This window comes from Bombyx mori, chromosome 5, assembly GCF_030269925.1.
Source record: "Bombyx mori chromosome 5, ASM3026992v2".
Classification (NCBI taxonomy): domain Eukaryota; kingdom Metazoa; phylum Arthropoda; class Insecta; order Lepidoptera; family Bombycidae; genus Bombyx; species Bombyx mori.
Genome location: NC_085111.1, coordinates 12,525,081 through 12,669,259, shown reverse-complemented (window position 1 = coordinate 12,669,259; position 144,179 = coordinate 12,525,081). Strand labels below are relative to the sequence as shown.

Here is a 144,179-nt window from a genome sequence, read left to right as displayed (position 1 = left end):
CATTTCGTTCTCAATTAAGCGGAGGTCCAACATAACTCAGTTGTTTGGGCCCGAAGCTAGTCGGGGTCTTTTAATTGAGTTACAGATTCGTTTAATCGGAATGGTTACAGAATAATTTTGCCGAGAGACAATAAACAACGTAACGATGGCCAATAAAACTTCTTTTGTTCATCTAATGCGAGTTAACCGAGATATAATTGAATAGGAGCCACTCAGAAGCCGTGGTGTTACCAAAGGTGAATCTTTAAAGTTTATTTGGTTAAAGGAATTTCATCCTTTTCACACATTCTGAGTTACCATGTGCAAAAGCAGGGCATCGCTTGATGAACATTTCAAGTCCGAACTACAGATCTGGTTCTAAGCCAATTATTGCAGCATTTGGTAATGTTGTGACGTGCTTTGACAGTTCGCTTACGTCGGTACCTGCATAGAGCGCACTTTCCCCAACTAATTTAGTTGAAAGCATAGGTATTAAAATTTCTCTTCGGTGAAGTTCATAAGGGTACAGCAGCCTCCGGGCAATATTTGATTGGATTTTTTATTCTAATTTGTCAACAAATTGTGCATGTGCACTATACCATACATAATGTGCACCGCATGTTTGAGGTTTTCGTTCCAAATATTTCGCTTACAATATTGTAAAACTTAATGGATTTTTTTTAGGGATAAAGACTACGATTGTGATGAATAGCATTAACAATACAACTAAAACACAAATTATATCTTCATTCTGGATGATAAAAATACGATCGTATCGGTAAATGTTGTATTTTCCTTGTTGCTAAACTTAAATGAGGCAGTAATATCTTACAATTGAGTAATAAGTCAATATTAACTAGCTTTGTGATTAATTAATGAATTAGTCGATTTTTTTTTATTGCTTAGATAGGTGGGCGAGCTCACAGCCCACCTGGTGTTAAGTGGTTACTGGAGCCCATAAACATCTACAACGTAGACGCGCCACCCACCTTGAGATACAAGTTCTAAGGTCTCAGTATAGTTACAACGGCTGCCCCACCCTTCAAATCGAAACGCATTACTGCTTCACGGCAGAAATAGGCAGGGCGGTGGTACCTATCCGCGCGGACTCACAAGTGGTACTACCACCAGTAATTACGCAAATTATAAATTTGCGGGTTTGATTTTTATTACACGATGTTATTCTTTTACCGTGGATGTCAATCGTGAACATTTGTTGAGGACGTATTTCATTAGAAAAATTGGTCCCGCTTGCGGGATTCGAACACCGCTGCATCGCTTCAACACGAATGCACCGGACGTCTTATCCTTTAGGCCACGACGACTTCAATAATAAACGAATAAACTACTTTTAACCACGCAGTAAAAGTATTGATATTACATAGTATTGGAATCGACTAAGCGCTGAGTAGAAGTTCTAACTTTCGCATTGAATTGTTTCTTTTGATTTCTTGTAACTATGGAGTAAAAATTGTGCTAATCAAATTTATTGAACTTAAGGAATTTCCTTAAAAAAAATCCATTTGTAGGCGTACATAAATGGTTTAAATATTTATTTCCAGCGTTATAAACAAAAATCAATCGAAATAATTTGTTTTCTTTTAAAAAATACTTGACCGTTATAGTTGTTAAAAGCAACACTATAAACATAATACATAAACATAATTTTACTGACACTATTTGATAACTTATAAATTAAAAAAAAAGAAATTAAAATATAAATATCAGAAATTTATATACTGCCTTATACTATGGGTTCAAGAGGTGGGTATCAAAGCGTAAGAACTGCTGTGTTATTCCAAATTCACTTTGCGCTTATTAAGCAGATTGCTAAAATGAAATTACTACTTCGAAAATCTGGGATTACGCACTTCTAACGTTGTCGCTAAGTAAGCGAGAAATATATTGTTTTCATTAATACGTCTGAGAGTGAGGTTAATCTGTTCAGTAGTAGTACCGACGCATGGTTTGACCGAAACTATATTAATGAAGACTCAGGGAGAGCGGCCGAATGAAATTGAGCGCGAAAAGAGCAACCGCCCGAGGTCTGCGTCGGATACAAATTCGATAACGCACACACGTGTGGATATAACACGGGTGCCCCTAAATTTATACGCGAATGAAATTTGATTTCGATGCGTCGAACACACGATACTGGTGACGCGAAGGGGGGGGGGGGTTGCAAAAATAACGATATTTACGAGAAAGACAAAGAAAAATGTATTATATTATCATGTCATCGCTCATCATTCATACGTTACTTAGTCCTGTCACTTTAAGGCGCGTGTGGTCGTAATGTTGGACAATGAGAAAGTGCTTTTTAAATTAGGTATTGTAAAAAATGTTCTTATTTCAATCGCATAGGTTTCTCACGGCACAATCCTTTTTTTTAAACTAGTTCATAGTAACCTTATCACTAGTTTTTTTTTTAAACCTTATTACTAGTGATTTGTATTAAATTCTTTAAACTACTCGTGTTTCCACTGTATAATTTTAGTAGGTAGACTAGTAGTAAGGTAGACTAGCACACGGCACACCAAATTATGATGGGGCTCTTGGACAATGTAAATACAGAAGGCTACATAACGCACTGTACTGTGCCAGAAACCTCCTCCGAATAGTCTAGTCAACAAGTTCAAAAACGTGTTAAATAGACATAAAGCTCCTAAAAATATGTACGATAGCTCATTGGATGCGGAATGATGTCTACAAAAATGTTTTTTAAGGGCTTATTAGCACATAAAAATTGCGATTGTTATAAACAAAATAAGATTTAAAAAAAAAAGAATTTGGTTTTTCCTTAATAATTTCTAAAATAATGATATTTAAGGAATTTTGAAAAAAGATCCTGAAAGAGGAGGAAATTTCCAATAAAAAAGTCCCAGCTCCCGGAATTCTATCTCTATTATTTATAAATTTGTTTTAACGCTGAAAATAGCGCTCCGCGAGGTCGTTACGGCATAGGCGCGCCGTCTAAAAAGCCGGTATATCACCTAAAATATTTTTTTTATAGTATTAAATAACAATTTAAAAATTTGAATAAATTATGTTATGAAAAAAAATTTATATCAATTTTTCAAAAATTTACACCATTGTTAACTAACTAACTTTTTTCCAATCTATGTTTTTATAAATTACGGTATAAAAGTTTCAATAATTCATCTATAAATTTTTCCCTTTGTGGAGCTCTTATAATTTAAGTACTTAATAAAGTAACGCAAAAAAAAATTTTTTATCTTTATTATTTTGATAATTATAATTTTTTTTAAATAACAAAAAATTAAATTTTTAAAAAAAGTTATGAAAAAAAGGTTTTTTTCCGTAATATCTTATTATTGCTGTATTTGCATCTACCATAGGTATTAATTAACATTTAAAAAAAATATTTACGCTATTTGTTAAGAAATTGTTTATAAACAAATAGACTATTTTGGGATTTTTTTAAAAAAAAAGTTTACCGTCTTATTGTATAGGTGAAATAATGATATTTAAAAAAAAATTATTCTTAAATAAATGTTTTAATTGTTTAAAATCATTTTTTTCATATTTCAATTGTTTAAATAATTAGTTAAGAAATTATTTTTTTCTTAAAAATCATCATTGACTCTTATAGCGGATTAACAAAGAAATACATTTTTTTATAAATAATTTCATTGTTTATTAACTTAACAATTTGTTATAAAAAATTAATATTAATCGTTATATTTTTTTTCGAAAACTACAAAAAATTACAAAAACAACCATACATAACAAAATATAGAAAAATTTTTTTATACAGCATTTTTAGATATTATATGATAATGAAATTACAGCCGTTACATAATTTGTCAAGTTATAAATTGTTATAACTTTTAAACTATAAGAGATACGGTAAAGGACACTCAGGTCATTTTTATAAAGGATTTATTTGTCTTTAAAATAAATTCAAAATCGATCCTGTAACTATTGTTTATCAGTTGTTATAAGCATTTGCCCTTAAAAAACATTTTTGTAGACATCATTCCGCATCCAATGAGCTATCGTACATATTTTTAGGAGCTTTATGTCTATTTAACACGTGTTTGAACTTGTTGACTAGACTAGAAATGCGGTTAGCAACTACATGTTGTTTTAACTGAAGTAAAGGTTTTAATGCGTAGAAATCGAACAAATAAATAAAATTATATTTAAATTTTATTTTTGTAATTATTTTATAATATTTTTATTACTTGGATGTTTTATTGTTGCACAATACTCAATTTGTGCATAAAATCACATATCAATATTATAAAAATAAACATTTAATTAATAAATATTTTTGAGTGATAGCAATTGTGTTTTAAATTAATAATTTACACTTAATAAATTTGAGATTAATCTGTTTAATGTAGAATAGTTTTGTGAGTTAATTTTCAACCAATGATACGAGTATGAGCGGTTCGTTGATAAGTACCCAATATAACTTTAAAGTACTTCCATTCATAACCTCCAAGTTCGATAGATATTATCTAATGATATTGCGAGCGTGTGTGAGTATAGAGTTATAATATATGGTATGATTTTGTTGAAAGCATTCGATAAGATATTTTATTGCGCATCTGTGTGTACGATAGTTATATGACAGACATAAGTCAAGACGTTACATCGAAATGAGTAATAAACTTGTGATGGGAATGCTTTGATGGCTTTTTCTTATAGAAGCCACCTGTTATGTTACTCAAATATCTCTGCAGTGATCCTTAATTACTCACTCATCCTCGGTATTTGCTTAGTGTATTAATGTTAAAGTAAGATGAATTTTGTAACAATTGACGAAAGAGTTTGTATTTTATATTATCTTTTTTTATTGTGTAGATAAACGGGCGCTAGGGCCATCTGATGTTAAGTGGTTAGCGAAGTCATAATATTGTAGATATAACAATGTTAAGGCCACTAAGCACCTTGAGATATGGAACAAAGTTGGAACGGCTTACTACTTAGCGACAGAAATAGATAGGACGGTGATACCTATCCTATATACCTATCCTATCGGAGTTTACAATAAGGCCTGATCACTGAATGCCTGACAGCGATTGCAGTGGTGTGGTATAATATTCGGATAATGATGCTGTTGCCCATTACCCGGGTGAATCCCGTAGTCTTTCATAACCACTTACAGAAGAGATTGGACGGGACTATCATTTAAAGAAGTTGTCGCTATCAAAGAATCGAAGGTATCCGAGAAAAACCTGAAATACACTTACGAAAATTTCAAGAGAATATTCTATATCAATATTATATTTTACTGGTGGTAGGACCACTTGTGAGTCCGCGCGGGTGGGTACCATCACCCTGCCTATTTCTGCCGTGAAACAGTAATGCGTTTCGTTTTGAAGGGTGGGGCAGCCGTTGTAACTATACTTGAGACCTTAGAACTTATATCTCAAGGTATTTTTTTTTTTTTTTTTTTTTTTTTTTTTTATTGCTTAGATGGATGGACGAGCTCACAGCCCACCTGGTGTTAAGTGGTTACTGGAGCCCATAGACATCTACAACGTAAATGCGCCACCCACCTCGAGATATAAGTTCTAAGGTCTCAGTATAGTTACAACGGCTACCCCACCCTTCGAACCGAAACGCATTACTGCTTCACGGCGGAAATAGGCGGGGTGGTGGTACCTACCCGTGCGGACTCACAAGAGGTCCTACCACCAGTGAAGTACCAGGTAGGTGGCGCATTACCGTGCATACGTCGTGGATGTCTATGGGCTCCAGTAACCACTTAACACCAGGTGGGCTGTGAGCTCGTCCACCCACCTAAGCAATAAAAAAAATAATATATTTGTTCTGAACAACAACTTTCACACCTTTGACCTACAAAAAAAGCAAGCAAAAACTTACTTCCACCTATTTATTGGAAGACTTTATCAATATCCCCAAATAATGATTGGTAGATAATATTGACAGATAATGTTGAAAATTTGAACGTCAAACCAAAAACGTTTCTTCACGTTATAGAGTTAAAGTTAAACTCAAATTATACATCGTGTTCTGTTTCTCAATCGTGTCTCAAAAGACATTACGTGGTGTAATATTCTTCAGAGAGACAACGCATTTATTAACAGGGCCATACAATTTTACCCTCAATGCTCCGTGGTTAAAAACGAATTAAAATGTTTTTATTGTTCTAGTCGGGCATACCAATTCATATTCCGCGTTAAATTTCTGGAGCCCATACATATCAAAAACCTATCTTGAATTTTAGGGACATTTTTGGTACGAAGTTCCTTATGGGACGATGCGGAGGGGTACTCTAACCGGGAAAAAACGTCCGTAACGTAAGATTTTTATTATTTATGTATAGTCTTAGTATGATGGCTATACAGTATCTAATGTATAGTCTACGTGATGACAGTTATAATTATTATTCATATAAATAGCTGTTTCTTTGTATATTATTATTATATATTTTTTATAAATCATTGTGAATAAAATAAAGTTGATAACTTTGTAAAGTAGTTTATTTTTATTTTTATCAATAAAAAAATCATAATAAAAAATGTATACACGAATAATTATTTTCTTTATACCTCGAATAGAACTTAAAATTAATATTTTTATAATAAGGAACTTCGTTCCTATCCGGTGTCCCACGACACCACACATATTTTTTTTCAATTGCATCGAAGAACGGTTGTCTGACTGTAAAATGCATGACTGCTTCGCTGCAAAAATAGAGAAGATAGTTATAGAAAACGAACTACTTACTAACTAACGCCACGATAGGTACACTTTTAAGTATTATATTAAGTTTATTTTCATTTCATTAATATTATAAAAAATAATAAAATACTATGTAGTATACAGATAGTCACACGAGGGTCTCTAACTACAGCGGAACGATGTCTGCGAATGTAGCTGAAAGTTAGAAGCCTTCAAATTAACTTCTCCTCTAAAACACAATGTTGTGCTGTAATTATGTTCATTTTACGAGTATGTGCGTTCCGAGTTGTTTTATTAGGGTAACAATGAAGGATTACGTGACGCTTGTACAAATGTTTTGAGGTCAAATAACTTTGAAAACAAACGGGTTTCCGTTCTGAAAAAGTTTAAATGCACGCTTAGGATATTGCTTTAGTTTTAAGATCTATATTAATACTGATCAGAATGAATCTTCTATTTTTGTCCGTTATCTAGATTGGTACAGACTTGACTTATTATGACTGCTCTATACAGCTTTTTATACCTTAGGGTATTCCACTATCAGTACTCAAGGCACTCTCTGTTGTGATTTGAAGCTCGCTGAATTTCTAACCAGACCTTATCAGCGCAATACCTATCCCGTAGAAGATGCACACGCGAAGAAGTTGCCCTCGATCTGTTAGACTTCCTCTGAGAGTTCTCGGGCCGCTGTTAGCAAACCTTGCCCTCTAGACTGAGCCTTTGAGTTCACCTATACGGGCCAATACACAAAGTCTCTGGACCAACGGGGATTCTTCCACCACAGGAAAAAAAACCGGTCATCGATGTAATCATTTTAGTAACATTACTGAATTAATCGAAAAAATTAAAAAAAGAAGTCTTAAAAATTTAGTCTGCTTATTCGATATTTTAAAAAAAAACTTGGACTTTGTTGCAATAGTTCTTTTTAATACGTTCCTGTTTCATTCATTTATCGAGAACAGATCAGTTCACAATTTATATTATCATTATCTCGTCTGTGTTCATAGTTGTTTTTGTAGTTAATTATGGAAGTTCATCACGTCGATCTAGCCGAAAACAAGTAGTAAGTTACGTATACTACGTTCATTTCGTGAATTGATCGCTATAGTAAGTTATGTAACTAGTTGGAGAGAGAGCATTCGAAGAGCCCAAGGTCGTGTATCCCTATCAATTTATAAATAGGCAAAAATAAAGCAGCTAAAAACGATTTTATACTGTGTTTGTCATCCAATTATTTTTTTGTTTAGTACTATGTAGTTATTTAGGAGTTTTAGTAAATATATATATAGCAAGTCAGTTCTTTTTTCTTTCTTTCAAAAATTGCAATAACAAAACCAGAGTGATAAATTAATAGTAAAATTGAACATTAAATTAATTAGGCCTTGGACTGGCGGTTGTCGATCATTGGACAAACACTACTTTTGATTAATAATTATCGCGCAGATATTAACATTAAGATACTCTGACTAAAAGTTAACTAGTAGGTAATTCAAGTGGTTAAACGAGCTAAGGGTCCTACTATTACGTAGCAGTAGCGGTAGGTTGAAGTGGCCTAGGATATATAATTTGAAGTCGTTGTGGCTTAAAGGTTAAGGCGTCCGGTGCGTTCGTATGTCGCGATGCAGTCCGACAGAAGCACCCGCCGCCTGCGGACGTGCTCATCGACCACTCAATCGCCCGGCCATTGTTCGCCTGGTTTTATTGTTAGCCCGGCCTTTGTTCACCCGGCTTTTGTTCGTGGCACATCTGCCGACAAAGTGTGTTCCTGGAAGTGTTTGTTTTGTTTTGGTTTATTTTTGTAGTTTCCTTTTTTTTTTGTTGTTCTTTCTTTTTCCTGCAGTAATTGTGCCGCATCGCCACCTGTGTTCAATCGAACCGCTAAGTACCGAGAAGTTGGGGCCTCGCCGCAAGGCGAGTGTGTTTAAGACCCGGGACAGCCCCACCTGGGTCAGACATCATGGAAGCTTTATTTACAGAATTCCTCCGACTTCGCCACCCTAAGCTCACTTCTGAGTTTCTGGCTTTCAAGGCCGATCACGCCGTGAGCCCTCTCGCGGATTCCGCCGTGCTCGTCGCTCCCGCGTCGTACACCGCAGCGTCCGCCATGCCTGCCGCTCCCGCGTCGCCTATACTAGTGGGTAAAACTGCTGCGTCGTCCGCCGTGACCGCCGCTCCCCTGGCGCGATCATCCGCGGGTTCCGTAGGGTCCGACGGACGTCCTGCATCTGCCCGTAGGTCGCCTGCTCCCGAGCCTGCTGCCTCCTCGTCCTCCGACTCTGACTCGGACATGGAGGTCGACCTCGCCCCCGCCTCATCGACGGATGGATTCACCCTGGTAAAGGGTAAGAAGCGCGCTGCGGAATCCCGAGCTCCCGCGGCCGCTAAAATTAGTAAAGCCGCGAACGCGTCGCGCCCTCGCCCTCCGACTCCCGTCGCTCCCCCTGCCCGTGCCACACCGTCGCCGCGTCCAGTGGCACAAAATAAAACTCAGACCCCTCCCCCGGTAATCCTTCAAGAGAAGGCAGCTTGGGACCGAGTTTCCCTGGCCCTTCAGGCCAAAAAAATTAATTTTATCAGCGCCCGTAACCTCGCGAATGGGATTCAAATTAAGGTAACGACACCCGACGACCATAGGGCCCTCTCAAGCTACCTCCGAAAGGAGCGTATAAGTTTCCACACTTATACGCTTCAGGAGGAGCGTGAACTTCGCGCGGTCATACGCGGCATCCCAAAGGAACTAGATGCCGATCTCGTCAAGGCCGACCTTCTAGAACAAGGTCTGCCGGTCAATTCCGTGCACCGCATGCACACAGGACGCGGGAGGGAGCCATACAATATGGTTCTCGTCGCTCTCCAGCCTACCCCCGAGGGCAAGCAAATTTTCAACGTACGAACAGTCTGTAGGCTTTCCGGAATAACCGTCGAAACCCCTCATAAAAAAGGCACTCCGAGCCATTGCCATAACTGTCAGTTGTACGGGCACTCTTCCCGTAATTGCCACGCGCGCTCCCGATGCGTCAAGTGTTTGGGCGATCACGCCACGAGCCTTTGCACTCGCGATCAAAAAACCGCTACGGAACCGCCTAGCTGCGTCCTGTGCCGAACACAGGGTCACCCCGCGAATTACCGTGGTTGCCCCCGAACCCCTAAAATAAATCGCCGCGTCGCCCGTCAAAACCGCCTCCGAGCTTTCGGCCCAGACATCAAAGCCACGGCACCCTCTGTGCCGAAGGCTAAGCCTGCTTTCGTGCCGGCGTCGGTGCCCAGCGTCTCGGCCTGGGCTAAACCGTTGCCGTACACGAACACGGCTACAACTCTCTCCCCCGCGACACATCCCACCCCCGCGATACGTCCCTCCCCCGCGACTCGTCCCTCTCCCGCGACCTGCCCTCCGACCGCGTCCGACAATCTCGCTCTAGCGATCGACTTTTTTCAGTCGATCAACTTTGATCGCGTTAATGCTTTGGGCGACGCCATCCGCGCCGCCTCCACTGCACAACACTTTATCGCCGTTGTGCAAGAATACGCTGACGTATACGCGTCGTTAAATACGTACGTCCTCCCCTCACTCCGCCGGTAATCAATGGCGTACATAAGTAGAATCAAGCCCCTATCCGTAACGATAGGATTTTTTAACGCTTACGGTCTCGCAAATCAACGTGATCAGATTTGTGATTTTTTGCGTGACCATCAAATTGACATCTTTTTGGTGCAGGAGACCCTGCTTAAGCCCGCGCGCCGCGACCCTAAAATCGCGAACTACAACATGGTTAGGAACGACAGGCTCACTGCTCGTGGTGGTGGTACCGTCATTTACTATAGAAGAGCCCTGCATTGCGTCCCACTCGACCCCCCCGCGCTTTCTAACATCGAAGCATCAGTATGCCGAATCTCACTGACTGGACACGCGCCGATCGTTATCGCGTCCGTTTATCTTCCACCGGATAAAATTGTTCTAAGTAGTGATATTGAGGCGCTGCTCGGAATGGGAAGCTCTGTCATTCTGGCGGGTGACCTAAATTGTAAACACGTCAGGTGGAACTCTCACACCTCAACCCCTAATGGCAGGCGCCTCGACGCGTTAGTCGATGATCTCGCCTTCGATATCGTCGCTCCGCTGACCCCGACTCACTACCCGCTAAATATCGCGCATCGCCCGGATATACTCGACATAGCGTTATTAAAAAACGTAACTCTGCGCTTACATTCGATTGAAGTAGTTTCAGAGTTAGATTCAGACCATCGTCCCGTCATTATGAAGCTCGGTCGCGCTCTCGATTCCGTTCCCGTCACGAGGACTGTGGTGGATTGGCACACGCTGGGCATCAGCCTGGCTGAATCTGATCCACCATCGCTTCCGTTTAGTCCGGACTCTATCCCGTCTCCTCAGGATACCGCTGAAGCCATAGACATCGTAACGTCACACATCACCTCGACATTAGATAGGTCATCGAAGCAAGTTGTAGCGGAGGACTTCCTTCACCGCTTCAAATTGCCCGACGATATTAGGGAACTCCTTAGAGCTAAGAACGCCTCGATCCGTGCGTACGATAGGTATCCTACCGCGGAAAATCGTATACGAATGCGTGCCCTACAACGCGACGTAAAGTCTCGCATCACCGAAGTCCGAGATGCCAGATGGTCTGATTTCTTAGAAGGACTCGCGCCCTCTCAAAGGTCTTACTACCGCTTAGCTCGTACTCTCAAATCGGATACGGTAGTAACTATGCCCCCCCTCGTAGGCCCCTCAGGCCGACTCGCGGCGTTCGATGATGACGAAAAAGCAGAGCTGCTGGCCGATACATTGCAAGCCCAGTGCATGCCCAGCATTCAATCCGCGGACCCTGTTCATGTAGAATTAGTAGACAGTGAGGTAGAACGCAGAGCCTCCTTGCCACCCTTGGACGCGTTACCGCCCGTCTCCTCAATGGAAGTTAAAGACCTGATCAAAGACCTACGTCCTCGCAAGGCTCCCGGTTCCGACGGTATATCTAATCGCGTTATTAAACTTTTACCCGTCCAACTCATCGTGATGTTGGCATCTATTTTCAATGCCGCTATGGCTAACTGTATCTTTCCCACGGTGTGGAAAGAAGCGGACGTTATCGGCATACACAAACCCGGTAAACCAAAAAATAATCCGACGAGTTATCGCCCGATTAGCCTCCTCATGTCTCTAGGCAAACTGTATGAGCGTCTGCTCTACAAACGCCTCAGAGACTTCGTCTCATCCAAGGGCATTCTCATCGATGAACAATTCGGATTCCGTGCAAATCACTCATGCGTACAACAGGTGCACCGCCTCACGGAGCACATTCTTGTGGGACTTAATCGACCAAAACCGTTATACACGGGAGCTCTCTTCTTCGACGTCGCAAAAGCGTTCGACAAAGTCTGGCACAACGGTTTGATTTTCAAACTATTCAACATGGGCGTGCCGGATAGTCTCGTGCTCATCATACGGGACTTTTTGTCGAACCGCTCTTTTCGATATCGAGTAGAGGGAACCCGCTCCTCCCCGCGACCACTCACGGCTGGAGTACCGCAAGGCTCCGTTCTCTCACCGCTCTTATTTAGTTTATTTATTAATGATATTCCCCGGTCGCCGCCGACCCAGCTAGCCTTATTCGCTGACGACACAACCGTTTACTTCTCAAGTAGAAACAAGTCCCTAATCGCGAGTAAACTCCAGAGCGCAGCGTTAGCCCTCGGACAGTGGTTCCGAAAATGGCGCATAGACATCAACCCGGCGAAAAGCACAGCAGTGTTATTTCAAAGGGGAAACTCACCGCTTATTTCCTCCCGCATTAGGAGGAGAAATATCACTCCCCCGATCACCCTCTTCGGCCAACCTATACCCTGGGTCAGGAAGGTTAAGTACCTGGGAGTCACCCTGGATGCATCCATGACATTCCGCCCACACATAAAAACAGTCCGCGACCGTGCCGCATTCATTCTCGGCAGACTCTATCCCATGATCTGTAAGCGGAGTAAAATGTCCCTTCGGAACAAGGTGACACTTTACAAAACTTGCATAAGGCCCATCATGACTTACGCGAGTGTGGTGTTCGCTCACGCGACCCGCACACACATAGACACCCTCCAATCCCTACAATCTCGCTTTTGCAGGTTAGCCGTCGGGGCTCCGTGGTTCGTGAGGAACGTTGACCTACACGACGACCTGGGCCTTGAATCAATCCAGAAATACATGAAGTCAGCGTCGGAACGATACTTCGATAAGGCTATGCGTCATGATAATCGCCTTATCGTTGCCGCCGCTGACTACGCACCGAATCCTGATCATGCAGGAGCCAGTCACCGTCGACGCCCTAGACACGTCCTTACGGATCCATCAGATCCAATAACCCTTGCATTAGATGCCTTCAGCTCTAATACTAGGAGCAGGCTTAGGGACCCCAGTAACCGTACTCGTCGAACTCGACAAAGAGGTCGACGTGCAACCTAGCCCATGCATCAGCCCGCTGAGTTTCTCGCCGGATCTTCTCAGCGGGTCGCGATTCCGATCCGGTAGTAGATTCATTCGCGAAGCAATTGCTCTTGAGTTGTTAGGTCTCCTTCGGAGGCGCTCGGGCAGCTGTTAGCAAATCCCACCCCTCCTGGCTGAGCCTTTGCTCGCCCACCTGTCCTGGTGAAACTGGAAAGGCCTTCGGGCCACCAGTAATCTCTCAATCATAAAAAAAAAAAAAAAATGTCGCGATGCACTGGTGTTCGAATCCCGTCGGCAGGTAGCAATTCTTCCAATAAAATACGTACTTAAATGTTGACGATTACTTCCAAGGTGAAGGAATAACATCGTGTAATATAAATCAAACTATATAAAAAAAAAATATTATTATACCTCTTAGTAACTAAGTTCTAGTCATGAAATCTGAGACACTTCCGATTGTGTTTTTTTATTCCTTAGTCTACAAACAAGCTTTCCGTCATCCACCTACAATTTCATATAGTATAAACTTAATCAAGAAACCTCGTGTTGAATACGTTTGATGTCGAATACATAAACCGAGTAAGAAGAAATAATACTAGTAATTATCGTTAGTCCCTCAATAATTAACACATACGTAATTAATTCATGAGACTTTGGCTCGCTCGCTCGACGCCAAGCCAAGTAGGACAGATTTATGTAGGTTCTTCGTTAGCTACTGAGCACTCTCCTACACTAGTCAAGAGCCGAGCCCTTTGATGTTTGCCGTTGAGAGTCAACCAGCCGTTCCACCCTTGGCCTCATTATGAGGAGTTCACATCTTAACCCGAATCAATGTAAAGTGTCACAATAGGTTAATGTCGTTTATGATTAATCAATGATATGGTTTGTTTTTGCTAAATTATTGTTGTTTTCATCTTTTTCTGCCCGTTTCGAAGCCTGGTCTAAAAAGAGTATCTAGCTTGTAGGTAACGGCTTATTGATCTCTAGCGTGACATCCTTCGGCGACGATAATCGGCTACACATGATCGGCTGAGCTGTTCGTTCGATGTCGATGGCAATAAAAACGCTTTTGATGTGCGAGCCGTTTTTTTTGTTTGTTTTTTTATTGCATATGTGGACGAACTCATTGCATAGATGGGTGGACGAGCTCATTGCATAGATGGCTGGACGAGCTCATTGCATAGATGGGTGGATGAGCTCATTGCACAGATGGGTGGACGAGCTCATTGCATTAATGGCTGGACGAGCTCATTGCAGTAATGTCTGGACGAGCTCATTGCATAGATAGGTGGACGAGCTCATTGCATAGATGGCTGGACGAGCTCATTGCATAGATGGGTGGACGAACTCATTGTATAGATGGGTGGACGAGCTCATTGCATAGATGGCTGGACGAGCTGTAACATTAACTTCGTATTACTATTGGTGGTAGGACGTTTTGTGAGCTTGCACGAGTAGGTACCACCACCTTACGTATTTACGCGGTAAAGCAGTAATGTATTCCGGTTTGAAGGGTGGGGCAGCCGTTCTATTATGGAATGGAGACTTAGAACTCGTGTCTCAAGGTGGTCGGCATTTACCTTGTGGATAACATTGAGCCGTTTTTTTTACTTTAATGCTTTTATAGGTGAACGAGCTGTTAGAACGCTAAGTGATAACTTGTTACCAGTTTAGTGACAACAAAAGGTGAATGCCGCCACCCACTTCGAGACAGCGTCGAAGACTAAATTTAAATCTATAATGCCTGCTCAGACCGGCGGGCATGTTTCGTGATAAAAAAAACTTTCTTCTTCCCTTTCGGAGTAGGGCGTTCCTCCATCTCCTTCATCTCCTCATATATTTCGCGCACCCCCTAGACGCAGGCAGGTCGTATGAGCTACGGCTCCCTGCCTGAAAAAAAAGGATGGTGGTAGCTTCCTGTTTGCGCTCAAGGCATCAGGTTACTAATTAAAACTAGTTTTCGCGACGACCGAAGATTTTTTTTTTTATTGCTTAGTCCCCCTGGTGTTATGTGGTTACTGGAGCCCATAGACATCTACAACGTAAATGCGCCACCCACCCCACCCTTCAAACCGAAACGCATTACTGTTTCACCGTAGAAAAAGGCAGGGTGGTGGTACCTACCCGCGCGGACTCACAAGAGGTCCTGCCACCAGTAAATACTATTAGGCTACTAATAAGCTGAAGTCCAAGTCCATGGGCGATAGTAACCACTCACCATCAGGTGGGCCCTATGCTCGTATGCCAAGAAGGGCGATAAAAAAAAAAAACTACAAAGTGCATACCAATACATCGATCTTTTTCGTCTGCATAAAAAGTTACGCCTCAAGTCGTGGTACAAAAGAGCCGTCAGAATCGCCATGTTGTTTCCATAGCACCTATTCTAATCACAACTTCAGCAATCACAACAAAAGTTAAATTGGATTCGAAGTAAGCCAAGTTTTTTATTGTTATAAATAAACGGAGCAAGGAACAAGAGCCAGGGGACTACTGCCTGATCAATATTTGAACGTCTAAATTAACCAGAGATTTGAGCTCGCTGTGACAGTTCGGGAATAACTTTTGTAGACAAACAATATAATTCACTTTCGCCGGATTTATTAGTTCAAGTGTTTCTAGAGTAACCGTAAGTATGCGATTCATGGGTCTTTCTCGCCGTTTATCGTTTGAAATACTGTTTGTTAATTCTGCGTTTCTCTCATAAATAAATCAAGGCAATGATGCGAGGATCTGTTTGTTTTCCATCGAAGATTTATGCGGACGATATGAGATAAAGAACTTTATTTCAATGTGGTTGTTTATAAAAGTGTTAAGGCTTACGTTACCATAGGAGGTGCAGCACAGATTTTTTATTATGTGCCTTCACATTGTTTACAACTTATATCGGATTGTCGATAATCCCATTCTCACGGATCGTTTGGAACCTCTGGGTCTGCGGAAGGCCTTCGGTTCCCTCTGTATTTTGTACGGTATGTTCCATGAGGAGTGCTCTGAGGAATTGTTCGAGATGATACCGGCATCTCGTTTTTACCATCGCACCGCCCGCCACCGGAGTAGAGTTCATCCATACTACCTGGAGCCACTGCAGTCATCCACAGTGCGTTTCCAGAGGTCTTTTTTGCCACGTACTATTCGGCTATGGAATGAGCTCCCCTCCACGGTGTTTCCCGAGCGCTATGACATGTCCTTCTTCAAACGAGGTTTGTGGAGAGTATTAAGCGGTAAGCAGCGGCTTGGCTCTGCCCCTGGCATTGCTAAAATCCATGGGCGACGGTAACCACCTGCCTAAAAGGGCAATAAAAAAATAAAAAAAAAACAATTTTATGAATGTATTTGCAATCATTTTAACTACACTTTTACTATTCCATTTAATAATAAACTGACTATATTACAAAACAAATTCGCCCTTATTGTTTTCTTATTTTGTTTCAAAAAGAAGAAAGCTAGACTAGAAAAGGAGAAACGATAAAAGTTTGTTAACAAAAGACGATTTTCGAATTGTTCGATAATTTATAGATCGTTAAAATGAAGATCGAAACTTGCGGATTTGATAAGCTTGGATCGCAAATGTGAAAAATTTATAATGTTTTTTCTTTATTTGTGTCTGGTTATTGGCATTCAAAAAAGAAAACATTTTCATTGAGTTCGAAACAGATTAAACCAGCGTAGAGCGTTAAAACTGAAGCTTAAAAGGAATTACTCGTAGACATAAGGAAAAAATTGATCGAAAAAAAGGTTTTCATTTAATTATCTCTTCCTAAAATTATCAAACTGTAATTCGTTATTTTTACAGCACATTAAACTCAGATTAGAAGTAAAACAATATGTTAATCTCCCAGCATTCATTTTGTTCCAAAAGCTAACAATCGTATTTTTTTATTATATAGGTGAACGACCCAGGATATTGCAGACGCTTCTAATTTCCGCTGCTTTGCCTCTCTGATACTTCAGTGAAGTTATTACCTGGCTGTTATACGGTATACATTTCTCAACACTCTCATATATTTAACTGACTATGAACATTTTAAATTAAAATACTTATTATAAAAACAGTTGATATTCGAATTTACTTGAATATGGTACTGCACAAATATCACAAATTGTTTTTGTACTAAGAATTAAAAGACACAGGGATAATGACCAAGCCATGACTAATCCCAAATGATCATAGAGGCCAAATCAACACTGCACTCTGTTATATTTAAATATTACGAGTCCAGTCAAAATTTGGACATTCTCTTGAGTATTTTCAAAAAGTCTTAAATAGGAACGAAACTGGAGAACCCATTTCAAGTATAATAAATCATCGTAACTGCCGTGTTTGGCGCGACGAGCTCAGATTTTAGTTGCTGTTGAGTGGTCTCCGGAGTCCACAGAAAGACACACCACGACTTTAAGATGAAAATGACAACGTCGTCACGTTTGTGTTAGATAACGGCGGCTTAATAGTACATTCTGGCACCAAAAATATACAATCTTTACTGGCTGTAATTGTATTAACCCAATGCTATTACTACTCGTATATAGTGTAATGAATTCGATAAAAAAATTGCAACCAACACGCGAGTTTTGTATATTGGCATACTGGCAATTTTAATGCGTAAATGTAGGACAATTTCATATGCCCTGAGCTTTTACTTATTTTATGGATCTGGATGGATGCTCTGGGGTGGATAGACGTCTTGAGATGAACTCCATCGCCCACCTTGACATGTGACTTGTATGACTACTTATTATATTATCGTAACGTGTTTACTGGTGGTAGGACCTCTTGTGAGTCCGCACGGGAAGGTACCACCTCCCTGCCTATTTCAGCCGTGAAGCAGTAATGCGTTTCGGTTTGATGGGTGGGGCAGCCGTTGTAACTGTACTGAGACCTTAGAACTTATATCTCAAGGTGCGTGGCGCATTTACGTTGTAGATGTCTATGGGCTCCAGTTACCACTTAACACCAGGTGGGCTGTGAGCTCGTCCACTCAACTAAGCAATAAAAATAAAAAAAAATATTAACGAACGTGATAAATATTAAACAAAATCAGCGCCAGTCTTTGTTATTGTGTTCATGTTTTAATAATGTAAGTGTATAATAGTTAACATAGAACTTCAGAATAATCATTAATCCACCTTTAAAGTAGGTTTCGATAGTAATTTAACTGCGGAGGAGATTGAACTCCTCTTAGTCGACAAACTTTAGCCTCCAGTCAAAGGAATTTTCAGTGAAGTCTAACACACTACAAGATGTTCTGTAAATTCTAGTTCGTTCGCAAATATTGAATTTCAGAATTCAATTTACCATTTCATGTAAGTTACCTATTATTATATTATTGTATGTTGATGGAGTAAAATAGTTTACGTAGCCTATGGGTAGTTGGTTCGAACTGAATAATTTTGTTAATTTCTATTCAATTATTCAACAACAACACAAATATCTGAAATGTCTGTCTAGCTAGTATATAACATAAGATTTCTGACAGATGCCGCGTGCTAATGATGTTTTCAAGATATATAGAAGTTTCGTACAATAATATTAATATCGTCGGTATACCGTTCAATTTGATCCGCTTATTAGAAGATTTTCCCTTTGAGGCTTATCTCCAGAATCGTTTGTTGGTTATCTCATCGTTATCGTAAGAGTAGATGAATCAATATCAACTTGATGTCAATGTTTCTTAGGAACATCAAAATAGGGTATAGATACTTAAAACAACTAATTATTTTTTAGCTTTCCTGTCTGTACATTAGGCCAGGAAAGCTAAAAATACCTTTCCTTTCGTGGATAAATCCATGGCATCGCCAATATTTCACCTCCTCACTTCGACACCCCTGGGGACAGCCAGCTGACATACCGGACACATTCTGAAAGGTCTACCTAAACTAAGCTCGACACTGAAGAAATTACTTGTTTCAAACCTTCTTTCCGCAGACCCATCGAGTTTGCCCACTCGATCTGAAAATGGTGGAAAAGCTCAAAGAACACCTGGAATTATTAAAAAAAAGGCTTCAATTGTCCAATCAAGATGTACGTTTTTTTAGCGTTTTTCATTAGCTCTAACATCAGTGATAAACGTGGACGTGCCGTGGCGCAGAATATAATTCAATCCTTTTATATCGGCGATCTTAATTACAAAGCGATTTAGAGCGGTAATTACCAGTTAACGGATTTCTTAGATTTTAATTTTAACTTGGAATTTTGATTAAAATTTAGCTATTTTTTCTTTGTGACAAGAGACTTTCATATAGGTACTTGTACTTTAATATTTTCTCACTTTTAGAGCTAACTAGTAAATACTTGTTTCTCTGGTTTGCGTCATAATCAAATATTACTACAATTACTTACTATAGTCTTTTAATCACGGAACGGTTTAAAAAAAATCGGCACTGTGCTTTTTATGAGATGTTATTAAAATACAATTAGCGACCCGCCCTCGCTTCGCTTCGGAAACTGTGATTTATTATTGATTTCTTCACTATTTAATGGATGTTATTATACATATAAACCTTCCTTTTTAAGCACTCTATCTATTAAAAAAAACCGTATGAAAATCCGTTGCGTAGTTTTAAAGATTTAAGCATACATAGATAGGGACAGACAGATATAGGGACAGAGAAAGCGACTTTGTTTTATACTATGTAGTGATATAAAATTTATAATTTGAAAACTACTCATTCTATGTATTTTTGTGAGTATTTTTAATGTCTAGAAAGATAGTTATAGGTAAAAGGAACGTTTTCCACCGAGAGGACTTATGCTCGGTAAAGCGATGCTCCAAATTATTTTTTTATGCAAGCTTATCTTGAATACGACGTTAGCGCTTTTCAGGTTTATGCCAGATTTCTTCTATTCTATGTATTTATTTTATACAATGAATAGTAAAACTGTACCTATTTACAATACAGATAGAATATAAAATATATAAATTAGATTGTATAGTTCATTGTGATTAATAAAATGAAATACAATTTATAAATATAACTTTGAGCGAAACTCGTTATGAAAGACATTGCTTATTTTATTTACAACTAGCTGACCTGGCAGACTTCGTAGTGCCTCAATCGATAAAAAAAGACACATCAAGGGGACACATCAAAGGAAAAACAAAATTGTTTGTTTTTATATAATTCCGAGCTTTTTTATATTATTTTCTCACCTTTTAAACCTTCCCTGGACTTCCACGAATAATTCGAGACCAAAATTAGCCAAATCGGTCCAGCCGTTCTCGAGTTTTAGCGAGACTAACGAACAGCAATTCATTTATATATATATAGATAATACTTTATTTGTTGTTCTAAAGACTAAACGATTTTGAAGATTTTGTCAGAAAAGGTACGCCGACGAGTAGTTTTAATATTGAATTTGTTTCTTCTATGTTACAAAGGCAATGCTATGTTTCGATCATATTAAATTGGCCATTATTAGCCGTTATAACCCATTTTAAAAATCATACTACTACATAAATATTTAACATCGTATTAAACATCGTATTACTACATAAAATCCAAGAATATAATATAGATCTCATCGTTTCGTGATTTGAAACGGCAAACGTAATTGCTATAGCGAAAATGCTTGATTTTCATTACATCCTATAATTGCTCTTTCCCTGAAATTAGGAACGAGTATATCCGACGCTCAACGCGGAAAAAGGGAAATGACAGATTTCATTATACTTAAAGTAATTTTGTAAAGAGACTTTATAACGAAAGCAGTTGAATTATGTCTAATTAGGGATGAAGGACTGCGGACGCCCGTGCGACATGCCTCACAATGTTAACTGTCTGCAGCCTATGTTGACACACTTGTAATTTTATTACAAATTTGCTAATTCGTTTTAGTTTTACAGGTCTAAAATTTACGAGTCAAGGAACATTTATTAACATGTTATTATTTTTAATGAACACGAGTGTGTTAATTAATGTCTTACTAGAAGTCCCGCAGTAGTCGAAATTCGACTATAATTAATTGGAATTGTAACTTCTATAATCACAAATTTCGCCAAGGCTACACTATAAAAAATATTAATAAAGACAAACAATATTTAATCTATTCTCAATTTGACAACAGACTTCAAGAACAAAAGTTTGACAATAAATAGTAGGCATGCATGCGTGTGTGCGTCAAATACATGGTATGTAGTGTGTGTAACGTTTTCTTTATTGATTTAATGTATCTTTTATGCATTATTTAAAAAAAATATTAGCATTGTGCACTTCTTCTCTATATTCTCTATAAGTGTGGAAAATTTCATACTCCTCCGTCCGCTCAATTTTCGTAAAAAGGGATACAAAGTTTTTGCTTCACGTATTAATATATAGATTAGTGTATTTGAACGACAAAAACTTGTCCTAATAATCGGTAGCTATTATATGTCAACTGTCAGAAATACTCCAGTATCGATTTTGTTATAGTTATCATACGGGTTTTTTACGCGCCTTTTCAAAATGTGTGAGCTGCATTTTAGTACAAAAATCGATACTTATCGCTATGAGGTACAACCAAACGTTTTTTCAACCCAAAATGATTAAATGGAAAAGTGATTTCTAACGTCTTATCTGTTTTATCCGTTCCCATTGGAAGGATGGGACATCTTTTATTCGATACAATTAAAATTTCGACCTCATATCTCAAGGTGGGTATCAATATTCATTTTGAGATATCTATGGAGCTGACCACTGAGCATCAAGCGGACTATTCATCGTCATAACAGTGAAACAAAAATATAAAAGACACGCTCACCCAAAAGGAAGTCTTATAATCCTTTAAATTAACGTAATTAGTCGCTTCATTTTTTCAAGCCGTGGAAATAAAAAAAAATTAAGTTAAACTCTAAAAATATCTGGCCAGCAGTGGATTAGTGAATAATAAATATAAGCGAATGTACCGGGACTTAACTACTTTTAGAGGCTTAATGCGACTTGTTGGTTGGAATTTAAATTTGTACCCTTGTTTGCTGTACAAGTTAATTTGTTGAGACATTTCTGGAAATTTGTATGTAATTCTTGTGTTTCCATGTGTTGGATTGTGCTCGGATTGTTGAATAAATAATTTCTACTATAAGTATGTACATAAATATATGTACGTATCAGCTCTCTAATATGTAATATAATAGAGAGCTGGTTGTTATAAACATAGTTGGCCGGACGCGATGATCTGCCATTCGAAGTTTATTAATTTTGGATGCACATAGTTAAGCATTCTGTAAGAAATATTTGGATTTCTGGCCTGTGTATTTATTGAACATTACTTTAAACGAAGAGGAAATCAAAATCTTTGTCGAAACAAAAAGTTGCTAAACGATAAAAGGACAAAGCAACTATTATCAGTTTCAGTTATCGTATTTACAGTGAAAAAATACTGTATTCTCCAAAGTAATAATATGTTTGTTCATACTATTACGTGCTGGGGTTCGGGATAAATAAAAATTCGACCGAAGTATAAATTAACACTGTATTAACACGTATAACACTTAACGAACACTTTTAAATTCTCAATTCACTTCTTCCTCTTCGCTTCAGGTGATCCGTTCGGTGTTTCGCTTCGAGTAGTTCCGATTACTTACTAAATGTGTGCCATATTGCAACGCTTTTATAGTCGATACGACATCCCTAGATTTATTGAGTACATTCTGGACAAGTCGAGTAGCTTCGATGTGTGTTTTTGCTATCTGATAATAGATGGCGCTGTATTACTCGATTTACTAGTACTTTCGACATTCGTTCGGCTATTCGGCGATAGATGGCGTTGCTCTCACCGACGTAACAATACTATACATAAAGAGCTGTTCATATCTCCTTGAATTATAATTGAAAAATGTTTGTTTACGGTGTGTGTATTAACAGTAGCCTTAAATATCTGCGAAGGGATTCTGGACGAAAGCTATTTACAGAAACGCTCTCGATAAACATAAGTAGAGGAAAATTAAAGGGATAATTGAAAAACAATGAACGACATGTGCGTCCTTTCTCATCAGTCATGTTATTTCAACAAACAAGATTTATCTGATTCTCCACTAACTACGATTGTTGCATGGGAAACATCACATTGTGATGCTCTAATGAGAAAAAAGAACAATTCAATTTCCAGACATAATTAACATATTATTATTCCGGGTCGTCATTGTAATCTAAGAATCCATCCCCATCCATTTAAAATATATTAGAGGAACGAGAAAAAAAAAATCATTTCGGCCAGTATCATCGGAACGTTTAGTAAAAAACTTTCCCGTACGAATCCTCGTAAAATATTGCTTTCGTCATCCTATAAGATTATGGAACGGAAACTCGACTTACATAATGTATGCGGAATAATTCATTCGGTCCAATTCGTTCGGTTTCACTGAAGTGGTCCAGGATTTATGTCTCCGCAACTTTGCCTAAGTAACGTACGGTCATGGCGGCGTTCCGCGCGAATAAATCAAATAACTCAAGGCCGCCGCTGGTGTTGTCACGAGGAAAAAAAAAACTTTAAAGAAACTCCCCCTACTACAATGACTGAAGTACTGCGTAGTAAACTAGGTCATAAAGACACGCCCGCGTGACAAAGTCATTCTCTAAACTAAATCAATAAACTTGTTTTTGTAAAACATTTTATTAATTGAAGGCCTTCATTTGTGTTAAATAATAGGTACCGTTATACATCACACAGTGTTGTTAGTACCTCCCTTTGTAACAATCTAGACTAATGATCATGTTAAGCTTTGTTAATTCACTCGCATGTCTGAGTACAAAATAGGGTTTAGCCTATTTATAAATTTCATTGCTATTATAATTTAAAGCTTGTCAACCCATCTGATATTCAGTGAGTTGCAACAAATTGATTGATAAGCCACTTCAATTATTCTTTTGTACTTTGAATTCGGTAAATTTGAAAACGGTTCTAGTAATTTATTTGATTGAGTTATTGAACGATATGTATTCAATTAGGTCACAATTAACTGTTGAGGTAATTTTTGTAAGACTTTTCACTTTATGTTAGAAATTCATAGAATGAATTTAAATAATTGCTCCAATTGAATCCCACGCGTTTTCCTGTTTACACAGAGTGATTACTGAGTGGGTAGGTACTTTTCCTTGGATTCCATTTATAATAGCTTATTTTGACCTATTTTTTTGTTACAAACCTACAAAACTGATTGGATTTTTTTTTAATTAGCCAAAGCTGACGGAAAAATTACTCGTACACTAAAGCTACCCAAAAGTATCAACTACTTCGAGGTAACCAAATTAGAGGTTTCTTTGACCGATTAGATTAGCCGATAGGTTTCCTTGTGTCAAGCGATTACTAGACTTCAAAACAGTGCGCCGGACACGTGTCCCAGTATTTTATATTATATTTGCAATTATAATTCAATTTTACTGAAATAACGGCTACCATACACAAAATTGTCAAAAATCCGTATCGGCCTGAAATGCGCATATTAAAAAAACCATTACGGGTTTGACTTTACGGCAAGATTTTGTGCCTTCATCATGAAAATCTGAAACACAAGGATAGCACAGGTTCCACAAGTAACGTTGTAAAAATGGTGTCTGTTCCAGGAACGATACGATCGGGGAACCAATGCTTGTAAGGTATTTTGTATATTATCGCAATAAAAAAATAAAAAAGAGCAGAAAAAATCTTCAGAAATAAAAATAGTATTATATATATTACTAGTTGACCCGGCAGACCTCGTAGTGCCTCAATCGATAAATAAATACCTAAAGTTTTTTATAAAATAAACTTAAAACAAACAAAAGGAAACCGTCCGACGGGGGACACATCAAAGAGAAAACAAAATTGTTATTTTTATGTAATTCCGAGCATTTTCATATTTTTAAACCTTTTAAACCTTCTCTGGACTTCCACAAATAATTCAAGTCCAAAATTATCCAAATCGGTCCAGCCGTTCTCGAGTTTTAGCGAGACTAACGAACAGCAAAACATTTATATATACATAGATATGTGTGTATTTAATATTAACTACAGGTAGGCTCTCACAAACCGGACACACGGCTTAAATTTAACATGAAAATAATGAACCTAATGAAGATTGGTAGCTAGGCGAAGGCCGTACTTTCGCAAGTCGTTATTTCTCGTGGAAAACTTAATTAAAATGAATCTTTCTTGGACAAAGCTTTTTTTGGTACAAAAAAAGTTAAAAGAAAACCTTTTAAGAGAGCGTTTCGTCTACGCACCTAATCAGTTCGTTTGTGTTGAAACATTAATGGGCAAGCTAAAATTGGAATTCACATTTATACAAATATATAAGTATTGTGTGTAATTTTGTTGGGTTGAACTTTTCTTAACTAAATGAATTAAAAAAAAGTAATAGTAAAGTGGCAGACACCAATTTCCTCAGTAAAGATAATTCCAAAATGTATTAAAAAATGTATTTAATTATAGCCTACAAAATTTAGACATTCTCGTAGCTTCCAATATTCGAATGTATTGTGAAATGACATGGATAAATAACACGATCCTACCTACCTATTTCGTGCGTAGTCAGTTTAATTTGAATGCTTATTTACAACAATTATGTACTACGTGTAGCCATTGTTTCCCATTTTGCGTATTTCAATTATTCGAAGCACCAATTCAAAGTAATGTGTATTTTTTACGTATTTCACGTAAAGCTTGGAAAAAAACATTCTGATAAAAAGCTTTTGACACAATTTCACAAAGAAACAAATACAGGCTTGTTGTTGAATTGACGAAATTTCATTTCAAATCCAACTATAGTACATTAAAGTTCATTTATTTTGCTTTTATGTTCTTGATTGGTGACATCACATTCGTTTGATTCATAAAAGCATTCTTGTCCTAATAGGCAAGAGTCATGTGACTAGTCCGTGGTTCGATCATGGCACAAGGACCAATATTGCTACCTTCCAACATGTGTTTACGTAGGACTTTAATGAAATACGAACAGCATTAGATAACACTCAGTTAATTATTTTATTTATTCAATGGTAGGCAGCGGCTTGGCTCTGCCCCTGGCATTGCTGACGTCCATAAGCGATGGTGACCACTTACCATCAGGTGGGCCGTATGCTCGTCTGCCTACTAAGGCAATAAAAAAATATATTTTTTTGTTTTGTTGGAGATTGCAACGAAAATTATAAAATCGTCAGAATACTCTTGAATATTAACACGGACATCGTGCGTGTAGTAATGACCACCTCTTTCTATGGATTTATTGGGCAGGAGAATCGTAAATCCGTCATACTTATTCATGTTCATGTTTATGTTCATTGATATGGGTTCGTATAAAATGAACATTGCTCGGGAGACATAAAAAACGCGTCTGTAGCTAACCGGACGACACATTTGCATTTCCTATGAATTTCTCGTTTCACCCTGAGCCAGATGAGATTACTATGATAACATTTTGTTAACACTTTTTAGAGCTCGCTAGAGATTACGTCATACTAAGTCTTTGAAGTACAAGTGTAAAGAGAAATTATAGAGTAAAATACTGTCTTTAGTATACGCGAGTCGCAGAAATAGTTAAGACAACTAAAGAGAAAATGATTTTCGCTTATTTAACACCTGCGATTCTCATTGAAAATTTGATTGCGGGTAGCACAACATTTAAATGTCGTCTGTGTATCATGAAAACTGTAAGCTATTTAAAACATCGGACATAATAAAATGGAAATAATAAACGCGAAATTAAACCATAATTAATTATTGTTTTGGTTTTAATTGTTCCTCAATAATAAATAATATTTTGTATTACGGTTGCCTCGCTATTGAAACCGGAACGAATGAGCGCTTCGTGACAGATATATGGCCGTAAACGTTTACAATACGCACTAGCCCTAGCAATTATGTGGTATATACAAAATAAATTCTATCATATGAAAAGAAAAAAATACGTTCTGAGAAAATATTATATTAAAATTGCTTTTAACGTGGAATGTTATTATTTACTTCTCTCGGATCGTTTGGAACCTCTGCGTCTGCGGAGGGACTTCGGTTCCTTCTGTATTTTGTACCGTATGTTCCATGGGGAGTGCTCTGAGGAATTGTTCGAGATGATACCGGCATCTCGTTTTTACCATCGCACCGCCCGCCACCGGAGTAGAGTTCATCTATACTACCTGAAGCCACTGCGTTCATCCACAGTGCGATTTCTTCTTTTGCCACGGACCATCTGGCTTTGAATTGAGCTCTCCTCCACGGTGTTTCCCGAGCGCTATGACATGTCCTTCTTCAAACGAGGCTTGTGGAGAGTATTAAGCGGTAGGCAGCGACTTGGCTCTGCCCCTGGCATTGCTGAAGTCCATGGGCGACGGTAACCACTCACCATCAGGTGGGCCGTATGCCCGTTTGCCTACAAAGGCAATAAAAAAAAAATAAAAAAAAAGATAACACTCGAAGATCTAGAAGAAAAATATTAAATTATGTTTAAGCGTTTTTCATTAAATATTTAAAATTATTTTCCGTTCGTTCAACTGGTGGTAGGACCTCTTGTGAGTCCACGCGGGTATGTACTACCGCCCTGCCTATTTCTGAAGTGAAGTCTGAAGGGTAGGACAGCCCTTGTAACTATACTGAGATCTTAGAATTTATATCTCAAGACGGGTGGCGCATTTACATTGTACATGTCTATGGGCTCCAGTAACCACTTAACACCAGGTGGGCTGTAAGCTCGTCAACCCATCTAAACAATAAAAAAAACATAATGGAAGCAAATTATGGAATGACGAAAAAAATATATATATATTAATGAAGTAAAGTTTATTAAGAAAGCGTATGTAATTTCACTTATATCGCCAGGAAGGCAACCCACCATCTAAATCTATTATAGTAAACTATTTTGTAAAAATGTATCAGGATGCAATTGTTAACACTAAAAATCAATTAAGTATAATTTACAACATAGAAGAACAGTGACTGAATAAATAATAATAATTTCCATCGTATTCGTCTAACAAAATTGCCGCGTGAAATTACCAAGAAAGACTATAACAAATTCTTCCAATGACGAAAATAAATAGAACACGAAGGAAACGTGTCCAAGAATTAAATAAATATTCAGAGAGCCGTTAGTGGTTGAGTAAACATCACAGCACCCGTGTGTATCACATAATAATATCGGGATGTGCACAATATTTATTTATCTATGATAACTTTGTTGCGGGGCATATACTGAGATCGAATAACATCGCAGTTTGCGGGATTCGAAACAACAAACATCGGATAACAACGTTTAGAGCCCCGTACAAGCATCCCCGGTATTTAGTTTATTTCGTTAGATCTTTCATTTAAGCGAAGAAGTTATGGCGTTCTGGGGCTGTAAACGAAAATGGTCGTGTTTATTACATCAGTGTGAAAACATTGATTAAGTTTCTGGAGAAAATATACGATAAGAGTGTTTCGCTCGTGAACCGCTAGGCTTATTCTGTGTGCTTAGTGCGAGTTTTTTAACGTTCTCGATAGCGTAAAAGTTAGCTCATATTTGTATGGAATGGGATCGTTTACCTACGTTTTTACGTCCTCGCAAGGCTCCCGGTTCCGACGGTATATCCAACCGCGTTATTAAACTACTACCCGTCCAACTCATCGTGATGTTGGCATCTATTTTCAATGCCGCTATGGCGAACTGCATCTTTCCCGCGGTGTGGAAAGAAGCGGACGTTATCCGCATACATAAACCCGGTAAACCAAAAAATCATCCGACGAACTACCGCCCGATTAGCCTCCTCATGTCTCTAGGCAAACTGTATGAGCGTCTGCTCTACAAACGCCTCAGAGACTTCGTCTCATCCAAGGGCATTCTCATCGATGAACAATTCGGATTCCGTACAAATCACTCATGCGTTCAACAGGTGCACCGCCTCACGGAGCACATTCTTGTGGGGCTTAATCGACCAAAACCGTTATACACGGGAGCTCTCTTCTTCGACGTCGCAAAAGCGTTCGACAAAGTCTGGCACAATGGTTTGATTTTCAAACTATTCAACATGGGCGTGCCGGATAGTCTCGTGCTCATCATACGGGACTTCTTGTCGAACCGCTCTTTTCGATATCGAGTCGAGGGAACCCGCTCCTCCCCACGACCTCTCACAGCTGGAGTCCCGCAAGGCTCTGTCCTCTCACCCCTCCTATTTAGCTTATTCGTCAACGATATTCCCCGGTCGCCGCCGACCCATTTAGCTTTATTCGCCAACGACACGACTGTTTACTATTCTAGTAGAAATAAGTCCCTAATCGCGAAGAAGCTTCAGAGCGCAGCCCTAGCCCTAGGACAGTGGTTCCGAAAATGGCGCATAGACATCAACCCTGCGAAAAGTACTGCGGTGCTATTTCAGAGGGGAAGCTCCACACGGATTTCCTCCCCGATTAGGAGGAGGAATCTCACACCACCGATTACTCTCTTTAGACAACCCATACCCTGGGCCAGGAAGGTCAAGTACCTGAGTGTTACCCTGGATGCATCGATGACATTCCGCCCGCATATAAAATCAGTCCGTGACCGTGCCGCGTTTATTCTCGGTAGACTCTACCCCATGATCTGTAAGCGGAGTAAAATGTCCCTTCGGAACAAGGTGACACTTTACAAAACTTGCATAAGGCCCGTCATGACTTACGCGAGTGTGGTGTTCGCTCACGCGGCCCGCACACACATAGACACCCTCCAATCCCTACAATCCCGCTTTTGCAGGTTAGCTGTCGGGGCTCCGTGGTCGTGAGGAACGTTGACCTACACGACGACCTGGGCCTCGAATCAATTCGGAAATACATGAAGTCAGCGTCGGAACGATACTTCGATAAGGCTATGCGTCATGATAATCGCCTTATCGTTGCCGCCGCTGACTACTCCCCGAATCCTGATCATGCAGGAGCCAGTCACCGTCGACGCCCTAGACACGTCCTTACGGATCCATCAGATCCAATAACCTTTGCATTAGATGCCTTCAGCTCTAATACTAGGAGCAGGCTTAGGGACCCCGGTAGCCGTACTCGTCGAACTCGACAAAGAGGTCGACGTGCAACCTAACCCATGCATCAGCCCGCTGAGTTTCTCGCCGGATCTTCTTAGCGGGTCGCGATTCCGATCCGGTAGTAGATTCATTCGCGAAGCAATTGCTCTTGAGTTGTTAGGTCTCCTTCGGAGGCGCTCGGGTAGTTGTTAGCAAATCTCGCCCCTCTTGGCTGAGCCTTTGCTCGCCCACCTGTCCTGGTGAAACTGGAAAGGCCTTCGGGCCACCAGTAAACTTTCAATCATATAAAAAAAAAAAAAAAAAAATAAAAAAAAAAAAAAAAAACCTACGTTTACCGCTAAGGGCACTGTTCCAACTGCATACAAAATTGGGTTAACTTAAACTTAACGTTAAAAAATTCGCACTAAGCACACTGATGGTGAATCGTTTACTTTTAATTCGATATAATTTGGGTATAGGAATGCCGTGAGATAGAAACTGGTCAAAAGCCGCAAAGCAGTCATGCGTTCGGTGCGCAATTTGAAGACTGGAAGTCCTTATAAATTTACATTTCGACCTCATGTTTGGGGAACGATTTTCACGTGTATTGTCTATTTGTTTCGGTAATGCATTAACATAAGGGCCGTGAGCTCGTTCACATATTTGTGCATAAAAAATTGAAATGTGCGTACTAAGGCCATGCGATGCTAAGTGGATGTTTTTGCTCACTAGACAGACTGATTGATTGATGAAATTTTGTTATTTGTTATTCTTCAATATACATACAAAATTATCTATAGATTCCTTGAAATTACTTATTCGGATTCATTCATGATTCAAATTTTCTTATATCCGCCAGTTTATATTATATTTATACAAATGTTCGCGATAAAAAGTTACCGTTTACCGAAAAAAATTAATAACAGATACCGTGTATCAAAAATCTCGATATGTGGATATCGGGTTTAATAAAATAAAGTATTGTCGAAAGTATTTATCGGTCTTCATCTAACAAATCCGATTAGATATACACGAAAAATCTAATGTAGAATACAAACTGCTTAACATTTTAAAGGCAGCATTATATTACTAACTACTAACTGGTATGCAATGATGTTATGATGGTAGACATTTCTTTGTGTAAATTTGTAAACTCTGAGCAAATTGGTCGTGAAATTACAATGTTGATTTACAAACCTGACAGTCATGATCTTGTACTTTGCATAGGTACTTCCTAATAATTCTAGTTAAGTAGTGCCATTAGGGTCAGGCAGTTGAAGCTCAAAGGCTCTTGAGTTGCGACCGGGCATTGGAACACGTAGCATGAGAGATCTTCGATGTGTTGAACCAAGGACCTGTTTGAAGGTCGCGTGATTTCACTGTATGCAAGCAGCACAGGACTGCTTTTTGTTGTGAGCCTTGGGGGAGTCCTATGTGCAGTAGTCGATGTCTATGGGCAGATGATGCAGTATCTGCAATCTTCAAATAATGCTTGATGAACATAATTAATTTTTGCCATTTAATCAAAGAAGCTTAAAAATAATACATTACTCTTTATCTCACCAGGTCTAAAATTTTAATAAAAAAGTTTAATAAAAATTTGATCGGTACATTGATTTCTCTCAGTCGGGAAAATGTCGCGAAAGGTTACAGAAATATTATTTGCGATGTAAGAGTTATTGCTTTACGCATGTTATTTTTTAGTGCAGAAAATAAAGTCTCCGATAAATATTTGTGTTTATTCTGTACAGACTTCAAATACAAAGACATGGCAGAAAAAATCGTAAGAATAAAAGCGCTGTAAATACGACAGTAAACTTTATGGTCTATAAGTCTGCCTTTATGATTTTGAATTGTTGCCTTCCGTCAAAATCGGAGGCGTTGATTGTTTATTCCGAGAGTGAATAATCAAAAGTCAGGGGTTGTCCGGAAATTATTAGACAGTCACTTTCTCCAATTTCTATTTTTCATCACAAAATGAGCTAACTGTAAAAAACAAAAACTGTTATGAAAACAAAATCGAAATTATCCATTACTTTGTTCTCCCGTTCCATTAATTAATTAAGCTTTACTATTTAAGTAGGTATGGGCCAAAACGATTTAATTTATGTTACTTAACGTGCTCGTAGCGATTTAATTGTGATTTTGCGGTCGACGCAAATGCACTGGCTAAAAATATCACGTACGTTAAATAGTGGCAAGTGTAAAATCCGAATCTGCAGAACGGAAGAATGCAGCTTAATCGCCACCAAAGAACATCGAAATGTATGCCCGGATGCTTCGGAAAATCCCCCGGGGACAATCGATCTACACGGCAAATAACACGGTTCGCGACGTTCGGGAAAACCGCTTTCAATCTTTGCACTCCTCACTGAAAATTCGGTGGTTTTCCGTTAAGAACATTCGTGTAAGCATACATAGCTTCTGTTCAGGCAAACGGTAGTTTTTGAGAGTACATTCTGCCGGTAAGTACTTGATACATTCTTTTTTTTATTGCTTAGATAAGTTGACGAGTTCACAGCCCGGCTAGTGTTAAGGGGTTACTGGAACCCATAGACATCTACAACGTAAATGCTGCCGTCCACCTTGAGATATGAGTTCTAAGCTCTCAGTTTTGTTACAACGGCTGCCTCGCCTTTCAAGCCGAAACGCATTACTGCTTCACGGCATAAATAGGCAGGGTGGTGGTACGTCCCCGTGCGGACTCACAAGAGGTCCTACCACCAGTTCGTCGATGTATAGTATTAGATGTTGATACTTTACGGCGATGCAGTTATTTACTGGAGTCTCGTAGGGTTATCAATGGGATTATTTCCATATATGTAGTAGTAAACGGATCGTTTAAGAGATAAGAAGTCGTTGTAGCCAAAAAAGATAAGATTTCCGGTACATTTATAACGAGCGGCACGACTGTGCCGGTGTTCGGATTCTACAGGCGGGTACAAATTGTTTTAATGAAATATTATACTTACCTAACGAATGTTTATGATTGACTTCAACGATAAGTGAATAACATTGTGTGATAAAATTCAAACCAAAAAAATTATAATTAGGCGTAATGACTGGTCGCCCTAGCACCTTGTGAGCCCGCACGGCTAGGTACCACCAATCTACCTATTACTGCCGTAAAGCAGTAATGCGTTTCGGTTCGAAGGGTGGGGCAGCCGTGTTAGTGTAAAAGCTTTCAATGGTAAAAGCTGACACTAAGAACTCATGTCTCAAGATGGGCAGTGACATTGACGTGGTTCACGTTTGTAAGCTATACTGAAATCGTAGAACTTATATCTCAAGGTGGGTGGCGCATTTACGTTGTAGATGTCCATGGGCTCGAGTAACCACTTAACATCAGGTGGGCTGTGAGCTCGTCCACCCATCTAAGCAATAAAAAAAAAGTTCCGGTAATTACTTAACACCAAGAACCGTCAGGTCCTCCACCCATATAAGTAATAAAAACTATTATAAGCATAGAATATTAATAAGACCCATCATTATATATATCCGAGTTTCGTGCTTTCAACTATGAACGGATGTTTGTGAGCAGTTATAGTCGTGTGAGTTCATTCAGTGACGCAAATGTGAATACCGCCACTGTTTCTCAGTCGTTTCCTGTTTTTGCTAAAGGAAACTTGCTTAGAAAGGACACGGTAAATAATAGAACCCGCTGTCGGTGGTAAATGATGGAATAAACGTTTTATTTCTTTTCGTTTCTCGTTTTGTGTATATATGTTTTGTGTATATGTATTTAAGCGGTAGGCAGCGGCTTGGCTCTGCCCCTGGCATTGCTGAAGTCCATGGGCGACGGTAACCACTCACCATCAGGTGGGCCGTATGCCCGTCTGCCTACAAAAGCAATAAAAAAAATGTGTTATAATAGCAAGCATGTATATAATTCAAACACGACTTTGTATAGAATTATGAGGTACTTGAATGAATCCCAGACTGTTTAAATTAATGTATTATTGAAAAAGGCAAAATGATTTCAGACGATGATATTCTAGCGGTAGATCTTCTTCCATTTGACTCCATACAGAGGAGGGCCGTTCGGATTGTCGATAATCCCGGTCTCACGGATCGTTTGGAACCTCTGGGTCTGCGGAGGGACTTCGGTTCCCTCTGTATTTTGTACCGTATGTTCCATGGGGAGTGCTCTGAGGAATTGTTCGAGATGATACCGGCATCTCGTTTTTACCATCGCACCGCCCGCCACCGGAGTAGAGTTCATCCATACTACCTGGAGCCACTGCGGTCATCCACAGTGCGTTTCCAGAGGTCTTTTTTGCCACGTACCATCCGGCTATGGAATGAGCTCCCCTCCACGGTGTTTCCCGAGCGCTATGACATGTCCTTCTTCAAACGAGGCTTGTGGAGAGTATTAAGCGGTAGGCAGCGGCTTGGCTCTGCCCCTGGCATTGCTGAAGTCCATGGGCGACGGTAACCACTCACCATCAGGTGGGCCGTATGCTCGTCTGTCTACAAGGGCAATAAAAAAAAAAAAAAAAAAAAAAAAAAAAAAAAAAAAAAAAAAAAAAAAAAAAAAAAAAAAAAAAAAAAAAAAAATTGTATATGTATCGTTGTATCTATGTAAATTTTATCTGCCTAACTTTTTTTTTTATTGCTTAAATGGGTGGATGACCTCACAGCCCACTTGGTGTTAAGTGGTTACTGGACCCCATAGACATTTACAACGTAAATGCGTCACCCACCTTGAGATATAAGTTCTAAGATCTCAGTATAGTTACAACGGCAGCCCTATCCTTCAGATCGAAACGCATTACTGTTGCACGGCAGAAATAGGCAGGGCGGTGGTACCTACTCGCGCGGATTCACAAGAGGTCCTACCACTACTACTTGTACAAGTTCGGCTATCAATCTAAAAAAATATTTACAATAATCAAGTTGCTCATTGTCAATAATAAGCTTTTTTTCCATTCCCTGAAAAAGTTGGTCGAATTTCGCTAAAGTCGCTTAAGTCGCTTAATTAAATAGTAAAATCATACAAAACAGTAACAGGTACAGTGCAGGTAAGCATGCCGGTAATGCATGCTAAGTCGCGATGCGTGTTTCGACATCAACTGTGAATTAGAAGTAGTTTCGACAGAATTCCCCAAGAAAATTCCCAAACGAGATCAGAATATCAATTGGTTTCCTGCCCAATTTCCCTGTAAATTGCCACCGAATATTGTACTATGAAATATCTGATATTTGCATAACGTCACGTGCTTGTTGATAAAACGTAAAGTGAAACTGAGCCCTGTAACAGGTGTTATTTATTTTTTATTTGGTTAGTTTTGTAAATAACATAACGAAATACAAATATTGTTCGTTTTTACTTATTGGTTATTGGGCCCAAATATTGGACCGGAATCAGGCATATGTATTCAGACTTCGGGTTCAAGCGTTAGGGTAGCCGGTATCGTTTTTATCCAGGATAATTGTGGAATATTAAGTAGAGTTCCTTTAGATTGTTTACGTTCAATCTGAATTTATAGTTTCCATGAAGAGCCCTTCCTCTGAAAATATATATTTGTATTATAATCAAATTTAGAACTAGCATTCTAACATTAATATATAAAATAATATAGTCAGATAATAAATACTTTGCTGCTATTTTATAGGAAATTTGTTAATTATTTACATGTTTTTACACGCGTCATGATGTATAACTTAATTCCTTTCGTCCGACCGTCGTCGCCCTAGACACGTCCTTACGGATCCATCAGATCCAATAACTCTTGCATTAGATTCCTTCCGCTCTAACACTAGGAATATGAAATGATATTGAAATTATTAATTAAACCCAATGTGAAATTCACTTCATTGGTCCTCAACAGATTGGAATGGAAATTTTATATTGAATTAAAAAAGTATTAAAGATCATAAACTCTCGATATTGAGATACTAATGATGTGGATTAGTGAGACACTGAAGCCACTGAAATGAGGTGAAACATAAAAGTCACGGGAGTCGGTGGCTGAAAGTGCTCGAGTGTTAATTATGGCTCCGGCAGCGAGCCTAGTGACCTGGTATTCTTTTACCATTTGATTAAATGAAATTTTTATTTAATTAAGCTGCTCAATTTAATCGGTGCTAAAATTTAAGATCTTTTCAGCACCATTTATATAATAACTGTAACACTTTTTAAAAACAATCATAATGCATGATTTAGTTCATAAATCTGTATATAATCTATATCTATAAAAATGAATTGCTGTTTGTTAGTCTCGCTAAAACTCGAGAAAGGCTGGACCGATTTGGCTAATTTTGGTCTTGAATTATTTGTGGAAGTCCAGAGAAGGTTTAAAAGGTAGACAAATATAAAAATGCTCGGAATTAAATAAAAATAACAATTTTGTTTTCCCTTTGATGTGTCCCCCGGCGGACTTAACTCCGTACACCGCATGCACACAGGTCGCGGAAGGGAGCCATATAACATGGTTCTCGTCGCCCTCCAGCCTACCCCCGAGGGTAAGCAAATATTCAACATCCGAACGGTCTGTAGCCTTTCCGGAATCGCCGTCGAAACCCCACACAAGAAAGGCACACCTAGCCAGTGCCATAACTGCCAATTATACGGGCATTCTTCCCGTAACTGTCACGCGCGCCCCCGATGCGTCAAGTGTTTAGGAGATCACGCCACGGCCCTCTGCACTCGCGATCAAAAAACCGCGACGGAACCGCCTAGCTACGTCCTGTGTCGCACACAGGGTCACCCCGCAAATTACCGCGGATGCCCCCGAGCCCCGAAAATAAATCGCCGCGTCGCCCGCCAAAACCGCCTCCGAGCTTCCGGCCCAGACATCAAAGCCTCAGCACCCTCTGTGTCGCAGGCTAAGCCAGCGTTCGTTCCGGCGCCGGTGCCCAGTGTCTCGGCTTGGGCGAAACCGCTGCCGTACGCGAACACGGTTACAACTCCCTCCTCCGCGATTCGTCCCGCCCCCGCAACTCGTCCCTCTCCCGCGACTTGCCCTCCGACCGCGTCCGACAATCTCGCTTTAGCGATCGACTTCTTTCAGTCGATCAACTTTGAGCGCGTTAACGCTTTGGGCGACGCCATTCGCGCTGCCTCCACCGCACAACACTTTATCGCCGTTGTGCAAGAATACGCCGACGTATACGCGTCATTAAATACGTACGTCCTCCCCTCACTCCGCCGGTAATCAATGGCGTATATAAGTAGAGTAAAGCCCCTATCCGTAACGATAGGATTTTTTAACGCTTACGGTCTCGCAAATCAACGTGATCAGGTTTCTGACTTTTTGCGTGACCATCAAATTGATATCTTTTTAGTGCAGGAGACCCTACTTAAGCCCGCGCGCCGTGACCCTAAAATCGCGAACTATAACATGGTCAGGAACGACAGGCTCTCTGCCCGTGGTGGTGGTACCGTCAATTACTATAGAAGAGCCCTGCATTGCGTCCCGCTCGATCCTCCCGCGCTCGCTAATATCGAAGCATCAGTGTGCCGAATCTCACTGACGGGACACGCGCCGATCGTTATCGCGTCCGTTTATCTTCCACCGGATAAGATCGTTCTAAGCAGTGATATCGAGGCGCTGCTCGGCATGGGGAGCTCTGTCATTCTGGCGGGCGACCTAAATTGTAAACACATCAGGTGGAACTCACACACCACAACCCCGAATGGCAGGCGGCTTGACGCGTTAGTCGATGATCTCGTCTTCGATATCGTCGCTCCGCTAACACCGACTCACTACCCGCTAAATATCGCGCATCGCCCGGATATACTCGACATAGCGTTATTAAAAAACGTAACTCTGAGCTTACACTCGATCGAAGTAGTTTCAGAGTTAGATTCAGACCACCGTCCCGTCGTTATGAAGCTCGGTCGCGCTCCCGACTCCGTTCCCGTCACGAGGATTGTGGTGGATTGGCACACACTGGGCATCAGCCTGGCTGAATCTGATCCACCATCGTTCCCGTTTAACCCGGACTCTACCCCGTCTCCTCAGGATACCGCTGAAGCCATAGACATCTTAACGTCACACATCGAAACAAGTTGTAGCGGAGGACTTCCTTCACCGCTTCAAATTGTCCGATGATATTAGGGAACTCCTTAGAGCTAAGAACGCCTCGATACGCGCCTACGACAGGTATCCTACCGCGGAAAATCGTATTCGAATGCGTGCCCTACAACGCGACGTAAAGTCTCGCATCGCCGAAGTCCGAGATGCCAGATGGTCTGATTTCTTAGAAGGACTCGCGCCCTCCCAAAGGTCTTACTACCGCTTAGCTCGTACTCTCAAATCGGATACGGTAGTAACTATGCCCCCCCTCGTAGGCCCCTCAGGCCGACTCGCAGCGTTTGATGATGACGAAAAAGCAGAGTTGCTGGCCGATACATTGCAAACCCAGTGCACGCCCAGCACTCAATCCGTGGACCCTGTTCATGTAGAATTAGTAGACAGTGAGGTAGAACGCAGAGTCTCCTTGCCACCCTCGGATGCGTTACCACCCGTCACCCCGATGGAAGTTAAAGACTTGATCAAAGACCTACGTCCTCGCAAGGCTCCCGGTTCCGACGGTATATCCAACCGCGTTATTAAGCTTCTACCCGTCCAACTCATCGTGATGTTGGCATCTATTTTCAATGCCGCTATGGCGAACTGTATCTTTCCCGCAGTGTGGAAAGAAGCGGACGTTATCGACATACATAAACCCGGTAAACCAAAAAATCATCCGACGAGCTACCGCCCGATTAGCCTCCTCATGTCTCTAGGCAAACTGTATGAGCGTCTGCTCTACAAACGCCTCAGAGACTTCGTCTCATCCAAGGGCATTCTCATCGATGAACAATTCGGATTCCGTACAAATCACTCATGCGTACAACAGGTGCACCGCCTCACGGAGCACATTCTTGTGGGGCTTAATCGACCAAAACCGTTATACACGGGAGCTCTCTTCTTCGACGTCGCAAAAGCGTTCGACAAAGTCTGGCACAACGGTTTGATTTTCAAACTATTCAACATGGGTGTGCCGGATAGTCTCGTGCTCATCATACGGGACTTCTTGTCGAACCGCTCTTTTCGATATCGAGTCGAGGGAACCCGCTCCTCCCCACGACCTCTCACAGCTGGAGTCCCGCAAGGCTCTGTCCTTTCACCCCTCCTATTTAGCTTATTCGTTAACGATATTCCCCGGTCGCCGCCGACCCATTTAGCTTTATTTGCCGACGACACGACTGTTTACTATTCCAGTAGAAACAAGTCCCTAATCGCGAAGAAGCTTCAGAGCGCAGCCCTAGCCCTAGGACAGTGGTTCCGAAAATGGCGCATAGACATCAACCCAGCGAAAAGTACTGCGGTGCTATTTCAGAGGGGAAGCTCCACACGGATTTCCTCCCGTATTAGGAGGAGGAATCTCACACCCCCGATTACTCTCTTTAGTCAATCCATACCCTGGGCCAGGAAGGTCAAGTACCTGGGCGTTACCCTGGATGCATCGATGACATTCCGCCCGCATATAAAATCAGTCCGTGACCGTGCCGCGTTTATTCTCGGTAGACTCTACCCCATGATCTGTAAGCGGAGTAAAATGTCCCTTCGGAACAAGGTGACACTTTACAAAACTTGCATAAGGCCTGTCATGACTTACGCGAGTGTGGTGTTCGCTCACGCGGCCCGCACACACATAGACACCCTTCAATCTCTACAATCCCGCTTTTGCAGGTTAGCCGTCGGAGCTCCGTGGTTCGTGAGGAACGTTGACCTACACGACGACCTGGGCCTCGAATCTATACAGAAATACATGAAGTCAGCGTCGGAACGGTACTTCGATAAGCTATGCGTCATGATAATCGCCTTATCGTAGCCACCGCTGACTACTCCCCGAATCCTGATCATGCAGGAGCCAGTCACCGTCGACGCCCTAGACACGTTCTTACGGATCCATCAGATCCAATAACCTTTGCACTAGACGCCTTCAGCTCTAGGAGCAGGCTTAGGGACCTCGGTAACCGTACTCGTCGAACTCGACAAAGAGTTCGCCGTGCAACCTAACCCATGAATCAGCTCGCTGAGTTTCTCGCCGGATCTTCTCAGCGGGTCGCGATTCCGATCCGGTAGTAGATTCATTCGCGAAGCAGCTACTCTTGAGTTGTTAGGTCTCCTTCGGAGGCGCTCGGGCAGCTGTTAGCAAATCCCACCCCTCCTGGCTGAGCCTTTGCTCGCCCACCTGTCCTGGTGAAACTGGAAAGGCCTCCGGGCCACCAGTAATCCTTCAATCATAAAAAAAAAAAAAAAAAAAAAAAAACTTTACGAAAAATAATTAGTCTTACTATCTAGTACCAGTAAAAACTTAAACGTAGTTTTAACAAGTTTGTTATATTTCTTTATTTTACAAATATATACGAAAAAAACAATTAAATGCGAGCACAAACAGGTGAGACAAGTTTTTTTCGAGCATACGTCAAATATTAACATCGAAATAAGTAAAAGGGTCTAATGTTTAGACAAAAAAAAAACCTTAAATGCTGTTTAATAATTATACGATGGAAAATATGTCCAGAATGGACAAAAAAGTTTGCATTTTAGAAATTTGATGAATAAGCTGAATCAACAACACAAAATCAACCACTGTAAAGGAGACGGAAAATCGTGGGCCAAAAATGTAATAACTTGGAATGTAGTCTAAAAAATTTGCCATATTTTTTTATATAAGAATATAAAAAATCACCTCAATCCTCTTTCTGGGAAAAATGAGAAAGTTAGTTTTTGTCGGTATAAAGGTGTGATCGATTTAATTAATCGATTACAGGATTATAAAAAGAAAAACATTGCACTAGGTAATTAATGCAAAGTAATTAAATGAGCGATTTATACTTGTTGTATACAAGTGCGGTATACGCCGGATTTAATTGCGATTATATACATAAATGAAGAAAAAGTCTATTATTACTTAAAAAAGTAATATGATTATCGATTTCAAATCGATTAAAATCGATTGTATTTTTTATGACAGCTTTGACAGTAAGCTGACATGACGTTTGTTCATAGATTATACAATTATTTTTTGGCGCTTGTTGGTTTTTTCTGCTCTACTCGTTTTGTATCTTCGGCGCATTTTGAGTGTGTATCTATCGGGCTGTTTTTATATTTTCAACGATCACTGCTTTATTATTACGGATTCCAACTCTGCCAGCCTTGGACGACAATTGCTTCTACACTGGACACCGAAGATCGCTCACACGTTTGACTTGAAATTTTTGCATTGGATACTGTTGAAATTATGGATCGCTGTGTGAATTGTGGGATAGCAATTCCATATTCCATACCTGATATATATCATTGATATTCATTCATAATATGACATTTAAAAGATTATCTAATGGATATAATAAACATTTACTTATGCTTAAATAAGTTATTATTCAGCTCTTTTAAAGATATTGTAACATAACCTAACTTTTACTAAATCTTGATTAACTCGGCTCTCAGATTGAGAAAACTTTTATAATTTTCAGCAAGGTACTGATAAATCTGAATCTATTAATTCATATTAGTTTCATCACGTTACATTCGGGCCCAAAAATGTATGTAATCGTTTCAGTCTCCTTTCTTTATTTGTATCATGCTCGTGTTTGTTTTACCAAAAATATTTGTTGTAATTGTATCACACATAAGATCGGCAGCTTACTTCAAATGTTTCGCATTACTCTTGTGAGGGCACCTTGTAGCGAGGTGTTTAGCCTCATTCCAAAACTCATTGCCATCAGCGTCGCTTTAATGAGTACATGCTATTTGTCGGTATTGTTTGGTTTGGTAAAGGAATTAGAGAAAGTGTTCAACACAACAACTTAAATTAAACTTTGTTAAGGTAAATAAATAGGAAAAGAAATTACGAATTTGTTTTGTGTATTAACTGCATCTATTAACAATTATACGCGACCGCGCCGCTTTCATACTAGGACGCCTTTATCCCATGATTTTAAAGTGAAGTAAATCGTCCCTTTGTAATAAGGTGACATTCTACAAAACTTGCATACGCCCGGTCATGACCTATGCAAGTGTAGTGTTCATTCACACAGCCCGCACTAATTTGAAAACCCTTCAAGTCATTCAATCCTGTTTTTGCAGGATAGCCGTGTCGGAGCACCGTGGTTCTTAAGGAACGTGGATCTCTATGATGACCTGGAGCTTGACTTAATCAGTAAGTATATACAGTCGGCATCAATGCGCCACAATCATGCGAGAAGGCGACACGACACGAAAAGCCCCTTGTTGTGGCCGTCGGAAATTATATACCCGACTCTGTTGACCGAATGGTAAACAGTCGACGTCGCTCTAAACACGTCATTACGGATCCTCCCGATCCATTAAAGGTGCTCTCCATCAAGCGGATGGAGAGGCGCAAGGCGCCGGGCGAGGACGGTATTCCCTCCCTTGCATTTCCCTGAAATGGTCGTGTCATACATGACACGACTGTTCAACTCCATTCTGTCCACAGGGCACTTTCCGGGAGTTTGGAAATTGCAAGGAAATGGCAAGGATAGGAGAAATCCCTCCAGTTATCGTCCGATCACCTTGCTGTCGCATGTGGGCAAGTTGTTCGAGCGGCTGCTGCTGAGAAAGGTGTCGCCGTACATCCTTCTCAGACTCGAGCAATTCGAGGATGCAGAGGCTATTGGACTTACTGCCCCAGTGGCTGGATCGATGGAGGGTCGCGGTCAACGTGGGGAAGACTGCGGCTATTCTCTTCGGTCCGGTCCGCACAACAGTCGTTCCGGGACAGCTCAGTCCTCGTGACGCTAATGTCGAGTTTATATCCAGCGTCCGATACTTGGGGGTCAATTGTAACGTAATGTTACAACTGAAATCGTCTGCCAGTCAAACCTTTAAAACAGACGCAAGTTTGAACAAAAACCTTAAAACAAATTTGTGCAACAATGGGCGGCCTTATCGCTTAGAGCAATATCTTCCAGGCAACCATGAAAAGTATTTATAGTCAAAGCAGTTATTTTATGGATTGTACCGCTGAGGTGAGAACAATAGTTCCCACCTACTCCCGAGACGTAGGTTCGGCTCGTGGAGACACTGCGCAGCCGCCGGAGTCGTCACTAGACTTCCTTGTTAGTCTTTTTTTTTATTTATTGCTTAGATGGGTGAACGAGCTTGTAGCCCACCTGGTGTTAAGTGGTTACTGGAGCCCATAGACATCTACAACGTTAATGCGCCACCCACCTTGAGATATAAGTTCTAAGGGCCTCAGTATAGTTACAACGGCTGCCCCACCCTTCAAACCGAAACGCATTACTGCTTCACGGCAGAAATAGGCAGGGTTGTGGTATCTATCCGCGCGGACTCACAAGAGGTCCTACCACCAGTAAAAAGTCTTACGTTTGTTTTCGAGTTCAGTTTAAATTTCGCTTTCAAACCAGACGACTTACCCTGCAAATAATTTATTTAAAAAAATACTTAACTTAATTTAATTAAGTACAGCAATATCGTGTGCTGTCTTTAATATTAACACTAGTAAAATAACCGGATTCGACCCCGCTTTTAGGGGTTCATGCCTTGCTGCTTTTCACGCTTCCTGTTTCTTGCTTCACTCAATAACTGCGTCTGTGCTGAAAAAGTCATCTCCGCACAGTAATCCGCACCCTGGTGATCTAGTTAACCCAGGAGACCTCCAGGAGTCTAGGCGTGGTGCTTCAGCGGGTCAACCCACGTCCGTTGGCTGCCGGGATTCAGGAGGGTAACCTACAGAGGGAGAGTCAGATCGGCCGTACAACCACGCCCTACAAATTTGTGTGCTCAACTGCCTGTTTTTTTTTTGTAATATATATATAATTTTTTTTTACTTTAGACACTAGTGCTTTTTTTTTTTTTTTTTTATCGGGAAAGAACAGGTAGTGTCGCACAGTATCGACCGGGGTTTTAGGATCACCGCCCACGCCAATGCGGCGTTGGCAGAGGAGCAGGAGCAGGAGGCAGCAGAGGACAGCAGCCGGCGCCGGGGCGACTCCTCCGCGGGCATCACTCCGTCACCAAACCAGCCATTATATATGTATATATTTTTGTCGATGTTTTGTAGCCGTGCTCGCTGCGAGCAGCTCTCCCCTATTCCATCTCGTCCTGCACCCACATCACCCCTGCCCTATGTGGCAGGAAGCTTCTGCCCGGGCAGTGGAGTTTACCCCGAGGCCCGTTCCGTAAGGGGGTACGATGACCCTTATCGTATCGTAAGACTATATTTATACCTACTACGCCTGTAATGAATAAAACTATCACTGCTATCTAGTTTTATTTTTATTGGCTTGGACCAGGTGCTCATAGAAATTAAGGTATCCATGCAATTTTGCAGCTGACGATACACGATCTAATGGATTTAACGTGAAACTCGAGAAAAATACTCTAACAAAGAAATAAAAGTCAGACAAAAAATTAAGAATCAGTGCTTTAGAGTCTGGTAGCAACAACATGTTTCATAATCTTTTTTTGCAAGTAATATTTTCATTGTTTCTGATTCATTTAACACTTACCACACTTACACTTACAACTTATCAGTTATATTATTACCATAACTGATAAGTTGTAGAGATTCAATTTAGTTTTCAGATTTATGAACGATTTACTTTGTGGCGTTTTAGATACTGGACTCGTTAAACTATTAGGCAAAGTAAGTAAATATTTTCAAAACGAACTCAAAATAACCTAAGTAAGGGGTTCACTAAATCATTGTTATTATTTAAATTTTAATTTTTTTTTTAATTTTTTAATTGGTGGTAGGACCTCTCGTGGGCCCGCGCGGGTAGGTACTACCACCCCGCCTATTTTTGCCGTGAAGTTTCGGTTTGAATGGCGGGGCAGCCGTTGTAACTATACTGAGACCTTAGAACTTATATCTCAAGGTGCGTGGCGCATTTACGTTGTAGATGTCTATGGGCTCCAGTAACCACTTAACGCCAAGTGGGCTGTGAGCTCGTTCACTCATCTAAGCATTAAAAATAAATAAAAAAAGAATAAGTTTATTATTTATACTGATTTACTTTGTGGTCATGTATTCGTTACAGTAGGTGTGTGTGAAAATCTTACGGAAGTTACAATTTCTTCTTATTAATTATTACATTATTATATTATTCCTCTACTCGAGCTTTCTAGGCTCGGTTTACTGAGCTCCCGCCCCGAGACCCTCAGGGAAAGGGTGGCTCAGTTTCCCCTCCTACGAAGACCGTATCCCCCAAGACTTTCGTGATGATGGTGACCGTGTGTATGGCAGCTTGTTTCTGCATGATGTGTGGGTTGATGTTTGCATCTAATTTATCTATGTATTTCTGTAGGCTTTTGGCTATTACTCCGGTTGCTCCTATTACTATTGGTACTATTTCTGTGTGTGTTTTCCATAATCTGGTTATTTCGGTTTTGAGTGCATGGTATTTACTTAGCTTTTCTATTTCTTTTGCTCCTATATTGTAGTCTGAGGGAACTGTTACATCTATGAGGTATGTTTTGTTGTCCGTTTTGTTTATATAAATAATGTCTGGTCTGTTGTGAACTATTGTAACGTCGGTTTGAACCGGTATCTCCCACATTATTTTTGCACCTTCATTCTCCCTAACCTGCGGCTGCGTAAGGTGTTCTCGCCACCACAGGTCGGAGACCTGAAACGCATGCTTTTTAGCTAGCGACCAGAAAACATATTGCACTATGTTATTGTGCCTTTTGGTGTAATAAGTGCCAGCAAGCTTTTCGCATCCTGAGACAATGTGCTGTGTGGTCTCATCTTTAATGCAGCATAACCGACACCTACCATCAACTTGGCGTTTCATTATGTCTCTTTCATGTTGTCTGGTCACCACTGCCTGATCTTGAATTGCAAATATGGCTGATTCCAATGCTGAAGACACCGGTTGCCTTTTGAACCATTGGAAGGATTATTATATAATTTAAAAAAAATGTTAAAACTATTATAAATTAAGAACAATACTGTTATTAGCAAGTGGACTTGAAAGCGGCTGGATCATTTTACTGACAATTTTAAAGAAAACTAAATTTATTGAAATCTGGATAGAAAACTGTCAGACGGGTTAGCTAGTGTGCAATAGAATGAAACCTGTAAGATTACTGGTTCTAAGTTGCAAACCTTTCCCACTAGTATTTCATTTATTCTGTTGTTATTTCAAGACAATTGGGATTTCAAGACAGGCACCAGTTTTTATATGGCTTATGAATCAGTGCTTCTCATGAGGCAGCCTATAATTTTGTCCCCTAACCAACGAAATTTAAGAACCCATTAGCAAATTTTAATATTTGAAAAAGGCACTAATTCTTCTTTTCATAGAAATATACTTATAGTATAGTATAGTTGATTGGCCGTAAAATTAAAATTTAAAACTAAACTCCTTTAAAAGTAGTGACATTTTAAAGATTCACGAAATACATTCAAAGCACGAATTTTAAAATACACAAACAAATGTTCCGACATTTCTGCGCGGTGCTACCACGACGCTGCGGTAAAATATCGAAAATTCACCAACTGATTTCTATTCCACTTTCGTTGATATTTCGCGTTCAAGAATATCTGAGAGCTCGGTGCAAATATTACAGTGTTGTGGAAGCGTCTCTCTGTGTGATTTAATACTGTTGGTTAAACAAGTAACTGTTGGGCGTGCTAGTCGAAAGTTCTACGTTATTTAACACTTCAGCTCGCTGCGGAATAAGGAAGTAATGATGCTTACTGAATTTATATAAGTCTAAACAATACGTTAACAAATGGTAATCGACGTAAAATGTTTCAGTATTATAAGCCTTTGATGTTTCACTGGTAGAGAGTTAGTCGTTTTGCAAATTAGTTAGAGGTTTATGACAAAATGAAAAAAATGAATGTTAGAGAACATTTTTGGCATGTTTCATCCGGTTTTAGAATGAATCGAATACCGACGGGAGCCTCGGTCACTCACGTTTTGTATAACGCAAAATATTCTTTTTGGCGGGCAAATATGATTGAAAATATTAATTTGCAAAAGGTACTGTGTTGATTTTGCACATAGCCCTGCCGATGTCTATGAGTGATGATGGAGAACGTTTACGACGAAGTTTGTAAATAAATTTAAAAAAATTCAAGGTCAATCAAAAAATCAGTCTTTTCGTATTCTGTAGGAGCATATGTAGATAGATACGAGTATAATCTAATCGGTATAGTAGTACTAAGAAAATAACACGTTATACTTAAAACTTGGTTTGGTTTCCGTAACAAACCAAGCTTTTTATTCTAATGGAAAAATTTTATGCACATATTACAAGACAGACATAATTAGATTCGTACATTTAAATTTTCATCATTATAGTAAAATGAGAAATGCGCAACAAACAACAAACCTTAACCCACAGACACAGCCCACTGAGTTTCTCGCCGGATCTTCTCAGTGGGACGCGTTTCCGAACCGGTGGTAGATTCTGCGAAACACGGCTCTTGCTAGAATTCGTGTTAGCAAAATCGTCAGGTTTGAGCCCCGTGAGCTCAGCTACTAGCCCGGTGACGCTGATGTGGTCTCTGTATCTCTAGACCATCAGCTTAGATAGGGAAAAAAAAGCAACAAACTCCCTTTCTCATCTACAAAGAAATTAAGGATATTATAATATATTTGCCTACGGTCCCTGAACCGTCAAAATTTGTTTTTAAGGATCATTATAAATAATAAGCGATATGCCCATCGTGATTCGACGGAAACTTCCAGTATTATGAAATGTGGTTGACGCAGCATTTTTTACGTCGCCGCGTGTCCAACCGCCAATAGTAATATATCACTTCGGGACCGCTCGCTGACATTTATTAAAAGTTAACGTTGAAACTCCTTGTAAGTTCCATTAGCGATTTCAATTGCATTTGTATTTAGCGTTTTATTTCGTCTACTTCTGAAGACCGATAAATTTTCAACGCCAAGGAAACAAATCGTCGTTTATATCAAAAAAATATTGGACATTACATTGATTTAAGAATATTTCGTGTAATAAAAATCAAACCTGAAAAATGGTTATAATACGCAATTACTGGTAGTAATGTATAATTTGAGCCCACACTGTCCGCATAGATTTCTACTTTTTTCTATTACCATCTTGCGTTCCGATTTGAACGGGGCGAAAACTCAGATGGTTTTCGAAAGCAATAAAAGATGTGCTCACCCATCTGTCCTGGTGAAACTCGAAAAGTCTACGGACCACAAGTAATCCTTCTCGAAAAATAATGTATACTAATATTCTATACTATATAATATTATAAAGAGGAAAGATTTGTTTGTTTGTTTGTTATGAATTGGCTCCGAAACTACTGAACCTATTTGAAAAATTCTTTCACTGTTTGGAAGCTACACTATTCCCGAACGACATAGGCTATAATCTTTTTTGAAAAAAATTAGGGATCCCTACTAAGACTCCAATAATGTAACCCAAAGTCTAAAAAAATTACCTAATATATTCTTTACATCGCGTGCCCTGCGAAAGCTATTGATGATAGAATAAAATAATGTACTACGACTTTGTAGAACATATTATTATTTACAAAAAGTGTCGCGACAGTATACGTCTAACTATTATAGTTATGCCGCAATAAGTGTTCTTTTATATAAAAAAATAAAAGAACGTCAAATATCGTTCAAATTTTTGTTAAAGACCCGAACGGAGCCGGAGCGGGCTGCTAGTCTCTAATATCAAGAAAAAATATATTTCTCTACTTTGCCAATTCCATATAAACTTCTTTTCAACACAGTTATCAATACTCTGTAATACTTATATAATTATTGCCTATTAATTCTTCCATAGACAACTACCAAAACTATTTAACAGTTATTATTAATTGCTGTCAATAAAGAATTTTAATACCGATAACTTCAGTCATAACAAACTTGTAAAATTGTTACTGTGCAATCATTTTCAAAGTTTTAATTAATTTAAGTGAATCATAACATTTCCTGCTTTTAAAACATCCTATAAAGCCCCTGAATAATGTAAATTCACATGCCCCTTCTATTAAACTGTTTTGTTTAGTATACTTCATTTGTAATGTAAATAAGCAGACCCCACGGTGTCGAGGGAAGTAATAAAAACGCATGTGTGTGGATCATTTGGCAAGTATGCCGAGACGAGATGGAAAACTCTTCTCATGGGTTTACCACAAATCCAAAAGTATGCGGCTTGCTTGTGTTTGAAAATGTCAACGTTTAAATTTCATTTTTCTTAAATAAAATGATACGTTGGAGGATCCTGAAAGAAAATATTGTAATTGAAAAAAAAAAAGACTATGTTTCTTATTTGTTACAAATACTTGTACCTACGTACACTTCACAAATTTTTAATTATTAACATTTTTTTGGCTTTTTTGCTGTTTTTCTGCCGTATATAGATAGATATTTTCGCGGCTCATTCCCGAATCATAGCAAAGTAGCAACACTGAATACGAGTTTTGCAAGTGGTCGTGGCCTAAAGGATAGGCCGTCCGGTGCATTCGTGTTGATCGATGCATCGGTGTTCGAATCCCAGGCGGGTACCAATTTTTCTAATGAAATACGTACTCAACAAATGTTCACGATTGACTTCCGCGGTGAAGGAATGACATCGTGTAATAAAAATTAAACCCGTAAAATTATAATTTGCGTAATCAGTGGTGGTAGAACCTCTCGTGAGTCCGGACGGGTAGGTACCACCACCTTGCCTATTTCTGCTGTGAAACGTTTCGGCTTAAAGGGCGGGGCAGCCGTTGTAACTATACTTGAGACCTTAGAACTTATATCTCAACGCGGGTGGCGAATTTACGTTATAGATGTCTATGGGCTCCAGTAACCACTCAATACCAGGTGGACTGTGAGCTCATCCACACATATAGCAATAAAAAAAAAAGAGTACACCGGCAGTCTCAGCTATTTACAAAGCGGTTATAGTGTTACTAATAAATATGAGACATTATTAAAAATGACATTATTCAAAGTAGAAAAGAAAATAATTGAAGATAAATAGACAATTTTTCAATATGTTACAAAAAATTTGACGAAATTATTTTATTTGCGCAAAAACAATGGAACTTAATTTTAATGAAAAAAAAATTAAAATACAATTATCCTAAACGTCTTAAGTATATGTAAAATTTTGTCATTAGTAAATAATTGTAAGGTAGCAGCACCCTCTGTGAATTGATATTTTAATTTCACGTATAATCCTAAATTAAAATTCACTACAAGAGCTTTCATACACACGTTAGTATTAAAAAAATCTCACAGATGGCGCTGTATTAAATAGTATGTATATTTCTGTCTCATTCATCCTACACATTTTTGTATTTGTGTCTCTTACCTGTCGTTTTTTCCGTTGCATCCGGTTTGAAATCACAACGATTCTAAAGAAGTTTTCACTTCAAAAACACGTATTATAAAGGCGCGAACAAAGGTAGACTGTAACACAAAGTCGATTTCCTAAAATTAATTCAGAATCCGTTGGAGTTTGTAAATATTTAATAAGGCATGGAAATGCCTCGGGATTTAATCAACTACCCTCGTTGTGTTCAAATATAATTTCTTATCTGACGTAATTGTGCCTTTACAGAAGCTTCGAAATGTATGTTTAGGTGCATGCGTTATAGTATATTTTATAAAAATCATGACCTGATAAATATCGAAGCTTTAGAAAAATTGTTAATGGCACTCAATTTTTTTTTTAAATATCAATATTTATCTTCACAACCTTACAACAAGAATAACTATAGTTACATAAATTTGATGAAAAATTTATAAATCTTTGATGTTTAATTTATAAGTCACAATCGTTGTGTAGAAATAGTAATAGATGACCAAGAGGCACACAAACGAGCGTGAAGATACCCTATAGAAAGTGATATACAGTCGACCATCAATACCAACTGTACCTGCTTGAAATTTGCTTAAAGAAATGTCGGTACAATTATTGAACTCAGGGAAAAAATATATTTTTATATATTTAAAACTCACTATAAGTAGCAAAACTAAGTGGTTAAATTGACGAAAGAAAATCGAAGAGAACTGACTAGAAAAATATTTCCACAAAAAATATCGATATCTCAGAGTGAGACGAATTCCTATTGGTTATCAACTTCGCTGATAAAATTATACAAAGCTTAATTTTACTCGATCCTTGACTCATTTTACAACTTACTTCCAAGATGTTTGTGTAAATGTAATCAATTTAATTACATAGGTGGTAAATTTTACGAGAACCATAAAACGGAACGGTAGAAAATTATACGTTCAAAGGACAATTTATGGTGTTGCAATTAAACAGGGCTTGATCTTCTTAAATTGCTGGGACTGCTTAATTGTATTTGCTCCTTAATAAGAAGTGCCGTCTTACCTTGTGAATTTAAAGCCCTTATCCCAATTTAATTTGCTGCTTATTTAATTTCTTCAATTGATTTTAGAACTCCTTATTTAAATGAAGCCTTTCAAGAAGCCTTTTAGGCTAAGTGAAAGAATGTGTATCTGGAATTTTGAATATTTCAAATAAACATCCTACTAAAGATGATAAACTGTTCAATTTATTGAACATTATCTATCGCATTACTGCTTCACGGCAGAAATAGGGCGGTGGTACCTACCCGCGCGGACTCACAAGAGGTTCTACCACCAAAAGTTCACAAACAATAGCAATTATTGAATTACCATAAAAGACAATCATTATTTTCGAAAGCCAATAAAATCTCATTAAAAAAGGAAATAATTTCCAATAATGAAATTAAAATATACTGGGATATCAGAATTAAAATAATGTAAAAGCCTTTCTTAATTTAAATTTGAAAAGAGGATTGAATTGAAACCTCTTTAGTTTTGCGTCCAAAAGTAAATTGAATTTAGCCAAATGCTGTCCAAATAATGAACGAAATTAGGAAACCATTGAAAGGGACTAATCTTTTGGTGTACAGATTGTAATTTGGGAACATTCATAGTATAAAATGTGAACGTTTGTAATGTTTAAAGTATTTTTTAGCAATTATTATTTTGTTATTATTTAATAAAATTAGACAAATATATATTATAGTTCTAACACGAATATATTTTATTAAAAGTTATAAAACGGTTTCTTTTATTCGAACTTGTTTTCTATATATATTATTTATTTATTTTGTTAGTTTTTCGAAAAATACATATATGTATACATTACATATGTACTTAAAGCCAAAACATAGGATTGTTTTAAGTCATAGCACTCTTTTTTTTAGTATAATTGGTTAATCTTTAGTAATTCGGTTATCTGTATTTATTTGTTTGTACGGTTTGCTTGTTATTTATATGATGGAGTTGAAACTTTATATAGTAGTTGTTAATGCTTAAGGAAAGGTTTTAGAATGGATTAAGCAGAAGTTCGTAAGTTCTAATCAAGTATCGGACCACCAGACTCTATCTACCCTTATGTTTGCTCTCAATAGGCCCAACAAAAAAGGCTCTGTTTATCTGATATACAGCTGGGCTGTATAAATTAAGATCATCAGTAGCTCAACCAGGAAAACTAATTGTCCAGAATCTAACCATTCATATAACCAACCATACACTAAAAATTAAACAAACATTATTGATTAGTTAACAGTTAAAAGCAAAATATGAACAACTCACTTAACTGCACAAAAGTGTGAACAGTCTATATGACAAAAACTGGATTAGTGACAAAAACATTGTGTCACGTGTCCATAAGTCATGGTAAATGGGAAGGTGTCAGTCGACCACTTTAGCTGGAGCTGCTAAGGCCTCCGGATTTATTGCTGATACGTGTAGATCTCGTTCATAAATCTGGCTCATGCTTCACTCGCTATTTGATTTTGAAAATGTTCTAAAAGTGACTACATGACTTAAATTACTGCTATACTTATACTTAAATTTCATCACGTATAAAAACGACTACCATTATAACTTGTTCTCTTTTTGTTAGTGCATATTTTTGTAACTCATTTGAATTACTAAAGCGTTATTATGTACTTAAAAGTACATTCAAATTCGTACATTAGTGTTGCATGCTTCACTTATTAGTATATTTTTTGCACAAGCATGAGTGTAGGAACTCACAGCTCACCTGATTTTAAGTACCTAACGGAGCCTATAAATATCACAATGCGAATACCGCCAGCTTTCTTGAGACATATTTTGTAAGTCTCAACTGTGCTGTTCTACCCTCTAAACTGAAAAGCATTAATGGTGATATCTACCCGCGCAGCCTCTCCAATTTTCTAAGAAATATATAATCCCAAACGGAAACCTTCACACGCAGGGATACCTATTACGCAGTTACAAATCCACAAACAAAATGGGAATGTTCTTAATTGCCCGTATTCCTTGGAGGCTTAATGCTTCGTTTTGTTCATATCCGACAGATGCGGCACGTTCCGCATTCTAGAGAGATCGTGTGATCGTTTTTTATTCATTCAAGATTCAACACAAAAGACTAGAAGGATCAGGTCTCTTTGTCGCTTAACGAGCTGATGAAACTAGAGCTCTTTGATAATACATAGTCTTATTTCCTTCTTGCAAACGCGATTTGGATTAGGTCCTATCAAGTTTACTCAAGGCTTGTTAGGTTTACTTATGTTTCTTAACTTTTTTTTTTGTAAAAATAACGAAATTTTTTTTGTGTTTTGGTAGTATATTAATTAGTGTTCTTCTTTACTATAAATATTATTTTAGTATGTATGTATTTATATTGTTATAAATATAATAAATTTTATAATAATAAAACGCATATCGCAGTGTAGATTTTATCATATTATTATAGTTAACAACATTTCGTATCGAAGATTCGATAATGTTCTGTATTTATAGTGATTTACTACGGTCTCGACACTTAAAAGGCTACATGTATGTAAAAGCTGTAACTATGTAAAAGCTGAAATTTTCACTGTCTCATTTGGAATTTTACTGTGTTCTGAAGACCTATCAATTTAAAGCCGATGAACATTCCCAATACGTCTTGTCTAATATCGAGAACATTTTCAGGGCCATTAGAGCTCTCGACACAACTGTGATACTGAGGAAATGTTCTAGAACATTCAAGGAATGTGCCCAGAATATTCGAGAGGGTTTCCATTTGTTAAGGCATTACATTATGTTAAGGTCTATACTATAGTATAATATGAACTTAGACGGCTTTAATTCCGCATTTACCGCACATACTGTATTCGCCACGGTCACCGCAGAAATCCATTCTTTCAGCAACATTAAAACAAATAAAGACACGATTACGTCCCACGCTGGACCATTTGTGTCTCCAATTGTCAAAACACATACTAATGCAAATAATTTTGCTATCTCCACAATGGTTTGGATTGTAAGCTTGGATGATCGACCTTAAAATTCAATTATTGTGTTTGTTAATTCCAAATAATAAGTAGATAAATACGACTGTGACGAAAGTTTAGTTAAATCTTTATTATAAGTATGGACAGCTTTTCGGACCAACGTGTTAATACTAAACGAACTTAATATTAAAACTAGACTTTCCACAATATGCATTCGTAGAGTATTGGAGTTCTTTGGACACATTGCTCGAAAAGAGGGTCACAATCTTACGCAGCTGATTGTGACAGGTAAGATAGAGGACAAACGTCCCAGAGGATGCATTTCCACGAGATGGTTAGACCAAATTCGATCTTGGCTGGACATCAAGCTCCACGATGCCCTCCACGAGGCTAAGGATCGCAGCAGATGGAGAACAATTATAATATAGAGGAGGAGGATTATAAGTATAGATGATGAGGCGGACAATACTTTCTTAGATAAATCGTAAATAAACTGTATCTTTTACCAATGTCGTGCGACTTCTTTTATAATAATAATTTATAATATTAGACAAGCTTGATGCGGCTTAAACTTTGAGTGTAATTACGGTTACATTTATTGAAAGTGGGTTTGTAGTTAATGTCTTCTGTATTGATGTTGCAGTGGGTTCGGCGGACAGACTGAGTTGATGCCCCTTTCCTGCCATCTTTTTGGTCACACACAGTTTATTTTAATTAATTATCAATTCGCCATGGTGGTATTTTTTTTCGTTTTTACTTGTGGTGACCGGTGGTTACTGAAAGGCCACATGAGTAAGTGGCCTTTCTCTACTTGATTCTTACTGCCTATCTCTACTGAGTAATAGGCATTGGCTCTAGTATAACACGAGCAATAACTGTCATACAAAGCAATTGAAACTCGACATACACATGTTGGAACTTGGTCGAGTTTCAGTAGTATAAAAATAAAATAATTAGAATATATTATGTTTCGTAGCCATCATCAGGTCTTAGATCGGCTAAAATTCTAGTAGGGATTTTGAACTCGGCTGATATCAATGTTATTACAGCATTCGTCTCTAAAGCGAATCCTTTAAGTAATATTTACTACTGTTTATTAAATCACTTTTCACAGTTCAGTAGGGATTATATTAAGGTCTTTGACGCAACTAACGGTAATTCTTCTTTTTTAGGGTGGATGGATTGCATTTGACCCGGAGGTCTTGCCGCTTGAACGGATGAGCGAAATGTAGGACTCAGTCGTAACAATAATTCTCTCGTATTATCAAGATGTTTCAAGCAATAAAGAATTTGATAGATATAATAGTAAATTGAGTTTCAAGTCTAGTGTAGACTAAACGGTGATATAGATTTTGACAGGCATGCCCCATAGCTTAAATACAAGACAAGCAAACCATTCAACTAATCGATTTGAATGAACAAAAAAAGGCTTGGAAGTTTTAACCGGTCAGGATTATCGGCGGGCTTCGCTGGATCGCGGTTTAGGCCGCACTACTCTGCCATTAGATGGGCAATTTGTTTGGCTACAGTGCCGTAAGCCTTTAATCCCGGACACTTCGCTTCAAGTGACTGGTTCGCCAAAAACCGTTGTGTTTTAGTTTCCAGCTATTTTTGAGCATTTTAAATATTCGTTTCCCGATTGGAATTCGACGAAGCGTGTGATTGCTTGCAGTACCTAAAGCTAAAACGATTATTTGATCAAATATGCAACTACTCTTTGTTGATTTCAATTTTCAATAAGTGAGATTAATCTTAAATTCAAACAAACGGGACAGTTTGAATATGTTACTATATAAACAACTTGTCATCAAATAATAAACATTTCATTAAGCATGTATAATGTCCATCACACCATGTATGTCGGTTATGTTCGAACACAAAACAACATGACAATGAATAAATTTACGATAGGACTTTTTTTCTTTACTTTACTTTAATGTAAATTAGAAGCTTGGTTTAAAAACTTATTTTCATTTTATTATTTCTCTGTCATCAACAGGCGTTTCACTAACACAATATTCCGAGAATTCTCATTAAAACACACAATATTACTTTGTGAGTATTTAGGTACATTTAGTGATGTTACTTGAATTTCGAGCAGTTGTGGAGCTAGTGCCGTTTTAGGAATTTACACATATGTAGATCATTTCTCGTCATCTTTTTTTATGTTTATTGCTTAGATCGGTGGACGATCTCACAGCCCACCTGGTGTAAAGTGGTTACTGGAGCCCATAGACATCTACAACGTAAATGCGCCACCCACCTTGAGATATTAGTTCTAAGATCTCATTATAGTTACATTACATAGTTACATTATCGTTAACTGTTATTAAATTGAAATGAAATGTAATGATTACGGCATTAGGTTAATCGTATTAAATTTTATAAAATAGGAAGCCTTCATAATAATGCATGATAAAGAGATTCATTCCTTTTTTTTTGTACCTAAGCTGAGCCTTGAGAGGCTGTCAACCTAACGTGTAGGTGAGCTCTCGGGGCTCAACCCAGGAGGCGTTGCCAACACCATCCCCAGCAAGAGCAATGGTTCTCAGAATCTACCACCAGATCGGAAATGCGACCCACTGAGAAGATCCGGCGTGAAAATCAGTAGGATTCATTCCGAAGCCACCATGGGGTTCAACCATTATTCTACTATGAACCTATACCCATTATTTACATAAAACCAATTTGCACCCATTTTTCACATTCCTTTAAAATATTGCACGCCAGCTAAATTTTAATATTAAAATGTAAAAAAAATACATTAAAAGGTGATTTTAAATGTTATCCATCTTGGAATCAGCAAATATTTATTTATCAATCTGTCTTGGATTGGTTCCATATAAATTGTGTAAATTAGACAAATGTTATTCTAACCAATACTATAACTAACAACTAAGAAATCTTTTGAAAATGTTTTTCTGGTAACTTTATGTTAACAAAATCAAATGTTTACTAAGAATTTAGTAAGCAAAATGTGTGAAAAATAAAATATGTAAAATCGTTTAACATTTCTAAGACTCCGTATCGGAATGCAGCACAGGAAAAAGTTAGCAAAGATTTCAGACTAGACGCTAAAGCTGAGTTTCCTTTCGAGAAGCTTGTAAGGTAACCAGAAGAGGAAAAAAGTGATTAATGTTGCAAACAAATTCGTAAAAAACTAGTTGCAGGAATCCAACATCGAAAAGAGTTTAGTTTGGAGATTTGGAACATTTACAAAACAGTGTTTTTTTCTTTTTAATATCATTTGAGACATTAACATTTCTACGAAATTTGTCAATTCGTAAACAAATTCGTATTCGCTTCAAACAATTTTTACTGTCGACAACGCGCTACAATTTGGTTGAAACAATAGTAAAATTATAACTTTGGAAAGTTGGCTGGAACTATGTGAAAATTTCTCATGAATAAAAATATCATCCAACATCTATACTTCTATACTAATATTATAAAGAGGAAATATTTGTTTGTTTGTTTGTATTGAATAGGCTCCGAAACTACTGAACCGATTTGAAAAATTCTTTAACTGTTTGGAAGCTACACTATTCCCGAGTGACATAGACTAAAAGCTTTTTTGAAAATAATTAGGTATCCTTACTAAAGCTCCAATAATGTAACCCAAGATGTAAAAAAAATACCTAAAATATTCTTTACATCCCGTGCCCTGCAAAAACTATTCATTATAGAATAAAATAATGTACTACGACTTTCTATAACACATTATAATTCACAAAAAGTGTCGCGACGGCATATATTATTATAGTTATGCCACAATAAGTGTTATTTAAAAAATAAAACAACGTCAAATATCATTGAAATTTTTGTTGACCCGAGCGGAGCCGGAACGGGCCGCTAGTTTCAAAATAAGGAGAACATTAGTAACGAATTTTACGTTACGAGAGGGCGTATTTTTACTGTCAGTCACTGAACAACTTTACTAATTTTATACTTTAATTTTCTCCGTGTTTTCTATAAGGACAATCTACTACACGTGACTACGGCGCTTGACACGCCCCGAGATATTAGGAACTTCCCAAAACTAAAAATCGCGCGAAGAACCCATGAAATAGTAACTATTACAATGTTTCAAAGGATTGTTCTATATAATTCTTTATCATGATTATCGTACTAGGTTTATCATACATACTACACTACGCATCCGTAGAGCATACTTCATCCCTATTATTTGAAACCACTGCGTTCTGTATAAGACAACTCCAAATATCGACCGATTATCTGCTTCTCATGTTTTAATAAAAACATACTAAATTAAATTAATTGTTAACGTATATATTTTTGTAAAAAAAACACGTTTGGCACTCGAGGACTGCCGCAATAAAGCTATTGCATAGCATTTTTTATCAACTTGTGCAATTATAATTAGACAATAATAATTTAATATTAAAACAATAATAAAATAAGACCACGCTATATTTATAAACATTAACAAAATCAATAATTTACTATCCCCTTCACACTGATTAGCTAGACCGCGCGAGAGAGAGATAGGCAGACTTTTCATGATGCGCATGCAGTGCGACGTCACGCCGCGCGCTTATTCACAAACACTACACAAAGGCAACGTGTTAATGTGTTGAACGCGAGCTACGTGGTAGGCGGAGTGGGGGTGTTAGGTTTTATTTTCGTTACGGAATTTCTTGATTAGGTCGCTGCGCTCAAAACCCGCGATAAAAGCTATACAAAAGCTTAAAAATTTAAACATTTCTTTTACAATCTTTGATAAAGAAACCAACTCGGAATCGAACTCGAAACCTGTGAACCAGCAATCGGTGTCACTAAACACTAAACCAATGAAGCGATCAATAGTAGTAATGTTAAAAGTTTATTTGTGGTTCGAAGTTGACAAATCAGGAATAGATACACCACGTTATTAATTATATACGTGCTACCGTTACTACCATTAAATATTTTTAATACACCGCTAAAAGGCTGTCAACCATGATTACCTACACGCGAAAACCGTTTTAATAATGTTTTTTTTTGTCACGATTCGCGAAAGCACTTCATTCGACCAAGGACGTGTAGTGCCTGTGTTCGAAACCAATCTGTGGGTATTTGAATTTTTACCACGGCAACACGGGTCGCGATTTGACGGTGCCTTGGTGACTTCACATCTGTCACTTTTGCTTGCTCTCGAACGAGACGGTACCCTCATGTGTGACGGTCTTGCTACGGTACGCTACGGTTTTCCATTATCACTCTTCCTTATCCATTCCCGCATTAAAGCCTTCTCCCTAAATGATACGGCGTGAGTCGACGAGGTCATCGGTTCCGGTGAGTGATTAGACAATATTTTGTTAAAAATGTACATACAGCGCTGCGGATCGCGGCAAGTGTTTGACGGGCACCTCGTGCTGGTTTCCGGAGCCCTAGGCTGCCACGAGAGCGCTGGGTTCGGATCGAACAGCCTGCCTACTTACGTATGTCTTAAAGCGAAGGATTTTTATGCTCCGGTTTAAGAGTAGAACAAATGGATTGAGGTGGATATTGACGCTCATGTTGTTGATTCATTGGGCACCAGTGAGAACTACATATGTAAATTGGTACCCGACAATTTTAAAATTTACTTCGAGCGAGAATACGATTTCTTTAAGCGTGTATTTTAATATTTTATTTAGTTAAAACCGAAAGTACGACGTCGTCGTGGACTAAAAAATGAGATGTTAAATATCCAGCGATGCGAATATGTCTATCTTCAAATCCCGAAGGCAGGTAGAATTTTCTCTAATGAGATATATATGTACTTAACTCACATTTACAAATATCTTTCACGATGAAGGAATAACAATATGAATCAAATATGCAAAATGCAATATAATTTGCATAATATGTACAATATAATGCGTTCTCGTCACCATCCTCTTATTTCAGTGTATCAGACACACCCTTATTCTATATGAGTAATGAAAAAATATTTTCAAAAGATTATTATCTTATAAATAACGAAAACTTTTCAAATTAAATATAGCCAGTCAGGTGCTTTAAATGCCAACCGCCTAAAGGCTGTCTCTCTCGATTCATTGCACCCCTAAATTGCTACAATACAAACACAAACTACTCGTATTTTGAAACGAAGGGCCGCTGTTCCCAACCTTTCAATCCAGATTTTTCGAATATCGTATATCCAAGCAATCTATACAAACAATACGCACGATGGTCGATATCCATTGCCATACAATACTGTTTACAAAACCAAATTGATGCGTAAGGGTTAGAGTGTATCGAAAATTAACTATGTTTATTTAGGCGAGTAACATAATAATATATCGAATTATACACATGTTAAATTCTCAGAAATTGTTTGAGGCTTTTTGATATATTGTTGTCGTTCTTCAAGTTTAAATTACCTAATGGAAAGAAATTAAAAAGTAAGTATCTTCCTTAATTCTTGACTTCATTAATGCGAGTCAAGCCGTGAAAGCAGACAAAGCGTAATTAGAAACTCCAATTAACAAATGTGAACTTTTAGCAGCGCAAGGTCAATTAAGAAATGTCTTACTTACAATGGAAAGTACTGTAATTTGACTTATTCACATTCTCTGGCGTTCAACAAATTTTCTCTTCGCAGCCATCACAGTGAAAAGATACACCGTTTAAGCTTAAAATGTTTAGCCTCTGTCTAAGTCAATTCGAGGTTATATCACTGGATAATTTAAACAGTAAAAATGAGTATACTATACTGTATACTGCTCTTTGAATTGTGTTAAATATTTGAATAATAATCTAATAATCGATTGTTTTCTTATTATTTACGAATGCTAATATAGTAGACGTTAACAATCTGAATATTCATCCATTTTTAAATTTCGATCGAAGGACTTTTAATAAAATAAAACATCATAAACCCAAATCTCTGAAATTAACGCTGTTTTGTATTCCGATAGAGAAGAGATAAAACGCTTTTGTAAGATTTTCTTTGTAGTTGAGCGAGGTTTTTCATTATTTAAATACTATATCTCGGTTAATTTGTCTTAGTTAAAAACATAATTACGACAGCGATGAACAACTCGAAACGCGGCCGGAGCGAAAACACAATGGGCAACTTAATCGTTGCTTTCAAAATTGGGGTTTTGTACTGTTGTGTTTTATTATTCGTCAGAATAAAACGTAAATTAGTCAGATGATACATCCAAGAAAAGAGTTTAATGCTGAAGAAAGTCGTCGGATGCTTCGCTATATCCATTTACTTACCACCAATTTTGTCGCAGACAGTATACAGACTTATTGTTATGAAATGATGAGGATTATATGTATTTTTAGATTCAAAACTGTACAGAGGTTTTTAAGGTCAAACTAGCTGACCCGGCAGACTTCGTAGTGCCTCAATCGATAAATAAAAAAACGGTCTCGAGTTTTAGCGAGACTAAAGAACAGCAATTCATTTTTATATATATAGATAGATAGATAGATAACAAAATTATAACGAAAAATATCCTAATACTCTATTTGATGCTTGGTGGAAATTTTCTTGAAGATGGTATTTATAAAATGCGCATAGGACTTGAATATTCTAAACGAAATGTGAGCTATGGATAAAACTTGCAAAGAGTAGAAACTCGAAAGAGTTGGAATAAGGGAATGAATATTTGCTGTACCCGCATGTAGTTTAAATTGCGTTTCCTTTGAGTTGAGATACAAAGACGTTGGCGGCTGGATTCGTAGAACTTCATCTAAAGGCTTACTTCACCAACCGCCTTTCCAAGGCAACAACTTTTGGGAGCAGTACGAATCAAAAACTGCAAACTTAGTGAACAACTAGTGAGAACTTTTTGTATTAAAGCCTTGGTTGAGTCATGTTTTTTTTTTATGATTGAGGGCTTACTGGTGACCCGGAGGCATTTCCGGTTTAACAGGGACAGTTGGGCGAACGAGTCATGTTGTTGTTAATAAACTTTTAAAGATAGGTGATAATACGTTTATAATTTTTTCTGTGCCTTAACCCGCAAAATTATAATTTGCCTAATTACTAGTGGTAGGACCTTTTTTGAGTCCGCGCGGATACCGCCCCGCCTATTTCTGCCGTGAAGCAGTAATGCGTTTCGGTCTGAAGGGTAGGGCAGCCGTTATAACTATACTGAGACCTTAGAACTTATGTATCAGGGTGGGTGGCGCATTTCAGTTGTGGATGTCTATGGGCTCCAGTAACCACTTAAGACCAGGTGGGCTGTGAGCTCGTCCACCCATGAAAGCAAAAAAAAAAGCTCAGTAAAGATCTAATTTGCACAATGCTTTTACTGTATTATGATGAGTGTGTGTTTTTTTGTCTTTTACTTACGGTTTCAGATACAATTATGATTTTTACTTTAATAAATCGTATCTCAAAATAGAAATTAATTAATGTAAAGTAATTATTATGCAGTTCCAAAAGTTTTGTATACGTTAACTCTCCTCTTAATACAAACCTTACCACAGGTAGTGGCGGTGGTGGTAATTGGATAGTGCGACTGTGTCACTGCCATTGAGAAATCACTTTGTAAGGTATTTTAATAACTGAAAAGTAAAACTGAAATCTAATCTCTTATGGTGGACGACGAATTCAGGTATTAACAACATTTGCTCGGGTAATATATAAACTGCTCTGATATGCTAAAAGGTCCATTTTAATTTAAAACTCACCCTAGATTGTCTTCTGAAAAAAAATGAAAAATTTACAGACAAAAGTTTCATATAAATTTAAAATTAGGATTCTTTCACGTTCAAAACACTTGTATTGGAAATGGCCGCGAGCCAGAGTGAAGAATAAAAATGCTACCACAGAACTTGCGTTAAAGGGAAGTTTCCGCCTAAGAAATCTCAAAGGCAAAAGTGGAAGTTTTAAGAAAGACGCAGGGGAACATTTCAAATGTAAAGTTTAAACGGAGCCCCCGATCGAACTGATAAAGCTTCGCCGCCGCTTGCTTCCATGATTTTGTTAACTCCGCTGACACGTTAAATCAAATGTTTGAACTTAAGACTGCTGGGTAATTGCTCTTTAGCATATTTTCGTAAATATTTGTAGCTTAATCAAATACGTGATTGGAATAATAAATACAATCCGATTTTCGTTGTGATTGTGACTTGAATTTTAAAATGTTTTAGCTACTTTATTTTTCCTTTGCTTAGGAAAACCAACGACACAGGTAATAGCTCCACCGGGCAGTTTTTATTCCCTGGTAGACCGGCACTGCTCAAACAATAGTGATGTGTGCAAGCAAACTTATTTTGTAAATTTAATTAGCGCGATTAAGATTTTGTCAGATCTATTCTGTCTTAAGATACTTACCAATACATTGACAGGTTGCAATGTTTGTTACGACCGATGACGTTAGATGCTGAAGAGCTTTATCTTGCGACAAAATCTATTTATTATAAACACTTCACATTCCACGACCGCAATACGAGTATATGATTATCGCCTATGACACATACGAGAACAGGAAGTATAAGTAATCTTCTCGAATCAAAATCCCGAATACCCAACAAATGCCTACAGTACAGTACCGTCCGATTCAATATGTTCGACTTCGACTGTACTGATCATAGTAATTATGTGCACTAATATAGAACAACGAAGCGATCGAGGAAATTATCTTTAGCTTCAAAGTTTAGAAGTTTCAGCTTCCATCTATAAAAACAAAATGATTTTTTGCTTGTTTGTCATGTGTGCGACAGTAAGCCATTCATCCGATGCTGACGATAGATTTAATACATAGTTGCTAACGGTGTGTTTTGTTTACACTGATTTAATAGTTTAGATATTCCGGCAGCAAACATCAGCCTACCTGTGATTAGGTTTTCGCATCAGAGATTCCATCGTTGCGAAGAATGCACGCATTCAATACAATATATCCTATATAAACGTGTTTTTTTTCATGTCATGAGAATTTCTAAATTGTTAATAATAATATCACTCATTATAGGCTGCCGTTCATGAGTACGCACTCATGACACTTAACCATACATTTTTATTTTTTATTGCTTAGATAGTTGGACGAGCTCACAGGCCACCAGGTGTTATGTGGTTACTGGAGCCCATATACATCTATAAAGTAAATGCGCAACCCACCTTGAGATATAAGTTCTAAGGTCTCATGTATAGTTACAACGGCTGCCCCACCTTTCAAACCGAAACGCATTACTGCTTCACGGCAGAAATAGGCAGGGTGGTGGTACCTACCCGTGCAGACTCACAAGAGGTCCTGCCACCAGTAAAACATGTGACTAAAAAAGCTGAAAAAAACAATTTTCAACAAAAAGCAAAAACACAATTGTCCTACGTGTTCCTATTCAGAATTTGAAATACATTTTGAAGAAATCTTGCGGATTACCATAATCGATATTGGATTGCAATTGATATATTCACTACACACATAATTTATTAATTTTTGCTCCACACTTTCGAATCAGCTTAAGGCCGGCCCAGTGTTACCGGGGCATAAGCTCCGATATCTATAGGAATATCACATGTTGTATGTATAACGGTTGTCCCATTTTTGAAAACTGGAAAGCATCACTGCTTCATGGCAGAAATAGGCAGGACGGTTGCACTTACCCGCACCGCTTCCCTACCACCAACAATTACTTTGTATGTAAATTCCACGAGAATGTTTGATTCGAATATTTCACCGAAGAACCCGCATTTCATAAATTTTGATTTACAAGCTGATTAATTCACATTTTACGCGCCCACTTTAGGATAAATCAGGATTGGATAAACAGAATTGAAAGACATTAAATTTGCCTTTGATTTATCTATTTCGGTGTAACAAACATTATTTTAATAATATTCTACTTAAGTAAAGTTAATTAGCCATTCTTACGTAATAAATCTAAAATTACGAACTGACAGATTCCAAACAAATAGATTGAAACAAAACAAAATTATTATAAAATCTGTCAATTCAGACTATTTACATCTAACTAATTTTACTGATATTAGTAAACGTTGTATGCATTTTTATGTCAAAGCACTATTTAGATTCACTATTGCAGGCAACTAAGTCAGCAATGTATAAAAAACACCATAAAGCCTATCTATCATACTCAAGCAGCGTAACTAATTCTTAATTACTTATCGCCTGTTATCATTCCTGAAACGTTGTTAAAATTTGACGACTTTTGATGTGTACCACGATCCTAACAATTTAAATCTTTGAGAATACTAGTACCTAGTATTACTAAGTATTACTCGGTCACTGTTATAGTATTAGTATACTAGTAACCGAGATTCCGCGTCCAGTTTGAAGGCTCGGAGCTTGAACAAGCAATGTAACGAAGACTACGACTTCATGCATAAATGATTGGCCAATACTTTAATGTTTTAAATCGTGGGCGAATAACTTAATTTAATAGAAAATTGGACATCAATTTTTCAACAAAGTTTCGATTTAAGAGATCACGATAAATCACTCTAACGATTAAAACCTAGCCACCAAGTATTCGTGCTGTTTGTAATAGTTAACATATGAATATTCTTAAAAACTTTCCGTGAATAAAGTTATAATGAAAACGATCTGCGATTTTTGTTGTGCATACTTTTTTATGAAAGTCCATCAAAAAATCATAATAAATTACCAGCATAAACCCAAACCAACTCAAACAGATTGTAACTTCGTAGTAAATTACCAAGAAAATCGACAACAAAAATAACATCTTAAATAAAAAGCCTTTGGCGAGAAAAAGCGTATACGACCGCCAAAATAGCTTTTTCTTATCCCTTCCCTATATAGTTGTTCCGCACATTATTACCTTTTAAAACAATAAATGTTAGTTACGTAATTGACAATAAATACATAATCCATTTAATGCTAAATTCATTACTAACTACAACGCAAATCAATACACAATATAAACACCTATTAGTTATCTAGATATAAAGAAAATAATTTCATTACGCATTTTAACTTGTTTTCTTGCTTACAATAACAGCACGATTTATCGTAGAACCATTTTAATGATTTTAAATAAGCCATAAAAAACATATCAGAAAGTTGAAATTAACGCAAGTGTTTCTCAATTATTTGCATACTCCTTAAAGAGATTGAATTGCAAAAAAATAAAGTGACATAAATCACAGTGTTCAAATATTAAAAATGCTGTGGTCAATACAACATATCTCAATTAATTGCCTATGTATAAAATGTATTACAAAATGTTTGTTGACGTTTAAATCTAATCACGGAACACTCCATTACGTTTTTTAGTTCGTTTACAATTCCTAGTTCGATAATAACCAAAATTATAAAGCGTACTGTAGTATGCAATATAAGACGCAATACAAGATGTACGAGATAGTGAGCCCATTGCCCGCGGCCGAGGCTGCGGGAACGGGTGTCGGGGGTCCCAAGCGATTGTTCGCTCTTACGACTTGTGAACGCCACCTTATCGTGTACAATGGTTGTTGCCGCGACAGTGCTACCAACCTAAAACAGAAAAACTAAAATTTTATATATACCTACACTATTTTTTTTCAGTATATTAACTTTATTTGTATAAAATGTATTAAATTCATAAAATACACGATTTGTGACAAAAATTTGTACATATTTGCAAAATAAATAATTTATGCCGTATACTAGAGACCAACTAAAAGTGGAGTTAATAAACTTAAAATAAGCGTTGTCGACGACAAAATAATGGTTTCAATAGTTTCGTTCAATTCGATCGATACTAATGCATCTTTTCACGTTTTTATTACTCGTAGCTAGCCATAACCTACTTCTATTGCTGCCAATATGCTCGAAAATGAAGCTAAATTGCAGAGCTGGTTGAATTAGATGCTTATTTGCCAATGTGAAGGCGTGGACGGAAACCTTTTACGAACACGAATCTGTCGTGAGACCTTTTTGATTCTTCGTGAAGATGTGTTTTCACACGTCGTTATTTGGGATTTACGAGTGAAAATGTCATTTAGGATCCACGCCACGTACCCTCTTAAGGCTTCTCTAATATGCACAAAGGAAAGAAATCTTTGTATCAAATAGTACATACAAAAGCATGCGCATATACTCGTTTGGCACGTTTCGTCGGTTGCCGTATTAAGAACGAGGGACATTTATAAATAATTTATCAAATGGAACATCTGAAAAGCGTTCCTTTTGAAAATTGTTTAGGCCGCGCTAAAAGCTCACGTATAAAACTTTCCTTCGACTTCCTTGTGTGTTCTTCTTTGTTTATTTAGCGCTCTGTTAAATCAAGCGGGGGCGCGAGTTAGTTGAAACGTTGATGTAACGATAAAACGCACTCTATCTCCACTTCTCTGAATTATTTTTATCTATTTCAAAAAAAAATCATTTACTACTTAAAACATTCTTTCTCGAAATTAATCATTTAGATTCCCCTAAATGAGTGGTGTCAACCTCTAGGGGTCCAACTGGACTCAAGGATTTTGTATAGATAGATAGATGTAGTGTCGACAAAAATTTAATATGTAAATTTAATATGTCGCATATTTTGTCAAATACGTTTTTTCACATACATGTAGTTTTGAGGCTTACCTACACCCATTTTATAATAATTCCGGTAATTTTCAATTGCTAATTAACACTAAAATATATCTCAAAAGTTAATATTTTAAATTTTACACTACTTTAGAAAATCATCAGTTTTTTTTCATTTCCTGAACATTTTACATTTTCAGTGATGTGCCCTTTTCGAAATTGCATATTCAATTAAACTCACGAGACACTATAGTGTTACTGGAGCCCATAGATGCCAGAATGTCCATTACCTACATTAATACATGACCTCGAAGCCTCAAACGTTATGTAACCTGTTCTCCTTTCAAACTAGAATGCTTAACTGCTTCGCATCAAAATTAGGGTCGGGTGGTGGTTGGTAAATTACATTTTCTAGTGCAGACTATACATCGACTCGGATTGATCGTGACATCACGTACCTTATAACAAGGGTATTCAGTCTCCAAGGCAACGTATATGTGTGGTTCTTGTGTCTTGCACAGAACGTATAGAGGAGGTCTCCCGCCGCTCCCGAGAGACCTGCGTCGCTGTGCGCTCCTGCTCCAGACCACTCATGAAGGGTGATATTCCATGAACCACACGACTTGTCCTGTTAAGTAATTTGAATAAACAAAACCGACAACAGTGGCAGGAGGTCGGTTTTAGTTACCTATTTATTTGCCTGTGATTCTTTTTTTTTCCCTACTTAAGCCGATAGCCTTGAGAGGCTATTTCAGCGTAACTTTAACTAGTAGGTGAGCTCACGGGGCTCAAGCCGGAGTGATGCTAACACTGACCCCAGCAAGAACAGTGCTTCGCAGAATCTACCACCGGATCGGAAACGCGACCCACTGAGAAGATCCGGCGAGAAACTCAGTGGGCTGTGTCTATGGGTTAATTCGCTCGTCGAGCCCTTCGTCGCAAGCGACGGGTTCGACGAGTACCGTGACCGGTGCCTGTGATTCTACCTAACAGCCAATACTATGAAATTCCCAAAAACTAAAACACAGTAAATACAGTGGTTAGTTTTAACATGAAAGGGATTTCTGCCAAATCATGAAAAAAAACATTTAATACAATCCAAATCGGTACCGTACAAGTACTTCAAATTTTCAAATTAAATATTTCAATTAATGCGATAATTTTTTTATAATATTTTTCAATGCATAATTGAATTAATATATTAGCAAGTTCTTATTTGTGAGTACGCGAACACGGAGTTTTTGATATCTCTATGAGCAATGAAACGTTACAGACAATGGTTATGAAAGTGACCCTTAATAATAAATTTGGAACAAATTGTATAAAACAGCTTGCATAAATAAAGTGAAAAGTAAATGAATCAATTAGGCTATCCAACAACAAACAATTAGCATATAAACAATTCCTTAACACGTATATGTTGTGTCTTTAAAAAAATAAACTCAGGTTATACTCTCGTATAAGAGGACCGCAAAATGTAGCATTGTCATGACCGAATTAAAATGTGTATATTTATCATATTTTTTTAAAGTAAAAGACGAAAACCACGTCCCAACCTCCTTTGAAAATCGACTTTAATTACATATACATTTCAAACAAATCTTCGAAAACTAAACACAGCTCACCTGTTCCGACGTTATATCTATGAAAAGCTGTCTCTCGACGTTCGAGTCAAGCACCCAAGTGCACTGCTGATAGAAAAACTCGTTTAAGCTTCCCGTGACGGACACGTTCTTCGATGAAATCTCACCTAGAAAGGAAGTTACCGGATAAAATGTCGGGGAAAATACGACTTCTAGGTGGCGACGAGGGGCCATCTCTTGGGTCAATAATGCGAGCAAAAGGCAGACGAGGCGGGTCACCGCGGGACAGCGACATTGTAATTGGAAGTTTACGATCTTGTTCGAGGCTTTTTCGATTCAGTGCTGCTACCGTAGGCGGTTCCGAACTAGGTCGTGGCAATTTTCTCGGACGCCCGCCGCGCCACCGGGAACAATATCCGACGGGTTTTTCCAAACGTCTGAGACGCGCTTCGAATGTCAAATAGGACTGTTTGTTTTCGCTTCGCGCGATTGAGGCCCTGCGGAGTTCATCCGAGATAAAACTCAAATTACCTGGTCCCTTAGCGAGACAACTCCGTCGAATTAAAGGGAATTTTACAATTTACATCTTAGTCTTGTTACTGAAATATAAATCTGTAAATAAATTGCCCGAGCGCAAATATAGGCTTTTGTTGGTAGTGTGATAAATCGTTGAGTTGACGAATCAATTCCTTTTACGTGGTTACTAAAACTAAAGCAAAAAAACACTAAAACATACACAATCCATGTACATCTTTACAGCAGTCCACTTAAACACATACATATAATCCAAATCTCAAGCCAGAATTTAATATTGAGTTGTGGGAAAATATGTAAGAAATAAACATGTGAAGGAATAAAAGGTTTCAACTACAACACGAGTTTGCTTCTGTAGCACGGACAATCTTAGTGAACATGTTATAACTTTTTTTTGTTCAATAACTTGGACATAATGTCTCACTTGTATTTTAAAACGGTAGTACCACCCTTAAACCCGCAACGCATGACTTCTTCGCTGTCAAAAAAAGATAAGTTGGTAACACTTACCAGCGCGGGCTTAAAGTGCGCACAATAATACCAAATATTATTATTTAATATATTCTTGATTTGACTTTGATTTTTATTACAGGTTATTTATTCCAACAACGCGGAAGTTATTCGAGAGCATGTGTCAGCTACTTGTTTCCTTGTACAACAAATTGGTACCTCCTAGCGAGATTGAACACCGCTAAAGTCACATCGTAAAGGATAAGACACGTCCTTTAAGCTACTACGACTTTAAATCGTGGATCAACTAAACGACTACACGTCTACATGAGTATACTATCCATGTTAGATGATATTATTGGAACTGGAACGAAGTTCCTTATGGGACGATGCGGTGGGGTACCCTAACCGGGAAAAAACGTCCGTAACGTAAGATTTTTATTAGTAATGCACACAGTGTACGACTTAACTTTGTAATAACGTACAAAAAATAACATATTTTTATTATATATGTTTTATAAATCATCTTCATCTATATATATAAAAATGAATTGCTGTTCTTGTTAGTCTTGTAGAATTGTTAGTCTCGCTAAAACTCCAGAACGGTTGGACCGATTTGGCTAATTTTGGTCTTGAATTATTTGTGGAAGTCCAGAGAAGGTTTAAAAGGTAAATAAATATGAAAATGCTCGGATTTAAATAAAAATAACAACTTGGTATTTCCTTCGATGTGTTTCCCGTCGGACGGATTTTTTTGTGTTTTAAGTTTATTTTATACAAAAGTTTAGGTCTTTTATTTATCGATTGAGGCACTACGAGGTCTGCCGGGTCAGCTAGTTGTGAATAAAATAAAGTTGATAACTTTGTAAAGTAGTTTTTTTACTGGTGGTAGGACCTCTTGTGAGTCCGCACGGGTAGGTACCACCGCCCCGCCTATTTCTGCCGTGAAGCAGTAATGCGTTTCGGTTTGAAGGGTGGGGCAGCCGTTGTGACTATACTGAGACCTTAGAACTATATCTCAAGGTGTGTGGCGCATTTACGTTGTAGGTGTCTATGGGCTCCAGTAACCACTTAACACCAGGTGGGCTGTGAGCTCGTCCACACATCTAAGCAATAAAAAAAAAAAAAAAAAAAAAAGTTTTTTTTTATCAATTAAAACATCATAATAAAAAAAGTATACCCTGAATAATTATTTTCTTTATACCTCGAATAGAACTTAAAATTAATATTTTTATAATAAGGAACTTCGTTCCAATCCGGTGTCTCACGACACCACACATCTTTTTTTCTATATTTGGAATTAGAATTACCTGAATGTGTTGTAAATGTTCTCTGCCCGCACATGGCATCATCGTTGAAACTATATGCAGCAGCATAATCGAATCCCCTACTCGCATACGTGTAGTGGGCCACGGAGTACTCCAGGCGGACGCTGGTCCAACTACGGACGACGACAGGCAACCAAGCAGCCTGGTGAATACAAATTACTATTTGATTGCACAATTTCTAAACACTGATTGATTCGAGGATCTTTCTAGAGTTTGTCTTTGTGTTTGGAACGTTGATTTCGGTAATCATTGAAATAATTTAGTCGTATAAGCTTGCAGTATACCTTGCCACCCTAGTACTTAAAATAGGAACTAGGGCCTTTGGAATTGAACAGTTAAACAACAAAATAAAACATCTCTTAATCGTAATACACAAAAACAACTTTTTATTTTATTGTATAGATGGTTTGACGAGCACAGCCCACCTGTTGTTAAGTGGTTAACGGAGCCCATAGACATCCACATCGTAAATGCCGCCACCTACCTTGAGATATGAGTTCTAAGGTCTCAGTATAGTTACAACGACTGCCCCACCCTTCCAACCAAAACGCATTACTGCTTCACGGCAGAAATAGGCAGGGTGGTAGTACCTAAGCGTGCGGACTTACAAGAGGTACTATCACTTTTTTTATATCATTCAATTGAAAAAAGAATAATGTTCCGTTCAGGAATTTCAACTAATTAAAACACTATAAACAACAAACTTGATATACCTTTGCGTGTGTGACTAAACTCATGTGGTTCAAGGTATTTCGACAAATACGCTATTGGATCGTGTACCGGTAAAACGATGTACCTACTCCATACGTTTACTACGCTGGAAACTATTTAATTGAATTTCCAGAGTCGCGAAAGTGGACGTCAGAGCAGCGTAGCTCGCTCACTAACAACAGGAGCGTACGGATTACCGGTTAACCCATCTCGTGTTTATAGGTATAGGATGGTTGACATCGCGACCGTCGCCTATATCGTCGAAGATACATGTATTTTGTGTCTACGTGCCCTCGTAATACGAGTAGGTAATTACGCACGGACGCCGTCACCTCTTCATAAATGGTAAAGTACTATCTATATATTAATACGTGAAGCAAAAACTTTGTATCCCTTTTTACGAAAATTGTGCGTACGGAGGAGTATAAAATTTCCCACACTTATAGAGAGACTATAGAGAAGAAGTGCACAATGCTAATATTTTTTTTAAATAATGCGTAAAAGATACATTAAATCAATAAAGAAAACATTACACACACTACATGCCATGTATTTGACGCACACACGCATGCATACTATTTATTGTCAAAATTTTGTTCCTGACGTCTGTTGTCAATTTGAGAATAGATTAAATTTAATATTGTTTGTCTTTGTTAATATTTTTTATAGTGTAGTCTTGGCGAAATTTGTGATTATAGAAGTATAAAATACAATCGTAATAGTGTACAAACTTACAATTCCAATTAATTATAGTCGAATTTCGACTACTGCGGGACCTCTAGTTAATAATTAAATTACGTATCCGTTCTACAAGCCAATATAATAGGGCCAGGTCAACGTACACTATAATGATATATATAGTACATATATAAGAAAATTTATATTTTTGGTGAGCTTAAATTACGAGACATCGGTGGGTTGCGTTAATCGTTATTTAATTACGCCTCAAAACCTTTAAATTACGAGCGGGAGAATCACTTCAATGAATCTAAAACGAAATTCAATTACAATATAAATTATTACGAAAATTATTCAATAATCTTACAAATATTTCATAACGTCGCGTCGTAATGAAAAAGCAATAAAGGTTTATATGAAAGCAACGTAATTCCTTTTATGTAGAAGTCCCTGTTCGCTGGGATGGACGTCCCACACTTTATTGCTGTTACATACTTAATAGTAACCCTCTTACTTAATTATGCGAATCGAGCCGCGAGCGAGGGCGCCGCCTCTGTCAGGGTGGGCTCATCCCGTAGCCGCGTTAGCATAAGGCCCAAGTAACACGATTAATTTATTTGCTGTCGTCTTTGAAAGAGCTCGCAATAATTACATAACACATTTTGGAAGCGCTTTCGTAAGGTCAACGGTTTGTTTCAGCGGAGCGAATTAAATATTTATATGAAGCGTCCGTGACCGTTAATAGGCAAGAAGCTTGGTTCGTGTATTTGTAGTCGTGCAATTAAGCCGTGTTTCGAGCAGGTAATATTTTTCATTCCAATGGCGTAGATAAAACGACAGATATCAGATTCCGTTAGCTCAGTGATGACTGGTGGGTGAAGATCTTAGCGTAAAAATAAATAATAGTTTAAAAAAACTAAAAAACATGCTTTATATAAAATTCACCTAAAAATAGAAAATAAACTTTAATAAATTTAAATTATTGTAAAATATATTTTACTGTAAAAAAAGCGTGGGGTGCATGGTGTTATTAGTTATAAATATTTTTCTGACAGATATGAGTAGAAGAAATATTATTTCAATAATATATTAAAAAACACCCCACGCTTTCTTTAAAATAAAATATATTTTACACTATTTTTAATTTAAAATTATTAAAATTTATTTTCTATTTTTTAGTTGAATTTTATATGAAGCGTGTTTTTTAGTTTTTTTAAACTATTATATTTTCATTTTTTAGTTAAATTTTCTATAAAAGTGTATTTTTAAAACTATTAAGTACTTTAACATCTATTCCTGCCTTATCGAGTATAGATATAAAGTATATAAATTGGCAAAAATCTTATTTTGCAAATTGAATACTGGAATAATCTTATCAAATTAGTGTATTGTCATCGGTCCTCGATAAATCTACAAAGTTTGAATGAAATCTAGCCGTTTAAAGTGGGTTAAAATCGCGTCTAAAGGAGTCAGTTACAAACATACAAACATACATACAAGTGAAGCTAATATAAAACGTGTAAAAACCTATCGCTGTCAAATGACAGCTTGATGTCCAATCTGCCGCCTTGGGCCCCACACAATGATGTGACATGGTTCTTGTGGGCCTGAGGTTACAGTGAGAAGTCTAATCTTTGCATAATATTGTTTAAATATCAAATTATGTATAATCTGAATTTACTTAGTTCTACATAATAATAGTTTCAGAAAAAAATTATCCATTATTTAGCGAACTTAAAATTTTACAAGCTTACGTGTTACTGTGAATCTTGTTTATTCAATCTCTCAATCTCAATTTCAAAATTAAATCATTTATGTAGAGCTGAGATTCCATAATGACCTGAAAATCGCCGCACAGACAGGAGAGGTGGGTTCCGTCTCCAGCCACTAGCGCCACGTGATCATGATAATGTAACGGAGTTTGTGCTCTGCATTCACACCCAGCGTCGCCACAGGCCGTCCTGCATCCGGACGCGCCAGTGGTCCCCGTCGGTTCTGCACTCCACATGCGGTCTAACCGCTGGATCTGGTGCCAATGAATACGTTTTCAATCACATCCCGAACATGAGAAAAAAGAAATTTCGAATTTCGATTGTATATTGTTTTTATTGCTTAATGGGTGGACGAGCTCACAGCCCACCTGATGTTAAGTGGTTACTGGAGCCCATAGACATCTACAACGTAAATGCGCTATTCCCCTTGAGATATAAGATCTAAGGTCTCAACTATAGCTACAACGGCTGCCCCACCCTTCAAAACGAAACGCATTACTGCTTCACGGCAGAAATGGGCAGGGTGGTGGTACCTACCCGTGCGGACTCACAAAAGGTCCTACCACCAGTAAAATCAATGAAAAATTATATTTCGAAAGCGGGCAATGTTAATTCAATGTCTAAGTCCCTTCTGCGTCATTTTTAGTCTAAGTACTTGCACGTGCGTCAGAGCGTAATTTGAGACGCTCCATTATCACAAAGAATATTATATATATATACTGTTCTATTCTTCTTCGAGATTTCTAACTCACGTTTCAAGGTGCCCGGATTTATTTACCTTGTTATGTCTACGGTATCCGATTTACACCGGGTAGACTGTAGGCGGGTCTATACATCATAGCATTAAAAAAAATACAACCATAGTCACATAAGATTAGAAAATAAAAAAATAGAAACAAGGAACAGTTCACTCGCCAGATATCTTTATTCAGATTGTGATTTGAATGTGTGTGTATATTATGTACATACATATGTGTATAATATATTTGGTATATGTTACAATACGTTACAATGTAAAAATATTTGTTTTTAATTAAATACCGCTTAAATAAAATTTAATTAAATATATTCTCTAATTTATTGTACGCTTTTCCACCTTTCTAACGTTCTTCTGATTTGGATTTCCTGGAAGAAATCTGATGTCTGAGTTCATCTCGCCTTTTGTTTATACTATTCAAATTGTCCCTTTTCGTTTTCTATCTAAAAAATTATATAATATAAAAAATAAGTAGAATAAATTATTCCAAGCGTAGCATATACATCTCGTATACAGTCACTTTATATTTAAAAAAAAAAACAAACAGTATGCTCTAGGTTCTCTATTAATTAGTTTTGAATATATTTACCTCCACAGTAACACTTTGATTTGAGGCCGGTATAAACCGATGTGTACACAGCAGTCTCTCTTCTATATTCCAGAATATATGATGATGCGAGGGTGCGGAGACTCCTCCGTGGGCCGGTGCAGCGAGACCGTAATGCGTGGACGCGCACGTTGCGTCCGGCGAGGCAGTCCCTTCGTGTTGTTCTGATACAAAATAAGTTCACTAAATACCTGTTTTTTATTGCTTATATAGGTAGAAGAGCTCACAGCTCACCTGGTGTTAAGTGGTTACTGGAGCCCATAGACATCTACATCGTAAATGCGCCACCTACCTTGAGATATAAGTTTTAAGGTCTCAGTATAGTTACAACGGCTACCTCACCCTTCAAACCGAAACGCATTACTGCTTCACGACAGAAATAGGCGGGGTGGTGGTACCTATCCGTGCGGACTCACAAGAGGTCCTACCACCAGTAATTACGCAAATTATAATTTTGCGGGTTTGATTTTTATTACATGATGTTATTCGTTCACCGTGGAAGTCAATCGTGAAAACTTGTTAAGTACGTATCTCATTAGAAAAATGGGTACCCGCCTGCGGAATTTGAACACCGTTGCCTCGCTAGATACGAATGCATCGGATGTCTTATCCTTTAGGCCACGACGACGACTGCAAACGTCATCATCATAATCTCAGCCTGTCCACTGCTGAACATAGACTTCTCCAACTGATCTTCAGTGCGGCCGGTCCGTTGCCACCTTATTCCAACGTGACACAGCGATTCTCACTAAGTCTTCGGTCCATCTGGTAGGTGGCTGCACCACACTGCGCTTGCCAGTACGTGGTCTTCAATACCCCCAACGATTGAAATGACTTATATGCCATTTACATAGCATGGATGATACCAAAATCCTTCACCGAATATCACACCCCAACAATGACCAATGAATCTTAAAAATACCGCACAAATAGATGTAACAAGAAAAAGCAAACATTCATTTGATACAACAATGTTGATAACAGCTAGAGTCTGGAATAGTTTCTCATTCTTGGTCAAGTGGAGGTGAAACGAGACAAAGGTAGGGCACCATCACGATGATCGGACACTATAAGGAGGACAGTTGGGGGCAGCATCCAAAAGGCGATCCACCTCGCAACAGACCGAGCTTCATAGAAATACATAGTGTGGTCGTGATCCTCAGTAAAGAGGGAACCATGAAGAAGAAGATTGTTGATAACAGCAGCTTACCGTCATGAAACGCGAATGCACCATCAACAAACTCCTCCTCCTCTGCGTTCTGTGACAATGCTCTTCGCACCATTATCGTCAAATTAGCACCTTTCGAAGTCACAGCTTGACGTATCAAGAACCTTCCAGACGGATCCCTGGCTTCTCGAGCGGCGGGCCCGCACACCTTGAGCAGAGCACGATCTCCTTTCTCAGACCTGTCTCTTTCTCTCGAACTAAATTCGTGGAGACCTTCTAAAATTTCTATATGAGACCTACAGCCTTGTAACCTGAATTGAGAAAATTAAATTTGAAAAGTGCGATGGAAATTAATTAAATATAATTAAACGAAATAACTATTTTCGTTACACAAATCTCAAATTTAAAAGTTAATAAGAATCTCCAGAGCATATGTTGGAAATAAATAGAATTGTAAATTAAAAAATCCAACTAGTTTGAACAACGTAACTTTTTGTATAAGCACAAGTCTTTGTTGAGATATGAAGTCCCGGTTCGCTCTCTTTATATATGTCCATATGTATTTATTTACCTATACTAATATTATAAAGCTGAAGAGTTTGTTTGAACGCGCTAATCTCAGGAACTACTGGTCCGATTTAAAAAAATCTTTCAGTGTTAGATAGCCCATTTATTGACGAAGGTTATAGACTATATAACAACGGTAACACCAATACAAGTGGAGTACCAATAAAGAATGTTTCAAAATATTTTAACTTTCTACGTAAATGAAGTGGGGGATAAAATTTAGCGTTATGCCAAAGTAATTATTCCACGCGAACGGAGTCGCGGGCAAAAGCTAGTACATTAATATATAAGATACTCTCTTTAATACTAGCTTTACTGTACTGTAGCTTTACATTACTTTGCTACACTTTAATAGTATTATTACCCATACCCATTAAATAAATTAATATGATTTTACGCCTACCTTAAGTTATAATTAAACAAAGAGACTTGTACAACATCGGTGGCAGCTCCGATGAGATGTACTGTACACTGCGTACGCCAGGTCGTGGCTCGCGTGTCGAAATGACCCGAGCGAAGGCCGCCCGGGCCGTACCCTCGGACAATAGCGCCGCAACCTATACGACCTCCGCTGTTTGCGAACACTTCATTCGAACCCAATGCGTCTAACGCTGCATCACCTAAGAAATTTAATAAAACCAACATGCAATGCAAAAATTGTTATGCGAAACAAATTTATAATAGGCCAATGAAAAAAACATTTTTAAACTGGTTAACAGTAACATTTTTACTGGTGGTAGGACCTCTTAAGAGTCCGCACGGGTAGGTACCACCACCCTGCCTATTTCTGCCGTGAAGCAGTAATGCGTTTCGGTTTGAAGGGCGAGGCAGCTGTTGTAACTATACTGAGACCTTGGAACTCATATCTCAAGGCGGGTGGCGGCATTTACGCTGTAAATGTCTATGGGCTCCGATAAAGACTTAACACCAGGTGGGCCGTGAGCTCATTCACCCATATAAGCAATAAAATAATGATGGGAGAATTACCATTATCTAAAAGATGTGTAAGGGCGGCTAGTGGGGGGGAAGCTGGTAACACAGTAGGCGGCGCACCACTGCTGTCCAGTCGCTCAATAAACTCTAATTTAGCTATGAACCCGTTATAATCGTAAGGAGGCACCAAAGGACCAGACCTGCACAATAAACATATTATTTTCATTTTAATACACTTACTTTTAGATCAGCAGTCATGTTGACAAGACAACACACTCAAATTTTAAGTTCTTGCACCTTGGAAAGTTTTTAGCTGTTAAGATCTTTAGTACATGTAGCACTCACTTCAAAACTACGTAATAAAGAGACAGTCAGTCGTAACACAGTAAAGTTCTGTATCTTTGCCAACTTACTTGAACTCTAATAGTAAATTGGGTCCGGGATGTTCCAATGTCGCCATTCTTTCTGAACAAAGCGAGGCAAGTAGCGGTGCTGACGGCGAGCTCCCAGCCCTTAACGTCAGATAATCCCATGTACAGTGACTGTAAAGGAGACAAAGTTTTCAACAAAAATGTTTTCTAAGCTAATACGAGTCTGAACCCACCCGTTTCGGACCCGTCTGGACCCAATTCGGAAAAGAAACATTGTAAATTTAGAAATAAACCTACACAAGTCAGAAAATTATTTAAGTCTCGGCCTAAGATTTCAAAATAAAGGATTGTTAAGAATTTTTTTGTTCCAGCAATATTTACTGCTTAAAAGGTAAATCTTGGAACATGTGAAAATTGTAATTAAGAGTGTAAATATAATTTTCATTGCCTCGGAAATGTGCACCTTTCTTTTAATATTTTTTAATCATTTGTTTTTTTTTGTTGTAACAGCGTTTTTACAGTAAAAATGTAATGTTGTAAAAAAATATTACAGTAATCCTTTACGACGTAACTCTGGTATTATTTAGAATAGGTATCAACTTTGTGTTTACCGAAATACATTCCAATTACCTTATATTTTTTTCTATGCCAGTTGTTATCAATAGATCCTCTATTATAATGTCTGATGCGTGTCATTTGCATGAGCTATTTCAGTGATATCTGATAGAGAGGTAAAGGTAATTTGAATTTTTTCATGGTAAATGTAGTAACTAGAAATCTAATATTTGAAAAGGAATGTATGCTGTTAACTTAATATAAATTACTTGAAAAAGATTGACTTGAAACTTCATACAGTCGTTGTGGGCATTTGAGAAGTTTTTGCAAATGGCCATTAACATAGGGGCGTACGAGTAGCTTTGACAAATTGATGTTTGTCTTAAATTTTCCGAGTTTTCTCCTTAATGATCGATTTCATTTTAAAAGTTCGGTACAATAATTAGATAGGCACTAAGAGTTATGTTTTTTCAGTTAGTTTAATAGAATGTCTATTTAACATTTTCATTTTACTAAATATTCAATGTACTAAAATATTACAAAGACAGCCGCGATTTAATACTTAATCAATTACTATAGTGTTTAAAATATTAATTCATAGCCATCTATCTTAACTAGGTTCTAAAATCTAACAGAATACTTCAAAAGTAAGTAACTTTTCATAGCATAATAATATATGTACGTACACCTGACTACAAATATCAGGACACGTATGTATTACTTACTCGTATAAACTTGATTTTTGTTTAACATTTTATTAAATTGATATGTAACAAATAAATATAAATTTATATCAGTATTTCAAAACATTCGTTTTTAAGCTATTGCATAGCTTTTATCGCGGGCTTTGAGCGTGGCGACTGAATCAAGAAATTCCGTAACGAAAATAAAACCTAACACCCCCACTCCGCCTACCATGTAGGTCGCGTTCAACACGTTCACACATTTCGCTTGTGTTGTGTTTGTGAATAAGCGCGCGGCGTGACGTCGCACTGCATGCGCATCATGAAAGGTCTGCCCACCTCTCTCTCTCGCGCAGTCTAGCTTATGAGTGTGAAGGGGACACTTAATTTTTAGCTTTTGTTAATGTTGATAAATATCGTTGTCTTATTGTATTATTGTTTTAATATAAAATTATTATTGTCTAATTCATCAACATATGAATTTATATATGTTGATAAAAAATGCTATGCAATTGCTTTACCGCGGCAGTCCCCGAGTGCCAAACGTGATTTTTTCCCCCTTTTTGCCTATTACATGTCCAATGACAATCGCTCTCCAGTCGTGCGCCGGAGCTGATCCACATTTTTTTCTTAGTCAAAGTGCTTCACTTTGCCTAGTTTTTACTAGATAATAACATTTTACTGTTTTTAATGTAATGTTTTGAGAATACCATTAGGTATATGTAATAATGCATGTATGATATATTCATTGTTCTAACGGAGTTTTTCTGAGTACACCAAGCATACCGGAATGGGTATAAATAATTCTTCAAAACTACACTGCAATGGGATTTTAGACAATTTTATGATTGTAATGTTACGCTTCGGCCAAGTGTGAACAACTTAAGTACCTACTAGATGATATAAATTATTGCTTTAGGATAGCATTTTTATTTCTCCTCGCGCCATTTCTCCGAGCATTATCGGGCAACTGGTAAGTACGATTACAAAAACAAAATTGAAATTTGAAACCGGAGAATGAAAATGCGTCGCGAACTATGAATAACAGTTCAATAACGTTCAAGCAGAAGCCTCTTAAAATACGTTTTTAATAAAGAAGCCCTCTATAATCTAATATCGGAAATATTACAATGTCGAGAATGTCTTATCTGCTGTGCTTTAAAGTTTGCATGAATAAAATACAGTACCGTACATTAAAACTGCACGAACTGGAATTTTATTTTTTCATTTAGATCGCCTGAGAATAATTAAATGTGTTGTTTAACTATTATAATGAATTAATAGATGAGATGGGACGCTCTCGAGTTTCAATTCTGAGTGGTTAGTAGGCAAAAATATGTTGCATATATTACTATTAAAAATATATAAAATAAATATAATAAAATATTTACAAAAATGATATCTAATTATGTTGATATTCAACAATCACTTAACAATAAAAATGAAATCTATGAAAAACTCAACACAGTACCTATCTGATGAGCCTAAGAGCATTACATGGTACATAAAAAAGAAAGTTTATATTATGGATTGTCTATAATTGAATAAAATTATCCTTCAAGCTTTGAATTATTGTCTCCGAAGCAACTTTCTGAATGAATCGGCAGAAAATTTTCACACAAAACTGTGTTATAATGTAATTTTTGGTGAATCAGCACGAAAACGATAATGCTTCCTTCATATTTTGTCTCCCGTCACACTCAAGCATTTTTAAGATGGATGTATTCCAAAAACACAGCACTACGAGCGGTGATAATTTACAACATGAGCGTGCAAGTTCGTAAAGTCGGTGATCTCGTAAAGTTTGAACCGAACACGACAGAGCGGGCCCACGCGCGTGGAAGAGAGATACGGATGCCGGCCCTTTATTTACTGAAGCGATTGTTCTCTCCGGCCTTTCAAAACTCGAACGAGAGAATTTCATACGGGTGCCTGATAAAAATACTTCCGAAAGAACGGGAACGTAATGCGACGACGATACGATGTGACCGGTTTATTATTTCATGGTTATGAAGTTCCGTTCGAAATAACTAGTGTTTTTTTTATTGCCTTTGTAAGCAGACGAGCATACGGCCCACCTGATGGTAAGTGGTCACCGTCGCTCATGGACGTCAGAAATGCCAGGGGCAGAGCCAAGCCGCTGCCTACCGTTAAGTACTCTCGGCAAGCCTCGTTTGAAGAAGAAGAAGTTCCTTCTATGAATCGTGATCGATCTTACTTATTTAGTACCCAAGGTACTAGGTTTCGAAATTTTAACAGTTCACATTCAAATTATAAAGATTTAATCTCTATTCGCCTTTTTTAGGAATCGAGTATTGTATAACATAGAAATAGTTTTGACTGCAAATATCTATTGTACAACTAATCAAATTTGAGGTTACTTTTATTCCGTCGCCAGGCTAATTAGATGCATTTGATATGCTGAAGTAAATCCTCAGCTAAGTCTTGTTTATGAATATGTTTGATATGTGCTTCCATTCCATGAACATACGCTTATTGCATTATTAGTATTTGAGAGGTATTAGAGAGGTATAGTATTAGATAGAGGCTAAGAAATTTTAAAGGTTAGGGCGGCATTTTTGGTACAAATCTGTTGAAGATGAATAACATTGACTAGTGGACCCGGCGAACTTTGTTCGTCCACACGGTTTGTTTAAAACACATTAACCGGTCGACTTCAAAATTCTACTTTAATTAACCATAGAGTATATTACGTTTAGCTGTCAGTTGCGTTTTGCTATTCCATATCAATTTCGTTTTGTTATACCACGTTTTATATCACGTCCCATGGGAACGTGATAAAAATCCTTCGTACGTATCCTATGTATCCTATGTCCTTCTCCTGGTTCTAAGCTACCTCCTCACCAATTTTCAGCCAAATCAGTTCAGCCGTTCCTGGGTTATAAATAGTGTAACTAACACGACTTTCTTTTATATATATAGTTAATATTAATAAGTACAGTCTGAAAATAAAATTTTACTATTTGTGATACAAACATACATAGTTCGTTTATTTAAATTAAATCGTTGAATACTAAAACTTTTTCAAAGTAAACTTAAGGTAACATTTAAAATGTATAACAATAAACTTACTTTCTGGGTAGTAATATGGAAGTGAAGATGATTTTGACCCTGGTGTGCACGGAGTTAGTTGCGAAGAGATAACGACATTTGCGATGCGGTGGATACAAGCCTGGGTACCCGGGGCTCGCGAGGATACAGGCGTTCGGACCACGACACGAAACATCCTGGTATAACCAGTCGCAGTCTGTGGAAAGTCCTAATGTTTAGGAAGACGACAATTATGATAATAATATACATTCGCACATATTATCGGTTTCAAACTCGTTATCCAACTTGTTCATAAATGTTTCACATAAAAATTATCATGCTATTTTCTAGTTTGTAATTCCATCTCGTATAGAGGACAATTTGAAAAAGCGTCTAACTGTAAACAGCAAGTTATTGTTAGAAGTCTCACCGAAATAGCGCTAGCGTGGGAAATGGAAATGATGTGTATATAGCTATTTTAAACAGAGCGAGGTGTGCCAGGTTAATAAATTTAATATTTTTCGTAGTTAAAAAATATACGGTATTTAAAATCTCAACTAATTATTTTCATTACTATCGAAACAGGAAATGTGTCTTTCCTTCTTAAATTAGGGTCCGACTCTAGTCATTTATGGCGCTGTTTTCAAAATTTTCCCACTTGCCATTATGGCGCCACCTTCATTGCTTCCTTTTCATCGGACGCTTTTTAATTACACTAAGATGGTGCTCCTTGCTTCTACCCAATATATATTTTGATAGGTAAAAACTAATCCACATCCTGGAGAATTAATCGTTTTTCATTCATGGTTAAAAAAAAAATGTCTCACATGGAATCATCGAAAATAAACTTGTCTAATGTGTAAGTCGTTGAAGGCAGGGGACGAAACGCTTAGGTAATAATTATAAGCTAACTTGTGACGAGGGTCGCACTGTCCGCCGCACTTGTGTTACTGTACTTCCAAAGAGATCCTGTCGGGCTTTTCGAGACAGTTGTCGACCGAAATAAGGTTAGGTATGCTTGTTTATTTGTAGTCCGATAAGTAGTCAACTCGAGAATTGAAATGCGGACAAAAAATAATGTTGGTGTCTTCCGGTTGCTCCAGTTTGAAATTGAGATTTAGATTTTAACTAATATTCCTTTTGATCTTAATCCGGTAATGATTCACGTGCAATTTGTACGCCTCGAATATAAATGTACTTCTTGTCATTCAGCCCGGCATCCATAAGACTGAGAAAAGAATCATAGCTTGAGACCGTTAATTTTAGAACAATTAGTGGCTAATTGATTTTTTAAAATGTTATATGATAAAAAATATTTAAAGGCAATCTTTTCATAGTTTACACTGCAGCTTAAAACAATCTCCCAGAAAAACGATACAAACATTTCCATAGATATTTCATTCTAAGTTTTAACCAAATTTTCAAGTAAGACTAACAGCGTGAACTAATTGTAGGCAAACTGAAAACCCTTTATAGGTATTCTTGCAAATTGTTACAAAATTACGGTAAAACTAATCGGAACTAGACTGTTGCTCCTTGTAATTCCAACTATTTCTATCATAGTTTTAGCAGTGCGACATACCTGTGTGCGGTATCCGGGAGCCTCCACTGGGGTGAAAACCCACCCCTTGAGTATTGCTCAGCGAGGTGAAGCTGAAGAATGCCAGGAATTGAGACCTCACAGTTTTTTCTATTATTCTACAGAGAAACATATTTCCTTGTCAATAATGATCATTTATATAATAGTTTAGCAGCAGCTAAGCTTGTTGTGTTACATTCACAAAAGATTCAACAAGATAAATCGTGAAATAAGTGTCAATTTTTCAGTCAATGTACAATATAATGTTTCAAAGGCTTAAAGCCTTTAAATCTAATACATCTCAAGAGAAGTCTACTTCGGGAGTAAATTTGAGCATTAGCAGCACTTGTCGCTGTAGTATCTTGGCCACAACTCCGAACTGAGCATTACCGGTTCCGCTGTGACGATCTTTTGTTGCGATTCCGAGTGCTCGTATATACTAACAAGCAGAATTCAAGTTCTCGAAATGAAATTCAAATGGAGATAAACGCTGAAAAGTCTGTAGCTTCGTCCGTAGCGCTTAGTGAAAATTACGTGAATTTGCGTGCAGGTCTTCATTACGTACATTTTAATTTTAAAGAAAATAATATATTACTCAATTTCTATTCGATTCATAGCAACTATGTAGCAACTTTATCGAATTACTTTTCGTGTAATTGCAGCATTCATTAATATAGGCATTAGTGTAACTAAAAAGCCGGAAAGTAGAATTTTAAAAATCAAACAAACATTTCATATCTTTTTTAGTTTCTTTCTTTTTCTTATCAGCCCACAGGCGTCCACTGCTGGACATAGGCCTCCCCCCTCGTCGGTCCATCTTGTGGGAGGCCTACCCAAGCTACGTCTTCCGGTACGCGGTCGCCACTCAAGAACTTTCTGGCCCCAACGGCCATCCGTTCTACGAGCATTGTGTCCTGCCCACTGCCATTTCAACGTCCCTTAGTTTAGAAAACTAAAATTCTAAACTAAGGGAGTTCGGTAATTTTTTTACTAACTTGCCCGGTCATCGTTCTCGTCGAAGCCGTCGCTTGCGACGAAGGGCTCGACAAGTGTTAATTTACTCAGCCTCAGACACAGGCCCACTGAGTTTCTCGCCGGATCTTCTCAGTGGGTCGCGTTTCCGATCCGGTGGTAGATTCTGCGAAGCACGGCTCTTGCTAGGGTTCGTGTTAGCAACGTCGTCAGGTTTGAGCCCCGTGAGCTTACCTACTAGTTAAGGTTACGCTGAAATAGCCTCTAAAGGCTCTCGGTTAGATAGGAAAAAAAACTCACTTGTGCAATTCTGATACCTGAACTCAAGCAGAGCTGCGCCATGGTCTGCGAAGAGTACAACAGGCGGAGTGTAACGCTCGTTCGCCCCACATAGCCGAGTTTCAGCCACACTATCAGTCCGAACTGCACTTGCACTACTCAATTGGATCCATCCGCCTACACAACTGCGCAAATAAAAATAATAATCTTATTAAATTTATCTATTAGTTTAATTAAAGTAACTGTACTGAGACTTTAAAACTCATATCTCGGGTAGGTGGCGACATTTACGTTAAAGATGTCTATGGGCTCCGGTAACCTCTTAACACCAGGTGAGCCGGGAGCTCGTCCACCGATCTATGCAATAAAAAAATGATATAGTTAAATTCATATGTATTAAACTTACTAATATGCTTCATGTTCTAGTTTTTTTTTTATTGCTTAGATAGGGGGATGAGCTCACAGCCCACCTGGTGTTAAGTGGTTACAGGAGCCCATAGACATCTACAACGTAAATGCGCCATCCACCTTGAGATATAAGTTCTAAGGTCTCAAGTATGGTTAAAAACGGCTGCCCCACCTTTCAAATCGAAACGCATTACTGCTTCACGGCAGAAATAGGTAGTGGTACCTACCCGCGTGGACTCACAAGAGGTCCACCACCTGGTATCACCAGTAATTACGCAAATTGAATAATACGGTTTCTTTCAAATTATTGTAGTAATTAATAAATTGATTGATGGAATTCTCATTAGACACTTAGATAAAATGATATATAATTTAAATTTAATTCCGTGGTAACCTCATCAAAGTTCATTCGTATTCAGTTTGAAATATGGCAGACTGAATGAGAGATATTTCTATATTTACAAAAAAGTATGTCTTCATACTCGGCCGGAATAAAGTTTTGGATCTTGATAGACATAAGTATTTAAAAAATGCTTGGAGAGCTTGTCTTCTCCACAGTGCGTATGCGAATGCATTTCCTTCAGTTTCTATTTCTACACCGGTAAGAGTAACGCTATCTATCGCTTAATAGCCAAACGAATGTCGAAGGTACTAGAAATATCGAGAAGTACAACGCCATCTATTGTCAGATAGCAGAAACACACATCAAAGCTACTCGATTTGTCCAGAATGTACTCGATAAATCTAGGGATGTCGTATCGACTATAAAAGTGTTGCAGAAATGGCACGCAGTCAGTTAGTAATCAGAGTTACTCGAAGCGAAACAGCGAACGGATCACCTGAAGCGAGGCTGAAGAAGTGAATTAAGAATTTTAAAGTGTTCTGTGAGTGTTCTAAGTGCTAGTACAGTTTTGAGTTATACTTTGGTGGAACATTTATTTATCCCGAACCCCAGCGCGTAGCACTATTAAGTTGAAAATTGATGTGTTCGTTGTTGAAACTTACATTAAAATCGTTAACGTAACACAATCAAGTTGCAATAGATTTCGAAGGCGAGATGTATAAGATGTGTAGCGTAGCAGCTTTAACTAGTTACGAAGAAAACCTCTAAAGATACGCAGAGGTGTATGGAAACAAAACCAGAATAACAATTCATTTAAATCTTTCCAAAATTGTCTGCGTTGATGTCCCAAAATGCGGATTCTGGTTGTAGCTTATTATGGTCGCAACCAAGTAAATTAAACGAATAACGAATGCAAACAGTGGTTGCGGCTAATGCCGTACCAAAGCCTGCAGTTCCTGTCACGGACCACAAAGTGATTACAGTCTAAACATTGTTACACCAAACTGTTCCGAGTATTGTGTATGTAATGTATGCAAGGTCACGTCATCTAAACGCAAACTTTTTGTTGGTTCACAAAGTTTGTTTGAGTCACCGGAAATATTATTATCATGAATAATGTTACCGGTAGCTTAAATTTATCTGTAACTGTGATTATTTTACAAATGCATATCAGGAATACTCTGAGAACGAAACATACGGTTTATGTGTCGTTAAGCCTTCTCACCAGCGATGAGCTATAACAATCACTGAAAAGGAGGCACTGGAAAAGAGAGGGAAGTTTTATGTCTCTGCAGTTTTGCTGCTGACGAACCGCGATCAAACCGAGACTAGAAACTGCTATTAAGCAGAATTCAACTCGTCTGGTATTAACCGGACGAGTTGAATTCTTGACGCTGCACCATACTGTTGGAAAATTTTTGTTGTCTTTCCCACCAGCGCCATTGTCGAGCCTTCATAGATATGGTATGAGTGTTTGATTCAACAAATAACTAGACTCTTTATCTTAAATTTGACAGATGCCAACAATTACACCCTTTTCACAGACCATTACCATTGAGTAAGCCTCGTTTGAAGAAATATATGTATGTCATAGAGCTCAGAAAACATCGAGGAGAGAAGCTCTCCGGAAATGCACTGGGCTTGACGCAATGATTCTTAGTAGCATGGATGAACTCTGCTCCAGTAATGGGCTGCGCGATGATAAAAAGGAGATCATGGGATCACCTCAAACAATCCTCAAAACACTCCCCATGGAACATACGGTCAAAAATACAGAGAGAACCAAAGGCTCTCCATCTATGGAGGTTCCAAACGATCCGTAAAAAACGGGATTAACGACACTCCAAATGGTCTTCTTTTGTATGGAATCAAATAGAAGTAGCCAGTAATTGGGAGTCCCATAGATGGGAGTAATACCCCAAGCGGCACCGAACTGGTGCATTCCGAAGAAAAAGCTTTTGTCCAGACGTGAAGTGTCGTTTTCCTCTATTGAGGACTTCCAGCCTTGTTGACGCCAAATGACTCGGGGAAGGTTGCACAGATACTCAATAATAAGGACAGGAAAGACGAAATGGTCCTTCTCTTTTCGCCCTTCTTTCTTCATTGAAAATATGGGACATGATGCTAAACGTCTTTTTAGGAGTTAAGCATGGCTTTTTAAGCACTAAAGACCACAGAAATAAAAGTGAATTATTTTAGTATTGAATTTAGTAATACACAATGATTCGATCGATAGTTAAAATATACCGCAAAAATGTTATAACAAAAGTGAAAATTTTGACAGAATGAACAATGAGCGTATCATTTGGAACACATGCTCGGCGGTATTACAAAGACGACTCGTTTCCCATATTAGATTTGACGGGACATTGATCATAGCTGACTGCGTATGACAACGTTGGACCCGTCACATCCAATAATTTTCAACCTTCCTTTCATGTCGATTTCGCTGTATTACCTTTATTCGTGTAGCACATGTGTGCTCTATATGGTAACGGTTTGAGTGAAATTAAAATAATATTAATTACGATGCATATCTGCTCATATTTAGTGCTTATTTCTGAAAATATTAGTACCGAAAAGCAAAATACGATTTCATACAGGCCATATTAAACAGAAGTAGCGGGTATACGTACGACCCCAGCTTCCAGGACTTACTATTATGAGATGTTTCCGCACTATTGTCTCTAATAGTATCTAAACTATAATTCTCTCAAAAATATTTTTAATTGTCTCGGGTATTTGAAGTCACACATGTTTCAAGCGTATATGGAACGATAGACATGACTGCCCTGCCGATTTGTTTTTGTTTATATCCTTTCTTGGCAGACGAGCATTTGGCTGATTATAGGTATTCACCGTCAGCAATGCCAAAGCCACTTCTGCTGCCTACTGAAAACGGGAAGCTATTATTCGCGCACCCTTAAAAGTTATCCACTTATCATGTAGGCCGTAAGCTCACTGGCTCGTTTGCGATTATAATAAAACTCGCGGCCCACTCCGGCTCCGCTCGGGTCTTTAACAAAAATTTCAACGATATTTGACGTTGTTTTATTTTTTTAAATAAAAGAAGCTTTTTATTTTTTTAATTAAAAAAGAATCTTTTTATTTTTTTTATTAAAAAAGCTTTTTATTTTTTTAAATAAAAGTAGCTTATTGCGGCATAACTACAATATGGACATTTGCTGTCGCGACACTTTGTAAATAATAATGTGTTCTACAAAATCGTAGTACATTATTTTATTCTATCATCAATAGTTTTCGCAGGGCACGCGATGTAAAGAATATTTTAGGTAATTTTATTACACCTTGGGTTACATTATTGGAGTTTTAGTAAGGATCCTTAATTTTTTTCAAAAAAGATTATAGCCTATGTTACTAATATATAAGAATTTTTCAAATCGGTTCAGTAGTTTCGGAGCCTATTCAATACAAACAAACCAACAAATCTTTCCTCATTATAATATTAGTATAGATTAGTATAGATATAAATGTATGTTATCGATTTTATTGTCACATGTATGAAAAACCTGCATCTTTTCTTACCTGGTACCATTAAATTTTCCAACAGAAACCAGTCGATACAGCTGTAGCTCTACCCGCTGTCCAGCGTCGGGCTGTAGGAAGTAAGAGCAGGAACCTGGTCCCTCCATGGATGGCGATTTAATTTGTCCAAAGCTCTTCCCCGATTTGGCCTTCAGGATCCGAGAATCTATCGTTATGTTGCACACTACCGAAAGATAAATTATTTTAGAGTTTGACTAAAGAAAACATATTTAAAACATTGCAACCTTTACTCGATTTTAGGCAACAAAAGCTTGCATGAATTCCTTCAAAATAAATAATTGTTGAAATAGTTGATATTGATTAATATATTCTGAGTCTGTAAGTTTAACTCATCATAAGAGTTAACAGAATCCTATAAAGTATCATATTGTTAAAACGTGCATTATTTTAAATGAACTTATTTATATTAAATATACTTATATAATAATGATATCAAATACTCCAGACAATGAAATTTTCTGTAATATAAATACAAAAACAACGCTTACTTATTATCTATATTTAAATTAATATTTTAAACAATATTATTATGATCTTATTTGGATTGAATTACTTCTCTTCAATGAATGACAAGTGAGTGAACTTGTCTAAGGAAAATCTTTATAAAACTAAAGAGGTTTTTCTTTACACATATTTATTTTAGGCTAGCTAACCCGGTAGACTTCGTGGTGCCTCAATCGATAAATAAAAGATCTCAACTTTTGTATAAAATAAACTTAAAACAAACAAAAGGAATCCGTCCAACGGGGGACACATTAAACGGAAAACAACATTATTATTTTTATTTAATTCCGAGCATTGTCATATTTATCTACCTTTTAAACCTTCTCTGTACTTCCACAAATATAATAATTGAAGACCAAAATTAGTCAAATCGGTCCAGCTGTTCTCGAGTTTTAGTGAGACTAACGAACAGCAATTCATTTTTATGTATATATATATAGATAGATAGATAATTTTCTAATTTATTTTATTTTATTGCTTAGATGGTTGGACGAGCTCACAGCCCCCCTGGTGTGAAGTGGTTACTGGAGCCCATAGACATCTACAACGTAAATGCGCTACCCACCTTGAGATATAAGTTCTAAGGTCTCAAATATAGTTACAACGACTGCCCCACCCTTCAAACCGAAACGCATTACTGCTTCACGGCAGAAATAGACAGGGTGGTGGTACCTACCTGCGCGGACTCTTAAGAGGTCCCACCACCAGTAATTACGTAATTATTACCAATAATTATCTTACTATTAGCACAGTATTGTTCGAGTCCGCACTGCGAGCAGCGGGCGGGCGCGATGTCGCCGCACGGACACGCGCCGTCACGCACGCAACACGCGCACTCTTCGCCGCCCTCGCCTGGGCACGCGCATCCGCTTGACGACTGCGTCCAGAGATCCACTTGACCTACGAGCAAAGGACATTTTGCATCCACAACTATGACATTCGAAACGCTTTCTTTATTGCCTTTGTAGGCAGACAAAAGCAGGCCAAGGGCAGAGCCAAGCCGCTGTCTACCGTTAAGTACTGCACACTAGATGAATGCAGTGGTTCTAGATAATATGGATGAGCCATACTCCACAGCAATTGATATTCTTCGGGTTTCGCGAGTCGTAGCGTGACCGGGACACTAAACAACGCGAGATTATACAGTAAAAAAAGTTTTAATTGTTGTAATTCGTTAGTATTCTTGTTTCTTCACTTGTTCGAGATGATTGATACCTTCATCTCGTTTTAACCATCGCACCACCCGCCACCGGAGTAGAGTTCATCCATACTACCTGGAGCCACTGCGGTCATCCACAGTGCGTTTCCAGAGGTATTTTTTGTCACGTACCATCCGGCTATGGAATGAGCTCCCCTCCACGGTGTTTCCCGAGCGCTATGACATGTCCATCTTTAAACGAGGCTTGTGGAGAGTATTAAGCGGTAGGCAGCGGCTTGGTACTGCCCCTGGCACTGCTGAAGTACATTGGTGACGGTAACCACTCACCATCAGGTGGGCTGTATACTCGTCTACCTACAAGGCGCAATAAAATAAAAAAACATCTTCACTGCTCAAGTGTTCCGTGTAAGTTATTCAATAAGTAATATAAATGTTCGAGATCTCCCTGTAAATCTTCGGCCTTATGGCGTAGCAAAAAAGAGACAGTTTACACATAAACTAAACGAACACACGTAGACGCTTCACGTTTTCTCTCTACACACTTGAAATAAGAGTCTGTTATCATCAATTTAATTGTGTACGAAGCGCAACCTTTTCCCGTTGTTGAAAACAAACATCCGAAACGGTGGTCCACTGAAACCGTTTTGAAGTTTGAACTGATCGGGCTCGCAATTCGCTCTGTTCGTTTGTATGGGTAATGGACTGGTTAGTTTACAGCGGTACACTTTATAAATCGTCGTTTTCACTCAATAATTTTCTTGATTGTTAACCTATTAAGTGATACCAAAATAGCTATTTCTGCTATAAAGCTTAAATTCTAGTTTAACGATAATCCATTATTACGATAACTTAAATACATCACACTTAATATTCAAGATCGGTGGCCACCATTAACGCTGTAAAATCTGTAAAAATTACAAGTAGTGACTACTATAAAACTCTTATATTACAATAAAATGCGCATAAACGCAAAACCTCTTACAATTTTGCACGGTATGTTATTCTGTTTATTTTTGCCGCGAGCTATTACTTTTCAATTTGAAGGCTAGGAGATTCGTTATACTATACAATTGATACTTCGACCTCATAGTCTCAAAGAGCACATTGGTATGTCTATGGACTCCGGTAATCACTAAAGTGAGCCATAATCTATGTATACGATATTAATAAATAAATAAAAGAATCGAAACCAGTTTTAAGATTGAATCGATTGGCGATCTTGATGCCTCCGATGTTTTAGAACCCCGTTCGACAAATGTCGCAACGGAAATCCGAAGGAGATATATTTCGCGAGTCATGCATCGCCTGTATCACCGTCTGTCTGATCGTCTCGTTGCTCTAGGTTTATTGACTACTGCGGCGGATCCGATTTCGAATCCCAGCAGAGTCAGTATCTTAATTAAATATTTTCCAGGTCCAGATTATTTGTTGGTATACTATATTTCGATTAATCGTAATCAAAGATTATTGACATGTCATGATTAATTGGAATCCTCTGTTATCGAGAAAATATTTATGACAAAAAAGCATATTGAGCTCTGAAAAATTAAAAATGCTATTAAAAAATCAAATTAAAACCTAAAGATTAAAAATAAAAAATAAAAAACTTATTAAGTTCTAAGCAATCGTTGCCCGCTTTATTTTATCGTAATAAATATTATGTTCTTATCGATAATAGCACTTTTTATTATTAAACAGACATAATCGAAATCGTAATTGTCGATTATAAATTATTTAGCGATATAATCGTAATAGTAAATTATAATAATTTCATCACTAGTTCTTCCACATAATGTTTGAGTGCCGAGAAAAAAATAGTTCATTGATGTTTAATGTTTATCATCGTTTAATTAAATAAAATTTGTCAAAATGAATAAATAATAACATAACAAAAGGAGGTATGTATGTTCTCAGAGAGCTACATTTAATTAATTCGTTCGAAAGGATTAGAATGTTACTTTGCCTATTACTCGTCGAACTATCGATTAGAATTTGAAATGTAAAATAGTTTGAGTACACCTAAAAACGTTCTAATACTCCTTGGTATAGATAGATGCTTATTTCTATAATGAAATATGTTCTGGTAATACCTGATAAAATAATGTACACGTGTTTTTTTTTTATTAGCCTTGTAGGCAGAAAATCATCCGGTCTAACTGATCATGAGTGGTTACCGTCGCTCTTTTTTTTCCTACCTAAGCTAATAGCCTTGAGAGGCTATTCCAGCGTAACTTTTAACTAGTAGGTGAGCTCAAGGGGCTCATACCGGAGTGATGCTAACACTGACCCTAGCAAGAGCAGTGCTTCACAGAATCTACCTGCGAATCGGAAACGCGACCCACTGAGAAGATAAGGCCAGAAACTCAGTGGACTACCGTCGCCCGTGGACTTCAGCAATGCCAGGGGCAGAGCCAAGCCGCTGCCTACCGTGTGTATGAAAATATGTCAAACTTACTGCTGCCGTCAAGAAAGATTGGCGTCCAAGCGATTTGCGCGGAAACAGCGACGCTCGCAGCGGCGACTAGCAGCAGCGCCAGCGGGCGGCGCATGGTGCGCGCGGGCACTCACCGTGGGGCTCGCGCCGCCGCCCAGCCACGCCGTCTTCGCATTTGCCACTATACCTCACTGACACTCGTACGAAAACACAGAACTACACATGGGGCACAAATAGAACATGTTCACTAACTTTTATCACTGAGAAACTATACTGTCGAAATTTTTGATTCGCAAAATTTTTCTTTTTCCATTGGGTGACTGTGTTGCCTGTAACAAAAAAAAATCATGTGTGGATATTTTGTAATTTTACTGAACGAAACAATGAGAGTAGTTTCTGCAACCACATGATTGGAATTGGGGGATTGTAAATCGTTAATTTAAAAAGTGTCCTCTAATGACTTTTATTTATGGAAGGAAGTTTCAGGACAAACGGTAATGCAAATCGAAACATCGAAATTTTAGATTTCTTATTTAATTTTATTGCTTAAATGGTTAGACGGGCCAACACCACGGCTTACCTTGTGTTAAGTAGTCACCGGAGCCCATAGACATCTACAACGTACATGCGGCCATCCACCTCAAGGCCTTCAAGGTCTCCGTTTTTACACAGTAGAACAGCTGCCCCACCCATCAAACCAAAATGCATTACTGCTTCACGGCAGTAATAGGCAGGGTGGTAGTACCTAGTCGTGCGGACTTACAAGACGTCCTGGCGGACTTACAAGACGTCCTGCCATCAGCAATTAGGCAAATTATAATTTTTCGGGTTTGACTAGGTTAGGTACACGATGTTCTTCCTTCACCGTGGAAGTCAATCGTGAACATTTCTTAAGCACGTATTCCATTAGAAAAGATCCCGCCTGCGGGATTCGGGCACCGTTCTATGGTTTGACACGAATGCACCGGGCATCCTTTAGGTCACGACGACTTCCAAGCTTTACTTTTAGTTTACATTTTCTTCGCCTAAATAGCGTAGTTTTTCATTATTTCATAACTTATTATTCATACATTTACGGTGTGGCCGAGTTTACTACTTACATATAATTAAAGAACAACACACAATAGGTAACCAAGATTTTGACCTTTTGTCTTGAAGGGGACGGTGCCATTTAGTTTAAAAGCTTGTAAAATATTTTAAGACACGGAATGCGAGCCCGTTCACCCTAGGTAAAAAAAAATCTAAAACAACATTGCTCACTAAATTCCTCTAAAAGAAAAAATAAAAGCGGTAAAATAAATAAAATTTTATTCAAAATTTAAAATAGTTCAAATCGATCATAGCTAGCAATACATTCAAAACCAATTAACAATAGTAACAACACGAAGACGACCGAGCGGACTGAGCACAAGAATGCAGTGGCTGTGCGTGAATATAGTTGACGTATTGACATTCTGGACTTGAGGCGCAGAGCTGACACGAAGAGTGAGGAGGTGCGCAAGCATTGTGAGTCGACAGAGGTTTCTTTCTTTCGTAATGATAACAAAGGTTACCCTGTATAAAAGAAAAAAAAATGCCTTAAGCTTAACGTTAAGATTTTCTTTGTTTTCGATGGGCAAACAGTCGTTGTCCGTCCGATGCCGTCTTTCACCTTGGCATAGAAAAACGAAATCGCAATCACAAAAAAATATGGATGTCATATTATTCGACTTTATAAGTAACTTCTTTGTGGCGAATTCAATATAGATAATATATGCATGCATTGTATCAGTAGTTATAAATATTTTATGAACAGATATGAGTAGAAGGGTTATTTTGATAATATCCTGAAAAGCACCCCACACTTTTTTACAATAAAATCATGTTTTCTTACACTATTTTAATTCAAATTTATTAAAATTTATTTTCTATTTCTTAGTTGGATTTTCTATAAAAACGTCTTTTTTTTAGTTTTTTTAAACTATTTTTTTAGTTGAATTTCAATTTTTTTTTTAAATATTGAATTGTCATCGATCCTTAATAAGTATGCCAAATTTAGAGTTAATCCGACGTTTTAACGGGGTCAAAATCATGTTCTAAGATTCCGTTACATACTAACATACAATACGTCTGAAGCTAATAAAAGCGTATTACAAAAATATGGATGGCATATTCTTCAACTTTATAAGTAACTTCTTTGCGGCAAATTGAATATAGATATACTTATATGTATGTCGGTGCACACATTACACGCCCTACGCCTAATTTTTAAAAAACTCGGTATTTTCTTAATAAATACTGCCTAGCATGTATTCGATAAGCGACAGCGGTGTATATTGCGTAGTTATACAAAAACAAATAATAGGACGAAATTTGCTTAACCGTGAACTTAATACGCATGTGAGCGAGCACGGGTATATTCGGCATTCCTGTCCATTTCTGTGCGAAAAAGTATCGCGTTTTGGCTCGAAATTGATATTTCTCTCAACTTAAATGTTATTTCAACCACCGTTTTAAGAATTAACCACAGCTCCGAAAATAACCGGCGATAGGTACGAACTCAAGAGAGCAAAAGTACTATTATGTATGTAACTAAATGTGTTTTCCCTTGCCTCTCTTGCGAGAACTAACACTTTCCACACTGAGTGCTGAGCTTCAAATATAATTAAAGTCGTACGTACCGGGAAGTGTGATCATGAGTGCTCACGATTGTTAACCTGTCCGGAAGAATAATGTGTTATCAAATCATGATATTACTTTTTAATGAAAGTAAGTAAACTATATTTATTACATTGAATATGTTATTTTTAAGACCCCACAAGGATACAGTCATATTGCAGTATTTTAGTTCACAACCCATCAAGTGAGCGCCATGCCGAAGCTTCGTCCCTTAGCGGGTAGCTATCATAGAACAGAAGATACATATTTGACAGATGCCTAAATCTCACTAACGCTACTTTCAAGATATGTTTGAATATATACAAGTTCAGGACAAGAGCATTTGGACCGTCGGTCTACTGAGTAATTTCTCGCACTCGGTGGAAGATCTTCCCTTTGTCATTACTCCCAAAATACCGGAGTATGAGCAGGATGAAGATATTTGTCATAGTTACATAAGCCGAAAGATGCTAGTCGTGAAGACTGCACTCGAAAAACTAATTTGTAATTGCGGTTTTATTAGTGTATGGTATTAAAGTTTCTGGCATAGTACCATCAAAAATACGACATATTTTGCCCATTGTTTTATCAAATGTTCTCTCGAGTTCTACTATTTCGCAATAGTGCCACTGGCATGACGGATACGACTATTTGGTTAATAAAACACGCGATTTTGCTGATCAGTTCAATTTACACATTTCATAAAGTTTGCAAATCGATGATTTAGTTTCATTTGAAATTATTTGTGTAATCAGTTTCCGCGTCCACGATAAATTTGGTATTTCACTGTCGACTGGGGCAGAACTAGTATAATATATAAGACAGTTCGAAGCCAATCTCATAAAGCTACAAATACAAAAGGCGATTTCCTTATTTGCATAAGCAGGTAACTTTCGGCAACGAGATCCCATAAATTAATTAACTTTTCGGGTAAAATTTTGTGCCGAGATTATCCATCTAAAAGTTTTCATTTCACATAACAATAACTAGCTTTTTCGGTTAATCCGGCTTATAATATTAACATTGATTTGTACACAAATTATTTATAGACCACCTTTTTTTTCTACTTTTTTTAAATAGACATTGTGCATTAAGTAGAGATTCTGTTGAATTTTTTAGAAGCTAAAATGTAAAATTTGGTTTGCTAAAATATCATTTGGTAATAAAATTTTCTGTAAAAAAAAAGTAAACGTAAAATACGAGTTTTTTTTTAAATTGTGCATGAATTATTTAAATTTTTCATTTTTAAGTGAACAATATTGTAATAATATGTACTCTTCTAAATTAATAATTCTTTTGGTATACTTTTTTTATTATCGCTCAGTTGGTTGGACGAGCTCACGGTCTACCTAACATTAAAGGTAAAAGCCGTCAGCAACCTTGAGACACGTGCTTCTAAGGTCTCCGTTTTTACAGCACAACGGCTGTCCCGCTTTCAAACCGAAACGCATTACTGCTTCACAGCAGAAATAGGAAGGGCGGTGTTACCTACCCGTGCGGACTAACAAGACGTCCTACCGCCAGTAATTACTCAAATTAAAATTTTTTAGGTTTGATTTATATGTATTAATCAATGTTATAGATTCAACGCGAAAGTGAACATTGGTCAAGTCCGTATTTCATTAAAAAAATTTGTACCCGCCTACGGGACTAGGACAACTGCAAAAATGATTCTACATATGATTCTACAACACCTTAAAAGTGAAGGAAGAGAAGAGAAGGAAATAGGTAATGCTAATTATTTGTGATTACGTGATCCTAAAGTAGTCATTTTAAGTAAAATGAGAATATATAACGCGTAGTAGGTATATACCTATACATACGAGCCGATCGCAAACCATAGGATTACAGAGCCCAATCACGGGGATTCGTATCTTGAGCCCCGGTCGCAAATAAATCCCTATCTGAACCCTCGCCACGTTCAACGAATAAACATCGCGGTCCCTGGGCGACACCGATCTATCTCAAAAACATAGCAAACAACAACAACACAAAATCGAGATTTCGTCTAACTACATTAATATAGACTGTAAGACACTTTTCTGGACACCATTATTTTCAGTCTGTTTGATAGCTATGGTTAGCTCATGTTAGCACCACATAAAAGATTGTACAATGTCGAGCACATCGATTGTGATCATCAATTTTGTTTTTCAAAGTTGAGTCATGACCGGCTTATGTTTAGCTCAATCTTTAGTTTTCTTCATAAAAATATATAGTATAAAGTACCTACTCAAACCGAAATCTAGGAAATTCTTATTTTCTTAAACATACTTCACATATATTATAATACATATCATGTAATGACTAAAACCAAATTAAAGAAAACCGATATAGCAGAATATCTGTGGCAAGCGTAAGTACCACTGATTCGTTTATAATAACAATTCACGTAAATTTGTTATTGACTAATTCAATTTTAATTTTAAATTCAATAGAGCCCTTAGTGGGATTCATTTTTCTAGTACGAAGCCGGTTCGTAATGAAATTGAATTTCTCATTGCCGTCACCGTCGGCGTTTATTCGGCTTTTTGGTTTGGCTCGAAAAAGGATATTGCCTGGGAATCACTTCAGGTGACGGTTTCCCACCTCCGGCAGAATATTAATCTTTGAAAACATACTATTCATTTAATGAAAATTATCTATCTTCCATCTATATATATAAAAATGAATTGCTGTTCGTTAGTCTCGCTAAAACTTGAGAACGGCTGGACCGATTTGGCTAATTTTGGTCTTAAATTATTTGTGGAAGTCCAGAGAAGGTTTATAAGGTAGATAAATATGAAAATGCTCGGAATTAAATAAAAATAACTATAAATAAAATAAAATAATTTTGTTTTTCCTTTGATGTCCCCCCCCGTAGGACGGATTCCTTTTGTTTGTTTTAAGTTTATTTTATACAAAAGTTTAGGTCTTTTATTTTTCGATTGAGGCACTACGAAATCTGCCGGGTCAGCTAGTAAGTACTAGATAAATTTTGTTTTTTGTTTCCGGAATCAAACAAATTCTGTTTAATCTACCACAAGTTTGAACCTGTTCATCCTCAGAATGGTAACGATGAACCTCGTCGTAGGGATCAGCTCGATAAGAAGTTTCTACGAAGGGCTTACGACGCCCACGGACTCCCGCTGCCACCTCGCAGGCGCGCCTCATTAGAACCGTTGGCTGATCCTGTAACCAAACACAAGTACCTACAGAAATAACGCGTCAGTATGTTTTAATAACAAAATTATTTTAACATTACGTTTTATTGGGCTAAATGAAATAAATTACATTGAAATATATAGTATAGAATTAAATATAGTTCAAAACTTTCACTGGTATAGTATTCCGATGAATGAATAAAACGAAAGCCGCTTACGTGAGTTCAAAACATTCAATACATAACGGTCGTCATTTAAGATCCACAATTTTTCAAACAAGGCTCGACGTAAAACTTAATTCATTTTCTCGTGTCACACATTCAACGCTGGCGTAAAGAACGTTTCATTCGTCTAATATATCTCCGAGTGACACTTCAATAGGTTTCTTTCGGAGCAAACAACAGCCAAGGCCGGGCTTAGAAGTACAAGGTGGTACTTTCGCCGGGTCGCCCACTTTGACGGGCCTCGCGCACACGTCGCATTCAATGGAAACGTCCCGGGGACAACGTACAAGGAAATTAGTGGCTCCCAACAGCTTCGAATGCTCTTGATCTTGCATTCCGTTCCGCTTGAACGCTGTTACTGGAAACTTTTGCACCTGGAACGGACCAGAGGGCCCTCTATTAGCCACCGATTATGAATTTTAGCAGTATTTTTTTTGGCTTTCAGTAGTGGGCTTGTTAGATTATTATACCCACCCATTACCGAGTTCGTTTCTTTGCTGGAAGTTTCTTCATCGGTCTAACCGGTATAGCGAGTGGGTGGTCACTCCAAATCGCATTGTGCCAGCATTTGCGGATATACGCTATTCCGCCGCTTTCCAGAAAGTTCTGGTCTTGAATTCCATTCCGTTTTATTGCAGACGACGGTAGCGGATTTACCTGTCAGACGTGTAAAACGTGCGGCACTGATTGATAATTTAATTCTTAGCATTTAACCGAATAAATGGACGCAATTATTTCAATTAATCATTTTTTATCTTTTTTCTTTTTAACAGGATTAATTTCCTGAGTGACTTTTGGATATAATCGCCGCATAGGTTCAATAGTAGTGTAGACACAGCAACCCTGTGAATTCCCTCCAGCACAGAGATACCGCACGGCTCCTCTGTAGCCGTGTATTTGATCCTGCATTCCATTTCGTCTGTACGCGGACCCAGGAAGCCTACCGTGACGAGTAGGAACGTATCGTTCCTGAAACCAACAATTAAGCAATGGAACAACCATAGTCTTACGAGCACGTAGACACGTCTAGCAAATATGTAAGAGGGAATACGCCCTGAGCCGAGAATATATATTTATTTGAAGTTATAAAATGCTTAAAACGTTACGGCCATTAACTTTAAAACGAGTTGACTCAGTTGTTGGTTTCAGTTCACAAAATATTTAAAAATATCTCAATAACACGTCACGTATGTTAATTTTTTACAGAATAAAATCAAAAAATAAAAATCAGTAAAAAATATATTTTCAACTTACAATACGGCCGTCTTCGTATCGATAACACGGTATGACATATTTTGTCTTGACTGGTTGGCAAGTAGGCTGACAACAAGTTGGACAGCAGTTTGAAGAGGGCTTGTGGGTTGAATCCGAACGACAAGGGGGCGGTGGGGAGTTTCTGTTTTGGCGAGGGGGGCTATGATTTCGGTTACGATTACGGCTATCAAATTCCTTGCTATCACAACAACTTGACCTCCTCAATGGTGTCTTCGGCCTAGTGTCACAACAGTAAACCATAGATTGTGGGCAGTGTGGCAAGCACGGGTAGCACGTGGGTGATTCCTCACATCTGGTTGGATACGAAGATGTAACAAGAACCGGGGCTACAGCGAACGGACCGCAGTCTTCAGGATAGCAATATTGCATTTTTATAAATTTTTATCCCGTTTTAAAATTTGTAATTATATTTTACATAATTTGCTGTTCACGACGAATTTTGATCTAATCAGACTTTTGAATTACGAAATGTCAAAAGTAAAAGTTTTGTTTTATTTTAAAAAATTTCTGAGTCGTTACATATTTCATAGAAAAAAGTATTTAATAAAACCGAATAAAAACTTCTTTGAAGAGAAATTTAACTAGATTAATGTTTTTGTAGATAACTCAGTTGAATATAATTAATCGATGATTTTGAGTAACAAAGACGGTGTTAATTTATGTAATATAATTGAAATTACAATAATAGCTGTTAATAAATAATAAAACCCATTGAAACATACAATTACTTAGGTATGCCTCAAACGAATTTTGTTACAATATATTTTATACTACAAGATTATTTTTTAAATTGACTTCCAGTACTTAAAATGTAATTTTTCCAAGGTGAATTTTCATCAACAAATATGCAAACATTGAGAAGAGCGGCGTCACTTCCTTGCCGCTATCAACTCGAAAATGCAATTTTCCCAATGCAAATCGAACGTTCCAGACAGATTTAATGCCTTTCACTTGCCAATTTTGCCCATCATTTCTGGGAAAGAATCGAGAGAATCAAAGAATTGCGGCTTGTAGAATAGACAAAATAGAACAGATTAAAAGGACTAAAAAGGATTCAGCAAATATATTTTGTTTATTTTTAAATAAACTTTTTAAATGGACTTTTAATAACTAAGCAATTCAGTTTTACATATCCATATTTATTATTTATTTTTAATTCAAACCACTCTGTGTACTCTATTAAGTACTAAAATAGACTTTTCCGGGCTCTCGGAAAATGTATTTTGACAGGCACTTTTGATGTTTGGTTCCACGTTTTCTATCTAGTAGGTACACAAGAGTAAGCTTTTAAAATTGCTTCGCCGTCAAATGTTTACACGGTGCATCCATGGAAATGCACTCTCAATGAGTTTTGTTTGTATTGGTAGTCTCAGAAGCAAACAATTCAGTCAGCGTTTTCCGAAATGGCAAACCCTGATTTTGTATATTGCATGTTTTTTTCTCGTGAAATCTATATGGAGGGTTCATTTTTCTGTGCGTACATAACTGAATACTGTATAAAATTTGTTGGAAAACTAATCATATGAAATAAATGTTTATTTGAACTCCTATTTTTTTGTCATAAATATCATGATACCTTTGTTATTTAAATTATTATACTATCTATTAATTGGGAAAATACTAACAATGCTGTTTGGTTAGGTACCATAAAATTGAGACTGCGACTTAATGTCGAGTGTCATGTTCAAAATGGGCGGCGATATTCACGTTGTATGGTCTATGGGTTCTGATAGCCACTTACCATCGCACTGTCCCGCCCGCCATCGAGTAGAGTTCATCTATACTACCTGGAGCTACGTATGTGCGTTTCCAGAGATCATTTTCCACGTACCATCCGGCTTTGGAATAAGCTCCCCTTCACAGTGTTTCCCGAGCGCTATGACATGTCCTTCTTCAAACGAGGCTTGTGGAGAGTATTAAACGGTAGGCAGCAGCTTGGCTCTGCCCCTGGCATTTCTGACGTCCATGAGCGACGGTAACCACTCACCATCAGGTGGGCCGTATGCTCGTCTGCCCATACGGCCATAAAAAGAATAAAAAAACTTAGTACCAGATGAGCTGCAAGGTAAAGTAACTAATCGAACTATAAAAAAAAATTCATAAAATATTTGTTATAGATTTTTTCTAAATTTCAAAATTAAATGTTTTCATTTCAAAATTTACACAACAGTACAAATAGGTAAATGGGATATATCTAGTCTGAGTTTCGAACGATCATATCTCCGAAAATGCACATTATTTCCAATCGACTAAATCCCTTTGCTACATCCTTTGAAGTGAATACGACGTTGATATTGTCGATTACCTTCCTACTACATTTCCGTTATAAAGATAGATAATAATACACTTAAAATAGCTCTTGAATAGTCAATTAGAAATTATGTATAATTATTGCAAAAATATGTGTACTAGTGTTCGTTCGGTCAATGATCCAATACAATATCCAAAAAAAATAATTAGAAGGAGTTAAGCTCTATCTATACTAAAAAAAAAAATTGTATGATAGACAAAAGGACACTTACTTGTATATCATTTAAAAAGCTGACTATTTTCTAAAAAAAAAGTTTGTTGATAACACAATTCGTCAATTGTCGTCTACTAAAAAATTGGTTATCAAACATACTTCTGTAGAGGTACTTAACGGTTTGTCTTTGTCGATTTAATAATATTTAGATCATTTAAGGAACTTCAAAAATGCACTACGCATTTTTTGATTGCCTCTTGATTTTTATTTTACTGTTTGTATTTCATTGAACTGTAATGTATTCAGGACGTTATTTTATTATAAAATAGATTTGTTACAATTTTTTATGCAGATTGACACATTTTGATGCACTTTCTTTGGAAAGAATTTACGCTCAAAATACACCGTCATGACAGAATCATGATAAAGCACACCTTCGACAAATAGGAAATAGGTTTACTAAAATGCTTATTTATCGTAACATACACAAAGGGAGCATCACTTGGAGGACTTCCGTTGAAGTGTAGGGAAGTATGTAAGAATGTATTTATTTACGTTGATACTTTTGTCAATGGGCGTTAGGGTTTATTTCGGTGAGTTATGACCCTTTGCACAAAGACGGTTTTTATATTCTATTTATCGGAACGTAATAAATTCTGCATTCTGTATAGAAAATAAGAACATTATATTCGTGATTTATGTTTTCACATTCAATAACATGATTATTTTTATGGGAAATCGTGTAATACTCAATAAAGTCTGAATTATAGTTCTCAATTATTTACTCAAAAGTAAATACGTCATCTAGATGAAGTATATAATATAAACATTTAAAGCTTAGTTTTTTAATAGTATTAGGTTGTATAAATACTACATTTGAACTATTCTGTGTTCTATATATAAACTGATAATATTATATTATTATTATATCCTATACATAACTACGATTATGTCACTTAATAGTATTTAAGTGTTTCTAAAGATAAATGTATTTATTCAGCAAATTAGAAAAAAGTAGGTACTTCAAATAACAGTAGTTTTAAGTAAATTGTAAAACCGAAAAAAAATATTTTTATGGTTATCTAGTGAATATAGGTCACACACCACTATGACATTGATGATTGTATGATAGACCTTGATTTCTTAAAATTACTCGCGTTGCTACCGTCTTTTAACATTACCATTGTAGAAAACATCCATGGAGTGCCAACAATAATTTTGGTAAGTTTCATCACGTATGGATGAAAAGTTTAGGAAGCTAATTAGGAAGTTAATTATTTATATAAAAATAGGAGAACGAGGGAATCACGATTTTTTATTTATTAATTGCATCGATGGTTGGACGAGCTCATGGCCCACCTGGTGTTAAGTGGTTACCGGAGCCCATAGACATCCACACCGTAAATGCCGCCACCCATCTTGAGATATGAGTCCTAAAGCTCAGTATAGTTACAACGGCTGCCTCACCTTTCAAACCGAAACGCATTACGGCTTCACCGCAGAAATAAACAGGGTGACGGTACCTACCCGTGCGGCTCACAAGAGGTCCTACTACCAGTAATTAATAATAATAGTGTACTAAATAATAATAATAGTGGCTTCACTCTACATGTAATGCCTTCAGTATCAAGGTATTTATACTTTTTACAATTGATTTCAATTGTTAATTTCTTAGGTTCAAAGGTTTATTTAATTTTAGATTATTCTATTGCTATTCGTGAAAACTGTTTTATTGGCTATTACTTGACTATTAACTATTTTATATCCCGTTAGTTCTTATATTAAATTAGCAAATATAGTAAAACATACTATAAAGTAAACACTAGTATAACATTATGTGGACCCAACTTTATTCAAAATGATATATTATTTATGAACCAAAACGAAAAGTAAAAATAACAAGTAGCTACAAAACGCTGCTAAAAGGAAAATACTATTAAACGAATGCTATCGTAACGATCCTATTTTTTCGGAGGCGCTTTCAAAAGGGTATCTGAATCTTTCCTTACGGTTCGCAGGAAGGAAGCAATACAGTCCCACGATCGGAACACATCAAAAAAGTTTAAGGAAATATAATATAAAATGCAACTAGCTACGCGGACGACGCGATGGTGTATTATTATAACGAGCTACGTCATTTGTCAATAGGAGTGAGATTTAGTGTCCGCTTTATAACACGGTCGGTCCCCTGACACGGAAGGATCGCGGGGACTATTCGTAATAGCCTGAATAACCTGAGACTTTTATACGCGGCTTCGTCCCCGTCGCAGATATAACGAACTATTCAAAGGGAAATGACACCTCGGGTTTTATGAAAGCGTTCTACGTGTCTCCAGAGAATTGACGCCCACTAGTCTACGCTAACAGTTGTTAACATTAGGAGTAACAGCAGAATGAGATTTGAAACATCATATAAGATTTGCAGTGAAATTACGCTTCGATAAATATCAATGAGAGTGATCATGGAACCAGCAATATAATCAGGAGATGGGATCAAATAAAAAACCAATATGAAAAGAAATAAAGGATATTTTCATTACGAGCCTGCGGTCCGAAACAGCGAAATGGACCGCATTTAAATTTTGATAGGGCTCTCCCTATCTGTGCATCAATGAAAGGGGACTGTCAGAGCGAGGACCCTCGGTAACATTAAGAGCCTTTTCCCATTGTTTTACGACATTTAATCGAGTGGACCCTTTGTAGGGTACTCTGTTAATTCTATTATTATTAATTTATGGTATGCTATGACATTTTGTTGGTATAAATTATTATTATAAAAATTCGAAGTATAAAAAGCCTGATTAGCTTATAATTTTATGGAGAAAGTGCATTTTAATATTCTGCCACTTATTTGGCAATGAATATCTTGAAGTGAATAATAGTGTTAATCAGCTATGAGGTAACATATACATCACCAAAAATATCTATGCAGCATTAGGAAAATCAGATTGATACAAATTGATTTTATCAACGTAAAATTTATTAGGACAAGCCCATTTGAGTTGTGTAGATCACGAACTACCAATCGCTACTAATTTCTGATGTGAAGAGCAACCGTTATACCAACGCGGCTGAAGCTTTGATCTCTTCTCACAAAGTAAGTGGGAGTATTTACCTTATGGTATTTATAGTTTCCAATAACCGAAATGGCAGTGAGCGCGTCCGTCTAGACCAATTATGAAAACCAAGTGTTTGTCATATATCACAGCTCTTATCGATCTGGTTTGAAACACCATTTCAGCAGTCACTTTTAAGATTGCAGTCGAGTCTTCTACTTCGTGTCTTAAGGTGAACAGTAAAATTCATCTATCTATACGATTCGGTGACTGGTCAATACCTAATCGGCCGTCTCTACCCAACTATAAATATACTGATCTGTAGGTCCATAATGACGAAAGCTATAAAGTATTCGAGATATTTAATGAAAATTCTCTTCGAATAAAAAATATAATAAATTGCACACTTAAGGGTCACAGGAGGGTACATACAATGTAAATATCGCAGTCCACCTTGATGTGGAGGTCAAAATTGCATGACTGTCCCACCATATAAAGGGAAAAATATAATAGTTTGGCATCAAAAATAAGCTGAATAGTTGTATCAGCCCGAATAGGCTTCCAAAATTATATGAATACAGGAATTATAGGACAGGAATTGATAAATAAAATTAGAGGCTTGGGTTAGAAAATAGGTAGAACATTTTTGTTAAGGATTATAAATACAGAGTAGCGGTAAAGAAAGAAGGTTGTACTGTAAAAACGGAGACCTTAGAACTCATGCTTCAAGGTGGGTGTCGGCATTTACGCTATATATGTGTATGGGCTCCGGTAAACATTTAACACCAGGCTTAGGTAAACATTTAACACCAACTTTAGGCTTTGAGCTCGCTTACACATCTAAACCAATAAATAAATAAAATTAATTTAATTAAAATAAATTTAGACTGTAGTATCAGTATCTCGGCGAATTTCTAGTTCAGACTTGCCAATAATTCCAACCGGATACAAAATCTTAGCAATTGCACTTTCGTAGGCATCAGACAAGCAGCATGTTGAAAGCATGCAAAACGAACTATTTCAAATATATGTCATTCTAGTGATTGGTGAACTTAATTATTGAGGTAAAGACAAAGAAAAGTTATGCAGACATTTTTAACCTGTGCAGACGTTATATTTTGGGCCTTCAATTGCCTCATCAATAAGCACCGCGTCGTCCTTCTATCGTACGTGCCACGTATGCTGTAAATAATCGTATAATATAATAATTTCTTTATAAATATTAATAAAACTATGTCATTTCACAGGTCGATATGGAAAAAAAACTGAAAACAGTACATAGTAATGCTAATACGTTATTATATGATCGGTTCCCGCCTATTTATCGATTTGACTTCGAAGAAGAACAAGGTAATGAAGGCTGGCGCTCTAGTAAAAGGTGTATCGTGATTTTTTCTGCCAAATTATAGTACACATGTGCAAAAACTTGCCCACTCTCGTCAACCCACGTTTGACTGATAATCGTGATGCGGTTATGCAACGTATGCTTATAAATTGAGTGCTTATAATTAGAGTTTACTTTGTTGCGATATATACATATATTATTACTGCAAGAAAATTTTACACTATAATGACAAAAACAAAGGGCAGACAATTTGATTTTTTCGAGGGCTGACCCTCTCATGTCGAAAAAGAGAACCGAAGGAACAAGATTTATCCTTTTACAAAAAGGGTTTTTTTTTTGTTTCTGGCTACATAATTGTTTTTCCTTTCTCTGTGGTTATTTATCTGCTAATTGTAATCTATTTATGTGGTACGACGTCAAGCTAGGGTAAGTATTTAAGAAATATAAAACAACAAACCGAATTTGTTAAACGCGTTTGTGTTTTTAAAAACGTACCCTAAATTAATTATTACAATTACAATGTGGCTAAAATATGTAGTATAATACGTACATATATAGGCTACATATACATTTCCTTTTATTATTAACTTCGCTCATGGTTTTTCATTATCTACGAGATGGGAGCTTGAGGTAATTCATAATCCCAATTTCATTCCTTCAGCTTCTTTAAATCTAAACGCATGACTTTCATGTCATAGTAGACCTGGGCAGGGCGGTAGTCGTTGAAACCTAGATGCTCACTTCGAAAAGATGGATCCTCGAATGATCGCGGCCGCCGGCTCGCTGAGTCGGCGGTTGCCAAACGTTCCTGACCCGCGACAGCTACATGGCGACGTGACTTCAGCAACGCGTGATCGCGATCAGAGCGGTAAGTGGCCACCGCACTGTCGCGTTTGAGACGACATGTGTGCTCGCCTGGACGCCTCTCTGTGGCATGAATGCGGAGGCGCTCGCCGCAAATTACGCGTGGCGATGTGACCTCCATTCCTGATGGGAGCTACGTCCCGGCGCGGCGGAAGTTCGAGCGCGGAGGCTTCAATCTCGGCGGACTGTTGCACCTTGCAGACCTAACTTACAGACAGCGGACCGTCGAGGTGATCCGCCTGGTTCTTTCGGACTGGTTACGAACCGCCACCGAAGACGTTTCACTTTCCGGGCAACGCAGCTGTTCACGGGACACGACCATTTTGGTCGCCATCTGCAGCTCGTCACCGGAAGAGAACCGACGCCGGAGTCCCACCACTGCAGTGGTTGCGACTAGAACACAGTGGAAACGGCACATGCTCGCGCACTACCCCGCTTTTGCCGCAGGGCCGCTTCTTCGTCGCAAAGATAGAACCAGACCTGTCGCTGTCGACCATCGCCATTACGATGTTCGAGAGCGACGGGTCTTGGCAGGAGATGTTCGATTTCTGCAAGCCCACCATCTCGCAGAAGTGAGCGGCGAAACAAGAAAGGGAGAGCTCTTCATCCCTCGCGGCGTCATGTCGCCGCCACCAAGTCAAGGGTCGGAAGAAGACGTTCGCACGCTACTATCACTCTAGCGCGCTGGCACCAAGAGGATGGGACGACGCGCTGCCGACTGCGGTTCGCAGTGTGGTCCGCGTTGCCGTCATCACCATACGTACTGTGGAAAAGTAACCCGGTCAGCAATGTATCGCGATCCGACTTAGCAGGCTGGTCCAGAACCAGCGAGGTATCCCATAATATCGACAGCACCGCCCGGGTAAACTGACGGGCTCCCATACCGCATAGAATGGCATCGTTAGTCGTCGACATTTGTCTCGACGATCCGTCAGTCGGGTGTACTCAGGGTGGCACCCCGAGTCTCTTATAGTGTTAACCGCGGGTAAACGCTACTGTGCCCGGGCGGAGATCGAACGTTAGGTAAGAGAGTTCAAGGGGAGTAATTTGATGAATAAGGCCAAAAACATTCTTGAACCCGCGATCCGTTCCCGAAATCTATGGACTGTCAAGACCCACATACACCGCGCGCTCCTTAGGCGTGAAGGAAACCTTATGAGGTTCAGCTCCCGGTCCGAGAAAAAAGGACCTTAATTGGTACCTACGTTAGGTACGTAGGTACTAAGGCCTTTTTTTTAAATAACCTCTTACGCTGATTGATGCCGCTTACTTCAATACATAATATAATACACTGGTAAAATCCAGTGTGTCGGTACATTGAAATAAAGTAATAAAAATCGAAAGAGAGTACAAATAAAAGACTTATTAACATAGCCAGTGGTTTTTAGAATTTTTTTTGTGTGTGTTGTTTGCACGCACACATCTCCGGAAAATCTGAATGAATTTTCGCGTACCTTTTACAGGTAGAATAAAATTCATTTACTAGTGGTAGGACCACTTGTAAGTCCGCGCGGATAGGTACCACCGCCCTGCCTATTTCTGCCGTGAAGCAGTAATGCGTTTCGGTTTGAAGAATGGGGCAGCCGTTGTAACTATACTGAGACCTTAGAACTTGTATCTCAAGGTGGGTGGCGCGTCTATTTTAATAAAGTTAGATGCTAAAAGTTACATAGTAAATAATATTATTATATGGGCCAGCAACTCTTTCAGATAGACAAGCCATGTTTTGACACTCAGACCACTGACCCGTATTGACCAAATCCTAGATGAAAATATTTAATACCCTTGATTCTAGCTTCGGGAAACAATATAGGCTACCTTTTATCTAACTTCTGAGCCGGGGTCACCGCCTTCGCAATATAAAGCCACGCTTCGATATAGCAAAAGATTGAAAGGAATCGAGATTTTAGATGTATTGAATAAAACTTAAGAAGTCTTCAAAACTCACATAATATTGTCAAATTATGGGAAGAGCTGAATAAAATGTAAAAAAATTACAATTATGTGTTTGGAAAAATAAAATAAGATCCCATCAAAACACTATCGTACCATTAAAATACTTTTTACAATAAGTAAGCACCACATAATGTACATTAGGTATCTGAATCGATATTTGCAAATTTTTTAATTTTAAATGATAAGTACTCAGGGTCCTGAAATGCTCTCAACATTTCAGAATTAAGCCGAGTAACCATATTAACGGCTGCCCAGGTGTGGTAAAGCTGTTATTCGTTCACGGATATGATTGGATTTCAAATGAACTCTGCCCTGGTCGGTTCAACTTCGAAACATAATCCGCAGATCAATGAAAATCGCAAGCTAAATTGGATTTCGATTTAATTTAAAAAAAAAACACCTTTTATTATTTACGATTTTAATTTTCTTTTCGTGTATGTACTCGTAATAGTATTGGTATAGTTTGAAATTACATCATCTATATATATATAAAAATGAATTGTTGTTCGTTAGTCTCGCTAAAACTCGAGAACGGCTGGACAGATTTAGCTAATTTTGGTCTTGAATTATTTGTGGAAGTCCAGAGAAGGTTTAAATGGTAGATAAATATGAAAATGCTCGGAATTAAATAAAAATTACAATTATTTTTTTCTTTTGTTGTGTCCCCCGTCGGACGAATTCCTTTTGTTTGTGTTAAGTTTATTTTATACAAAATTTTAGGTATTTTATTTATCGATTGAGGCGCTACGAAGTCTGCTGGGTCAGCTAGTTTAGAATAAATATACAACGGTAGAAGATAAATGCACCCAGAACCGGAATGATATTATTATTTATACGCATGCCCGTGCACTTGTCAAAATTCGACCGTATTAACTGACACTTTGAGTTTTAAATTCTCTAATGTTTTTTTTTTTATTTTCTGTTTTGTTATGTGATATTTTTCAATTAAAAAGCGCTAAAAATAGTGTTTCTAGAATAGTTTTATTGAAAGGCAAACCTCGTCAATAGCTACTAAAGAAAAAATAAAAGAATATCGGTTCGGTATCGGTTTCGTTGAAAAACAAAGCAGAAAATGATACTCAACTATTTTTCCATTACCTACTTTTCACTTTGATTTCAATTTATTTACTAGCACATTCATATAAAACACAGTTTCAATCATTGTTGGTTTGTTGGTGAGCAGTGTAACTCATATTTAATGCAGTTGGCTGGCGAATACTACCCGTACTGCTTATTATACGTTGTTTTGGATAGTTTGCAGGTAATTATTTTTTTTATTGCTTACATGAGTGGACGAGCTCACAGCCCACCTGGTGTGAAGTGGTTGCTGGAGCCCATAGACATCTACGATGTAAATGCGCCACCCACCTTGAGATATAAGTTCTAAGGTCTCAAGTAAAGTTACAACGGCTGCCCTACCCTTCAAACCGAAACGCATTACTGCTTCGCGGCAGAAATAGGCAGGGTGGTGGTACCTACCCACGCGGACTCACGAGAGGTCCTACCACCAGTAATTACGCAAATTATAATTTTGCGGGTTTGATTTTTATTACACGATGTCCTTCACCGTGGAAGTCAATCGTGAAAATTAATTTTGTTGAGTGCGTATTTCATTAGAAAAATTAGTACCCGCCTGGGATCCGAACACCATTGCACCGCTAGATACGAATGCACCGGACATCTTATCCTTTAGTCCACGACGACTTTGTTACGTTTCAGTGGCATTTATAGTGTTATTTTTTGTACATTTCTATTTACACTTTTACAAAACATTATATTAACCACTTACAAATTTACATGACATCTTAGTTTCGTTCATTTACATATAAAGTTATATATTATATTTATATACTGTCTACTCAAAACCCCCCTTAAATTATTTTACCTCTCATAATAATTATATTCTAATATTTAAATACCTATGCATCTTGTTAAATTTCGAAGTAGTCAATAGCGTCGAAATTTAATAAAAGTATCTATTAGTTTTAACAAAAAAAAAAAAAACTACTAACTGTCTTAATTTATAGGAGCTGCTCTCTTTGACGTATTCCCACCTTATAGATAGCCTCTCCTGACTCTAATCATGGGATTATGCTATGGTTTGGATTCCAATGCCACTATAAATTTTGTAAATTATTATTATTAATCAATAAAATATCTATAAAATATAATATCTATAAAAATACTTTTACCGATCAATGTGGTATTTTTTTATATTAATTTATTATTTCCGACGTCACAGGACGACTGACCAGGACCACGACTGATTACTGATCCGTGAATAATACAATGACAATAAAAAACGGGATATTAAACCGTAAAAGCGGTTTTAACTATGAATACGACTCGCGGATAACGAAGAAAATCTATAATGTATTCACGAATGAATTCTGTGATCAAGAAAAATACAGCGTATAAAGAAATCTAAAGTTCATGAATTTGTAAAAATATCGTCAAACCATCTATCGTCTTATCTATTACTGTAGTTCAGACATTCTGATGTTAGTGAAACTTTAATTCCATTAATTATGAACGGCGTTGAAAATGTTTTTTTTTTATTTTATTTTTTTATTGCTTAGATGTGTGGACGAGCTCACAGCCCACCTGGTGTTAAGTGGTTACTGGAGCCCATAGACATCTACAACGTAAATGCGCCACCCACCTTGAGATATAACTTCTAAGGTCTCAATATAGTTACAAGGGCTACCCCACCCTTCAAACCGAAACGCATTACTGCTTCACGGCAGAAATAGGCAGGGTGGTGGTACCTACCCGTGCGGACTCACAATAGGTCCGTCCTACCACCAGTGATTACGCGAAATTTCGTTTTTTTTATTGCTATTGGTGACCTAGGTCATGGCTCATTAGCTTTAAAATTCTTAATGGAGCACATAGACGTCAACAACGTTAATGCCGCTTCAGACCTCAACTCGCCTTGACACACGAGGTCGGAGTCCCAATTGTACAATATAACGGGTGTCCCATACCCTTCAAACCGGAATACATAACTGCTTTGCTGTAAAGATAGACGAGACGGTAATACCTACCCGTGCGGTCACATAAAACGCCCTACCAACAGTAATTGCGCAAATTATTTTTTATTGCGGGTTTGATTTATATATATTTACATAGTGTTATTCCTTCATCGTGGAATTCATTCTTGATCATGTGCTAAACACCAATTTCAGTAGAATATATATAGGCGTATACCTGCGAGAAAGTAGAAGGGAAGAGACCCCGCGGCCGATTACCTAGCCGTTGGTGAGATCAAGTAACCGCTCTAACTGGGTTGCCAGTCGCAACCGCCATTCGAGCAGCTGAGGACCGGACGATATGGGAACAGCTCATGAGACAGGCAACGGTTAAGTTTCAGGGACACGACCTTCACCAATGAAGAAAGCGACGAAGAAGAAGATACCTGCGAGATTTGAGCACCGGCAAAGTCGTAGCGCTTAATATAGGTATATTCCCTTAAGCCGAAGTCAATCGTGAACGTTTATTAAGTACGTGTTTTATTAAAAAATTTTTGATGTAATTACTTTGTTAATCGCTCAAAACTAAGCGTGGAAGGTAAACTATCAATTGTATTATGTATTGTACGGTCAAAGTGAGTACTAGTGTTTTCAATGTAAACTTATTTGAAAAACCCCCAAAAGCATACCCGATACTTATTTAACCGTTAATTAAAATACAGTATATTGATGAGATTGTGGCAAACAAACGAAACAATTAACTTCGTTTGCAAATAACAAGCCAATTTGTTGGTTTAATCTATTTTAATATCCGTATGTCGTAATACAACTGGGAACCTGTTACCGCTATGCGAGTGAAATATCGACAGAATAATTTGATGTAAATTGATTCGCTGTCGATACCCACTTGAAATTACTGACAGGCTTATATCTAAGCGTTTAGAACAAGAGACAGTTTAATTATCTGATGAATAAATAGTTCCATGATTGGTCAAATGGTTATTGAATGACATAAGCGTCGTCTTCTATATCTTGGACATAGTAGCGCTGGATTGGACCCATTCGGCTAAGCTGCTGGTGAAACTGACTACAGTGTCACGGAGATGTTTAGTGAATTAGCAAGTTTGATTCCTGTTTAGCGTCAGTATTTTTGTGATATATTTTTTTCAGGGTCTGTCTTGTACTTTCTTTAGGCACGCAATGCACAGACGAGCGTCCTATCTTGGGGCTGTTGAGTGTGTAACATTTATTGATAATTGATTTCATCATTATAAGATAGTTATTGCTTAATAAATTAACGTCTTTAATCAATTTACAAATTTAAAACGATTAATGACTTTGTTCCCGAAGAAAATTTCGTAATATAATTTCAAGGTTACATAATTATTTAACACGTTTGTTTGTTTAATACATTTTTATTTTATTTTTTATTGCCTTCGTAGGCAGACGAGCATACGGCTCACTTAATGGTCAGTGGTTACCGTCGCTCATGGACGTCAGCAATGCTAGGGGCCAAGCCGCTGCCTAAAAAGAGCTTAAATTAACTACTGGTGGTAGGACCTCTTGTGAGTCCGCACGGGTAGGTACCACCACCCCGCCTATTTCTGCCGTGAAGCAGTAATGCGTTTCGGTTTGAAGGGCGGGGCAGCCGTTTAAACTATACTGAGACCTTAGAACTTGTGTCTCAAGGTGGGTGGCGCATTTACGTTGGAGATGTCTATGGGCTCCAGTAACCACTTAACACCAGGTGGGCTGTGAGCTCGTTCACCCAACGAAACAATAAAAAAAAATTCGGTCAACAAATTGTCTACTTATTGATATACATTTTATATCTGCATTCATAAGGAATATCCCGAAAAGCTCAGGTGCACGATAAATATTGTCAAAGTACGGACAAGGAAAGATTTATTTCAATTGAAATTGCTATTTTCTGTACATTCAATTTCTTGAAATTATAATAGAGATAATTCAAAGAGTGACATTCTGTTAGAAGAGCTCTCGCAAAATCGAAGGGTTCAACTTAGATATACGGTTTGTTAGATTTATCAGCTTAAATAAAAAAAAAGTCGGTTGTCTGTAAAGTCAGTTTACTGATGATAGTTGAACGTGACAATGTCATAAGAAAATACTGATGGAATGATTTCATTCTTCAATTATCGCAATTATCGTTGCTATAAACAATTGACACCACATTCACTTTTCACTGAACTTCATACTTGACGAAAACATGTAAATGTATTATTGTATAGCAGCTGTCCACGCGGATGCATCGCTCACTCAAGTAGGAGAGAGACAGTTGTCGAACGCTGCCGAACGCGGCGGCCGATTGTGCCTCTTTGTCGCTCGTTGCGCACTCTCTCTTGCACTTCAAGCCTCAAATGGAATGCCTCAGAGCGAAGTAACGCCGCATGAGTCATGTTTTTTCGTGCGTGCAGCCGGCTCCTTCGAATTATAAGACGTTGTCACGTCAAAAATGCATAAAGGTGCTTCAAATGTTTGTGCCTATTTTAGTTATTTTGTTTATTTCCTTTGTTTTATCATTCATTTCACTCTTGATAGAATCTTCACTCAGACAGGAATTCACTGCCGGTCGTGATGGTTGTAAAATATTGAAGGGAGCAGATTTGATTCGTCTCATACAATTCAGTCATTCAGTCATCCTCGTCACGTTATAGCCCTGATTTAGTCCACTGCATGGGTGAGCTCCCGCGCAATCTTATGCTATCTACCGTTCTTTGCACGACGAAGTATTATAATAATAATATGTATTGGTAATCTCGTCGAGAAACATGTCAGAAAAACCTAACATCGGAGACCATACCGTATCGATGTGTTCGTATAAGGCTCTGTCTATGAACCGTTTGTATATATTTAGCTTATAAAGTGATTTTTAGAACGAAGTAATGTACGATGAACAAAATTAAAAAATTTCAAAACCACGTTCTCCAGTGCGTAAAAAAACCCATTTCTTAAACAGATTTAGAGAGATTACGGAGCGTCAAAATTTCAATAAGACCTGCAATGTGGCGAATAAAGCAACTGAATTTGAATTGGCAAGTTTGTCCCATACATATTCAGTGGAGGCGACGACGCAGTGCGCAATACTTTTGGCACTCTCGCTTGCATATAAAAATGAAAGTGGTTACTCCGCGATGGTGCATTACCGCCGCGTTTAGTGTCTGACTTTAGCTGACCTATTTGATGCTGGTAAGGTAGACTTATGTGTGTTAAGTGTTATATATATGTAGTTATGTATGGACGATCCTAAAAGTAAGCGGTAAAAATTTCTGTAACAGAAAACGGAAATTAATTTCCAACACTGTTCGCCCAGAGATCGAAATTTGATGATAATTACCGACACCTTGAAATTCATTTACATTCTATGCATTAATCCCGTTCCGTAACTAGACTTGTGACTATTATTTTGTGCTCAGAAGAATAAACCAGTTCATAGCCTACCTTTTTTTAAATGATTATCGGAGCCAATAGACATCACTACTTGAATGCCTAGTTTGAGTCATGAGGTCTACTTCTGAATTGTACATGGCCGTCCTATTCTTCAAAACACATATTATTAAGTATCTTGCGTCAACATATAATATTTTATTATTCTGTTTTCATTTTTTATAATCAACTAGCGACCCGCCCTCACTTCGCTTCGGAAACATTAAAACACACATGAAAGCAAAAAAATAAAAATTTTTTTTTTATTTTAAAAGTAGCCTATGTTCATCAGGGACAATATCGGCTTCTAATGGAAAAAGAATTTTTCAAATCGGTCCAGTAGTTGCGGAGCCTATTCGAAACAAACAAACAAACAAATCTTTCCTCTTTATAATATTAGTATAGACAATGGCAATGTATCCTTGGATCGCGAGTACTTTAGGTTAACCCCACTGTACCCTTTAGGAATAGAGTTAAAGGAATCAGTAAATTTGCTCTTTTATTTTCTTATTGTAGAAAATGGTACCTATTTTTAAATACCTATTGTTAACAAAGCAAACAGAATTCGTAGATAGGAAAAAACGTAGAGGCGGCTGGTGGATGACCCCGCTTCTCCCCGAGACCGTAGATCCCACGCGTCAGATGATGCTTTGTAATATAATACATTGCGTCTAATGCAGATAGAAACATTAATGGGAACTTTCCAACTATTTTTTTTATATTATCGTGTTCGAAACCAGCACCATTTTTTTTATTGTCCTTGTAGGCAGACGAGCATACGGCCCACCTGATGGTGAGTGGTTACCGTCGCCCATGGACTTCAGCAATGCCAGGGGCAGAGCCAAGCCGCTGCCTACCGAAAATTGCCAGAGCCGCTGCCTACCTGGCATTGCCATATCTTTGTTTTTTGTCAAGTTCCAGTACACCTACACGGGAACGTATCAAAGAAAGATATTCCCCGACAGACCAACGATCCGAACGTTGTTGTTCTGAACTTGTTCATTTAAGATGACACTCTTTACTTGAATAAACAGGTGATTGAAATAATTCAATACTATTCTATGTAAAATATCGACGGCAAGTTTCAAATTTACTTTTTTGATATTCGTCTTAGGTTTTGTTATGGAATTTAATTCAATAGCTCAAGCGAGAGAGTGTTCAAGTTGCTTTTAATAGAAACAGACATTAGCGGTCGTGGGTATACCGATTTTCTTCTGCGTATGTTTGTTTTAAATCCAATCATAATGACTATCTCTTTCAAAACTCTTATTTTACATTTACACATATTTTTTGCTTTATTTTTAAATATTCCTCTTCTTCGTCTTGGTACTTTAAAGATATAATGGACATTATACTCCCAGAAATTTGTAAGAAAATCCCTAAAAATTACGACTTCAAATTTTGAGTTAATTCTAAACGATAATTCGTTTACTGTACATTCTAAATTCTTATACGGGCTGCTAAAAATATGAAATCACTTATTGTTATTAATGTCCCTTGAATAAAGATGTCTGATATCTTTACGCTACAAACCAGAATTTCCATCAGACGTTTCAAATGACCCACATTTTTCACGGAGATTGTCTCATAAATATGTATCACACGCTCCAAAATGAATGTTGCAACGACTCGAAATAATTATATTCACATGTTTTTTTTTTTTATATATTCAATACATCTTCAAGGAATATTTCATACTGAATTAAATCTCGCAGTATTTAAATATTACCCAAATTTATATAGGAAAATAAAGGGAATTTATTCAGGAGGACATAAAAGATTACCATGTATTTCACGCGAAACCTTTTCTGAAGCCTCTCGTGTCAAGTTATTAATAAATTATGTTAAGATCTTACAGGAATTAAGTTTATTCAATTTTAATTCATTCATTAACATGAAATTAAACAGCTTTATTTATATGAATGCCGTAATATTCCTGTAGTTATAAAAATAAAACGAAATCAAACTAATTTCATAAATTCAGAGTCTTCTGTGTGTTTTCAAATTTCATACGGTATTTTGCGCGATATTCAAATTTGAATTCGACAAATAACACCCTAGTAGTCATGACCATGAAAATAATATAGTTATAACTTTAAAAAAAACCTTAAAAAAATATGTTAATTTCGGAATTAATTTCTGAACACTTTATCATTTTAAACAAAATTTCGTGGATGATGGAATAACTTAAAGGAAAACTTAGTTTTCTATTCTTAGAATATTTATTCTCTCTTCCTTTTTTTATGTAATTGAGCTTCACGTTCCTTACCTCGCAACCCTCCTCGTCGGTCCTAATTAGCAATAACAGTCTTGAAGATCACTAAAACGTCAAACTATCACAACAAACGTTTCACGCACTTGTAAAAGTTGGAACGAGCTTAACTTACGGAACGTAGCCACTCACATTTTTCAAGATCACGTAATACACGTATAAAGACGCTCGGCGAGTGTTTTCATAAGTTTATGATTATTTTATAGTCGCGTCACTTACGTAAGTAGAGGCGCAAGATAGCGAGGAACGCGGCCAGCGGCTGGCTCCGCGTGACGCCGGATGCCACTGAGCCGAGGCTGCCTATCGCCGCCCAGCGCGCATGCCTCTATCACAATAAAACCTAGCTCACACATACATTCAAGCTAAACTCGCACGCTTCGTCGGACAGATTTTTATTTATACAACAACTCTATCACCGGCGAAACCACCTGACTTGGAATATTAGTTTCGCAACATTCTCAATATAAGCTTTTCAACGTGCGAACGCTACTCGGATATTTCGTGTGTGCATGTATCCTTAAGATCCCACGTTTTAACTATTCATGAAAGGTTTATCCTGTGTGCGTCGAACCGATAACCGACTGCCTGATAGTTTCCTTATCGTATTTTGTAGGGGCCACTAGCAACACTATAGCCTTTTATGGGAAATTGATTTCCCGAAACTTTTCTTGTATAGAATACTATATTATGATCTAACAACATTAGGACTTTCCGATCGGTATGAAGGCAGTAAAAGCGATTGTTATAACCAGATTTCATGATTTAGAAAAAAGCTTTATAATATATACAGTGGTGGTCATAGAATTAGAAACATTTCTTATGATTAAAAAATGTTCGTAAAAATATACACATTCAATAATTAATAATCATGCAATAATATAGCCACTCAAATAAAAAACTCAATAAATGCATTAAATATAAAACATATCTAACTTTTAATTACAAAATGAGTCTTGTACACGTGTATGTAGGAGTTTATTTTCTGTTACTGGCCGCTTGGACGCCTAATTAGAAACATTAAAAAAGCATCCATAGCTCGTTATTTTTTTGAAATTGGAGAATAGCATTTCTTTTTTGGCTTTTTCTATTCTTTTGGCGGCAATTCAAAATTTAATCTGATATCTGTATACTATTTAAAGATACTATTATCTATACCATTATATATAATTTATTTAAAGGATTGTGAGGATGAAGTGGCAGTGTGCAGAGCACATTAAAGAACAAATGGCCGCTGTGGCTAAAAAGTTCTCCAGTGTCGACCGCGCACCGGAAAACGCAATATAGATAGGCCTCTCACTACGTGGACCAACTATCTCTAAGGTCGCGGGTATCCGCTAGATGCTGATCGTGACGCACCTCGGTGAAGACCTATTTTCAGCAGTAGACGTCTGTGTCCTGATGAGGATGATTATTTAAATACCAATTTTTCAATTTAATTTTATGCAGTTATTCACCATAATTATTCATTTAATTCACCGAGCAGCCATTAAATGAAACTAATTACAAGTGCGCTTCTATATTAACAGAATACTACAGTAAACCCAATATGCCGTGAGAAAATGCTTAGATACAGCATAATGAAATTCCCTTAGTCTCAATATCCTGCCGATGAACGCATACACGCAGTAATATTTGAGGCTAATATGTTCAGAAATGCTCATAACGTCGTTATTGGCTAATATTCGGCACCAATAAAAATTCTTAACGCAGCAACCGCATTTGCTTCACGAAAATCAGGCCTTAATACGTATAAACAACTCGTAAAATGTATGAAATTTGCTATGCCGTATTGTGATACACTTTAGCGTGATGGGGATGTGTTTACAAGCTCATTGCGAGCGGCCGATACGTGATTGGAATTAAGTTGATGCCGGCATATCCAACGTTTTTGCGTCGAAACCATAGCGACCGAGCTAAATGCCATGTAAACATAACGGCGACATACATCTTTGGAATTAGGGTTCCCGAGACATGAGAGAAACGGCGGCACAGAACAACAAGGTGCCCAAAAATACGCATTATTTTCTCGGTTCATTATCTAAACCATTTTCGGATCAATTGTTAGAACATGTAGCTTTGGAGTTTGATTAGTACAATTTTACGCATACCAGTATATATGACGTCAACCGTTCCAAAGAATTATGGGTCTTGTACTGGCAAATCAGAATAAAAATTAGTAGGTCTAGATTCTAATAATATAGATTACTCTTAATGAAGGCCAATTTATTTGATTTTTTTTTGGATATGTTTTTGTGTTTTTTTTTAGAAATTGTAGAGTAATCTAACTCACGGCTCAGGTACGTATTGAAGCCTATAGATTAGATATCGCGATGCTCAAATCAGTTCGAAGCCTCAACTACATACTCTACAACTACTACTCGTGTCGTATGATATCTGATAGGAAGAATAAAACAATTTCTATTATATTTTAGATAGTAAAATTAACTTTAGTAGGTACTTTATAACATGTTTATTACTAGAACTAAATTTTAAAATTAAAAAGAAAAGTCCCCTGAAACAAAACAACAAATAAAGTATTATTAAAAAATCACTAGATTTTATGTGAAAATCATAACAAAACGAATACGATTTTGAAGATAATGGAGAATTTAGACGCATGAATGCAATGATAATTTGATTTATAATAAGTACATAGTCACCGGTTCCGGTAATGAAAAAACTTTCACTCGGTAACGCCGAAATTACCAACTTACAAGAACACGTGCCATAACTTCAGAAACTAACAATGAAGCGGTCGCGAAACTATTCAAGGAGAAAACACTATATCTTCAAAGTTTCAACCCCACATAAAGCGCTCGAATGCTTATGATCATAGCGAATTGATTTACCATTTCCGCAACAGAATAGGTGAAATAATTTTCTGAGGAGAGCGACACGGCGGCGGCAGACGGCGCTCATACTCAAAATAGCCACAATCAATAGGAAACGCCGCGCATTATTTAGTTCGCCACGCTACCTTAAAGCTTGTTCCGACAATGTATTGTCATGCCGCGTTCACTCGTGGGTCCGATCGTATCGGTAAAACATTACCAACGAATTGTAATTTAAATAATATAATCTCTAGATAAAGATATGTATCTATATATAGGTATTATATAAAAATGAATTGCTGTTCGTTAGTCTCGCTAAAACTCGAGAACGGCTGTACCGATTTGGCTAATTTTGGTCTTGAATTATTTGTGGAAGTCCAGAGAAGGTTTAAAGGTAGATATATATATATATATGAAAATTCTCGGAATTAAATAAAAATAACAATTTTGTTTTTCCCTTGATGTGTCCCCTGTCGGACGGATTCCTTTTGTTTGTTTTAAATTTATTTTATACAAAAGTTTAGGTATTTTATTTATCGATTGAGGCACTACAAAGTCTGCCGAGTCATCTAGCATGTAATAAACCGAAACCCGAGATTATTATGGCTAATATACATTTTAATTTTAATAAAACTGTCATTTGTTATTATTATTATGTATCTTTATTTCAGTAAATAAGCCATAACATTTGGTTAGTAAGTATTATTACTAATTTATGTTAGTAACTTAAAAACCTAACACATAAATATTTGACTTTTTTTCTTTTTAAATCCAAATCCCTGCTGCAAAGGCTTATTAATTAGCAGTCCCTCGATTTTGCTCGATATGATGTTCAGAAGACGAAAAAAATTAAGCAGACACAAAGGCTTTTACGTAATGACCTATTTAGTGCCTTTATCCTCTGATAAATAATAAATGATCTAATAAATAGCTAAACTGAATAATTTATAATTTTGTTTATTGGACGGTTTTATGGACGGACGAGCTCACGGCCCATCAGGTGTAAAGTGGACACTGGAGCATATACTTGTAGACATTAACAACATGAATTACGCAATCCAACTTAAGACATGAGTTCTAAGTCGCAGTTTTTACAGTATAACGACTGTCCCATCCATCAAACCGAAACCGGAACCTTTTTCGCGGCATAATTAGACAGAGTACAATAATTAGACAGTACCTACACGTGCGTGCTTACAACCCTTCGTTTAATTTTAATTTTTATTGCTTAGATGGGAGGACGAGCTCACAGCCCACCTGGTGTTAAGTGGTTACTGGAGCCCATAGACATCTACGACGTAAATGCGCCCCCCACCTTGAGATATAAGTTCTAAGGTCTCAAGTATAGGTACAATTAGAACAGAAACCCAAGTACAAAAAAAGCACATAAGACAGTTGATTGATTCAAGATGATTAAATCTTTTTGAGTGCCGCCACATTCTGACCGAAGGAGAGGACGTGCTCTCATCGGTTAGCTAGATTTCTAAAGGAACACACATCAGTTGCTCTGGACAAAAACGTAGATAAGTATTGGCCGGTTGACCTAATTAGAATTAGTGGTATGTTCCTCCCCGGAGGGCAGATTAACCCACACAATAAACCTTTTCTCTAAACGTGACACACGCTCCAGTGCCGATCAATTGATCCTTTGCTTGGTTGTCGCTGTCAAGTGAATGACACTTAGCTTATGAGCCTTTCGATTATAAGTAGAAACATGGAAAATTCATTCGCATTGAAGGAAATCTTTAAAAATAATGCCAACTTACAATGTCAAAAAAATATTTTGAAACTAAAGTAGCTATGTAACACGTAAATATATATATTATGCGTCATGCGTTTCAATAATGTACATTAAAAACCTTTTTAACCAAATGTGTAATCTGAATCTTAATAAAATGGCAATCCTTACATTCATAATATGATGCGAAGAAAATGTAGAACATTTCCATGACAAGGCAGCACTCATTGAAATGCATCAAGTCAGCTGAAAGTCACACAAAATCCGCATTACGTAACAATTCACGAGAATCTTTCACTCAACTCGACCAATAAATTCTAACAACGTCTTGGAATGCTTCGTACATTTCACGTTGAATTCAAAACTTGAGTACGTAATGATTGCATTGTGGCTGCGGTTCTTCAGCTATGTTAAAGGAAGGCGGTAATGCAATAAATGATGCTCGAAGTAATGTTTGTAAAAATGAATTTTAGCGTTTTTAGCGTAGTTTTAGCGAATTGAAGCATTCAACTAAGCCAAATTCCGTGCTCATGAGAAGATTTCTTGTGGACTATTATTATAGCTTCTTTATTTATTCGGTCAAGTACCAAACCGTGGTAGTCTGTTTTAAACTATTACTATTCATAACCGTGATGAAAAAAACGGCTTTTCGATTTTTTTTCAATAACAATTTTGGGGCTTTACGAATATGTGGTTTCGAAACCACAAAAAATTAAATGAAACCGCACTTAAAACTTTAATTACTTAAATGCATTTTTTTGATATTTATTGTCTGTAATAACTTACAAATAAATTGTAATTGTCCATGTTAAAATTTCAGAAGAGGGGTAACTTTTTAAAGTAGTCAAAAAACGCAAAACAGACACAAACAGATAAACTTAAATATGGTAAAGATACGAAAAACAGATAAACTTAAATATAACAAGACAACGCTGGTGAGGAGTAATCAATCATTATTTCAAACAACGTTAAAAAAATTAAAAGGAAAGAAAACTAGCTACAAGGTCATGGACAGAGTACGGATGTACAATCACGACTTAAAATAAACATTGATTATAGACTTAATGAAATATACTATTTCGTCATCTAGAATATTAAACCAAAACTCAAAAACTAAAGAACATAATACCGTATTGAAAACGTTTGGTTACCATTTTCTAATATAAATATCCTTCTGTTTTTTGAGAATTTCATAAAAACTTGAAATGTCTTCATTATATTAATTTGGAATCTACCAATTCCGAAATAGCTATTGAGAAAATAATTACCTATAAATTCAGGTTATTTCTTAGATATAATAGTATGAAAATTACTTTACTATAATGCCAGAGGAACAATTTACCCGCATAATAGATATTCCCAACAGGCCTACCAAGCGAGATGCCAGTGAAACTTTGCAATGCTCCACAAACTCCTTATTATTCATTGCAACTCAAGGTAATACATTGATAATTGAATTGGCAAACGTTTAATTTGAAAGCATTTTCTTAACTCTGAATTTCAAGAAATTTATAGTTTAAAATTTAATTAACGTAATAATGTTGATCAAAATGTTGTCACATGAATAATGGAGCGTATTTTAAAATATACTAGAGGTCCCGCAGTAGTCGAAATTCGACTATAATTAATTGGAATTGTAAGTTTGTACACTGTTATGATTGTATTTTATACTACATTATAAAAAAAATTAACAAAGACAAACAATATTTAATCTATTCTCAATTTGACAACAGACGTCAAGAACAAAAGTTTGACAATAAATAGTATGCATGCGTGTGTGCGTCAAATACATCGTATGTAGTGTGTGTAATGTTTTCTTTATTGATTTAATGTATCTATTATGCATTATTTTAAAAAAATATTAGCATTGTGCGCTTCTTCTCTATATTCTCTACTAGCGACCCGACCTCGCTTCGCTTCGGAAACATTAAAACACACATGAAACCAAAAAAATAAAGTAAAAAAAATAAATAAAAAAAAGTAGCCTATGTTCATCAGGGACAATGTCGGCTTCTAATGGAAAAAGAATTTTTCAAATCGGTCCAGTAGTTTCGGAGCCTATTCGAAACAAACAAACAAACAAATCTTTCCTCTTTATAATATTATAGTATAGATAAGTGTGGAAAATTTCATACTCCTCCGTCCGCGCAATTTTCGTAAAAAGGGATACAAAGTTTTTGCTTCACGTATTAATATTTTTATAGATTTAACAATTTAAATCAATACTACGAAATCTATCGACTATTTTACTAATCGAAATCTATCTAAAACTAGTTACTTTGTAGGAGTGTATTTATTATTCATGAAAGTAAATTCCACTGTAGCACTTGAGCTTAATCATGAGCTATTATGTAGATTTTGGAATGAAAGGACGGAAAAAATATGTTATTGCGTGAAGCATTACGTACATTACGTACACACGTTGAAATAAATCATGTTCTTGAGTTAATCGTTAAATTATTTTGGGACTAAATCAAGCATCATATTCGCAAATAAAATCTAATGCTAAATAAAATTTAATATTTTTAAGCAGCAATTGTCGAACAATCGAAATAGTTTTGAACCCCATTACTTATTAATTAGAATAACTTTTCAAAGTAAGTAATTCGGTACTTGTCTTCATATTTAAATAATGATTAGATAATGATAAGACATTCAAAGAGCCGACCATTTCTCTAAAATGTAGTCATATCGGCACACAATCAAAGAAACTTTATCCGGACAAAGCGGTGATAACTCGCTGTTAATAAGACCCGTGGCAGCAGTTCCTACCACATGGCGCCGACCATTTTGTCTAGATAATATGATTTTAATTGAGACAGAGCTTCGCCGAATAGAAAGGGTACTTGGGGGCCAATAAATTTTTATTCATAACCATTATCGCCAGGAGGACGTCAAAGCCAAATTTATGAAGAATATTTCCATTATCTTCCGGAATTTTGAACGATAAAACTCGCGCCCATTATCCTTCACTAAAAATGTAGGTAAATATTTTTTTTGTTTGCCTTAAAATGCCGGACGAACTCACGGTCCACCCGGTATAAAGTGATTTCTGAAGCTAATTACTGAAAAAACGTGATCTCACTCAAAAATGATATTTTCATTTAAAAGCTAAGCCATTGTTACTAACGACTATCTGTTGTACTAAATAAATTCGTTGATAATATATTAAACCTGGATTTATTAGAACCCTGCTGGCAGGGCGTTCTGTGAATCCGCATGGGTTACTACTACCTCCCAATTTTCTTTGCTGATGTTTATTGGTTCCAATAATAACTTAATCCCAAGTGGCCAGAGAGGTCATTCATCCGTCCAAGCAATAAAAAAAGCTTTTGCTATCAAATTATAACAAGTCACTAAATGTAGACAAAGTCAAATAATGCAAGTGCGTCATAAGTTTATGGCACCATTGAACGTAGATTAAATCGGAAAGCTATAAAATGAAACCGTGCGTATTTTAACGCGATGCGATTAACATGACACATTAACTGGTTCTATGACCGCCCCTGAAATTAACGGAGGCTGCATCAGACCGTGCCAACTGGCGAGTTAACGGCTATTTGCCTTTCATCCATTAAATATATTCGTGCGAAACCGTTTTGTACCTGTTTTATGCACTGTCCGATTGCGTTGTGCAGTACCAGATTCAAGATACGACGGGCGTATTCACAAGAGATATATGTCTTGAATTTTACAGCGATAGTTCACATGTCGGATCTGTTGCATTTGCTTTTTCGTTTATTGAAAATTTCATTGTAGAATATTCATTGTATACCTTAAATTTTTGTATTATCACAAATCATTTTAAGTGGGTAGTCGAGTCAGAGCACGCCCGATGCCTATTTCGACCTTGAAACTTCAAATATCCCATCTTTGTGGTACGACGTGCTTTCTACCCTACAAGTTCGTTTGCATGACTGCTTCTCAACAGAAATTGGCTTAATAAATAGTGGTAGATTTAGGAAGTTATGTAGGAAAAGGATGGAAGATATGCTACTACGAATGGATGACAGAGAACTACCAACAATAGCTCGATGAAACATACCAGTCTTCCAGATGTACTTGTTTTCATTACGATCATTATCATACGATACGATATTATATTGTCATTAAAACTTCGATGTTTGAAAATATGTCATAAAAGCAGCACTGAAATAAAATTACATAAAAAATGACGTAGGTTACAGTTAATATTTTAGCAATGACGAGGAGTGGGTGCGTAGTGGGTGCATCTTATTATCTCGCACGCAGAATGGCGTTATATTGCTTTATGTGGATTTTTTTATATTTGAAAGCGATATTTTAGGATTAGAAAGCAAATATAAGAAAATAATCATACCTATTACATATTCAAAGAATAACGCAGTGTGACGCATATGAACATTAAACAAAACAAAAGATATTCGTTCATGTAACCTTTGGACGGCTGAAATTAAAGTGTTTTTCAATTTGAAATTTATTCACATGTACTTCCTACGACACTCAAACCTCAAGTCTGAAGCCGTATGGCTGTGCATTCGCACTATGATATCAATGGGCTCCGGTAACCACTTAGCACCATATTAGCCATGAGCTCATTAATTAACCCTACACTATATACAAATTAAAAAAATTAAGGAATAATGTGCATGAATGATTTGTGTGAGTGTTTTAATATGTGACATCCTTCTAAGCAATCAATCGATTCAGTATGCTTATGTGTGCGAAAAACTGTCGCTTTGTCTTTTTTTGCTAAATCTTGAGAACAAGCCAGCAAATGGATTTGTAATTTAAAACCGCAGCAGCCAAAACATTTTATATTTATTGGAGTTTCAGACTAAGCACTGAAAATGGATTCAGATTTGGTTTTCGCATTTCATTGTCTGATGCATTATTCATTTTGTTAGTCTCCGTTCGTTTTCCTGAGTCTCTGTAAATAAACAACGTTTCACCTCTAAAATTAATGAACGATTTGAATTAATTGATTCTGTATTTATTAAAATGAAATTAATAAGTAATTAGGAACAAATCATTGTACTAGAGACTGGTTAACATACTTATTAGACAGACTTGTGTTCGTTGTGTCTACCCGCTTAAATTAAGAATTGTCAATAATAATAAATCTATGTACATAATATGGCGGTGGTCCTACCTCTTTTGAGTCCGTACGGGTAGGTACCACCACCCCGCTTATTTCAGCCGTGAAGCAGTAATGCGTTTCGGTTTGAAGGGAGGGGCAGCCATTGTAACTATACTGAGATCTTAGAACTTATATCTCAAGGTGTGTGGCGCATTTACGTTGTAGATGTCTATGGGCTCCAGTAACCACTTAACACCACCACACTTAGGCTGTGAGCTCGTCCTCACTCCTAAGCAATAAATAAAAAAAATGGCGTTCAAATTTTAATGGCTAAAAGTAGAAGTAGACTTATCGCAGCGATACCACTCCAGCGCTATCGTTAAACTTTTTACCGCGCACGTCGGACCACTAAAAAGTGCCGTACTTATTCTGGCGGTGCCGCAGATAAATTCTAGGGCGATCGTATCTCGGGAGACAATTAAGATAAGCGAACATTGTGCTGTCAGTGTAACTCACTGTGTGCGTTTAGCGGACATACGGTCGATTTATGCGCTCCGTCCGGGATTACCTAAAGCTACGCAGAGCTTCAGCGCCTACGCCCTACTCGCATTAGGCAGTTCACGTGTTACGACCGCGTAATGGTGACAAATGTGCACTCCGCTCGTGGACATTACACCAACAGGTAAATTCAGTTTAAGTAAATTATGAAAGCGTCTAAGGTTTATATACGCACTACAAACACAGAGAAGTTGCTTAGCACAAGTTCACGAATGACTTTCACGATGATGGAATAATATCGTGTAATAAACATCGAACCTTTTTTTTTTATTGCTTAGATGGATGGACGAGCTCACAGCCCACCTGGTGTTAAGTGGTTACTGGAGCCCATAGACATCTACAACGTAAATGCGCCACCCACCTCGAGATATAGTTCTAAGGTCTCGGTATAGTTACAACGGCTACCCCACCCTTCGAACCGAAACGCATTACTGCTTCACGGCGGAAATAGGCGGGGTGGTGGTACCTACCCGTGCGGACTCACAAGAGGTCCTACCACCAAAAATATCAATTTGTATAAAATACCACCGCCAACGTAGAGCGTCTTGTGAGCCCGCAAGGGTAGTTACTACCACTACCACCCTGCCCATACCTGCCGCGAAGCACTAATGGGCTCCAGTTTGAAAGATGACACAGCCGTTACACTACACTATCGAGATTAAGACCACAAAGTGGATAGGGATATTCACGTAGTGATAATGGTTACGGTCACCGGTAACGACTTAGCACCACGTGGGCCTTGAGCCCGTACTTTTCGTTTCACATACTTTTTGCTAATAAATAAGTTCTAAGTACTAAAACCTAATCGTAAAGCAAGATGTTATTATTAAATACAATTCAATCTTCATGACCCCATATTTATATAATATGGTAGCCATTTGTTTTATTACTATCGGTGTATGATACGCTCACGTAAAAAGTCGTTTACTCTGATATTAAAAGCATGATTTCGGCCAGAGAAATTGTCAGGAATATTTTTTTACAAAACATTACGTTTCGTATCGCGAGGGTAAGTGAGAAATGCGTTATCTTCAAAGTTATAAAAAGGGGCCTTTCACGAAGGTGGGTGTCCGGAAAGCAATAAATTAAAAAGTACGACTCCCAACCTTTTGTTAACAAATTGTGAGATATACTATGTCTTAGTGTTGAGCTCCTTTGTACCCTGACTGACCTCCTGGCTGCGCATGGAAGAAAAGTCGGAGCGATAATGATGGATGAGGCAGCTATTGCTTCGGGAAAATGTAAGTTTTGATGAATTATGATTTTTTACAAGGGCTTGTAATTTTAGATTTACTTGGAAGCAACATGCATTTACTTGTTAGATTTTACACATGTAAACAAACATAGTATCTAAAAATAGACAATTCACATTTACCAAAGACAAGTCTTTAGGTAAGTTTCAATGAATTAAATTTAAAAAACTCTGTCTAATAAAATTACGATGTTATGTAAATTTAATCATACTATGTATAATTACATTTTTACCACGATTTCAATAGTGAAAACCGGAAACATGTGATATGTTATAAAAGTAAGGAAAGTAACGTTAAATAATGGGAAAAAGTATCCTATTAAGTTACTCACGAAAACCCGCCTTATCGCTGTAGAAATAAAGTTTATGTTTAATTATAGAATCCGGTGTTAATAATAACAATTATCGTTGAGTACGCAGCACGAGAGGGTGTGTTAATGCATAAGTCTCACGCGAGGCCACGGGCACTCACTCCCCAAGCGACCAGGAAAAATAAATCTAATTAAAAATGTAATCACGTTCGTTACGCAGATTCCAGATTTGAACAAAAAAAAAAGACTGCGGCTCGCTTCGTGACCGAACAAAATTGCAAATCGAGTATTTTGAATTCACGTCTTGACAAAGACGGTTCAATCTCATTTTAGCATGGAATGAACGAGTTATCTCTCAGGGGCATCGTTTCGATTTCACTCAGACCTAATCTCTAACTCAGAGAATAAGAAAACGAAAAAAAATATCGAAATTACTTATAATATTTATGTTTACTCATATTAAAATTCATCAAATTCTACAATTTTCTTAAGAACAAGAAGATAAATAATGAACCAAAGCTCGACGGCTCTTTTAATTTTATTATTACTTTTAATTTATAATAAAACGGATCTTTTGATTACTGGTGGTAGGATCTTATTACTGGTGGTAGGACCTCTTGTGAGTCCGCATGGTACCACCACCCCGCCTATTTCTGCCGTGAAGCAGTAATGCGTTTCGGTTTGAAGGGCGGGGCAGCCGTTGTAACTATACTTGAGACCTTAGAACTTACATCTCAAGGTGGGTGGCGCATTTACGTTGTAGATGTCTATAGGCTCCAGTAACCACTTAACACCAGGTGGGCTGTGAGCTCGCGCACCAATCTAAGCAATAAAAAAATTATTATAATGTAAATACTAAAATCTCTAAATTCCGATTATTAGTGCCTGTGTTTGATTCTTTATTTGTTCGATGCATCCGGTTGCAATAAAGCTTTGTATAATTGTTTTTGAAACTTTAGGGTAGATCCCTGGTATACCATCAATGTTTCAATAGATATCTCACAAGTACTTTCATCAAATGAGTTCATTTCAAGTTGAAATAAACTCATTTACTTTTCACTTTCTATTTTTAGATTTATATTTAGTTTTCGTTGATTTAGATAGTCTAATGACCATTCTAATTGTTAACTATAAATGCGGACGGTCAGCGTTCTCATAAGACTACTCGAAACATCAATGTCGTTAGAATAACGATTATGTTTTACAAATCATAATTCAAAACAACTAACAGAGTAGGAAAAGCCGAGGAAACTGCAACTGATGCTGATAATAGTAAATCCAGAAGGCCGAGACGTCAGCTTGGATCTTCTGATTGATGTTCTTATAGGACAGATTAATTAAAAAAAATATTGCAGCTCTGTGAACGAAATGTTCCTCAAAATAGTTATAGATTGTAGTTACGTAGCCCGTGCGCCTTGGGTTTCAATCATCAAGTCCCAAGTCGATGGAAACAACAACCGAGAACGAGCTCACTTCATTCGTGCCTTCAGAACTTGTGGAATAACTTAGAAATTCAATTTGCAAACGGTGAGCGCTGCAGTCCTGTTCAGGACCAGAGAACCACTGCATATGCACAAACTTGGATACGCTGAAATTCGTTGAAATAAAACATAAATCTTTAGCGTACGACTACTGTGAGAAATTAGAAATAATAACAAACTTCCGATGCTGAGGTGGTCGTTATTATCATTGCGTTTATTATAAAGAAAATAAACGCGTATACTTTAGTAATATTATAAATAAAGATGTTGAATTACATTGAAATTATATTTGGAAAAGAAAAAATATTTTTAACACCGTTTTCATTAGAAAATCGACGAAACATAAGAAACATCCAGAGGATTTATCCTGCGAGGGAATGAAATAGGATATTTCTGAAAATTTTACTTCTACCCGGTGTGAACTGAACGTATGTTTTTGTTATTTTTGTAGTTCAACTGATGTTCTCGTGGCTCTATTGTTTTTAATGTATAGTTACCGGATCTCGTAGACATCACAAAATATCGCTACCTTAGTAATGTGACATGTTGTCAAAAAATCGATTCTGCGAGCACTGGCTATCCGATTCTTAAAATCGAAACGCAGCATGCTTCACCCCAAAAACAGACAGGGCGGTAGTTGCTATACATGTTAATAGAATAAATACGCTTTGACATCTTTTTTTTTACCACACGCCAAGATACGCATTTAGTTATAAATTTTGGTATCTGCCACGGAATATGAAGCTAGATATGGTCGTGTCACTAGTTCCAAGTACTCTGGGCGAGATAAATAATTTGAAGTGGACTTTTTGGCGGGAACGCGGAGAGTGAAGTTGTGTGATTTGTTTTATTTTGTCTATTTAGTGTTTCTTCGGGTTTAAATGTGTAATATTAACTGTTTATTAACTGTTTGGTGGTTTATTAACTGTTTAATATCTGTGAAAGTGCACAAATGTGGGAAAATGAAACAAAGCCGCTGGACGTAACTTCTCGAGATCTTCCAAAAAGTACACTGAAAAAATCTTAATAAATGACCACCATTTTACTGAGATTATATTTCATTCCATATCATCTCATTTCATTTAATTTCATCCTAGTTGATTAATGTCTCAAATTAATCATCTTCATTTCATTTCACTCCATAATATCATTTTTCATAAAAATATGAATATAAATTAAAATAAGACATGACTTAAAGGTCTCAGCTCATAAACCAGGTCATAAAATCCCTTAAAAAAAATTTTGAAGTATCATAAGTGTCATGGTCGGTTTGAGCACAAGGAATCTCGTTATAATGCCCGCATGCTCCAATAATCGCTTAAAAACATATCGGCCGCTAGCTGATTTGCTCGCCGTAGCTAATGTTTTTTTTAAACGACGGAAACTATCTGCTTCATTTATATTGAAGTAAGCAATCGCGTGTTCGGGTCTGTAGGACTGGATAGTTGTTATTCCTACACAACAGAGACTTCGATCGCATTACTAGAGGTGAACTCCAGTAATCACTCAACATCGAGTAATCACTTTACTCGTGGTAGGACCTATCGTGAGTCCGCGCGGGTAGGTACCACCACCCCGCCTATTTCTGCCGTAAAGCAGTAATGCGTTTCGGTTTGAAGGGCGGGGCACCCGTTTAACTATACCTGAGACCTTAGAACTTATGTCTCAAGGTGGGTGGCGCATTTACGTTGTAGATGTCTATGGGCTCCAGTAACCACTTAACACCAGGTGGGCTGTGAGCTCGTCCACACATCTACTCAAAAAAAAATAAGAAAAAAAAAAATCAATCGGCACCAATTCGTTTGCCCATTTACTTATTTCGAAATTTCTTAACATACAGTTCACCCGAAATTAGACTTATTTATATTGCACATTCAAAACGATTTAATTTTACTGGTTTTTACTCTTATGCATTACATATATGTTTTTACGTTTAGGATTACTATTTATATCTTCGTGTGTGTTTTACCTCAAAATAAATACAGAAATACAGTAAATGTTTTCATTTCATATTTATATTTTTACTATAACATCACGAGGTCGACGGCCATTAATATATCAAAGTACGAGCTAATTGAATGATGTTATTGTGAAAATCCAGAAATAATTTTTCTCGCTAATAAGGAAAATAAATACACAAACAACGTACTAATGAATGAAAACATCATTATGTAGTAAAAATAACAAAGAAACAGGTGCTTATTAATAAAATACCCAACGTAATAAAAAGATTTGTAATTTCATAATAAAACGATATCGAAGAGTTTAAATCGTTACTATTTTACTACTGCTACTACTTTTTAATGTGAAATTTTGAATTTAGTTACAATTAAGGTCATGGCAATAAGCCATAGAATTTTCTCACCCTAATGAATTAATTGACATAAAACCAGCCTGAGGCATATTATTCAAATTGATATTGGAGGGTGCTAGAAATAAAAAAAGAGTGAAAAATGTCGCCTGGAGAAAATGCCGGAATCGTCTCCGGTTCACCCATTTCGTTTGATGCACATCGTTACTATATTTTAGGTAAATTTCGTGAAGGTTTTAATATTATCTTTTAATTAATTTAATTTGAGTTTAGTCCAGAGCTAGAATGTAAGTGCCAAAAATAATCACTGCAAACGCGGTAAACTAAAGCGGTAGGCAGCGGCTTGGCTCTGCCCCTGACATTGCTGACGTCCATGAGCGACGGTAACCACTTACCATTAGGTAGGCTGTGCGCGTGTCTGCCTGCTCGAGCAATAAAAAAAATACGTACTATGAATTACGTGGACGTAAAAAACAAATCAAATATACATCGCTTTTATGTCAATTTCCATCATAGATTTCGACAGACAATAATTTGTAGATCAAAAGCAATAAACTTGAATCGCGATTCTCACCCTCGCGCTCATAGAATTTTACAACGCAATATTTTTGATCAGTTATAACGATAAAAGTATCACACCTGGATAGGCGTGATCAAAAACTCTTTAATATGCATTAAAACAGATTCACTCTTTATTTTATTACGTGAACATTTTCGATCGAAGTGTTTTGATTCAGTTACTTTCACAAGCCGTGTTATATGTTTTAGTTGAAGTATGTTTTTCAGTTGTTTCTTGTTCACTTGCCAAGCGAAGGCTAATACAAAAAACAATATTATAAAACTGCCTCGACGGCTTTTCTTTATATTTTCCGAAGTTTTTCTTCGCTGCTGGTTCTGCTCTTACTGCTCTTCTAATTATTACGGATTTCTTTTTAAAACACTACTGTTTTACCGCCTTTTCGGAGCATATAAAGTAGAAAAAACAGGCACATAACGTGAAATAATAGATTGCTATTATATTTATTTCGCGATACACACGTACCAATTCAGCCGACAGAGACGACATAAAGTACGCTGGTAAACAATAGGCAGGGAACGGGATGCAATCGAGCAATTACGTCACGATTGTGAATTGTTTATATAATTGATGGAGCAGGAAAACTCGTGGACGCAAATAAAGGAATGTAGATTACAAATACAATATTAATTTAATAATGTATTTTGGAGATAACATTTTGAATTGTACTAAAAACAGTTATTATTATTGTTATGCCGGGAAGAGTAACGCCATCTATCGCCGAATAGTCGAACGAATATCGAAGGATCTAGTAGCACCTAGAACGCTCGAGAAGTACAACGCCATCTATTGTCAGATAGCGGAAACACAATACTCGAAATGTGTGGAATATTCTCGGTAATTCTACGGATGTGGTATTGGCTATAAAAGTGTTGCAGAGATGACACGCAGTCAGTCAGTAATCGGAACTACTCAAAGCGAAACAGCGAACGGATCACCTGAAGTGAAGCGGAAGAAGCGAATTGAGAGTTTTAAAGTATTTGTTGAGTGTTTTAAGTTGAATACAGTTTTAATTTATACTTCGGTATTTTTTATTTTATTTATCCCGAACCCCAGCGCGTAACAATATTTAAAGATATATTACGATAAAATTATTCAGATGGGATTCGTGTGATGATATTATGAAAGGATTATAGTCGTAAGAGACCGTACTGTCTATTTCGGAACACATGAAACAAACGCATTACGTTCAAGTCTGAGGAGTTGGACATTCGTTATATAGTTCAATTGAGACGACGTCCTCAAATATCAAGATGGGTGGTGGTTTCACGGTGTCTTTGATCTCGTTCACTTATCTACCCAATAAAAAAATAAAACCTTGATTTATGAATTTTGTTAAACTTTGTCTATATAAGAACCTACATACTTCTAGGTCCGTAAATTCAAGCAGATCGAGTCGAACTCACGCTTATATAACGTAGGCACAAGAGTTCGATAACCTGTAAAAAAATAATACATTTCCCTTTATTCGCGTCACGGTAATATTTTTTGCTGTTCTCTGTCTCCAAAACATGTTACTTTTGTTTCAGTTGAAAAAGTGAAACAAACTAGGGAATAATAGAAAAAGTTTGAGTTGCGAATGTCATAAATATTATTTTTCTTGTCGATGAAATCGATGGCGTACGGGAAATGTCGCGCGACAATCCGCGACGTGATGTTTGCTTGTTGATCGTTAGCCGCGTTCAAAACAATTTTGTTTTATCATCATTCTCTTTTACCATAGTCAAACTGAATTTCGTTTATTGGAAAACAATAGTTCCAATAGTTCAAAACAATAGTTCCGTTACACCAAACAAAATAAGGAAACTTATATTGTAAAAGGTAATGTGAGTTGAATTGAATACGAAAGTAATAGGAAAACATGATATGTTAAAGTCGAAGCTATTTATTCATGAACAACTAAAAATGCGTTTTTATTTTACTCTCTGAATAGACGAACGGATTGCCTACATTGAGTTTAGTAATTGCTAAAGAACTTTAATCGTGATTAAAGAACACACAAACCTGAATGACGCTAACGTATCTTATCTGTGTTATGACACAGAATAATAGCCTCTTATATAAGATATTATATTTCCTTAATGCATTTATTTTCAAGTTACAAAAAATAACTGGATGAAAATTATTTTTTACTAGCTGACCCGGCAGACTTCGTAGTGCCTCAATCGATAAATAAAAGACCTAAACTTTTGTATAAAATAAACTTAAGAATCCGTCCGACCGGGGACACATCAAAGGAAAAACAAAACTGTTATTTTTATTTAATTCCGAGCATTTTCAAATTTATCTACCATTTAAATCTTTTCTGGACTTCCACAAATAATTCAAGACCAAAATTAGCGAAATTCGGTCCAGCCATTCTCGAGTTTTAGCGAAACTAACGAACAGCAATTCATTTTTATATATAAAGACTAGCTGACCCGGCAGACTTCGTAGTGCCGCAATCGATAAATAAAAGACCTAAAGTTTTGTACAAAATAAACTTAAAACAAACAAAAGGAATCGGTCCGACGGGGGACACATCAAAGGAAAAACAAAATTGTTATTTTTATTTAATTCCGAGCATTTTCATATTTATCTATCTTTCAAACCTTCTCTGGACTTCCACAAATAATTCAAGACCAAAATTAGCCAAATCGGTCCAGCCGTTCTCGAGTTTTATCGAGACTAACGAACAGCAATTCATTTTTATATATAGAGACTATTTAACTTAAAAATTTAATAGCATATTCAGTAATCTAGCTACTATTGTCTGAAATCAAATAAATCCAGTGTATTTAAACTCTAAATTATTTAAATATACGTGCACCATCAATGCATCTAATTTACCCTTAGCATATGTCCTGTTGTCTCTAAATAAACTGCTTTAATTTCCCCGGAGCCAAGCGAGCTGGTTGCACTGAGTCCGCAATTTGCTGGCCTCGGTTTTGTTATAAACTCCTTGTCTTCAGGCAATACACCTAGATTTACTCGTTCAGACGTTAGTGTTTACATTAAAATTAGTCATTTCTTTTTATTGAACGCTGAAACGGTTTTTAATCGATTTGTACCTATTGGTGGACGAATTCCACTTAATTTTAAGTTGTCAGAGAGTTCAACACAATGCTGCAACTTTAAATATGATGTCGATGTGTTTGTTCATTGTATTATGGGTATAAGAGTGGTAGATTTTGACCCCGTGTAGTGGCTTTCATATTGTGATAATGATCCTTTGCGCTAGACTCTTAGTACTAAGTGGACCTTTTTTTTTTCGAGCCGGGGACCGTACCTCCTACGTGATCCCCGCGCCTAGGGGACGCGCGGGGTATGAGGGACTTGACGATCTGCAGATGTTGGGAGCAGGCTGCAGGCCCAAGGATATTTTAGGGCCCTACCGCACTAAACGACTCACCTGCACTCTTACACCCGACGTCCGATCTCCGTCCGGGGTCAAAACCCGGTCAGAGTAGGGGGGGTTTCCGCGGTCAACACTACAACCAAACTCGCGGCTCTACCCCGAGGACGCCCGACTGACGGGTCGTCGAGGCGATAGTCGACGACCAACGACGCCGATCTCCGCGGTAATACTAAGTTAACCACGCCCAGCTACATACATATAATATATATAAAATAATAATACCAAATGTAACAAGTTTTTATTGTACTTTTTTTAATGTTTTGTAATAAAAATTCTAATGTTAGACATAATAATATGGTCAATGTGGAAAAAAATCTTACAGCTATTATATAAGCTTTTAGTTATATTTTTAACTAAAACCATTTTCTGCTTTATTATTTCACTACACCGTCCGCTCGACTTGTATATGCGGACAACTGACTTAATTCACACAAGAAATCTTCGCTTGAACTGTTCCCTTGAGTGCTCTCTAAAGACTTTTCACGAAAAACCTAGAAAACGCTTCGCCACTTCTACAATTTATGGCAGTAGTTAGGCTAACGCAGCCTCCGTTGTAACAAACAGGTAACAGCCACAGTCGAACCAGGTTCCTCCCCTCCCTCTCGACTTCAGTAACAGCACCATTAAGGGATTAGGTAAAGAAATCGAAAAAGGTCTTTGAAAGAGTACATTACAGATAGGTGCACGATGTATAAATCAGAGACGAGATGCGAATGATTCATGAAATTTAACTACACTCATAGATTTGAGTTTACTAGTGGTCCCGCAGTAGTCGAAATTCGACTACAATTAATTGTAATTATAAGTTTGAACATTATTATGGTTCTATTGTCAAAAACTATTATACTTGTATAATCACAGATTTCGTCAAGAGTACACTATAGACAAATAAACAATACTAGAGGTCCCGCAGTAGTCGAAATTCGACTATAATTAATTGGAATTGTAAGTTTGTACACTATTAAGATTGTATTTAATACTTCTATAATCACAAATTTCGCCAAGACTGCACTATAAAAAATATTCACAAAGACAAACAATATTTAATGTATTCTCAATTTGACAACAGACGTCAAGAACAAAAGTTTGACAATAAATAGTATGCATGCGTGTGTGCGTCAAATACATGGTATGTAGTGTGTGCTATGTTTTCTTTATTGATTTAATGTATCTTTTATGCATTATTTAAAAAAAATATTAGCATTGTGCACTTCTTCTCTATATTCTCTATAAGTGTGTAAAATTTCATACTCCTCCGTCCGCGCAATTTTCTTAAAAAAGGATACAAAGTTTTTGCTTCACGTATTAATATATAGATTAACCTATTATCAATTTGACCACAGACTATAAGCAACAAAAGTAAGACAATAACATAGAATATACATATGTGTGTGTCAAATACATGGTAGTGTGTGTAAAGTTTTTTTTGTTGATTTAATGTATTATTAATACATAATAAAAAAATATATTAGCATTCTGCACTCCTTCACTATATTCTCTATAAGTGTGGGAAATTTCATACTCCTCCGTCCGTGCAATTTTCGTAAAAAAGGGTACAAAGTTTTTGCTTCACGTATTAATATATAGATATTCGGCTATCAGCTAATCGCTCTGCCAGTCCGTAGATAAATGTGGTTATTATTGTATTTGCAATGCCAATCTAGGTTGATTTGAAATTAAAAAAGTGCGTCCGTCAAAGTACACAATGACATGTCAGAAGTGAATGTTCTTTGGCAAACTAATTTTTATATTTATAATCATAGTAAAGTCTTAGATGATGAATATTAAATTAAAATTCCTCGGGATTTTTTGTAAATAGAAAAAAAAAACAACCTTAATTTAAATTTATCTATACTAATACAAAATAATTTTAGAATAATTATTATAAAAATCCAATTTTTTTTTAAATGTAAATTAAAACGCCACGTGTTTTTTTCAATGTTAGAAATAATTAATTATATTTCTAAAATTCAAATTTAGAAAAGAGAATTTAAGAAATATTTTTATTTTATATTTTATAAAAAAGAGTATATTAAATTCTCAAATGACGAGTGGAAAATTAAAATGCCGTATGCTATTTGTAAATGTTACAATTTCCTAATGTTTATTTATAAATTTAACGCACTGTTTACACACTGTATATAAGTGGGATATCGGTACTTTTTGGTTAATTCACACTGGCACACTAGTTTTATTTTAAAAGAAGAAAATATAAATGACAGATATAAGATTGACATAACGATGTTACCAATGTGTATGTAGTATTTTTTTGAAAGAATAAAAGATTTTGTTGTTATACTAAATACCCACTAGATTTCGCCATACCATCCCACATATATGTACTAGCTAAGTCGTCGTGGCCTAAAGGATAAGACATCCGGTGCATTGGTACCTAGCGACGTCGCGACGTTAGCGATGAAAACATCGACATCGACGACGCGTCGATGCCATGTTGAATACACCGTTCTCGTCCGATCCTCGAAGTCAAGCAGTCAGTTCCCACCTCTGGGCTGGGGCGCCCAAATACCAGCTACTTCTATTTGACTCCATACAGAAGAGGGCCGTTCGGATTGTCGATAATCCCGTTCTCACGGATCGTTTGGACCCTCTAGGTCTGCGGAGGGACTTCGCTTCTCTCTGCATTTTGTATCGCATGTTCCATGGGGAGTGCTCTGAAGAATTATTTGAGATGATTCCATCATCTCGTTTTTACTATCGCACCCCCCCCCCCACACCGGAGTAGAGTTCATCCATACTACCTGGAGCCGAGCGCTATGACTTGTCCTTTTTCAAACGAGGCTTGTGGAGAGTACTCAACGGTAGGCAACGGCTTGGCTCTGCCCCTGGGATTGCTGAATAACCACTCACCAGCAGGTGGGCCGTATGCTCGTCTGCCTACAAGGGCAATAAAAAAAAACAACATTGGGCGTGGTCGGTACTTGATCAGACCGCCTGGTTACGTATATCCAGACGAAAAAGTAAAAAACACATTTATCCTGTATTGTTTATTTATTTATACAAATTACATTAAACGCTACAACAATTACTATAATGAAAACAGCTTTTATCAAAAAAAATGCGTACAAATTCAGTGCTGACATTTAATACTTAAATAAAAAACCAGTACCGATAAAGTGAAACATGTATTTTCGTGTCACTAATAGTATTATTATCGCTTTTCATCCGTAAAAAAATTACCCTCATGCGTGCAAAGGAGTTTCACTTCAAAAATCACCAATGCAGTCCCGGAATGAACGACCCACCAATTCTTCAAATTCTTCAACATTAGCTGGAGCAGAAATAGACAGGACGGTATCTACCTATATTACCTATACTAGTTTACTTCATACAACTACCAAATTTTAGAATAATGTGGCGATCGAAATAATATCGGGGAAAATACTGAGACGTAAGATTTTTTTTTCTTTTTTTTTTCCTACCTATGCTGATACCCTTGAGAGGCTATTTTACCTTCTCTTTGACGTGTAGGTGAGCTCACCGGGCTCAAACCGGGAGTGCTGCTAACACTGACCCTAGTAAAAGACGTAGGCAAAGACGAACTGTACTCAATCGCAAGTCTGAAAGTCGCGACAGTGCATCAGTGACGATAAATTACAAAGATAATTTTTTTCCGCCCATAAATCTGTCTGTTGAAGATGCGAGAAAATTATGTTTGAAACCAAAAAGCTAAAGGAATAGATAAAAATGTTAAACGTAAGGTAGTTTTCCGCAGGAACCCTTGCCTTACCGAGATTTATGGCGGATTATTTCCACAGTATATCGCACTCTAAAAATCTGCTCAAATTTGTGACTGAAAATATTTCATATTTTTACTAAATTTAAGAAATTACTTTAATAAATCAACAGTCGCAATATTTTTGAAGATTGACCACTTACGCGTATAATATTAAAATGATAATTAAAAGCCATGTACAAAGTATAATATTCATAGGCCTCTTTACAAAGAAGACAGGTGCGAGAGTATAATAATTATAAAATAAAAGCGAATGATTCTGAGAGAGATTTTGATAGCTCAATGATGGATAGACTCAAACACAGAGGCGTCGCGGGAGAATGATGGGCATCTCATTGTTCGCAAAAAGTATTTTAAATTCAAATCAGACGATGAGGAGTTTTCGCTTTTATCTTCAAAATATTATTTGAAAAGTTGCTTAAATATTCACAACATTCACTTTTAAAAACTTGAAATCTACTCGTCGTGTAAATGGTTTTAAAACTTCGGTTTTTTTTTCTTAATAGAAGGGATTTCAATGCTTTATGCTATTGTATTATATCGTAATTTTCTTTTAAA

The 144,179-nt window shown here is 37.3% G+C and overlaps 2 protein-coding genes across 5 annotated transcripts; both read right to left on the bottom strand.

The window, feature by feature from the left end:
* Positions 1 to 65,004: 65,004 nt before the first annotated feature.
* Positions 65,005 to 120,639, bottom strand: LOC101737164 (uncharacterized). Of its 2 annotated transcripts, XM_012693827.4 has the most exons (17): positions 120,350 to 120,639; positions 94,722 to 95,029; positions 91,849 to 92,007; positions 90,583 to 90,766; positions 86,324 to 86,470; positions 85,038 to 85,153; positions 83,498 to 83,672; positions 79,209 to 79,337; positions 78,850 to 78,995; positions 78,266 to 78,482; positions 77,338 to 77,606; positions 76,110 to 76,291; positions 74,832 to 75,017; positions 71,585 to 71,744; positions 69,333 to 69,457; positions 68,166 to 68,335; positions 65,005 to 66,690 (listed from the first exon to the last, which is right to left on the bottom strand). In XM_012693827.4, the coding sequence occupies exons 2-17, from the start codon at positions 94,813 to 94,815 to the stop codon at positions 66,507 to 66,509; spliced, it is 2,643 nt and encodes an 880-aa protein (XP_012549281.1). In that variant the 5' UTR covers positions 94,816 to 95,029; positions 120,350 to 120,639; the 3' UTR covers positions 65,005 to 66,506. The 2 variants fall into 2 exon arrangements, with proteins under 2 accessions (XP_012549281.1, XP_021206286.1); XM_021350611.3 differs by lacking the exons at positions 91,849 to 92,007; positions 94,722 to 95,029; positions 120,350 to 120,639 and adding an exon at positions 91,092 to 91,176.
* On the bottom strand, positions 95,992 to 102,458 carry LOC134198691 (keratin-associated protein 10-5-like). 3 transcript variants are annotated; one of them, XM_062668739.1, is made up of 3 exons: positions 101,959 to 102,455; positions 100,358 to 100,508; positions 95,992 to 96,254 (listed from the first exon to the last, which is right to left on the bottom strand). In XM_062668739.1, the coding sequence occupies exons 1-3, from the start codon at positions 102,346 to 102,348 to the stop codon at positions 96,250 to 96,252; spliced, it is 546 nt and encodes a 181-aa protein (XP_062524723.1). In that variant the 5' UTR covers positions 102,349 to 102,455; the 3' UTR covers positions 95,992 to 96,249. The 3 variants fall into 3 exon arrangements, with proteins under 3 accessions (XP_062524723.1, XP_062524721.1, XP_062524722.1); XM_062668737.1 differs by having other exon boundaries at positions 100,371 to 100,508; positions 101,959 to 102,454; XM_062668738.1 differs by lacking the exons at positions 95,992 to 96,254; positions 100,358 to 100,508 and adding an exon at positions 101,371 to 101,673 and having other exon boundaries at positions 101,959 to 102,458.
* Positions 120,640 to 144,179: the final 23,540 nt, after the last annotated feature.

Excerpts from the sequence above, each read along its gene's own strand:
- LOC101737164 (XM_012693827.4), bottom strand. The coding sequence starts at position 94,815 with ATGCGCCGCCCGCTGGCGCTGCTGCTAGTCGCCGCTGCGAGCGTCGCT. Across the intron at positions 69,458-71,584 it reads AACATTTACAACACATTCAG|GTGAGATTTCATCGAAGAAC; the intron begins GTAATTCTAATT and ends CTTCCTTTCTAG. Across the intron at positions 68,336-69,332 it reads TAGATATAACGTCGGAACAG|GACAAGTCGTGTGGTTCATG; the intron begins GTGAGCTGTGTT and ends ATTACTTAACAG.
- LOC134198691 (XM_062668737.1), bottom strand. The coding sequence starts at position 102,348 with ATGCAATATTGCTATCCTGAAGACTGCGGTCCGTTCGCTGTAGCCCCG. Across the intron at positions 100,509-101,958 it reads GATACGAAGACGGCCGTATT|GATCAGCCAACGGTTCTAAT; the intron begins GTAAGTTGAAAA and ends GTTTGGTTACAG. Across the intron at positions 96,255-100,370 it reads ACCATTCTGAGGATGAACAG|GGTAACCTTTGTTATCATTA; the intron begins GTTCAAACTTGT and ends TCTTTTATACAG.